The sequence below is a fragment of the Salvelinus fontinalis genome, chromosome 21 (assembly GCF_029448725.1).
Source record: "Salvelinus fontinalis isolate EN_2023a chromosome 21, ASM2944872v1, whole genome shotgun sequence".
Classification (NCBI taxonomy): Eukaryota; Metazoa; Chordata; class Actinopteri; order Salmoniformes; family Salmonidae; genus Salvelinus; species Salvelinus fontinalis.
This window is the reverse complement of record NC_074685.1, coordinates 32,892,193-33,023,198: the sequence shown is the minus strand read 5'-3', so window position 1 is coordinate 33,023,198 and position 131,006 is coordinate 32,892,193. Positions and strand designations below refer to the sequence as shown.

The following is a 131,006-nucleotide window of genomic DNA, read 5'->3' as shown; positions in this document are numbered from 1 at the left end:
AACGGCACAAAAGCCCTGTGATTTGAATGTTTCATTCAAAAAGTTTATGTCTCTCTGGGGCTAAGCTTCTCTTCCTATATATAGGCTATATATATTTGTTTTAAATATTAATGTCATGCAGTGGACACCTAGGCCTATATGCCTATGCATCCAATGCCCTGATGCAATTAGTGCTCAAATCTCTGACAGCTGAACCTTGAGGTGGACAATTATTATTATTTTTTTTGCATATGCTACACATCGATTTGTTACAGGCTGTTTTTAAGTAAATGTTGCTCATTTGGTCAATATCCCTCGTTTATTGATGATGCTGGCTGCGCCAGGTCGGATCTGAAGCCAGGTTGGATCTTAAGGCATATGGATGTCAGTAAATTCCTCAAATATCCAGTAAATTAAAATCTTCAAGCTCAGTTGTCTGGCACCAAATTTTCCCAAAGAAACTCTGAAATGAGCGTATTGTTTTTTTGTAGATTTTTGAATATTTTCATGAAAATCTGTCATCAATTGGATGGAAACCTAGCTATAGACATCCTAAAGACTGGCAAGTGGATGGAAACCTAGCTATAGACATCCTAAAGACTGGCAAGTGGATGGAAACCTAGCTATAGACATCCTAAAGACTGGCAAGTGGATGGAAACCTAGCTATAGACATCCTAAAGACTGGCAAGTGGATGGAAACCTAGCTATAGACATCCTAAAGACTGGCATGTGGATGGAAACCTAGCTATAGACATCCTAAAGACTGGCAAGTGGATGGAAACCTAGCTATAGACATCCTAAAGACTGGCAAGTGGATGGAAACCTAGCTATAGACATCCTAAAGACTGGCAAGTGGATGGAAACCTAGTTATAGACATCCTAAAGACTGGCATGTGGATGGAAACCTAGCTATAGACATCCTAAAGACTGGCATTTGGATGGAAACCTAGCTATAGACATCCTTAAGACTGGCAAGTGGATGGAAACCTAGCTATAGACATCCTAAAGACTGGCAAGTGGATGGAAACCTAGCTATAGACATCCTAAAGACTGGCAAGTGCGATAGTCCAGAGTCACTTTGATTTTGATCATGCTTCACCAGCAGCCCCAAACATCTAAAGAATAAGCTACAGACCAGCCAAACAAGCTTGTAAGATTTGTACTCCCCCCTCACATGTATCTGTCAGGGAGCCCGACTGCAATTGATTTGGGCCGAGCTTGATCGCGCTGTGTTAAAAAAAATTACAGCGAGTGCCTCTGTGACTGGTTCACATTCTCTCTCTCTCTTCTCCATGCTGCAGCGACCAGGGACCATAGCAAAACAACAAATCAAATCAAATTTTACAGGGACTATGGTGGTCTAATTGAAACAAGTTGGTATTACAGACTCGGCCAGGGACATGTTGAAAATGTCAGGAAAGACACTTGCAAGTTGGTCAGAGCATGCTCAGAGTACACGTCCTGGTAATCCATCTGGCCCTGCGGCCTTGTGAGTGTTGACCTGTTTAAAGGTCTTACGTTGGCTATGGCGAGCTTGATCACACAGTCGTCCGGAATAGCTGATGCTGTTATGCATGTTTCAGTGTTACTTGCCTCGAAGCAAGCATAGAAGTAATTTAGCTCATCTGGTAGGCTAGTGTCACTAGGCAGCTCTCGGCTGTGCTTCCCTTTGTAGTCTGTAATAGTTTGCAAGCCCTTGTCACGTTCCTAACCTTATTTCCTTTGTTTTGTCTTTGTTTATTTGGTCAGGACGTGAGCTGGGTGGGCTTTCTTTGTTATGTGTTTCTATGTTGGGTTCATTTTCATTAGCCTGATATGGTTCTCAATCAGGGTCAGGTGTTTTACGTTTCCTCTGATTGAGAACCATATTAAGGTAGGCTGTTCTCACTGTTTGTTTGTGGGTGATTGTTCCTGTGTCAGTGTTTGTGCCACACGGGACTGTTTCGTTCGTTCGTTCATTCGTGTGTTCCTTCCTGTTCGTGCGTTCTTGTTTTATGTTCTCAAGTTCAGGTCTGTTCATGTCGTTTATTGTTTTGTAGTTTATTCAAGTGTTTTTTTTCGTGTTCGTCTTTCTTTAATAAATTAAGTATGTATTCAAACCACACTGCATATTGGTCCGATCCTTGCTCACCCTCAGACGAGGAGGAGGACGAGCGTTGCAGCCCTGTCACATCCAACGAGCGTTGGAGCCGGTGTACGATTCAATCTTAGTCCTGCATTGACACTTTGCCTGTTTGATGGTTCATCTGAGGGCATAGCGCAATTTCTTATAAGCATCCGGGTTAGAGTCCCGCTCCTTGAAAGCGGCAGATGTACCCTTTAGCTCAGTGCGGATGTTCCCTGTAGTCCATGGCTTCTGGTTGGGGTACGTATTTACGGTCACTGTGGGGACAACGTCATCGAGGATGATGAAGCTGGTGACTGATGTGGTATGCTCCTCAATGCCATCTGATGAGTCCCGGAACATATGTGTGTGTGCTAGCAAAACAGGCCTGTAGCTTAGCATCTGTGTCGTCTGACCACTTCCGTATTGAGCGAGTCACTGGCGCTTCTTGCTTTAATTTTTGCTTGGATGCAGCATTTAGGAGGATAGAATTATGGTCAGATTTGCCAAATGGAGGGCGAGGGAGATCTTTGACGCTTCTCTGTGTGTGGAGTAAAGGTGGTCTAGAGCTTTTTTCCCTCTTGTTGCACATATCACATGCTGGTAGAAGTGAGGTAAAACAGATTTACGTTTCCCTGCATTGAAGTCCCCAGGCCACTAAGAGCACCGCCTCTGGATGAGCATTTTCTTGTTTGCTTATGGCTTTATAGAGCTCGTTGAGTGCGATCTTAGTGCCATCGGTTTGTGGTGGTAAATAGACAGCTACATAAAATATAGATGGAAACTCTCTTGGTAAACAGTGTGGTCTACAGCTTATCATGAGATACTCTACATCAAGCAAGCAAAACCTTGAGACTTCGTTATTATTTGATTTCGTGCACCAGCTGTTATTGACAAACAGAAACAGACTGCCACCCATTGTCTTACCGGAGACAGCGTTTCGGTCTTGCCGATGCTTGGAAAAACCAGCCAACTGTATATTGTCCATGTCGTCGTTCTGCCACTACTCGGTGAAACATAAGATATTACAGTTTTGAATGTCCCATTGGTAGGATAGGCTTGAATGGAGCTCATCCAGTTTATTCTCCAATGAATGCACATTGGCCAATAGGAAAGATGGTAGAGCAGGGTTACTCACTTGCCAACGAATTCTCACAAGGCTCCCCGACCTGGTCAGGTATCTGGAGTAAATCCTTTGCGTCGAGGTGAGTAATCACTGTTATGATATCCAGAAGCTCTTTTCAGTCATAAGAGACGATGGCAGAAACATTATGTACAAAATAAATTACAAACAACGCAAAAAAAACATAAAATAGCACAATTGGTTAGAAGTCCGTAAAACGGCAGCCATCTCCTCTGGCGCCATTCTTTACTCATGATAAGTAAAGAATCATGACGATCTGGATGAGACAAATCGAGGCAAAGGTAAGAATCTCTGGATTAACTATTTAATGTTAGCTAAATGCTGTAATGAATAAATTGGCAACATTTCTTTAAATTGACAATTCTGTGAACTGTCTTGGGTAAGTTTTAAATTGACACAATACCTGTTAGTAAAGGTGTCAGCTAGAGATGATGTGCAGGAGGATTTGTCGTCTGCTTTGATGCTAATTAGCATTTTCCAATCTGAGAGCCGAATATATTGATAAAAGTCACCTTGTCCGAAATAAATGTACATGGTTATCAAAACTTTAGCTTTTTCCCACAGGGTTAGCTTACACAAAATAGACATTATTTTAAGTGTTTCTAAAATCCCCTGTCGGAAAAACGATTGGAACCATTTCTTTGTCTGACCGCTAGGTTTTATGGGTGTCATGACACCTTCACTGTGGGGCTCTATTGTCCTCTATTCGAAAGAATGCATCTCATTATGTTGTGGTTGGGATTTATAAAATGATAACTGATCATATTAACCAAGTAAACCTCATGGCCTGGCAGTTAAATCATTATATATTTGCAAATTGTCATAACCAACACAGTCATTACCACCACAAAATGTGTCAGAAATTATGGTTTCAAGGTTATTACTATCAGAAAATAGCAACTTTTCGTATAACTTCTGTATAAAATGGGTATACCCCTGCTCAATACAGCTTATCAAATGATGTTTTACTGTCTTTATAGCAATCAATGATATTGTAGATATCCATTTCCATCCACTTATTTTTTTAACAACTAATGCAATGTACCATTACTCTGTTGTTTATTAATGAGGTAGTACCAAACCCCATAGACTGATAAACCCAATAACTCCAAAACCCGTTGTGTTTGTCGTTCAGTTTTAAACTAAAATTAAATGTTTTATGATGTGATGATAATGTCATCTGCAGTGTCCCTTGTGTTTTGTGAAAAATCCATGTATTGTCGAATAAAATGGTCACAGCCAACACCAGTTTATGGTTCCTTACAAAATATCTCTGTTGATAAAAGTTTATTTCATGAAACATATTTGTTTAAAATAAGAAATGCCAAAAGTGTCCATGGTTGCAAAATCACTCTAAAACTGTTTGAACATCTACTTTGTATTATTTGAAGCTGCAGACCTACGCACATTCTGAGCCGAGTAATGTCAGTGCATGGAGGGAAAGAGGACAATGAAGTTGGCCATCAAAGTAACAGTTATCCAAACAAAAATGAATCTAAGTCTCCAGCATTTGACACGATAATGTGGCTCACAGGGGGAAAGATGTGGTCTCCTAGTGTCTCCTTATTGGAACCACATGGGGACGGTCTAGTCAACCTTTTCTCTCATTCGAGAGAAACTGGCGTTAAAAGCCGGTTTCCCATCTACCGCCCAGCGGTAGAAATTAAATGAAATTTTGTTCATTTGCAAACTGTGACCCACTCATCTGTTCTCCTGCACATCGGCTCGCGCACCATGGCATGTACTTTTCCCGCTCCTATGGCACTCAATGGTTATTGCCTGGTGTGTTTAATTAATCCGTGACACCTATGGAATATGAGAGTCCATAGCAACCCAGGGAGCTGCTCAAACCCGAAAACCGAGCTGCCGACCCCTAAAGGTGAGGAAAACTTTGACATCAAATTTGGAAAACCTCAGCAGCATTGAGGGTTTATGTAGCTATTCAGGCACTGAAAATGAATTGGTTATATCGTAAATAATATGACCTAATTGAAGAGATGGTAGTAGTACAGCCTGAGGATATTCTCATGGGCAATATCCTTGTGCATAACACAATTACGCACGAGACTTTCAGCAAATGTACTCATATACCCGACTATGATTGCAGTAGGCATTATCAGACTTTGGTTGTTAACGTACACAAAAACCCCATACAAACCCTGAATTGTATAGACTGTTTATTCTATTTATTAACTAATTAATGCATGTTATAATCGAGATAATTATCTAGCATTTATTATTATGTGTCCGTGATTAGGCATAGGCTACTTTCAGTTTATTATTTGTGATCGGGTAGCTAATTTGATTGTGAACAGAGCAGTAACATTTTTCACTTGCTCTTTTTGTGCATAGCATTTTCAATTAAAGTGCACTCTTTTTCTTAACCCAGTTTTCATACAAACTGACATTGAACAGTTTAGCCTAGTGTCCATAACTTAACATTGCATTTAATTGCTTGATGGCAATTAAATGGCAAATCCAAGTGTTTTATTTTTTAGGGGGTAGATCAGCTTTAATATTGAAGATAGATTGTGGCTTCTATCAATGTAATTGTCTGCATCATTTCCAATTCCCCATATATATTTTTGAATATATATATATATATATATATATATATATATATATATATATATATATATATATATATATATATGTTTAAATATATTTTAATGTTTTATTTTCCCCTAACCCTACCACCCCTCCCCTAATTGGACTAAACTAATGTACATACTATATACATTTTACAGATACAGTATATTTTACAATAGTTATATTTTGTTTGTTTTTAGTCTCATCCAGCTACCCTCAACCCCTCCCATCTATCTCTAAAGAACTTCCAGTTTTGATTTCTATTTGCCATATATTTTTCAACTGTGCTGTTTCACAAAAGTTCTGAACCTATATACATTTTACGGACACAGTATATTTTACATGAATTATCTTGTTATTTTTAGTACTACCCTTCAGTTCCACTCAACCCCTCCCATCTATCTCTGAAGACCATCCAGTTTTGATTTCTATTTGCCATATATTTTTCAATTGTGCTGTTTCACACAAGTTCTGAACCTTTCAATTCTCATAGTTTCTACAGATTGTACATGAAATATAACATGTTTTGCTAAGAGTATTATTATAATATTGATCGATTGACTATTACTTTTTAAATCACCCAGCAGTGCTATTTGCAGAGTTTGCTCCAGGTGTAAATCCAAGTGTTTGTTGTTTGGTAGGCTATATTAAAATAATAGTAGGCTTAGAACAAAAAGCACTTTTTAGTATACATAATGTGTGGAAATTAATATGCCATGATCATCAGATATTAAAATGAGGCTCAAGGTCTGCAGGCTCATTTCCTCAACACGTTAAATGTAATTATTTCTTCGATCCTTGTTACTTTATCACCCTTTAGTAAACAGTAGCCTATCACTTACTGGGTTGGTATATTTAACACCTTGCTGGGTTTTATAGTGTTACACCTTGTGGATTTCATTAGAGTAGAGATCAGGCTGGCTGGTCCGCAGCTAAACCAACACCCCGAATCTAAATGGAGGTAAAAAGAGACTAGAAAGTACTGAACCGTTAATGGCAAACATTCACATCCATTTCACAGCACAGAGTAAACACACTTTCTCTCTCTCTTCCTTTTGCTTTCTCTCTCTCTTGCTCTCTCTCTCTCTCTCTCTCTCTCTCACACACACACACACACACACACACACACACACACACACACACACACACACACACACACACACACACACACACACACACACACACACACACACACACACACACACACACACACACACACACACACACACACACACACACACACACACACACACACACACACACACACACACACACACAGGTTAGCTGGTACCAGGTCTGCAGTGTTTTGGAGAGCTCCAGTGATGATGTAACGTTAACCCCAAGGAGGCATGCTTATGCTGTGACCAATCCTGTTTCATTTCATGCATATCCAAAGCATCATGTATAGCGTTGCTGAAATACTCTCAAGAGGATGTTTGCATGTATAGGTATTATATAATTAGGAACTTTTCTCTGTCTTTTAAGGCACCAGCAGACATGATTGGGAAGATAGTATCTAGGCTATAGATATAGCGCTGTGCCTTCCAGGTGGCTGCACACAATATTATGAGTCTTTGTCTCTACTAGTGCTCCAGTGTACCATGCCCATAAGATTCTGCTACTACTTTCCCTTAGTTTCTTTCTGTTTTCGGTTGTTTCCACTTCCAAGCTCCACTTCTGTTCCATGTTAAAAGTATCCGCATCCTGATAAGTAGTATACTGTAGGATGTTGTGTCTATTAGAGGCTATTAGCAGACGTGTGATCCAACAACGTATCATACTCTCAATAGCTTCAGTTACAGTGCCTAGCCCAAGCATCTAGTTATCATTGATTCTGACAGTGCTGCCATGTGGTGCCATGAGAGAATGGAGATTTAGTCAGTTTCCACCGAATAGAGGGAAAACCACATCCACAGCTGCCTGATGGTAGCGAATAGCTGTTTTATTCCATGGTGCCTGGTGTGTCTGTATTCATTCTCCGTTAAACCCCATCACAGGCGTCACAACGACTCCTCTGAGTGGCCCTGCATAGTCACTTACTCCTTCACAAATCATTACAGTCATCTAAATAGCTCAATTCATAAAACATGTTTCTTTGCACGGAATGAGAGTTTGGGTTTGTATCCTGTCCCCGTCGTTGGTTCGAATAGCGTGTTAAATTGTCTCCCTAAGAACATGGAAAAGTCTTCTTTATGGTGTTATTTATGGAGAAAATGAGAGGCTTTGAAATGCTTGTCATGTGAATTAGAATAGATGATACGATTGGATTACTGTGGAGAGGCCCAATTTGTCAGCCATTAGAGTAAAAGTCAGAGAACATACATAGAACATACGGTACGTAGAACACACTGTCCAAACTACTGGTACAGATGTAGGATCTTTATTTGATCACCCTGTTGCAGGAGAACCTTCTTGCAATACAGAAAATGTTGTAATTGTAGTGTATTAGAGATTTAAAAAAGCTTCTGAAGTTTGTAATTTCCACTTAAAAATGTCAGAATTGATTTTCCCTTACGAAATATGTATCAACCCCTACAAAAATGTCCATACATTTTGATCAAGTTTGTGGTCATACGCACAACCGTAAAAACATAGGAGCTGGGCTACTGTTAAAGCTCTCAATTCACTGCTTTATTGACAACGTTTCAATCGATTGAAACGTTGTCAATAAAGCAGTGAATTGGGAGCTTTAACATTAATTATAATCAACATAATAATTTACACATCCTATTGCTGCATGATGATTCAAATGAAGATCCTACATATGTACAGTTACTGTCAACCTACTGGTACAGTTACTTACTCTTACTGTAATAAACTACTGTGGCTGAGATTATAGCATGTTTAGATTATATATTCCGTACTCTAAAATGAACTAAACAAAACAAATTGTGGCATGTTGTCAGTGGAGGTGTATAGAATATTAACCTGTTTGCCTGTTCAACAGCCACACAGTAAAGACAGCCAGTGTGGGAAGGTGTCAGATCTGATTATGCGAGCGACAGTTGTCATAACTTTTTTCTTATTCCTCCGCTAATGTTATGTAATGTATTGTAATTCAATTAATCTGTTTTGATCTTTCTCAATAACTCCGGATTGTGATGGTGGCAGGGGTTTAACATATCAGGGATCTCTGATTTGCTTATTTTTATTCTCTCACTTTGTAACAAATGAATGTGGGACAGAAGTTTGACAAGGAGCCCATGTATATTGGTTCTTAAACAAACTTTACAAGTATGCTATTTCTCAAATTCCCTTCAATTTCCCTTCCCGCAAGTCTGTTTGGGTTAAACTCGGCTCCTTGCCTGAATGTGTTGGGACAGAAGTATGCCTGAACACACTGGAAAGTGAAATGCCCAGATTTTACATCCTGGGACTATGGATGAAAATGAATGAAGGCGACAAGTGTTATTTTCCTAGATTTTAGTAGTAAATAATAGGATTTTATTTATTCAGTTCTAGTTGAACTATATGACTATTTTAGGATGCAAAGACATGCAGTTCTAAGATTTTAAATAAAATGTATATCAGTGTATTCTGAAATCCATAGGTTGTAGATATGATAGCAGGACCATCACTCATTGAGGAATGAGAGCACTACAGGGGTATCATATTTGTGGCCAGATTTGACCCTCCTCCTCCTCACATGTAAATCCACAGCATGACAGACCTCTTAAAGCACGATGTGTGAAGTTATGTGTGAAGTTGTTTTGGAGTATTTACTTGTAAATTATTTATATGGAGGCACTGGTAAATGGTTTGGGATTCATTCAAGGCTTTTACAGTACATTTAATTTGCATTCATGGCATGATCATCTCTGCATGATCAATTCAATTTAGACTTTTTAGGACATACTAAAGCTATCTTGAGTCTTGTAATTGATAATGACAATGCTCATCTTCCTTTGTCTTGGGAATTTGAAACACTTGGTAGAAATTTGTTTGCTTTTTCTTTTCAATTGGATTAGTAATTTATATTAGAATGGCCAGGGGACAGTTTACAGATTCAGGGGAGAGAAAAAGAGCACCACTTATTCTGTCCCCAGATTCTTGTCACTTTGGCTCATTCTATGGAGTCTAGAGGTCGAACGATTATGATTTTTCAACGCCGATACCGGTACCGATTATTGGAAAACCCAAAAAAGCCGATACCGATTAATCGGCCGATATATGTATATATATATACAGTATATCACAAAAGTGAGTACACCCCTCACGTTTTTGTCAATATTTGAGTATATCTTTTCATGTGACAACACTGAAGAAATGACACTTTGCTACAATGTAAAGTAGTGAGTGTACAGCTTGTATAACAGTGCAGATTTGCTGTCCCCTCAAAATAACTCAACACACAGCCATTAATGTCTAAACCGCTGGCAACAAAAGTGAGTACACCCCTAAGTGAAAATGTCCAAATTGGGCCCAATTAGCCATTTTCCCTCCCCGGTGTCATGTGACTCGTTAGTGTTACAAGGTCTCAGGTATGAATGGGGAGCAGGTGTGTTAAATTTGTTGTCATCGCTCTCACACTCCCTCATACTGACTGGTCACTGGAAGTTCAACATGGCACCTCATGGCAAAGAACTCTCTGAGGATCTGAAAAAAAGAATTGTTGCTCTACATAAAGATGGCCTGGGCTATAAGAAGATTGCCAAGACCCTGAAACTGAGCTGCAGCACGGTGGCCAAGACCATACAGCGGTTTAACTGGACAGGTTCCACTCAGAACAGGCCTCGCCATGGTAGACCAAAGAAGTTGAGTGCACGTGCTCAGCGTCATATCCAGAGGTTGTCTTTGGGAAATAGACGTATGAGTGCAAGGGGTGGGGGGTCAGTGGCAACCTGTGGTTGAAGGGGTGGGGGGTCAGCCTGTCAGTGCTCAGACCATACACCGTACACTGCATCAAATTGGTCTGCATGGCTGTCGTCCCAGAAGGAAGCCTTTTCTAAAGATGATGCACAAGAAAGCCCGCAAACAGTTTGCTGAAGACAAGCAGACTAAGGACACGGATTACTGGAACCATGTCCTGTGGTCTGATGAGACCAAGATAAACTTATTTGGTTCAGATGGTGTCAAGCGTGTGTGGCGGCAACCAGGTGAGGAGTACAAAGACAAGTGTGCCTTGCCTACAGTTAAGCATGGTGGTGGGAATGTCATGGTATGGGGCTGCATGAGTGCTGCCGGCACTGGGGAGCTACAGTTCATTGAGGGAACCATGAATGCCAACATGTACTGTGACATACTGAAGCAGAGCAAAGGTCTCTAACATCCACCAGCTCCGTGATGTCGTCATGGAGGAGTGGAAGAGGACTCCAGTGGCAACCTGTGAAGCTCTGGTGAACTGTGGTGGCCACACAAAATATTGACACTTTGGGCCCAATTTGGACATTTTTACTTAGGGGTGTACTCACTTTTGTTGCCAGCGGTTTAGACATTAATGGCTGTGCATTGAGTTATTTTGAGGGGACAGCAAATTTACACTGTTATACAAGCTGTACACTCACTACTTTACATTGTAGCAAAGTGCCATTTCTTCAGTGTTGTCACATGAAAAGATATACTCAAATATTTACAAAAATGTGAGGGGTGTACTCACTTTTGTGATATACTGTGTATATATATATATATATATATATATATATATATATATATATTTGTAATAATGACAATTACAACAATACTGAATGAACAATGAACACTTATTTTAACTTAATATAATACATAAATAAAATCTATTTAGTCTTAAATAAATAATGAAACATGCTCAATTTGGTTTAAATAATGCAAAAACACAGAGTTGGAGAAGAAAGTAAAAGTGCAATATGTGCCGTGTAAAAAATCTAACGTTTAATTCTTTGCTCAGAACATATGTAACGGGTGTCCTCCTCCTCTTCAGATGAAGAGGAGGAGTAGGGATTGGACCAAAGTGCAGCGTGATATTTGGACATAACGAAGTTTATTAAAGTACAGACAAAAACCGAACACACTTCAACAAACTACAAAATAAGAAAACGAACGATGTAGACAGACCTGAACATGGAACTTACATAAAGACACGAAGAACTCACGAACAGGAGCAGACTACATCAAACGAATGAACAAACCGAAACAGTCCCGTGTGGTGCAACATACACAGACACAGAAGACAACCACCCACAAACAAACAGTGTGAACAGCCTACCTTTATATGGTTCTCAATCAGAGGAAAACGTCAAACACCTGTCCCTGATTGAGAACCATATAAGGCTAATTACAAACAACCTAAACATAGAAACACAAAACATAGAATGCCCACCCCAACTCACGTCCTGACCAACTAAACACATACAAAAATAACAGAAAACAGGTCAGGAACGTGACAACATATGAAAACTGGTGGTTCAATATTCCCAGTAATAAATAATAAACACAGAAATATGAGCCTTTGGTCATTAATATGGTCAAATCTGGAAACTATAATTTCAAAAACAAAACGTTTATTCTTTCAGGAAAATACAGAACCGTTCCGTATTTTATCAAACGGGTGGCAACCCTAAGTCTAAATATTGCTGTTACATTGCACAACCTTCAATGTTATGTCATAATTATGTAAAAATCTGGCAAATTACTTCGCAACGAGCCAGGCGGCCCAAACTGTTGCATATACCCTGACTCTGCCTGCAATAAACGCAAGAGAAGTGACAAAATGTCCCTAGTTAATATTGCCTGTTAACATGAATTTCTTTAAACTAAATATGCAGGTTTAAAAAAATATACTTCTGTGTATTGATTTTAAGAAGGGCATTGATGTTTATGGTTATGTACATTCGTGCAACGATTGTGCTTTTTTCGCGAATGCGCTTTTGTTAAAACATCACCTGTTTGGCGAAGTAGGCTGTGATTCGATGATAAATTAAAAGGCACCGCATTGATTATATGCAACGCAGGACAAGCTAGTTAACCTAGTAATATCATCAACCATGTGTAGTTAACTAGTGATTATGTGAAGATTGATTGTTTTTATAAGGTAAGTTTAATGCTAGCTAGCAACTTACCTTGGCTCCTTGCTGCATTCGCGTAACAGGTGGTCAGCCTGCCACTCAGTTTCCTTGTGGATTGCAATGTAATCGGCCATAATCGGCATCCAAAAATGCAGATTACCGATTGTTATGAAAACTTGAAATCGGTCAACCTCTAATGGAGTCGGTTACACAAACTTTCCAGGGAACTGTAATCACATGGTCATTATCAATTTACTAGTAATCCTTTTGGTTTGTGGTCATGAAAAGATAGTGCACTGGGTTTACAGTTATTTCACAGGATTGCAGTGCATTCTACTTGACATTCCTATGTCTAAACTATTGCAGTGCATTGCTGAGGACTTTTGACTCTCCAACAAGCTATTCATGGGAAATTAACTATTCTTTCTCTGAGGTATTTGAACACAAAATAGAAGCCATACATGAAAGATATTCCCAGAGAGTGTTTTGAGGACCCCGAGTAAGCATTGTGAAAAAGTTGTGATGGCATCGCCATGAATGTTTGTGTTCCTGGACACCTCTTTGTAAGAGGTGTCCTTTATGTTCTAGTGTAGGGCCAAGGATAAATGAATCTCAAACTGTGATTTGTGAGAACAGTGTCAAACGATTACACATTTCTTTACCATTTGCCTTGCAAACCAGTTGTATTTCATGGAATACAATAGAATGACAGTCATTCCACTTTGATTACATGCTTATAAATGTAACTTGTGAGCATATAATTGCTCTGGAATAGTCCGCCATTCCATCAGAAGCTGTTCATGGAGTACTGAAGCCTACCAGATTATGGAGAAATGTTGTACAATATGGGAGGTGTGCTTTTCTTTTGAAGAGCAGTGCTTAGGATGTGATCTATATTAGAATGAGGAGTCTTCTAGAATGGCGAACACCGTAGTCCTCTCATGTATTTTCCCACTTGGATCCCGGCATACTCCCACATCACTCTCACTGTCCCCATGTATTTACCCAGCAGGGGCTACAGGCAATGCAGTCATGTGTGAGTTGGACCCACTGCCCCCCCCTCCTCGGAGGCTGAGATGTAATTTGGCCACAGAGGACTCCCTGTTAATAATAATGTGCCAAAACTCGTCTCCCTTCCTCGTGTTGTGTAGGGGAACCTTCCTGTTTAACTAAACTCCCTGTCTGAAAGATGACACATTTATGTTCGGAAATTTAGACACCTCTAGAGAAATAGTGTGTCAAAGAAAATGGTGGCGTTGTCTAAAAGCTTTCTCTGCTCTCTTTTATGTGATTAAATACAGATCGAGCAGATATTTTGTTATTCCATTGGCTGTGTGGGTTGTGTTTGTTCTGTAAGGTGTGTGTGGGTTGTGTTTGTTCTGTAAGGTGTGTGTGGGTGCACAGTGTGCACGTGTGCCCGTGTGTCTACTGTAGCTGTCTTATATCAAGGCCAAATGTGGACCATAGAGGGATATTCTCAAATATGTTGACATAGAACCATCATACTGTAACATGAGGGAAACCTCACACACACTAGATATAGGGGTTATGACATAAACTTTATACAGTATTACAGCTGTAACATCATACAATATTACAGCTGTAACATCATACAGTATTACAGCTGTAACAGCATACAGTATTACAGCTGTAACCAGTGACGGACTAGGAATGAAAAATGGCCCTGGACTTTTTGACTCAGACCGGCCCACCAACTCCCCCCCAGCGATACACCATCACCCATACAACCCACGCCACACTTTATGTAAACAGGATTAATGAACAATATTTAAAACAATAACTTTAGTAAAATAGATGTAAAACAGAACAAGGGGAACGTGTTGCTCTTAGGAGGAGGCTGGCTAAAAGGAGCAGATACTGGCACAATGGCACTGGCAGCAATCTGACCAGTGAAATAAATAATACAGGAATAAATGTGTTGGTGAAAAGACTGGTGTCATAGAATAAAATTAAAATAAACATATTAACAATTCCTGCAGCAGCTCTCTTCTCTCAGCAATGTCATCTATAACCAGGTCACTGTCCAGGGCCATTAAAATGTCTCGCTCAGTAACCATGAGCATAAAATCCTCCAGGTGCTGTTGAGCTAGAGTGCTCCTGAGTCTACTGTTGATGAATTTCAGAGTAGAGAAGCTCCGCTCGCAAGCTACCTGGTTTACTGACAGGGTAAGTCGGAACTTGTAAGCAAGGCCCATGATGTGGTATGCGTCGGTCAATAGGTTTGTACTGACTAAGAATACGGTAGCAACACGCTGGACAGTCCTTGCAAGATGAACAGCTCTTGTTCACCATCTCCACCTCGTCTTCATTTCCTTCAGGTCCATGATCCTCCATAGTCCTGGTTGTGTATTCTTCAAATCCCGATTGTTTTAACCTAGTCCACTGTTCTGCCAGACTCATGAGCTCACTCTGTAAATTGGCCACCGTTGCTCTGCTGTCAAATTTGATCAAACATTTGCTTAGTTCTTGAAGGGCTGTCTGTGGAAGGCCACTGGCACTGGATGTTATCTGACTAAAGTGTTTAGGGTCCAGAAGAGCCATGTTGGCATACAAAGTGCCATTACTCAGAAATCGCCGATGGATGCTATCTATAACTGTATCCAGAATTTGATTATGGACACCAATCCTGTATGCACTCTCTGCCCCAGTAAAAGTATCATCTTGTGCAATCCCTCCAGGCATGGTTTTCTTCTTTCAAGCCCTTTTCGTTGGCAGAGTGGTCTCTAACTCCAGCTTTGTTTCCTCATCCCGTTCCTGCAACTTCCTGTTGGCCCACTGAACAAATGTGTCTGCAGCTGACAAATCTCTTGCCATCCCTTTCAGCTGCTCCTCTGTAGACACAACCATACGATGCCCAGACAGAATGTCCATTCCACTTGTTTGAAGATATTTTGAGACTGGTGAGGTGACTTGAAATATTCGGAGGAATATCTGAGCTTTAAGTATTGTTTCATACTTCAGCAACCCCTCAATGTATCCTCGTGCCTTGACCCGTGCAGTAGTGGTGATGTTTTTCTGATTTTGTATGGTTGAAAGAGTGAGAAGGACATCAACATACAGCCCCTCATCGGGATTTCCAAAAGCTCCAAAGACCTTCTTTAAGGCACTGTCTTTATCCCACCAGCGTGTCTCTCCAATTGGAGCAAGACGTCTGTGTCTTGGGTCCTTGCTCTCCTTCTCCCAAATGTTCATCCCCTGGTTGTATTCATCCCCTACTTGATTGGTGGACTTTGCAGAGAGCAGTGCAGGGATGCCTGTATACTGGAGGCTCCATCAGTGGAATTGCCAATGCACTTGCTGATGTCAAGCTTCATGTTTTCCAGTACCTCACTCAGTACCTGGACAAAGTATTGTCCAGTGGATGCCTCGCATTTGGATGATTGGATGATGTTCGTCACATATCTGACTATGACAGAGCATTGATCTTGTGTTGTAATGTCCTGCGTAGCGTCAATCTGGACTGAAAACATACCAGCTTCCTGGGTTTCACTTGCTATGGTGGCCTGCATTGTGTGTTGGATGGTGGTAATGACGTTATCGATGGTAGTCTTTGATAATAGAGGGATTAGAGCCCCCTCTTGACCCAGACACTATGCAGGACTCTATGACTCTATGCTTTCATACACAGGTCGTACTTTCCCAGCAGAATGATCATCTCTAAAAAGTTGCCATGGTCAATGCTGCTGTCATCTAACTTATAAGCTGCTTCAGACTGCATTCCTCTGTAGCTCAGATCCCTCTTGCCTATGCCTTTAACAACGTCTATAATGCGCTCTAGCACTTGCCTTGTTCTGCACGCTTGCTCTCCATGAGCAGACATCTGACTGCCGATGAGCAGGCTCTCAATGTTACCTTTGGAGGACCTTAGTAAGTAGGCCTCAGCATGACATCTATGCATAACGCTCTTCTCATGCTCTTCCACTCTTTGATGGACATGCTTCCAGTCTGCCATTCCATTCATGAAAGGGCTGTTCTCGGTGGGCTTTGCAAATGCAATACAAATGAAGCAGAAGAAAGCATGGTTCTCTTCACTGTATGACAGCCACTTCCTGTTGGTCCCATCTTTATAAAAGAAAAACCTTCTGCACCACAGACTTTTCACACTTTTGTTGGGGGTGGAAGCGAAAAAAACATCTAGGTCCCCTGACTTCGGCCTTTTAAAATAATCACAAATTTGGGTGGCAGTGGCATCCTGGCTTTGGCTCAATCTACATCTTTCCACTGCAGATGCATTATCCTCGACCTGGATGAGTAATTAGTATAAATTTGTATATTAGTATAATATTATAACATAATCGTATAATGTTAGTATAATATTCATATATTAATTATATAATGTTCATATATATTCATATAATTTCATATAATAGTATACCACAATATTAATTCCAATTGGACAATACAGCAGTTTAACAAATACACATCCAATATTTATAATTTTTGTAGGTTTTGTTCCGTCATTAAATCCTTGTGCAAGAAAAATGGTCGACATTGGTGTTTAGTCTCTAATTTGATGCCAAGTACTAACTTGAGTTCAACATTTCAAAAGTTTCCTGTAGCACGTCAACCTTTTTTTAATGTCCCGCCCCATCCAGGCTGTGATTGGCCGGTTCACGAAAAGTGACATTGACGAGCGCTTATTTCAACAAAAGGCACCCGATATAGCTAAATAGCCAGCTAGCCAAACCCAAACATTGCTTATCTTATTGCTATTCGCTTATCGCTTCACCTGCAAAACATTGACTAACAGTTGAACTGGTATCGCTGGGCTCAATGGGCTGCTCTCTCTGCTCACTCTCCTCTCTGCTGCCAGTGCCTTCAGGCCCACTAGTATGAGATGATTGACTGGTAATGGCGCCAAATTAATAATTTGTTCTTTTAAAACATTTGGCTGCATCAGCCTCAAGGGACTTCAACCTCTTCTCTCTCTGCTTTTCAGCACCACCTTTACGTTTTTCTAATTTTGTTTGTTCATCTTGCTATTTATCCAAATGTCACCACTTAACAGAGATGGGAAAGGGGCAGGGCCCAGGTAAAGTTAGAATGGACTGGACCAAAAGTAATTGGCTGGGAGAGAGAGGCTGACAGATGTAATGCCCAACCGCAGTGGCAGTGGGCCGGCAGCCCACTCGCCTAGGCCAGTCAGACACACAGCACTTAGTTATTTTTGGCCAGTCTGTCATTGGCTGTAACATCGTACAGTATTACAGCTGTAACATAAAGTATTACATCTGTACCATCAAACAGTATTACAGCTGTAACATTGTACAATATTACAGCTGTAACATCATACAGCCTTGAAGCTGTAGATGTGAACAATTCACAGTGTTAGTATTAGAGCTGTGATGATCTGCCTGGTTGTGTTTGTCCTCAGGGCCACAGCGACTGGTGTGGAGGACTCTCCTTTAGCAACCTCTATGCAGATGAACAGCGATGGCCACAGAATCCCACCTACCTGAACAGTACGAACACACAGTGGAACATGAGTAATTCATTTAAATTCAAATCACTTTTATTTCCTGAGAGGGAACACAATTCATTGTTGAGATATGATGGTCTATATGAAACATCTAAACTAAATACCATTTAGAGGCGACACAGCCCACACATCAAATGCTCTCTGTTATTGAAAATATATATTTTTAAATGTTATGAAAGGTCTTCATTCATACATGTCGTATGATTATCAGTCATATTCCAATGATGTTATAATGATGACCTTAATAACAGTAATTGTTTGATTGTGTAGTTCAGTCGATGACGTGGTAAACATGGAGCATGTGCTGAACTCACTGGAGAGGGTCATTCTCACCATCTTCCTCTCCATCATCATCATCATGACTGTTCTGGGAAACCTGCTGGTGATGGTGGCGCTCTGCAAGGACAGACATCTTCGGTAAGCCCACTTCCTGTTACATGTAGGTCACGTCCTGTCAAATCAAAGGCTTTTTCTAATTTGGGCAAATGTCCATGCTCCACCCTCTTTCCTCTCTCCTCCGTGGAAACCAATAAGTGGTCGAGTGGCGAACGGAAAAGTGTCCTCCCCTCCTCGATAGCCACCTTTCGATGAGGAAAGTCATGTGTCCTTCGCGGAAGAGTTTTGAAATCTGCCACACCACCTTTGAATCAGCTTTTGTTTTGTCGAAGGAGAAAACCATGCACACGTTCTAAAACAACGTTCTACTTATTGTTTTATCTATAAAATGTCTTGCACAGGGCCTCCCGGGTGGCGCTGTGGTCTAGAGCACTGCATCGCAGTGCTAGCTGCGCCACCAGAGTCTCTGGGTTTGCACCCAGGCTCTGTCGCAGCCGCTCCAGCGACTCCTGTGGCGGGCCGGGCGCAGTGCGCGCTAAGCGAGGGGGGCGGGTGCACGGTGTTTCCTCCGACACATTGGTGCGGCTGGCTTCCGGGTTGGAGGCGCGCTGTGTTAAGAAGCAGTGCGGCTTGGTTGGGTTGTGCTTCGGAGGACGCATGGCTTTCGACCTTCGTCTCTCCCGAGCCCGTACGGGAGTTGTAGCGATGAGACAAGATAGTAATTACTAGCGATTGGATACCACGAAAATTGGGGAGAAAAGGGGCAATTATTTATTTTTTTATTACAAAAAAATATATATGTCTTGCACAACTAACTGAATTTGTTTTTATCACTTCACACATTTATTTTGGGATCCATCCCTGTAAACGTAATTTTCCTGATGATGTGCGAGTAGAGAAGGAGAGTCTCATTTCATACAAGCACTCGTCGCCGCCTCTCCTCGATTACCTTTGACCCTTTTCAAAAGGAGGTGAGAGTACGGAGGAGAGAGGACGCAGGAGCAAATCCAATTGAGAAAACGCCTAAGTGCTCAAACGAGGAAATGGGAACCCTTTAAAGCACAACAAAAAATGTGTGCTGTTGGAAGTACTCAAGGGCTAGAGTTGAGAACCACTGCTTTAGAGTGTGCTTTTTAGCACAGAGATAGATAGTATAGTTGTGTTTACATCCTGCGTCCCACCATCTCTAGAGAACATTATCTTATTGCTGTGTGTCAACAAGTCTGTATATTTGCTTCTAGGGGATTCTCATATGGGCCTTTTGTTAAGCACACTGTTTTCTATAAAATGACATATGAAGTCATGTACAGAAAAATATTGGACAGAATTGAATTGAAGTAGGACATGTGTGATTGACAGACTGATGAAGATGCCACCTTCTGGCTATTGGGTGACAAACAAAGCAGCTGTTCTCACATTAGACACTGGGATTGTTTCTGTCATGTTCTATGTTTTTGCGGTATGGTTTTAAAGAGTTATGAGAAAAAAAAGGTTGTTCTGTCTAGTGCAGATCAGTCGATCATTTTAAAAGCTAGATAAAAAATATCATTATCTTTGCATTCAACTCATGCACCTTTCTGGAAATGAATGAAAATGCTTTTGTTCCCCTTCTCCCTCAAGGAAAAAGAAGACCAACTACTTCATAGTGTCGTTGGCGTTTGCAGACCTCCTGGTTGCTGTGGTTGTCATGCCATTTGCAGCCATTGAGCTGACCACAGGTCAGTGGAGGTATGGGGAGATCTTCTGTCTGGTCAGGACCTCGTTGGATGTGTTTCTGACCACTGCATCTATCCTACACCTGTGCTGCATAGCACTGGACAGGTGAGCAATGAACATAGTGAAAAACATCCCTTCACTTTGGTAATTATTGCAAAACTATTGCAAACTGTTGCCACGCCCCCCAGCCCAGTCACCTTGATGCATCCATTCAGCCTAACACCCAGCTGTGTGTTAGCATTAGCACATGTCTTGGAAGGCCCTTTTCTAGCACCTCTCTGTCCTTCTCTGTCCTTAAGCACATGGCAGCCTGTCATGGCTGATACATGAGCAGATATGTTGTCCTGTCCTGCACCTGCCCCATACAGTCAAAAGTCACTGGAGTAAGTCACCTGCTAGCTCACCCCCTCACTCCAAACACAAATCTAATATATGCTTCTCCACAGGACCAGGGCCGGATTACCGAACAGGTATGCAGGGCACGTGCCCCGGGCCCCGGGCCCCCAACCTCCAGTGGGCCCTCAACAAATTATTATTATTTTTAAATTTGGGGGAGCTTGTGGGCCCCCTGTAGGTCACCCCCCCCCCCCCCCCCCCCCCCCCCCCCAGATGGCATATGATAGCACAATGTGTATAATTGCAGAAAATTCGTTTTAAAAACTCAAATCCGAAACGGAAATCTGTTTTACTGAGCTAAAGGCTAGAGCTGCCTCTCTTTCAAGGAGCGGGACACTAATCTGGACGCTTATACAAAATTACGCAATGACCTCCGACGAACCATCAAACAGGTTAAGCGTCAATACAGGACTAAGATTGAATCCTACTACACCAGCTCTGATGGATGTGGCAGGGCCTGCTAACTATCACGGATTACAAAAGGAAACCCAGACGCGAGCTGCCCGTAGACGCAAGCCTAACAGAAAAGCTAAATACCTTTTATACTCACTTTGAGGCAAGCAACCCTGAACCATGCATGAGAGCACCAGCATGATCACAACTGTGTGATCTTTCACTCCATAGCTAATGTGAGTAAGACCTTTAAACAGGTTAACATTCACACGGCCGCTGGGCCACATGGAATACCAGGATGTGTACTCAGAGCATGCGCTGACCAGCTCGCAAGTGTTTTCACTGACATTTTCAACCTATCCCTGACCCGGTTTGTAATACCAACTTGTTTCAAGCAGGCCACCATAGTCCCCATGCCAATGCCAAGGTAACCTGCCTAAATGACTAAATCTGAGTAGCACTCATATCTATATCTATGAAAGGTTGGTCATGGCTTACATCAACACCATCATCGCAGACACCCTGGACACACTCCAATTAATATACCGGCCCAACAGATCCACTGATGACACAATCTCTATTGCATTCCACACTTTTAATTGACTACAGCTCAGCATTCAACACCATAGTGCCCTACAAGCTCATCACCAAGCTCAGGACCCTAGGACTGAACACCTCCATCTGCAACTGGATCCTGGACTTCCCGACCGGCCAACCCCAGGCGGTGAGGGTAGGCAACAACACATCCACCATGTTGATCGTCAACACGGGGCCCCTCAGGGGTGTGTGCTTCATCCCCTCCTGTATTCCCTGTTCACCTACGATTGTGTGGCCCCGTACGACTCCAACACCATCATAAGTTTGCTGACAAAACTACGGTGGTAGGCCTGATCACCGACAACGATGAAGCAGCCTATAGGGAGGTGGTCAGAGACCTGGCAGTGTGGTGCCAGGACAACAACCTCTCTCTCAATGTCAGCAAGACAAAGGAGCTGATCGTGGACTACAGGAAACGGAGGGATGAGCACACCCCCATCCACATCAATAGGGCTGCTGTGGAGATGGTCAAGAATTTCAAGTTCCTCGGTGTCCACATCACAAAGGAATTAACATGGTCCACACACACCCACACAGTTGTGAAGGGGCAGAGGAAAGCCCAAATAAATGTCTAAGACATCCAGCCATCTAAAGGCCTTTGCAGACTGTACGATTTTAGCCGTCTTATGCCACGATTTTGTCGTCCCAGACAAAGTTTTCACGCCATGGGAAAATTCTTACATTGTAAACGATTGTCGGACATCTTGGCTTGTTCAGTGTGACAGGGTCTAGGTCTACTGGTGACTGACCAATAAGAACTTGATTGGCACACAATAATATGATTATTGTGACTAGTCAGAATAATATAATAGTTTGATTTAAACGTTTACATGTTATGTGGAAGAAGAACCATTTCCTAATAATCTTGTTTACATGACACATCTGAAGTCAGTCTACCTGATGAAATCTTGATAAATGCACAAGATCGGCAATCAAAATAAATGTTTTACCACAGCGACCATGTTATTTTGGGGAAACCTATTTGATTCAGAGTTTGGACATACACTCAGTGTATTAGGTACACCACCCCGTTCAAAAAATACTTTGCTCGTGCAGACAGTAAGTCACGTGGCCATGGCTTGCTATATAAAGCAGGCAGACAGGCATCGAGGCATTCAGTTACTGTTCAATTGAACGTTAGAATGGGCAAAACGAGTGACCTAGGTGACTTTGAGCGTGGCATGATCGTCGGTGCCAGACGCGCCCGTCTCAGTACCTCAGTATCTCGGAACGCATAACTCATCAGTCCTTCTCACGGATGGGCTATTGCAGCAGACGACCACGACCCCAACGGGTTCCACGCTTATCAGTTAAAAACAAGAAGAAGCGGCTCCAGCGTGCACGCGATCACTGAAACTAACACAATTTGTAGAATCCATGCTCCCAAGAATTCAGGCCATAAGACTGCTGAACAAGACTGCTAAATAGCTAATCAATTGACTACACACAGTCACACAGACACTTTCACACTCCTGTTGTGAAAGTAAAAAAATCATGTTGCCGAGTCACTTTACCCCTACTATATGTACATAGTTACCTTAATTATCTCGTACCCCTGCACATCACCTCGGTACTGGTACTCTTGACATATGATGACCCAGTGAGTGAGTTAATTTTCCCGCCAAATCCAGAAGAATAAACTTATCCGGCAAGCTCGTGAATGAGGACTGTTGCAGCTGTAGCAAGTCTACCAGTGCAGCCAGGCACTGAGTGGAATTACTTTTTGACGGACCAATGGGCAAGGCGTTGTGGCTGACTGAAAGCTGTGAGTAAAAAGTTAACGTTACTGATCATCCATTCAGGTTACAGTTTTTCTCGATTGCTAAGACACTTTTAATGAAACTGGAGTCCACTTGATCTCTAAGTCATTTCTCATTGCTTTCGCACACAATGCAAATGTTAAGCACATTATTGAAAAACAGGTAACACAACTCTCTATAAAAGGTGCCATTTGAGTAAATCGTGAAAAACAAAATAGAGGGACCCATAGAAGAAGATAGTCCAGCTCTCAGTTAAAATGGAAAAAGTTCAAATAAAGCCTTTTGTTTCTGGATATTCATTATCTTGAATTACATTTAAGGAAAAATTAATACAGCCCATGCTGTGATAATATAATTTACTTGCCTTTTATGGTGCATACTATAACTATAGTATCAACAAATGGCACAGACATATGAAAGAGGGTTAACCAGGTTAGGGTATATTGATAGTTGTAGTTAGTACAGTGCCTTCAGAAAGTATTCACACCCCTTGGCTTTTCTCACGTTTTGTTGTGTTAAAGCCTGAATTTAAAATGGATTAATACAAAATTCACTGGCCTACATACAATACCCCATAATGTCAAAGTGGAATTATGTTTTTAATGTAAAACAAATTAAAAGCTGAAATGTCCTGAGTCAATAAGTATTCAACCCTTTTGGCAAGCCTAAATAAGTTCAGAAGTATAATAGAGTTTAACATGATTTTTGAATGACTACCTTATCTCTGTACCACACACATACAATTATCTGTAAGGTAATTTTTCTTACGTGTACGCGAAGCAATGCTGGTAAAGTGAGCGGAAATTTGCCAGAAAATAGACTGTTTGTGAATTGTTATGTCTGGACTTTTAAAAAGTGTATATTTTGTGTTGATAAGTTTAGCTGCCAGTGCCAGTAATACATATTTAAAAACAATAATGTCATGCTTACCTTTGTTGATTTTGAGCACAGGATACGGCCTATGCAGAATACGACTGGGAAACTCGCAGAACTCTGTTCAAGAGAGAATACTGCTATGTAGAAAGAATGAGACTAGCTAAATTCTATATCAACTCCTAGAGTGTATTAGCTGCAACTCTCCTCATGTTTGTGAGCCGACGTAACAGGAGGCAGGTACAGGGCTCCCGTAGGACATACAGTATAAGGTGAGTCAAAAGGAACACACAACAATAATTCACAAAGCGAACATAACATATTACAACTGTTTATTATGGATTCTCATGACCATTAAGTTGGCATACACTCGGCAGTGTAATGTGAATTGACTCTACTCTCGCATGCAAATTTTGACGCCGTTGACGACGTCTGTCTGTGTGGTTTCGGCTTAACATGTTTTCATTCAGGGGGTTGAAAAGTTATATAATCAAGATATATTAGTGTTTTATTTTTCATGAATTTCAAAAAATGTTTTAGAATATTTCTTCCACTTTTACATTTCAGAGTATTTTGTGTAGATCGTTGACAAAAAATGACAATTAAATTCATTTTAATCCCACTTTGTAGCGCCACAAAATGTGGAAAAAGGTCAAGGGGTGTGAATACTTTCTGAAGGCACTGTATTTAATGGGCCATTGTGTAACATATTTGTATGTTTTGATAGAAGTAGTTGATTTTGTGTCATGGATTTAATGTTTTGATGGAAAATTCCACCCCAAAATTATCTTTTGGTATTTGTTTCATTAGTCGATTGTCGACATAGTCCCAAAATGTTTTGCTTGTCAGCACTCAAGTTTTCAAGATATGTAACTTTCAAAATACAGAAATCATCCCCTGTATAATGCCATTTTGCATCATATGATGCTGCGTTTTGCATCACATGATGCAAGCTATTTTCATGTGCTGTGTGTGAAAGCAGAAATGTAAGGTTTTTGTTGAAGATAGCTATATCAGTGCCTGTACAAAACCTGTCTTCTGTAGGCCTACTGTGTGTGACATTGTTTCCCCTCAGCTAACTTATCTTAGCTAGCTATCTAGCTAACCAAACGTTAGATTTTACTTAGCTAGGAGTATTCCCTGTCTCTGAGTTAATGTAGCCCTTTCCTGTAGTCAAATGACCAAATCACCCTCTAGTGGCCTCATGGGTTGAATATTATTCATATTTTTCATAATTTCATAATTAATAAACATTGGGTTTTCTTAACTGGTGTTTCTATGTCAAATGGTTCTGTTCAATTTCAGTCTTATATGATGTATATCAAGTATAGTATTGGGATGCAAACTTAAAATTAAATACATTTCAATTCTATATCTGACATGTTGCAGGTATCTTTTTTTTTAAGCCCATACCCATGTGTGTAAGGTGTATACTTTTGTTCAAAGTAGATTTGTACCAAGAAACATTCTGTGTGTGCCAATTGCAGTAAAATGAACATGGTTGGGAGCTACAGTAGTTGGCAAGCTTATAAATCATGCTTTTATGTTGGGTCAGTTACTTTATGGTTTTTAGCCTAATTATTTCCATGAGTTAGCTAGCTAGTCTCAGTCTGGATGCAGGCACATTTACTTTAACGTTAGGTGGCTATAGCTAGCTAGCTACAAATGGAAATGAAAGGAGTGTCTCAATTGTTCAGCCAAATTTAAACTATCCAATTAGACTCTCCACTTAAACGTTGTCATGTCTTTGTCCCCCAGATACTAAAGGCGGCACGGCCCTGAGAGTACTTATCCCACCACCAGTGTACAGAGTGCAGGCAGCTACATATGGAAATGAAAGTAGTATCTCAAATGTTTATCCACGTTTGTCCATTTTGACTGCCTCCTAAAATCTTGTTACGTCTGTATTCCCCAGATACAGATACTAAAGACGTGTGTGACAAGTTGGAAAGAAGACTGCCCTTGATGATGCCCGAAAGTCATACTGTAAGTATACATGTGGAATATTGAATTCTATTTAATATGTAATACTGTAAACCATGCACAAAGGGTCTGGACTCAACTCAATGCAGATTAACGTCCTGCACACAGCAATGGACTGTATAGGAGTAGAGCATGTTCTGAGCAATAGGAAAGGCCACAATTTGTGTTTGCTTGTATGTATGTGTGTGTATTTGTGCAAAAGTGTCGTGATCATTTTTCAACATTTATAATATTCTATAATCCACAGGTTGTTACAAATATGTCTGAATAACTCTGCCAGGCGACCGAAAGAACAAGAGACCCGAACCCTTCGTTGTGACTCTCGGGGACAATCACCTCTACTCCCTGGCGTTCACCATCATGAATGGGCAGGCTCTGGAGCAGAAGACATTATGTTTCGTTGTTCTTGTTGTTTGACATAAAATCATGTTTAACATGTATACTTGGTAGGGGCCGTGGGGTGGTTACTTTTCTTCAGCCCCATTCCTCAGCTTTAATTGGTAGGACTGCTGTGATATTGAAATGGTGGATTGTGCTTCTAAAATGTTGGTTGATTTGTGTCTTCCTTATTTGTTTTTTATCTTTTGCATGACTTCATTTTGTAGTTGAAATTAAGAGCTGAAAAATAAACATTTTTGTAGTAACGTTGTAACTTTGATTGTTAGAAGTATTTGTACTTTAAGAACATTTGCAGGTTCTGTAATAGAGAGAAGGTAGAAAAAGATAACCCAGCAAGAAACTAAGAAATGAACACTGCTGGGAAAATAAAAATAAAAATAAAATACAAATAATGATAACCCAGCCATAAAGTAATAAATAACCCTCTGCTGGGTTAAAAATACATGAATAACAATAACCCAGCAAGAGTAAAAACCAAGCCACTGCTGCGTCAAAATAACCTAGTGCCAGGTATCAATCAATCAATCACATGTATTTATAAAGCCCTTAATGAATAAGGAATGAGTCATCATTGGCAATATTTTGGTATGTACATAGCAGGTAGATACTTGTGGCCTGTAGAAATAAATATTATTCAGAAAACCACTATCAATAGATGACAGGTTTTGTCCTCAGTTGAATCTATGATGTTGTTGATGTTGTTATATTATTTTGATACTGTAGGTACTATGCGATCTGCTGCCAGCCGCTGGTGTACAGGACTAAGATGACTCCCGTCAGAGTGGCCCTAATGCTGGGGGGATGCTGGGTTATCGCCTCCTTCATCTCCTTCCTTCCCATCATGCAAAGCTGGCATGCCATCGGCATAGAGGACATTGTGAGTCTGTAAGCAGCTATGGCCTGCCTGTCTATCTGATGGTTCTACTACAGACAGAGTCTTGCTCTGTAGTCTAAATCGTTTGATCTAAATCATTTATATGCTAGATGTTTTGAACTACCATCAATTGTTTTGTTGATCCTTGAAAATGTGGACCGATGTTAGGTGAAGGACACATAGTTAAAACAACAAGCATTACATTTTTTATTTGAATAACATTTCAAGTTCGTAGAATGGTGTTGTAGTAGTCATAAAACAATTCCACTATTCACAGCCCTTTTCAGCAACAATGTTTGAATAGTTTTTAATGTTTTGACATAGTGCTGATTTTGAGCTGCTCAGATCATGAACTTGTTCATCCATCAAGCTCTTTGGGGAGAGCAGACACAGAACTCTTTTAGTTCTAAAAATAGTGCTATGACTCATTGTTTCACCTTTGACATCTGAAAAAACGTATCTCTGTCAAATGATGACACTGATTATTGTTTACAAAATTCAAATGATCCATATACACTGACTGTACAAAACATTAGGAACACCTTCCTAATATTGAGTTGCACCCCCTTTTCCCCTCAGAACAGCCTCAATTTGTCGGGGCATGGACTATAAGGTGTCAAAAGCGTCCCACAGTGAAGCTGGCCCATGTTGACTCCAATGCTTCACACAGTTATGTCAAGTTGTCTGGGTGTCCTTTGGGTTGTGGACCATTCTTGATACACACGGAAACTGTTGAGCGTGAAAATACCCAGCATTGTTGCAGTTCTTGTCACACTCAAACCGGTGTGCCTGGCACCTACTACCATACTCTGTTCAAAGGCACTTAAATATTTTGTCTTGACCATTCACCCTCTGAATGGCACGCATAAACAATACATGTCTCAGTTGTCGCAAGGTTTAAACACCCTTCTTTAACCTGTCTCCTCCCCTTCATCTACACTGATTGAAGTGGATTTAACAGGTCATAGCATTCACCTGGATTCACCTGGTCAGTCTATGTCATGGAAAGAGCAGATATGTCTAATGTTTTGTTCTCTCAGTGCAAGTGCCGTCCAAGTGCACTCAACCATCCTAGGCTAAAGCTACCACTACCATTTACATAGACATAAACACCCAAGAAAATTCCAAGCGCACTGAGATCTAAACACTGGAGTCAGTGCTGAGCACAATTCACAGCTACCAGTTTATAAACACAAATAATACTATATGTCAACGTCTACCCGTTCATAGTTTGTTTTAAGAGAGTCAGTAAATGGACATTAAGCAATCGTTACACTCTCGCTTGAAGGGGATACAAGCGTGTCACTATTCCAAATGTGGATGTGGATACAACAGAACGCACATGCCTCTTACTGTATGTGGATCTGCTTGTTCATTGATTGTTCTCTCTCTGCATGCTGTCTGTCTCCAGATTGAGGAGAGGAAGTTTAGCAGCAGCAGCAGCAGCAACAAGACCAACTGTGTATTCGTGGTGAACCGTCCGCATGCTCTCATCTGCTCTGCCGTGGCCTTCTACGTTCCCCTGGGCCTCATGGTGCTGGCCTACCAGCGCATCTACATCACCGCCATGGGCCACGCGCGGCAGATCGGCACGCTGCAGCGGGCAGGCTCCGCCCACTACTCGGCGCCCCCCCAGCACTACCTCAGCTCCGAGCAGCAGGGCTCCAGTCGCATGCGCATAGAGACCAAGGCTGCCAAGACCCTGGCTGTCATCATGGGCTGCTTCTGTCTCTGCTGGGCCCCCTTCTTCATCACCAACGTGGTGGACCCCTTCATCCACTACAGTGTGCCCTGGCAGATGTGGACCGCCTGGCTGTGGCTTGGCTATATTAACTCTGGCCTTAACCCCTTTCTCTACGCCTTCCTGAACAGGGCCTTTAGACGGGCCTTCCTCATGGTACTGTGTTGTGGTGGTGAGAGATACGTACGCCAGGGGAGCTACGGCCCCACCAGACGCTACTCTGGATCTGTCAACGGGACCTCCATCGCACTCAGGTAAGGAACTGATACTGGACCCCCCACACGTGTCCTACCTTTTATCATTTAGCCTTGAATTAAGATCATTCTCTCTCAGGCACAGACACATAATGTTCCCTCAGGTAGGTGGGTTAAGCTGAGTCTCTGGTGCCCTATCTTACTTCTAATACATTTTGATTCATCTGAGATGAGATATTGCCCAAGACGTTTGTGTCACATCCTGGTCTGTTTCACCTGTCTTTGTGCTTGTACGGTCGAGTCCTACCAGCGTGTTCCTGTGTTTCCTGTGCTCTCGTTTTTGTTACTGCAATGCCTTATGAAGGCAGGCCAAAGATAAGTCAAGGCAGGCAAAGGGTCGTAATCCAACTCAGAGTCATGCAGGTACAGCTCGACGGGCAGGATAAGGGTCAGGACAGGCAGAGGTCAGAAATGGGAAGACTAAGAAAAACAAAAACTAGAGCACAGGAAACACGGAAAACACACCGGTAGGATTTGACATCTAAGGCACTGCATCTTAGTGCCAGAAGCGTCAATACAGACCCTGGTTCGATTCCAGGCTGTATCACAATCAGCCGTGATTGGGATTCCCATAGGGCGGCGCACAATTGGCCCAGGGTTTGGCTGGGGTAGGCCGTAAATAAGGATGTGTTTTTAAATGACTTGCTTAGTTAAATGTTAAATAAAAACAAAAAATGAATGGGACAAACACAAAGACAGGTGAAACAGATCAGGGTGTGACAGTTTGAGGTCTGAAGAGAAAAAAACCTGGTTATTCTCCAATCAGGGTCATCAAAGAATGAATATTTACATCATATTTCAACATGTTGAATCAGAAGCTTGAGTTTGTTTAACTGTTGAATGTGTGTTATTTAAAAATGTCTCATGTTTAAGTAGACGACCAGGAAGCCAGAATAGGTTATCATCAAGTGAAGACAAGTAAAGGATGGGGCATCATTAGGGAGATTTAGATTTGCTCTTATACCCTGTTGTTTTCCATACCCAATTTGGTTGGGCACGTTGAGCAGTGCTGTACTCTTCTGCCAGACTCAGAGGCCCATGTGTGAGGAAGGCACTTAGGCCACTCAGCCCGCGCCTATATGACCTCATCAACACTACTGGATACACAGGGGGGAAAGGGGGGGGGGGGCAAAATTGATGTGACTATATCCTGGATTGTCAATTGTCAATTTATGATTATGTTTTCCTTTTGAAATCGGATGAGGTGTCATCATTTATCTTTGAGAGAGAGAGAGAGAGAGAGAGAGAGAGGGAGAGAGAGCTAGAGAGAGAGAGAGAGAGAGAGAGAGAGAGAGAGAGAGAGAGAGAGAGAGAGAGAGAGAGAGAGAGAGAGAGAGAGAGAGAGAGAGAGAGATACTTCTCTCCAGGGTGACTTAGCCTTTTGTTATTGTTTGAGGTTTTCACATAATGATTATGACTTTGTTTCCATACAAAATGTTACAAGTCTACCGTCCATATGTTTCTATTTTATTACGTTTTGGAAAATAACATTTCATTCTTAAGTGGTAACTCTGCGGCCGTATTCACAGTAGTAGTGGTTACTCCTTGGATTAATTTTTGTGTAATGTAGTAGGCAGAAAAACAAACGGTATTAGAGTCACCCTAACGTCTCTCTATTAAAAAATGTCTGAGACACAAAGCAGATGTCTATTTTTTCCTCTCAGAATCAAATTACTGCAACTAGAATAGAAGCTGTTGGAAAGTCATTACGGATTTTGCGTAAGATACTTTTTCTTCTAGCATTAAAGTGGTCAGTAGTCAGTCACATAGTGAAAATGTCAACCAATCGATTGGTCGAAAAAACAGACTACTTTCAGTCTACCAAGATTTTATTTAGTTGGGGACAGCCCTACTTCCCCTAACCCTTTAAACTAACTCCTAAATGTAACCCTAACCCCTAGCCTAGGCAACGTTAGCCACCTAGCAACCTAGCTACCTAGCTAGAATTCGTAACATATCATACGTTTTGCAAATTTGTAACATATTGTATGTTTTGCAAATTCGTAACATATTGTAAGTTTAGCAAATTTGTAACATATAATATGAATTGTAATTTGTAACATGTCATACGAAATGAATACATACCATACAAAACATAACATATCAAACTAAATGGAGTGTCTCGGATTTAGGTACAGAATAATACGAAATGCTCTGAGACCAGGTTGAAGGAACAGCTTGTTGTGTTGTGGCCATAGAAATAATCCATTTAAGGGTTTTGGAACCTCTAACCCTGTCAATTTGACTGTTAAACTCCAGGGTACACTATGAATGGCTGACAGTTTTGTCTTAAATAGAAACTTACATCTATGGATAAATATGTCTATGGTTGGTTGTGGCTGTCAGTTTGCCTTTTGCAAATGTCCAAAACAGTCTTGTGAAAAACGTATAGTTTGGGAAGCAAATGCTGTCATTATTACACGTGTAATATGGTAGTTATTTTAACGTTACTATTTTTTACAAACAACAAAAATATTTGATTCATAAAATATTTAATCAGTCATCTTCCTCAAATGAAGGGGATGATGACATAATATTTGAAAGAGGTAGGGTTTTTTGGAGACCAAAAAAATCGGAAAGATTGCAGATTGTCGTTTTTATAAGGATTCCAAAAAACAGAGGCAGCTGGAGAACTTATTCATGGAAGTAAATATATTTTGAAAAAAATATATATATAATATACATGTATATATTATTATTAGCTAGCATACAGGTAGACCACTGTGTATGATGAGATGCTAGCTAGCTAACTTTACTGTATAGCTAAGTAAATCAACTATCATCAGCTAGCTAACGTCTTATTAGCTATGTATCTGGATGTTTATCATTGTAAATTAAAACACAAGCTCCAAATGCATTTGTAGATAACAGTCATGGAAGAGGGTGAAAGGACTTTTGCTCCAGCTGTCAGAAAAGGGAGGAAATAGACTGGATAGGGCAGGTAATTTTTTGGGAGGACATTAGGAAAAGATTCTCTAGTTCTAGTTCCTAGTAAGGAAAAATGTTAGGACAGAGAGATATTAGCAACATGCTAAAACATGAGGTGGATAAATGGCACGACAATGGGCCTCAGGATCTCGCCACGGTATCTCTGTGCATTCAAATTGCCATCGATTGTCACGCCCTGATCTGTTTCACCTGTCCTTGTGCTTGTCTCCACCCCCCTACAGGTGTCGCCCATCTTCCCCATTATCCCCTGTGTATTTATACCTGTGTTTTCTGTCTGTTGCCAGTTCGTCTTGTTTGTTCAAGCCTACCAGCGTTTTGTTTCAGCTCCTGTTTTTCCCTAGTCTCTTTTTCTCGTCCTCCTGGTTTTTGACCTTTGCCTGTCCTGACCCTGTACCCACCTGCCTGACCACTGTCTTTCTCTGACCCTGAGCCTGCCTGCCATACTGTACCTTTGCTCCACCTCTGGATTACCGACCTCAGCCTGACCTGAGCCTGCCTGACGTCCTGTACCTTGGCCTCGTTTGCCTGCCCTTGTGGTTAAAATAATGTTACTTCACATAGTCGGCACTTGGTTCTTACCTTGATTCCTGATATCGTTAAAATGCTTCTTTTTTTTTGTCCGTAGCTTATGCCTGCCCATACCATTACCCCACCGCCACCATGTGGCACTCTGTTCACAATGTTGACATTAGCAAACCGCTCACCCACACGGCGTCATGCGCGTGAGGCCGGTTGGACGTAATGCCAAATTCTCTAAAACGACACTGGAGGCAGCTTATGCTAGAGAAATTAACATTACATTCTCTGGCAACAGCTCTGGTGGACACTCCGTAGTCATAGAGACACCTATGGCATTGTGCTGTGTGACAAAAACAGTGACCTTTTATTGTCCCCAGCACAAGGTGCACCTGTGCAATGATAAGGCTGTTTAATCAGCTTCTTGAATTTCCACACCTGTCAGGTGGATGGATTATCTTGGCAAAGGAGAAATTCTAACTAACAGGGATGTTAACAAATGTATGCAAAAACATTTAGAGAAATAAGCTTTTTGTGCATATGGAAAATTTTGGGGATCTTTTATTTCAGCTTATGAAACATGGGACCAACACTTTACATGTTGTGTTTATATTTTGTTCAGTGATTGCCTAGTCACTTTTACCCCTATAATCACATGTACATACTGTATTACCATAATTATCTCAACTACCTCATACCCCTGCACATTGACTCAGTACTGGTACTCCTTGTATACAGCTTTGTTATTGTGTTACTATTTCCTATTTTATTTAGCAAATGTTTGTCTTACTTTTTAACTCTGCATTGTTGGAAATGGGCTCGTAAGTAAGCATTTCACTGTAAAGTTTACACCTGTTGTATTTGGCGCATGTGAGCAATACAATTTTATTTGATTGAGCTAGGGGAGGCGGAGGCCTGGGGAGGAGAAATTAAGAAATTCCTAATTTGTATTCCGTAGACCTCGCTAACTCCTCAAACCTGATTCATAGTATAGAGCACTGGTCCTCTTTCCATGAAGTTTCAGGGTGTTGAATAACACTTTATTAGTTATGTTATAATGCCTACATAGGATGGTCAAAATCCATTCTGTGTTGAATTGTGCATCCATTGTTTTCAGTATTTGTTATGGATTTCCTTTTGCTTAGTAGCTTTAGCTGCTCTAGTTTGTATTGGTTTATTCTGAAGCTGCTTTCAGCAGCAGAACAAAGTGTCGATAGAGAGTGTGTGTTTAGTAATCTGCAGGAAAAAGGCATAAGGACATTACACGTCAAAAACCAAGCCTTGTGTAACAAGGTCATAATATACACAGAGAATTAAGTTCTTGTGGCTGAAAAGCAGGTTTAGCCTTGGTTCACGCACAGACTACCATCCACTCTGCTGCGCTCGGATCTCACCTTGGTTCACACATTAATAAGCCTTGGTTCATTGATGCACTTCGCTGAGCACTCTGGTTTTATTCACATAGCAAATAGGAAAGGATTCAAAATTAATTTTTATATATATATATACAGTGGGGAGAACAAGTATTTGATACACTGCCGATTTTGCAGGTTTTCCTACTTACAAAGCATGTAGAGGTCTGTAATTTTTATCATAGGTACACTTCAACTGTGAGAGACGGAATCTAAAACAAAAATCCAGAAAATAACATTGTATGATTTTTAAGTAATTAATTTGCATCAATTAATTTGCAGAAAACACAGGTATAAATACACAGGGGATAATGGGGAAGATGGGCGACACCTGTAGGGGGGTGGAGACAAGCACAAGGACAGGTGAAACAGATCAGGGCGTGACAATCAATGGCAATTTGAATGCACAGAGATACCGTGGCGAGATCCTGTATACACACACATATACTTTTTTGTATTTACATTTTAAGAGGCATCAAAAGCACAATCAAATGCACCGAATGCTAGAGATTGATTATTTTTGTCATAGTATGATTAAAATAACCTGCGGCCCTCTTCTCCACCACTTCCTCTTACCATGTCTCTACTCAATTGAAGACTGTCAAATCAAATCAAATGTATTTATATAGCCCTTCGTACATCAGCTGATGTCTCAAAGTGCTGTACAGAAACCCAGCCTAAAACCCCAAACAGCAAGCAATACAGGTGTAGAAACTGTCCACGGTTTTTGCTCAAGCTCTGAGGTAAAATAACTTAGTGTTCATTAGATTAACAGATTCTGCAGTAACTTTCACCTACACCCTAAAATTGTAAGCTGTTGACAGGGATGCAGTGCACTTTTTTTCAGGGATATTTTTGTGGATTGTGTCAGGCTCCAGCAGCCACACACACCCTCAGCCTCTTTGTTTGCAAACGGCTGAAGCTGAGCAGTGCTAAGGTTGGTTAGGGTTTAGATCACAAATCTGCATTTGAAGGTGGAGTTGCTACAGGAAGTAGTGTTGGTGGCCATATTGAGAGCAGTCCCAGCTAGCACATTTGGTTTCTTGGAAGTAATGGTAGCGTACATTTTTGGTTTCCCATTGGTTCTGGGAACGAAGATATATGTTTCTGAGAATTTAGTGTAGCACATAGGGATGTGTGAAACTTGCTCCTCAGCCTTAAGTATCCCGCTTGCTTTGCCTCATTAGCTAGCTTTTGAGGTGGTGCGATCGGCTACGCTTGAGGAGTGCGGTCACGTGTGTTTTTAAGGCAGAGGTCCCGAGTTCGCGCCAGGTATGGGCCAAATCGGGAGGAGGTAGTACTCCCTAAGCAAACAGCGTGACGTCCTTTACAGTGGTTCCTAGTGACTCGGATCTACAGTTGCACTCAGTTCAGTGCTGGGGTCACTGTTAAGTACGTTTGAGGGGTGAATGTAGCACATGGGGATGTGTGAAACTCACTCCTCACCCTGTAATAGGCCTACGTAGTGCTCCTCTGCATGTTGTTTTGTTGCAGGCTTAGTTTTTAGTAGCCTAACTAGGACTGTGGCATTTGTCTGTACACTTCCGCTGAGCAGCGCAATTGAAGTTGATTTCACCGATGCCAGGACATCAGGCTATAATTTGATAAAATAGATGACTCATTTGTTGACTCGTTTTTGTGTCTTGTTCGGCCCACGGGCCTTATGTTTGACATGTATGCTAGCCTACTAGCCACGCTATGACTACGTTATGACTGACTTGTGATCATTGCCCTGAAACAGTGCATCCCGCCCGAATGGGTGGAGGCAGCAAACAATGTACGGGGCCAGCTGTGATTTACAGCTATACATTTTTGGGGAAAAAAGTGAAGAAATGTATTAGTGAAATATATTAATCATGCATTGAACTGCATCCATCCATTCTGCCAACAATGCCTTAGTGTACATCATGGAATTTTGAGTAAAGTAGAACCTATTTCAAACCTCTTATAAAGTTGGTTTTGTAGCACAAGGTAGGAATTTGATATTTTTCACTGATATTATGATTGTCTGTTTGTTTCATATCTGCAAAGTGGTTAATGCTGTCAGTTCCACTTTAACATTCTCTGAACGTTCTGAGAACATCATTTAAAATAGAACCATAAGGAAACCTGTAGGAAATGTTACTCTGAAGTACCAAAATTCCAACAGAAGAACATTGTTTCTTAACATTCTCTGAACAGTTTGCGAACATGACTTTAAATAGAACCCAGAGGAAACCTGTAGGAAACGTTATGCTGAAGTACCAATATTCCCACAGAACAACGTTGTTTCTTAACGTTCTTTGAACTTGGAGAACATTCCCAATTCCAAACCAGTTGGAGAACATTCCTAGAACAATACCAAAAAAATGAATTACATGTAACCATGTTTGAACTTTTAGGAAACATTCTGTTAAAGTAATAACATGTTTTGTCATGTTCCTTAAATGTATTGAGGATGTTCCAAAGCCAAGCAACTATCCTACACCATTCCAATAACATTTTGGGACGGTTGCAGGCAATATAACCAGAGGACAACCATACTCTCACGAAGCTATAAGAAACATATGGTTCTCAGAACGTTATGTGCTAGCTGGGGTAGGAGGCACTTATGTCTCTGTGGTGAACCAACACACTGAGAGTGAATGTATTTACTTTACAAATGAGCAACAGCAAACAAAGAAAAGTAGGGGTGCTTGACAACAATGACAAAAATCCATCAAAGGGGCTTACCAAGTAGCATTTCCAAAAGGACTAATTGCAGGCAGAAAGGAGCACTCAGCAAAAAAGGCAGAGATCAATTTCTTATTTGCTCACTTTAATCCATTGTTCAGGGTAAGTACAGGTGATTTACTCATCCTGAACAATGGATTAAAGTGCTCAAACTCCTTTCTGCCTTGAATTAGTCATTTTCTTGTAAGCCCCTTTGATTACTTTACAAATGTATTTCTCTCATGCCACAGGAGGTTGGTGGCACCTTAATTGGGGAGGACGGGCTCGTGGTAATGGCTGGAGTGGAATCGGTGGAACGGTATCAAATACATCAAACACATGGTTTGGTGCCATTCCATTTGTTTTGTTCTAGCCTTTATTATGAGCCATCCTCCCCTCAGCAGCCTCCACTGCTCTCAACCCTTGTGGGGCAATAAAGATTCAATGGCACCTATCGAGTACACATTTTTATCCTAACCTTGTGGAATTCCCAGTCTAGCCAGGTTCCATTTGGTTGTATTGACTCGTCACCTTGCCACCAAGAGAGCGTATACACAGGAAAGCGTACGTCCTGGTGCAAAATGGATGCTATAGCGACATCACTTAGATATAGACATTTTAGATAAAACATAATCCATCCATGCTTTTATCTTGGATGCAACAGTGATGACAAGAGGAGGCTACTTCTGGCAAGATGGTGGAATGCTTTCAAGATGCTAGAACATTGTGTTAGAGGTTAACTTGAGGCAGACTTGAAGATGGTGATATTGCTTTATTATGCGATGATGTGAAGTGTAGTTATTTCAGGTTGTAAAAGCCCAGGTAGCTACAGTATAGGGCTTGTAAATGGTTGAACAACATAGTGAGAGTTTTAACAGTGATTCCCCTATATTTCTTTAGCAGTGCGAGCTGCCGCTGCTAAATTTTTGCCTCCACGCCAATAAATATACTGTGCCTTCGGAAAGTATTCATACCCCTTGACTTATTCCACAGCCTAAATTCAAAATTGATTAAATATAATTTTGTCTCACCCATCTACACACAATAACCCATAATGACAAAGTGAAAATGTGGTTTTAGAAATGTTTTAAAATGTATTGATAATGAAATACAGAAATATTAAAATTATATAAGTATTCACACTTCTGAGTCAATACATGTTAGAATCACCTTTGGCAGCGATAACAGCTGTAAGTTTTTTAGCTGTGAGTCTCTAAGCGCTTTTCACACCTGGATTGTACAATATTTGCTATATTTTTCTTTAAAAAATTATTCAAAATCTGTCAAGTTGGTTGTTGATCATTGTTAGACAGCCATTTTCAAGTCTTGCCATAGATTTTCAAGCCGATTTAATTCAAAACAACTGTAACTAGGCCACTCAGGAACATTCAATGTCATCTTGGTAAGCAACTCCAATGTATATTTGGCCTTGTGTTTTAGGTTATTGTCCTGCTGAAAGGTGAATTTGTCTCCCAGCATTTGTTGGAAAGCAGACTGAACCAGGTTTACTTCTAGGATTTTGCCTGTGCTTAGCTCTATTCCATTTATTTTTATCCAAAAGAATTCCCTAGTCCTTGCCAATGACAAGTATAACCATAACATGATACAGCCACCACCATGCTTGAAAATATGAAGAGTGGTACTCAGTGATGTGTTGTGTTGGATTTGCCCCAAACATAACGCTTTGTATTCAGGACAAAAAGTTTAATTTCTTTGCCACATTTTTTTGTAGTTTTACTTTAGTGCCTTATTGCAAACAGGAGGCATGTTTTGGAATATTTGTATTCTACACAGGCTTCCTTCTTTTAACTCTGTAATTTAGGTTAGTATTGTGGAGTAACTACAATGTTGTTGATCCATCCTCAGTTTTCTCCTGTCACAGCCAAACTGTAACTGTGTTATACTCACCATTGGCTTCATGGTGAAATCCCTGAGTGGTTTCCTTCCTCTCTGACAATTTAGGAAGGATGCCTGTATCTTTGTAGTGACTGGGTGTATTGATACACCATCCAAAGTGTAATTAATAACTTCACCATGCTCAAATGCTCAAAATGCTTCACAATGCTTTGTTTTTGTTTTTAACCATCTACAAATAGGTGCCCTTCTTTGCGAGGCATTGGAAAACCTCCCTGGTCTTTGTGGTTGAATCTGTGTTTGAAATTCACTGCTCGACTGAGGGACCTTACAGATAAATGTATATGTGGGGTACAGATTGTCTGTAGGTAAGCATTCAAAAATCATGTTAAACACTATTATTTCACACAGAGTGAGTCCATGCAACTTATTATGTGATTTGTTTAGCACATTTTTACTCCTGAACTTATTTAGGCTTGTAATAAACAAAGGGTTAAATACTCATTGACTCAGGACATTTCAGCTTTTTGTTTTTAATTAATTTGTAAACATTTAAAAATACATCATTCCACCTTGAAATTATGGGGCATTGTGTTTAGTGACCAAAATGTAAATGTAATCCATTTTAAATTCAGGCTGTAACAATAACAAAATGTGGAAAAAGTCTTGGTTTGAATACTATTTGAAGGCACTGTAAATTCAGGGTTGGGTAAATTACTTTCTAAATGTAATCCGTTACAGTTACTAGTTACCTGTCCAAAATTGTAATCGGTAACGTAACTTCTGGATTACCCCAAACTCAGTAATGTAATCTGATTACATTCAGTTACTTTTAGATTTAGAAAACAGAGAAGTGTCAATGATTTTTTTCCCGCACATCCTTTCTGAATTGAAATTTAATCCTCAACATAATTATCGAGTTTTTTGAAAGTATCTATAATCTGATTACAATATTTTAGCTGGTAACGTAACGGTTTACAGATACCGTTTTTTTGTAATCCGTTACTCCCCAACCATGTGTATATTTGGTATTTTTGGTACTTTATTAGGATCCCCATTAGCTGTTGCAAAAGCAGCAGCTACTCTTCCTGGGGTTCACACAAAACATGGAACATGACATAATACAGAACATCAATAGACAAGAACAGCTGAAGGACAGAACTACATAAAAAAAATTAAAGGGCACACGTAGCCTACATATCAATGCATACACACAAAATATCCAGGTCAAATAGGGGAGAGGCGTTGTGCCGTGAGGGATTGCTTTACCTGTTTTTGAAACCAGGTTTGCTGTTTATTTGAGCAATATGAGATGGAACGGAGTTCCATGCTCTATATTATATTGTACGCTTTCTTGAATTTGTTCCGGATTTGGGGACTATGAAAAGACCCCTGGTGGCATGTCTTGTGGGGTAAGTGTGTGTGTCAGAGTTGTGTGTAAGTTGACTATGCAAACAATGAGATTTTCAACACATTCATGTTTCTTATGAAAAGAAGTGATGCAGTCAGTCTCTCCTCAACTCTTAGCCAAGAGAGACTGGCATGCATAGTATTTATATCAGCCCTCTGATTACAATTAAAAGCAAAACGTGCCGCTCTGTTCTGGGCCAGCTGCAGCTTAACCAGGTATTTCCTTGCCGCACTGGACCACACTACTGGACAATAATCAAGATTAGATACAACTAGAGCCTGCAGAACTTACTTTTTGTAGTGTGGTGTCAAAAAAGCAGAGCATCTCTTTATTACGGACAGACCTCTCCCCGTCTTTACAACCATTGAATCTGTATGTTTTGACCATGACAGTTTACAATCTAAGGTAACGCAAAGTAATTTAGTCTCCTCAACTTGTTCAACAGCCACACCTTTCATTACCCGATTCAGCTGTTGTCAAGAATTTAGGGAATGATTTGTACCAAACACAATGCTCTTAGTTTTATAGATGTTCAGGACCAATTTATTAATGGCCACCCATTCCAAAACAAACTGCAACTCTTTGTTAAGGGTTTCAGTGACTTCATTAGCTGTGTTGCTGATGAGTATATGTTTGAATCATCAGCATACATGGACACACATGGTTTGTTAAACGCCAGTGGCAGGTCATTGGTAATAATAGAAAAGAGTGGAGGGCCTAGAAAGCTGCCCTGCGGAACACCACACTTTACATGTTTGACATTAGAGAAGCTTCCATTAAAGAAACCCCTTTGAGTTCTATTAGATAGATAGCTCTGAATCCACACTAAAAAAAGCCATAACACATAATGTATGTTTTCAACAACAGGTCATGGTCAATAGTATCAAAGGTCACTTTACCACTCTTGGTAGCGGAATTACTTTGGCTTCCCTCCAGGCCTGAGTCCAAAGACTTTCCTCTAGGCTCAGATTAAAGATATGACAGATAGGAGTGGCTTTAGAGTCAGTTACCATCCTCAGTAGCTTTCCATCTAAGTTGTCAATGCCATGAGGTTTGTCATTATTTGATTTGATTTGGATCTCTTTTAGTCCCCATTTGGACTAATCTTCCAGAGTCCTTAAACATTAAAATACAATTTATAATACGAACACATTTATTGATCGATAACAATTATTTATCCACCTCTCCCACACTAACTTTACAGAATTCAAACCTGCAAGGCTTTTCTTTCATTATTTGTTTTTTTATGCATGAATATGATGGCTCACTGTTAGTTGTTGGCATTTCCTGCCTAAGTTTGCCCACTTTGCCAATGAAGTAATCATTAAAATAATTGGCAACATCAAATGGTTTTGTGATGAATAAGCCATCTGATTCGATGAAAGATGGAGTTGAATTTGTCTTCCTGCCCATTAATTAATGTAAAGTACTCCAAAGTTTTTTCCATCATTCTTTATATCATTGATTTTGGCTTCATAATAAAGTTTCTTGTTGTTGTTGTTGAGATTAGTCACATAATTTCTCAATTTGCAGTAATTCAGCCAGTCAGATGTGTAGTCAGTCTTATTAGCCACTCCTTTTGCCCCATCTTTTTCAAACAGTTTTTCAATTCCTCATCAATCCATGGAGCCTTAACAGTTCTAACAGTCCGTTTCTTTTTAGGTGCATGTTTATCAATAATAAGTGCAGCATCTGAATGCTCCTCATTAATCACAACAGACCAACAAATATTTTGAACATCATCCTGTCACGTTCCTGACCGGTTTTCTGTTATTTTGTATGTGTTTGACGGTCAGGGCGTGAGTTTGGGTGGGTAGTCTATGTTATGTGTTTCTATGTTGGTTAAAGGGTGACCTGATATGGCTCTCAATTAGAGGCAGGTGGTTTTCATTTCCTCTGATTGAAAGCCATATTAAGGTAGGTGTTTTCACATTGATTGTTGTGGGTGGTTGTCTCCTGTGTCTGTGTTTGTCGCGCCACACGGGACTGTCTCGGTTTGTTTGTACGGTCGTTCTTTTTTGTAGTCATTTTCCTGTTCGTGAGTTCTTCGTTGTATGTAAGTTCGCTTGTCCAGGTCTGTCTACGTTGTTTGTTATTTTGTAGTTTATCAAGTGTATTTCGTTTCGTCTTCGTCTTGTTTAATAAATTCATTATGTCATCATACCTCGCTGCACATTGGTCTTCCGATCCCTCTCTCCTCTCCGACGAAGTAGACAATCGTTACACATCCACATAAGAGTCACAGCAAAATCTTTTGTATGATCACTTATATACTATTTTAGGCCCGACTGTTGGAACTTTGGCTTTCCTGGATATAGCCACTATATTGTGATCACTGCATCCAATGGGTACGGATATAGCTTTAGAACAAAGTTCTACAGTATTAGTAAAAATGTGATCGATACATGTGGATGATCTTGTTCCTGTAGTGTTTGTTAACACCCTGGTAGGTTGATTAATAACCTGAACCAGATTACAGGCACTGGTTACAGTAAGAAGCTTCCTCTTGAGCGGACAGCTTGATGAAAACCAGTCAATATTCAGGTCCTCAAGAAAGTAGACCTCTCTGTTTACATCACATACACTATCAAGCATTTCACACATATTATTTAGAAACTGACTGTTAGCACTTGGTGGCCTATAGCAACACCCCTAAAGAAAGGGCTTTAGATGTGTCAGGTGAACCTGCAACCACAACACTTCAATAACACTTGACATAAGATCTTCTCTAAGCATTACAGGGATATGGCTCTGAATATATACAGCAACACCTCCCCCATAAGTATTTCTGTCTCTTCTATAGATGTTATATCCTTGTATTGCTACTGCTGTATCATCAAAATGAGTCTCAGAAATGGCTGAAATATGAATGTTATCTGATGGTAGCAAGTTGTTGATTTCATTAACCTTATTTCTAAGGCCACATATATTAATATGGGCTATGTTCAGCCCTTTCCTGGGTAGCTTATCAGAGATAGACATAATAATGAAAAGAGTAAACAAAGCAAGATACAAAAATAAACATTCAGCAGTCCATTAATCAATTGGTGTGTGTGTGTGTGTGTGTGTGTGTGTGTGTGTGTGTGTGTGTGTGTGTGTGTGTGTGTGTGTGTGTGTGTGTGTGTGTGTGTGTGTGTGTTGCGGGGTTGAAACTACGAACCCATAGGCTTGGCTCTCTCATCCCCTCCAGGCTTCTGGGAGGGAGGGTGGACAATGAGCCTGTCATAGCGGATGTAAGCAATGTCCCCACACGCTCTGGCAGCTTTCATGGCTGGGATCAGTTCTTTCCTCTTCTGGCGCACAGCCTCAGGATAGTTGAGGAAGATATACATTCCTCTCAAGTTCTTGGCTCTTTCCAGAACCGCTACCTTGTCCTTGAACCTCAGGAATTTTACCACTTTACCACAATCTTCCTGTGGTCCATCTTCAGTTTCTCAGAGATTGTTTCCCTTGTCCTCAGACTCCGTCCAGGTCTCATGTGGAGATTCTGCAATTCCGTCCACAACCATGTTGTTTTACCTTGATTGTCCCTCGAGATAGTTTGATTTATCCATCACTTTTATCATGGATTCACATACAGAACTGATGTCCTCTCTCAATGACTTACAGATTGCTGTCATTTTGCCGTTCTCCTGTTTCAACTCATCGAGCTGACCCTGGGAGAACTGCAAACTGTTCTTCAAGTCCTGGATCTCTCTGGTCAGGTCGTCCATTCTTTTATTAGTTGAATCTACCCGTATTTGGACAAAACACTTTAAGCTATTACCTTGTTGTTGTAATAACTGCTTGTAGAACTCTTTTAGTTTGTTAAAAGATCCTTCACGTGTGATAGAGAGACACCACTGTCCTCAACGGTACTCCCGCCGGCTTTGGTCTTTGTCATGGTAGCTAGCAACGTAGGTTACTCTGTTACTCCTCGCAGTTTGAGACAGAGCAAGTCACAGGGAAGATTGGAAACCACAAACATCAGGGATCTAGACAGCCACAAACCCGGGACAATCCGCAGTCCCAGACACAATGGCTAACCGCGTCGCTGGCTGTGTTGAAGCCCTCAAGAAAACCCTGCTAGCTTGATATGCAGCTAGGTTAGCTGCAAGCCCAAATAGCTCCTCAGACCCGTCCTTGGTTGGCAGGATCACTGGACAGAAGCTAGCAGTCCCAGCAACTGATGTCAACTGCATCGCGGGATCCAAATAAAAAAGTTAGCTAGCTACTAAGAACTTTTTTCATTTATTTTGTTGTAAGGTTTGAGTCACTGATAGCATAAGAATGGCATAAGCCATGGGAAATTAGCTTTAAAATGTGTAGAATTGTAGGAAATTAGCTCTAAAACTGTTTTATTTTCTCTCAGCCCATGATAAAATGTGTAGCATTGCAGAAAACCAACTTTAAAACTGTACATTTTTCTCTCCGGCCCATGAAAAAATTGAAGGAAATTAGCTTTGAAACAGCAACATTTTGTCTCTGCAGCCAAGAGTAGGGTCTTTAAAATCTTTGGTGGGAGACTGTGCAATTGGCCACACCCACTATCACTACAGTACCACTACCAATCCTTGGGGAAACACTGGGCTTAATGTTCTTCAGCTCAAACAGACCTGGACTCTTTGTGATTCTCTCACTGACACAGCCGTACTGTAGCCTACATCGGGTCATGATGCTTCTTTTGTCACAATTAGCTTTGCCCATGAACATTGCAGTCATGAACTGATACAAAAATGATGATCACCATCCTTTGTGTTGTGTGTCTTCATTGTGGTAAAGGATAGGCCTAACAGAATAGAAGATATGTTCAATGTAATCACTACATCATTTGGCACACTACTATTAACCTTCCTTCCAGGTAGACAGACAGAAGGGTTGAGGCATTTCAAGAAGCTCACGAAAGAAGCAGGCTAAGTGCTATATAGATTTTTACCTTTGGTACATTACAGGTGTTTAGCTGTGTGCACTGTGTGTGTTTGTGCATGTGTGTATGTATATCTGCAGATGTTAGCAGTATGGATCTGGAACCCAGTCGTCGTAGCATCCTAAAATGTCAACTAACAGCCTCCGTGGTTTAGAGAGACTGATATTTTAAAAAGACACGTGCCTATACTATAATATATATACGTGGGGAAATCCTGCAAATATCTACAATGTTTAATGAAATGTACATGTTGATAGCGCTGTGAAGGTCTGGTTCGGTGGTCACCCTTTGGGCTTCTGTTGTCTAGTGTAGAAGGTGTTCTGTAGAGACTGGTGTGTTGCAGTCTATTGTATATTGTACCCTCGTGCTGCCAATGTTAATCACCAACAGCTGTACTTTGCCGACCTGAACGCCTAAATACATTTTCTTTGTATGGAAGTGAAATTAGGTTGCATGAAGAGGGTAAGTTACCTTCTGGAATCACATTGCCCAGTTCTATTATTTCTACTCTGACTTGACTACATTACTGTACATGGGAAACTCTGTCTCCACTTGTTTCTATGTATGAGGAGAATCAGGAGATGAAAGGTATTATTTATGTTCTGGCTTGATCAGGGATATTGGGTGTTAGAACCTGTGAGTGTGAGATCAAAAGTAAATATACAATCCCACCCATAGTATTACGGCCCTTGCAGTCAACTGCACTGTTGGTAGTGAGATCATTTTTTTGGATATACCACTAGAATGAATCAAATCCATTTTTTTTCTGAAATCACAGAGCATTTCTTTAATGCTGATTACAATAGTGGATTGAGTGAGGCTGTCCTGAACAATTTGTCTCCCAATTATCAGCCTTCCCATCAGTGTTTATCACCATGGTGACTTACCAAGAAAATACCCATTTGTGTGCCGATATCACCTGCTACAGTGATCCATTTCCTAGAAGGATATCTCCATTTTTGGTCAAACTGGGTAAAGTTTTGTCTATGAAACACCAAATCAACTCATCTCAGGTTGATGGCCAGCCCTGTCAGTCTGTTGGCTACGGCTGTCAGGCAGTCAAATTGATTAGTCCTAGAAAACATCCGTTGTTTTTCAGGTTTGCCTCTCGTGTCTGTCCAATACAGCATACTGAAATATCGAGTTAATTCTGGAAATGTAGTCGGTTTCATCTCCAGAAGAGCAGCTTTGAGGTAGACTTGTATTTTGACAATCTCAGTAATCAAATCAAATCATATTTTATTTGTCACATACACATGGTTAGCAGATGTTAATGCGAGTGTAGCGAAATGCTTGTGCTTCTAGTTCCGACAATGCAGTAATAACCAATAAGTAATCTAACCTAACAATTCCACAACTACTACCTTATACACACAAGTGTAAAGGGATAAAGAATATGTACATAAAGATATATGAATGAGGGATGGTACAGAACGGCATAGGCAAGATGCAGTAGATGGTATAGTGTACAGTCTATACATATGAGATGAGTAATGTAGGGTATGTAAACATAAAGTGGCATAGTTTAAAGTGGCTAGTGATACATGTATTACATAAAGATGGCAAGATGCAGTGGATGATATACAGTACAGTATATACATATACATATGAGATGAGTAATGTAGGGTATGTAAACATTATATTAAGTGGCATTGTTTAAAGTGGCTAGTGATACATTTTTACATAATTTCCATCAATTCCCATTATTAAAGTGGCTGGAGTTGAGTCAGTATGTTGGCAGCGGCCACTAAATGTTAGTGGTGGCTGTTTAACAGTCTGATGGCCTTGAGATAGAAGCTGTTTTTCAGTCTCTCGGTCCCTGCTATGACGCACCTGTACTGACCGCGCCTTCTGGATGATAGCGGGGTGAACAGGCAGTGGCTCGGGTGGTTGTTGTCCTTGATGATCTTTATGGCCTTCCTGTGACATCGGGTGGTGTAGGTGTCCTGGAGGGCAGGTAGTTTGCCCCCGGTGATGCGTTGTGCAGACCTCACTACCCTCTGGAGAGCCTTACAGTTGTGGGCGGAGCAGTTGCCGTACCAGGCGGTGATACAGCCCGACAGGATGCTCTCGATTGTGCATCTGTAGAAGTTTGTGAGTGCTTTTGGTGACAAGCCGAATTTCTTCAGCCTCCTGAGGTTGAAGAGGTGCTGCTGCGCCTTCTTCACAACGCTGTCTGTGTGGGTGGACCAATTCAGTTTGTCCGTGATGTGTACACAGAGGAACTTAAAACTTTGCACCTTCTACACTACTGTCCCGTCGATGTGGATAGGGGGGTGCTCCCTCTGCTGTTTCCTGAAGTCCACAATCATCTCCTTTGTTTTGTTGACGTTGAGTGTGAGGTTATTTTCCTGACACCACACTCCGAAGGCCCTAGGCCGTCTCGTTGTTGTTGGTAATCAAGCCTACCACTGTAGTGTCGTCCGCAAACTTGATGATTGAGTTGGAGGCGTGCATGGCCACGCAGTCGTGGGTGAACAGGGAGTACAGGAGAGGGCTCAGAACGCACCCTTGTGGGGCCCCAGTGTTGAGGATCAGCGTGGTGGAGATGTTGTTACCTACCCTCACCACCTGGGTGCGGCCCGTCAGGAAGTCCAGGACCCAGTTGCACAGGGCGGGGTCGAGACCCAGGGTCTCGAGCTTGATGACGAGTTTGGAAGGTACAATGGTGTTAAATGCTGAGCTGTAGTCGATAAACAGTATTCTCACATAGGTATTCCTCTTGTCCAGATGGGTTAGGGCAGTGTGCAGTGTGGTTGCGATTGCGTCGTCTGTTGACCTATTGGGTTGGTAAGCAAATTGGAGTGGGTCTAGGGTGTCAGGTAGGGTGGAGGTGATATGGTCCTTGACTAGTCTCTCAAAGCACTTCATGATGACGGAAGTGAGTGCTACGGGGCGGTAGTCGTTTAGCTCAGTTACCTTAGCTTTCTTGGGAACAGGAACAATGGTGGCCCTCTTTAAGCATGTGGGAACAGCAGACTGGGATAAGGATTGATTGAATATGTCCGTAAACACACCAGCCAGCTGGTCTGCGCATGCTCTTAGGACGCTGCTGGGAATGCCTTCTGGGCCTGCAGCCTTCCGAGGGTTAACACGTTTAAATGTTTTACTCACCTCGCTGCAGTGAAGGAGAGCCCGCCGGTTTTGGTAGTGGGCTGTGTCAGTGGCACTGTATTGTCCTCAAAGCGAGCAAAAAAAGTTATTTAGTCCGTCTGGGAGCAAGACATCCTGGTCCGCGACGAGGCTGGTTTTCTTTTTGTAATCCGTGATTGACTGTAGACCCTGCCACATACCTCTTGTGTCTGAGCTGTTGAATTGCGACTCTACTTTGTCTCTATACTGGCACTTAGCTTGTTTGATTGCCTTGCGGAGGGAATAGCTACACTGTTTGTATTCGGTCATGTTTCCGGTCATGATCATCATTGTAACATGTGTAACCTGGAAAAGGTTCCAGTCTCTTCTCCAGCTTGCAGGACTAATTTGATTACAATAAATGTCTGCTCAGTGACATGGTCCCATGTATTTTCAGAATGATACTCACAACCAAAGAAGTTGTTTTCCATTATGTTTGTTTGTATAGTAACAGCAAAACAACTGGTACATCATCTCATGTGTATCGTCTGATGTCAGTGTTCAAATCTATCCAAGGTGGTGATACTGCCAGATCTGTCCAAAATGATCATGTTGATTAGTCTTTCCCGTCCCAGTTCAAGACAGGCGTTTGGCAGGATCTGCGTTTGGAGGATTTTGCTTTCAAGCAAATTGCCAGTATAAATATGCACTGTTCCATTAACACTGAGTAATACTGTCGAACAGTACGGAATAGCAATGTGAGTGGATTATTGAAGTATGTGAACACTTGATTTGGTCAGTCCGCGGTAAAGTCTGGAGAATCAGTGATCTTCAGTACAAGACCTTTTGATTGTTCAGATACTGTATCACCTCTTGGTTTTGATTAAGTTGGAATTCAGTTTATTGAAGGTTTATTTACGTTTAATTAGCCTTGATATGAGCATTCCATATCAGCGTGTTTGCTTTGACAGTTGTTGATAGAGCGTTGATAATTGATTTAAGTCAAGCTCTCCTCCGCATTGTGCAGCAACACAATTAACTCTGGACAAACATTCCATAGAACAAAGATCAAATGCATTCTATAAATGATACACCTTCACATCAACGCTCAAAATTCATTCTTAATGAAATTGTAAACAAATTTGCAAAGTGTCATACTTTGTACTCAGATAATAACAGCTGCACTAGGAACTTGTTTTACAAGCAACATTTATTCATGATGTAACATGGCCCCTGTACCATTTGACAAATCAAATCAAAATGTATTGGTTGTGTACAACTTTTAGCAGATGTTCTAGCCGGTGCAGCTAAATGCTTATGTTACTAGCTCCTAACAATTCAGTTAAATGTCAAACAAGTACACAAATAATACAAAACATTATCTAGAAATGTCAGAACGAATCCAATTAACAATCCAAACAGCAGTGTAACAGTAATCCAAATGCGATCTATATGTATATACAACGGATGAATTTACACCAGTTATACTAAGAATGATATGTACAGCAGAGGATATATTAGAGTAAGCTATGTCAAGAATCCAGTATATAAATAAATATGCATTGTGTATAAACAGTGTACCTAAAATGCATTGTACAGTAGTAGAAATATTAGAATGAGCTACAGTACCAGTCAAAAGTTTGGACACACCTACTCATTAAAGGGTTTTTCTAGATTTTTACTATTTTCTACATTGTAGAATAATAGTGAAGAGATCAAAACTATGAAATAGCACATATGGAATCATGTAGTAACCAAAAAAGTGTTAAACAAATCAAAATATATTTTATATTTGAGATTCTTCAAAGTAGCCACCCTTTGCCTTGATGACAGCTTTTCACACTCTTGGCATTCTCTCAACCAGCTTCACCTGGAATGCTTTTCCAACAGTCTTGAAGGAGTTCCCACATATGGAGGTGTGTTTTGGGTCATTGTCCTGTTGAAAAACAAATGATAGTCCCAACCAGATGGGATGGCATATCGCTGCAGAATGATGCATGATGTTGAGAATACAGTATTTAAATACACAGTACAAAACCCCCATGGCAAAATGGATAACATTGCAGGACATGACCTTCCAGAACAGAGTACAAAATAAACATATACAGTGCCTTCAGAAAGTATTCACATCCCTTTACTTTTCCCACATATTGTTGTGTAACAGCTTGAATTTAAAATGTATTACATTTAGATGTTGTGTCACTAATCTACACACAATGCCCTATAATGTCAAAGTGGAATTTTGTTTGTAGAAAATGTTTGAGTCAATAAGTATTAAACCTCTTTGATTTGGCAAGCCTAAATAAATTCAGGAGTAAAAATGTGCTTAACAAATCACATACGTTGAATGGACTCATTCTGTGTTCAGTAATAGTGGTTAATATGATTTATGAATGACCACCTCATTATCTGTAAGGTCCCTTAATTGAGTAGTGAGATTCAACCACAAAGACCAGGGGTGGTGGTTCAATGCCTCACAAAGAAGGGCACCTATTTATAGATGCTGAATATCCCTTTGAGCATGATGAAGTTATTAATTAGGCTTTGGATGGTGTATCAATACTCCCAGTCACTACAAAGATACAGACATCCTTCCTAACTCAGTTGCCAGAGGGGAAGTAAACCACTCAGGGATTTCACCATGAGGCCAATGGTGACTTGGCTGTGATAGAGTGTAAGAGTGTAATGGCTGTGATAGGAGAACACTGAGGATGGATCAACAACATTGTAGTTACTCCACAATACTAAATAAATTGACAGAATGAAGATCCTGAATTCAAAGTGTTATGTTTGGGGCAAATCCAATACAACACATTACTTAGTACCACTCTCCATATTTTCCAGCATAGTGGTGGCTGGGTAAAAAATAAATAAAATGGAGCTACTGTAAGCACAGGCAAAATCATAGAGGAAAACCCAGTTCAGTCTGCTTTCCACCAGACACTGGGTGATGAATGTACCTTTCCACAGGACAATAAGGTAAAACACAAGGCCAAATCTACACTGGAGTTACTTACCAAAAAGACAGTGAATGTTCCTGAGTGGCTGAGTTACAGTTTTGACTTAAATCTTCTTGAAAATTTATGTCAAGACATCAAAATGGTTGTCTCACAATGATCAACAACCAATTTGACAGAGCTTGAAGCAAATATTGTACAATCCAGATGTGCAAAGCTCTTAGAGACTTACCCTGAAAGACTCACAACTCACAGGTGATACTAACATGTATCAATTCAGTGGTGTGAATACACATGTAAATTGGATATTTTACATTTTAGTCATTTAGCAGATGCACTCATGCAGAGTGACTTACAAGAGCAATTAGGGTTAAGTGCCTTGCTCAAAGGCACATCGACAGATTTATGTAACAGATTCAATAATAGATCCAGTTAAAGTTTAAGTGAGTGATTTGTCCCAAAAATGGTGCTTTTAATTTTTCAAATATTTAGCACCAGCCAATTGCTAGTTACCCATTCTAAAACTGCTAGGAGCGCTATGTCGAGGGCATCAGCTATTTATTTTACTGTTGCCACCGACGTGTATACTGTTGAGTTGTCAGCGTACATGGACACACAGGCTTTATTCAAGGTCAGTGGAAGGTCATTAGTAAACACAGACAACAATAATGGTCCAAGCTGGCTGCTCTGCGGTACACCACACTCAACCAAATTTGCATTAGAGAGGCTTCCATTAAAGAAAACCCTCTGTGTTCTATTGGATAGATAACTGTTCATCCATGATAAGGCAGAGAATGTTAATCCATACCACCTAATTATTTTCAGAAATATGTTATGATCAATGATATGAAAGGTTGCACTGAAGTCTAACAAAACAGCTCTCAAAATCTTATTATTACCAATTTCTTTCAGCCAATCATCTGTCATTTGTGTCAGTGCTGCACATGTTGAGTGCCCTTCCTTATAATCATGCTGAAATTCTGTTGTTAATTTATTTTCTGTATAGAATTGTCAAGACATTTTCAAAAATGTCTAAAAATATGTTTTCACTTTGTCATTATGGGGTATTGTGCGTAGATGGTGAGAAAAATATATACATTTAATACATTTTGAATTCAGAATGTAACACAACAAAATGTGGAATAAGTCAAGGGGTATGAATACTTTCTGAAGGCACTATCTAGTCAAGATATATTAGTTTTATTTTTCATTCATTTTTTATAAATATTAGAATGTATTTTCTATTTTGACATTACAGAGTATTTTTGGTAGATTGTTGACCAAAAATTACAATTAAATCCATTTTAATCCCACTTTGTAACACAACAAAATGTGGAAAAAGTCAAGCGGTGTGGCACTGTATATGTATGTGAATTGTGTGCATAGACAGTGCGGACAGTATGTGAATAGAAAACTGCTGTACAGCAGTAATTTTATATAGGATGAGCCTAGAATACAGTATATATATGCGCAAAATATAAACACAACATGCAACCATTTTCAAAGATTTTGCTGATATAAGGAAATCAGTCAATTGAAATAAATTCATTAGACCTGCTCTGGGAATGTACATTTTTAGGTTGCAGGGAGGTTCTGAGAAAGTTTTCCTGGGAGGCTGACTATGACCCCGAGCTTCTCCATAAAGGCTCTCAATACCAGTGATGTGAATTGGGGACCACGGTCGGAGACGATGTCCTCCGGAAGGCCATAATGCCGGAAGACCTGCTGGAATAGTGCCTCAGCGACCTGGAGAGCAGTAGGGAGACCAGAGAGAGGGATAAAAAGGACATGATTTGGAAAATCTATCCACAACCACCAAAATGGTGGTGAAACTGTCAGAGGAGGGGAGATCAATAACAAAGGCCATGGCAGTCCTGCCAGTGTCTCCACTCCTCTAATGCCAACTTCACCGCCAGGAGCTCCCGGTCACCGATGTCATAGTTCTTTTCTACAGGAGACAGTTTATGGATAACATTTTTGTGGATTACCTAGATGTTGTGACAGGATGGCCCCCACACCCACTTCTGAGGCATCCACCTCCACCACGAAGGGCAGTGTAGGATATGGGTGTTGCAGCAATGGAGCGAGGGGAAACGCCTTTTCACTAGGCGGAAGGCCCCATCGGCTGCAGGACTCCACAACAACTTATGGAGGCCACTTTTTTGAGGAGAGAGTTGAGCGGAGAGGCGATGGAGCTGAAGTTTTTGATGAACCGGTAGTAGAAGTTGGCAAACACCAAAAACCGTTGTAGTCCATTTATGGTAGTTGGGACTGGCCATGACCTAACTGCATCAACCTTCCTCTCCCCCATAACCACTACCTGCGGGCCGATCCGATATCCCAAGAAGTAGAGGACGGCCTGATGGAACTGGCACTTCTCCGCTTTTCCGTAAAGATGGTTCTCCAGAAGGCATCTCAGTAGCCGATGTAAGACCTTTAAACAGGTCAACATTCACAAGGACGCAGGGTCAGATGGATTACAAGGATGTGTACTCCGAGCATGCGCTGACCAACTGTCTTCACTGACATTTTTCAACCTCTCCCTGCCCGAGTCTGTAATACCAACATGTTTCAAGCAGACCACCATAGTCCCTGTGCCCAAGGACACTAAGGTAAACTGCCTAAATGACTACCGACACGTTGCACTCACGTCTGTAGCCATGAAGTACTTTAAAAGGCTGGTCATGGCCCAAATCATCACCATCATCCCAGAAACCCTAGACCCACTCCAATTTGCATACCGCCCCAACAGATCCACAGATGATGCAATCTCTATTGCACTCCACACTGCCATTTCCCACCTGGACAAAAGGAACACCCATATGAGAATGCTATTCATTGACTACAGCTCAGCATTCAACACCATAGTGCCCTCAAAGCTCATCACAAAGCTAAGGACCCTGGGACTAAAAACCTCCCTCTGCAACTGGATCCTGGAATTCTTGACGTGCCGCACCCAGGTGGTAAGGGTAGGTAACAACACATCCACCACGCTGATTCTCAACACAGGGGCTCCTCAGGGGTGCGTGCTCAGTCCCCTCCTGTACTCCCTGTTCACTCATAACTGCATGGCCAGGCACGACTCCAAACACTATCATTAAGTTTGCTGATGACGCAACAGTGGTAGGCCTATTCACCGACAACGATGAGAGCCTATAGGGTGGAGGTCAGAGACCTGGCCGTGTGGTGCCAGGACAACAACCTCTCCCTCAACGTGATCAAGACAAAGGAGATGATTGTGGACTACAGGAAAAGGAGGACCGAACACGCCACCATTCTCATCGACGAGCTGTAGTGGAGCAGGTTGAGAGCTTCAAGTTGCTTGGTGTCCACATCACCAACAAACTAGCATGGTCCAAGCACACCAAGACAGTCGTGAAGAGAGCACACCAAAACCTATTCCCCCTCAGGAGACTGAAAAGATTTTACATGGGTCCTCAGATCCTCAAAAGGTTCTACAGCTGCACCATCGAGAGCATCCTGACTGGTTGCATCACTGCCTGGTATGGCAACTGCTTGCCCTCTGACCGCAAGGCACTAGAGAGGGTAGTGCGAACAGCCTAGTACATTACTGGGGCCAAGCTTCCTGCCACCCAGGACCTCTATACCAGGCGGTGTCAGAGGAAGGGCCTAAAAATGGTCAAAGACTCCAGCCACCCTAGTCATAGACTGTTCTCTCTGCTACCACACAGCAAGCGGTACCGGAGCGCCAAGTCTAGGACCGAAAGGCTTTTCAAAAGCTTCCTCCCCCAAGTAATAAGACTCCTGAACAGCTAATCAAATGGCTACCCAGACTATTTGCATTTCTCCCCCCTTTTACGGTGCTGCTATTCTCTGTTTATTATCTATGCATAGTCACTTTAACTCTACCCACATGTACATATTACCTTAATTACCTCGACTAACAGGTGCCCCCGCACATTGACTCTGTACCAGTACCCCCTGTATATAGCCTCACTATTGTTATTTTTCTGCTACTCTTTAATTATTTGTTACTTTTATTTCTTATTTTTTATTTAACACATATTTTTCTTAAAACTGTATTGTTGGTTAAGGGTTTGTAAGTAAGCATTTCATGGTAAGGTCTACACCTGTTGTATTCAGTACATGTGACAAATACAATTTGATTTGATGGCGTCACCAAGTACTCGTAGTGCCCAGACATCGTGCTGAAGGCCGTCTTCCATTCATCCTCCTCCCGGATGCGGATCAAATTGTTGGCACTACGCAGGTCGAGCTTAGTAAAAAACCGGGCCCCACAGATGTAGACCCCCCTCCTTCTTGGCCACGAAGAAGAAACCTGCCGACACAGGGGAGGTGGATGGGCAGATGAATCCCTGTTGGTGAGCCTTCTGGATGCACTCCTCCATAACCTTGGTTTCTGCCACCGACAGGGGGTAGACGCAGCTGCGCGGACGCGCAGAGTCTATTAGCAGGTCGATAGCATAGTGCCAGGGGCAATGAAGAGGGAAACAGGTGGCGTGGGTTAGGGAGAACAACTCTCTGAGCTCCTGGTAAACCTCCGAGATGTTGGCCTGGAGGGCAACCACAGGACTCTCAACTGACGTGGAACCACAGGGTAAGGGAAAGCAGGTCTTCCGACATCCGGGTACCCAGGCAGTGATCTTCGTCCTCGACCAGGAGATGGTGGGGTCGTGGCGTTGGAGCCACGGGGGGCAGAGTAGGACTTTGTATACGGATGCCTGGATGATGAAGGGAAGGCTTTCTTGGTGCAGGGGTCCCATGGTAATGGTGAGTGGTGCTGTGATGTGTGTGATTGTCCCAGATCCCAGTAGTTGGTTATCCAGTGCTTGAACCGGAAAGGAGAGCAGGTATGATGTTATGTTCAGGGAGGAGGCAAGGGCCGGGTCAATAGAGCTGTAGAAACAACACACGAGGGACAGCCAGAGAGTGAAATCGGGACTAAAAAGGGTTTGGTGGAGAGTGATGATGAAATACTCACACCTACTCCAGGAGACGGATGATTACGGGGCCGTCCCTCTGCTCTAGTGGCTCCCAGGTTGGGACGTAGTGGACACCATTGAAGCTGGTGCCCCTCCTGACCACAATAGGGACAGAGCCCAAGCTGTCTCTGATGGCGTCGCTCAGCAGCGGGAAGGCATGTGGCCCCTACCTCCATGGGTTCAGGCTCTGACTCAGAACGGTCAACGAAGGAGGGAGAGAGGTGATGGGGTTGCTGACGCTCCCGAAGAAGGTTATCCAAACGGATGGCCATCGCGATGAGTGCGTCCAATGAGAGTGTGTCGTCTTAGCATGCCAACTCCATCTGGACCTCTTTGCGCAATCCTCTTCTGAATAAGGTGCAGAGTGCTGGCTCATTCCATCCGCTGGATGCTGCCACTGTACGGAAGGTGAGGGCATACTCCCCAGTGGTCTGGCCCTCCTGCTGTAGTAGGCGCTCACCCCCTCTCTGCCCTCCGATGGATGATCGAAGACTCCTCTGAACAGAGCCATGACCCTCTCATAGGAACCCAGCTCCTCCTCGCCTCTCTCCCAGACGGCTGTAACCCACTCCAATGCTCGCCCGGTCAGCAGGGAAATAACCGTGGCAATCTTGAACCTCTCGGTGGTGGGGGCTCCCATTTGATGAGCGAAATAGAGGGAGCACTGGAGGAGGAAGGCACGGCATTTGGATGGAGTCCCATCATATTTGTCCTAGAGGGACAGACGGGCATCACTGACCAGGGCAGACTGTTGAATGGGCTGGGGTGCTGGCTCGACTCATGGTATAGGATCCTCCGCTTGTTGGAGGTGACGCCCCTTGAGGAAGATCTAGATGTTGAAGATCGCGGAGGACCTTATCCATATCCGTCTCCAGTTGGGCCAGATGGTTGTGGTGTTGGCGAAGTAGGTCTCCCTGTTCGCCGACCATCTGGGATATGCCTTGGTTGGCTGCTGCTTCCATTTTGTGAGGCAGTATTCTGTAACGAAGATGCAGGGAGTCAGGAAGCATGTGCAGTCTGTCAGTTTAATAAGAACGAACATAGAGTGAATACACGAACAAGAGTAGCATCTGAACATGAAGTCAGAAACAATACTGTCTGATGGGTGATGACAACATAGTGCTAGATAAAGGGGGAGTAATCAGTCTAAGTGTGCCTAATGATGAGGCGCAGGTGTGCGTAATGAAGGTTGCTAGGTGTGCGTAATGTTGGGTTGCCAGGACCGGTGGTTAGTAGACCGGCGACGTTGAGCACCGCAGAGGGGGAGCGGGAGTAGACGTGACACAGTCAGACTATTTTATTGGTAAGCTGCACGGTAATGTAACATTTGTATTTTTTTTTGTGATCCAATTTGTAATACGGTACATTTATAATAATTTGGTTGTAATCCAGAGAGATTAGATACATAATCTAGATCTTCTATGAAGCTGTGCAGGGATCCAAATTGTGGACTTAAAATTAAACATGATTCGTCAGCGTAAAATGACACCTTTGTTTTTAAGCCTCGGATTTCTAGCTCCTTGATATTATTGTTGGATCTAATTTTAATAGCTAACATTTCAATGGCCATAATAAATAAATATACCGATAGTGAACAACCTTGTTTCACTCTTCTTGATTGTTTAATACTTTCTAAGAAGTATCCATTATTTACTACAAGTCTTTGACACATGACATGGAGTACAGGGAGTGGATTACCAAAAGAGACTGGTTCTCAGGCGAACTGCCTTCCATTTTTGAAGAAATATATTTTCATTGTTAGACTGGCCACTTGACTATCTGGTCAATATAATGGATAACCTGTGGTCACACACGATAACATAATTCGTGGGGGATGACATGTTAACTGTTGCCTTGTTTATTTTAACCTCAGAACTCACCCCCTCTAGGTTCTGCAAACTTTAGTCAAGCCAGGTGTTTGTTTACTGCACAGAATAGAATTGAGATGGACTCAATGGAAGCTTTTATGAACAAAGTGTAGTGTTCATGTGTAATTTATCTGCATGTTTTGAAACCTGAAAAGTCATTTTTATTAACATTTTTCACATAGAACATATATTTTGTGTTACTTCATTTTACCAGACCTGGTTGATGCTTGATGCTTCCTAGATCCCTTCAGTGAGCTAACCGGTGGTGATTTGTCTACCTGCTGAGATAGTGCCTTCAGAAAGTATTCATACCTCTTGACTTATTCCACATTTTGTTGTGTTACAGCTTGAATTCAAAATGGATTCAATATTTTTTTTTCTCAACCATCTATACACAATACCACATGAGGAAAAAGTAAAAACATGTTTTTAGACATTTTTGCAAATGTATTGAAAATGAAGTACATAAATATCTAATTTACATAAGTATTCACACCCCTGAGTGAATACTTTGTAGTAGCACCTGTGGCAGCGAGTACAGCTGTGAGCATTCCACACCTAGATTGTGCAACATTTGTCCATTATTCTTTTCAAAATTCTTCAAGCTCTATAAAATTGATAGTTGATCATTGCTAGACAACCATTTTCAGGTCTTGCCATAGATTTTCAAGCAGATTTAACTCGGCCACGCAGGAACATTCACTGTCTTCCTGGTAAGTAACTCCAGTGTAGATTTCGTCTTGTGTTTTAGGTTATTGTCCTGTTGAAAGGTGAATTCTTCTCCCAGTGTCTGGTGGAAAACAGACTGAATCAGGTTTTCCTCTAGCATTTTGCCTGTGCTTAGCTCCATTCTGTTTCTTTTTTATCCTGAAAAACTCCCCAGTCCTTAATGATTACAAGCATTCCCATAACATGTTGCAGCCACTACTATGCTTGAAAATATGGAGAGTGGTACTCAGTAATGTGTTGTATTGGATTTGCCCCAAAAAGTGAATTGCATTGCCACATTTTCTGCACTATTACTTTAGTGCCTTGTTGCAAACAGGATGCATGTTTTGGAATATTTTTATTCTGTACAGGCTTCCTTCTTTTCCCTCTGTCAATTAGGTTAGTATTGTGGAGTAACTACAATGTTGTTGATTCATCCTCAGTTTTCTCCTATCACAGCCATTAAACTCTGTAACTGTTTTAAAGTCACCATTGGCCTCATGGTGAAATCCGTGAGCAGCTTCCTTCCTCTCCGGTAACTGAGTTAGGAAGGACACCTGTATCTTTATAGTGACTGGGTGTATTGATTCACCATCCAAAGCGTAAGTTAATAACATCACCATGCTTAAAGGGATATTCAATGTCTGCTTTTTTTCTACCAATAACTCCCTGGTCTTTGTGGTTGAATCTGTGTTTGAAATTCACTGCTCAACTGAGGGACCTTACAGATAATTTTATGTGGGGTACAGAGATGAGGTAGTCATTCAAAAATCATGTTAAACACTATTATTTCACTCAGAGGGAGTTCATGCAACTTATTATGTGACTTGTTCAGCAAATGTTTTCTCCTGAACTTGTTTAGTCTTGCCGTAACAAAGGGGTTGAATACTTATTGACTCAAGATGTTTCATTTTCATATTTTATTAATTTGTACATATTTTGAAAAACATGATTCCACCTTGACATTATGAGGTATTTTGTGTAGGCCAGTGACAAAACATCTCAATTTAATCCATTTTAAATTCAGGCTGTAAATGTGGAAAAAGTCAAGCAGTGTGAATACTCTCTGAAGGGACTGTAGCAAGGCTCCTTCAATAGCAGGGTCCATTTCCTCAGACAGACCACCCTCTCTCTCACACAGTCCCTCTCACTCCTGTCCTGCTCTGACCATACTGGTGGGCATCTGGTTATGATCAAGGTTTTGAGTTGAGGACCACATTTTTGGAAAATGTAACAGTGTGTCTCAGCCTCAATCCAATAAACACATATCAGGGATCAGAGGAGGCTGATCCGGATGGTCATTTCAGTTGTCAGTGTTTTCATCTATCAGCATCGTATATTGTAGAACCTAATCAAATCAGATCAAGTCTTATTAGTCACATGCGCCGACTACAACAGATGTAGTAGACCTTACAGTGAAATGCTTACTTACGAGCCCCTAACCAACAGTGCAGTTTCAAACAATTACGGATAAGAATAAGAGAAAAAAGTAACAAGTAATTAAAGAGCAGCAGTAAAAAAATAACAACATTCACAGGGGGGTGCCGGTACAGAGTCAATGTGCGGGGGCACCAGTTAGTTGAGGTAGTATGTACATGTAGGTAGAGTTATTACAAGTGACTATGCATAGATGACCACAGAGAGTGGCAGTGGTGTGGAGAGGGGAGGGGGGGCAATGCAAATAGTCTGGGTAGCCATTTGAGTAGATGTTCAGGAGTCTTATGGCTTGGGGGTAGAAGCTGTTTAGAAGCCTCTTGGACCTAGACTTGGTGTTCTGGTACCGCTTTCCGTGCGGTAGCAGAGAGAACAGTCTATGACTAGGGTGGCTGGAGTCTTTGACCATTTTTAGGGCCTTCCTCTGACACCGCCTGGTATAGAGGTCCTGGATGGCAGGAAGCTTGGCCCCAGGGATCTTACTGGGCTGTTCGCACTACCCCCTGTAGTGCATTTTCTTGAAACATGCTGGTATTACAGACTCGGACAGGCAGAGGTTGAAATGTCAGTGAAGACACTTGCTAGTTGGTCAGCGCATGCTCACAGTACACGTCCTGGTAATCCGTCTGGCCCTGCGGCTTTGTGAATGTTGACCTGTCTAAAGGTCTTACTCACATCTGCTGCGGAGAGCATGATCACACAGTCTTCCGGTACAGCTGGTGCTCTCATGCATGTTTCAATGTTATTTGCCTCGAAGCGAGCATAGAAGTAGTTTAGCTCATCTGGTAGGCTCGTGTCACTGGGCAGCTCTCGGCTGTGCTTCCCTATGTAGTCTGTAATGGTTTGCAAGCCCTGCCACATCCGACGAGCGTCAGAGCCGGTGTAGTACGACTCGATCTTAGTCCTGTATTGATGCTTTGCCTGATTGATGGTTCGTCGGAGGGCATAGCGAGATTTCTTATAAGCATCCGGGTTAGAGTCCCGCTCCATGAAAGTGGCAGCTCTAGCCTTTAGCTCAGTGTGGATGCTGCCTGTAATCCATGGCTTCTGGTTGGGGTATATACGTATGGTCACTGTGGGGACGACGTCATCGATGCACTTATTGATAAAGCCGATGACAGATGTGGTCTACTCCTCAATGCCATTGGAGGAATCCCGGAACATATTCCAGTCTGTGCTAGCAAAACAGTCCTGTAGCTTCATCTGACAACTTTTTTTATTGATCTCGTCACTGGTGCTTCCTGCTTTAATTTTGCTTGTAAGCACAAATCAGGAGGATAGAATTATGGTCAGATTTGCCAAAAGGAGGGTGAGGGAGAACTTTGTATGTGTCTCTGTGTGTGGAGTATAGGTGGTCCAGAGTTCTTTTCCCTCTGGTTGCACATTCAACATGCTGATAGAAATTTGGTAAAACTGATTTAAGTTTCCCTGCATTAAAGTCGCCGGCTACTAGGAGCACCGCCTCTGGGTGAGCATTTTCTTGTTTGCTTATGGTGGAATACAGCTCATTCAATGCTATCTTAGTGCCAACCTCTGACTGATGTGGTATGTAAACAGCTACGAAGAATACAGATGAGAACTATCTCAGTAGGTAGTGTGGTCTACAGCTTATCATGAGATACTCAACCTCAGGCGAGCAATAGCTCGAGACTTCCTTAGATATAGTGCACCAGCTGTTATTTACAAAAATACATAATCCGCCGCCCCTTGTCTTACCAGACACCGCTGTTCTATCCTGCCGGTACAGCGTATAACCAGTCAGCTGTATGTTGATATTGTCGTCATTCAGCCACGACTCCGTGAAGCATAAGATGTAACAGTTTTTAATGTCCTGTTGGTAGTTTAATCTTCCCCGTAACTAATCTATTTTATTGTCCAAAGATTGCACGTTTGCTAGCAGAATTGAGCGAAGTGGGGGTTTATTCGATTGCCTTTGAGTTCTCAGAAGGCGGCCCGCTCTCTGGCCTCTCTTTCTCCGCCTCATCTTCACGCAGATCACAGTTGTCGGGGCCTGTTCCCGAGGAAGCGTATATCCTCCGCCTCGGGCTCGTCAGAGTCGTGAAAGAAGAATAAGGATTCTGTTAGTCTGTGGTGAGTAATCGCAGTCCTAATGTCTAGAAGTTATTTTCGGTCATAAGAGACGGTAGCGGCAACATTATGTACAAAATGAGTAAAATAAATATTTTAAAACAACACAGATAAACAAACAAAAAAATACAATCGGTTGGGGGGCACGTAAACATACCTACTGTACCGGTGGCATAAAGCCCAGAAAAATGGTCTGGTGATTGGAAAGTTGGTATTTTAATTTCCTTTGGGGTACCTGGGCTCCCGAGTGGTGCAGCGGTCTAAAGGGACTGCATCTAAGTGCTAGATGTGTCACTACAGACACCCTGGTTCAAATCCAGGCTGTATCACAACTGGCTGTGATTGGGAGTCCCATAGGGTGGCACACAATTGGTCCAGGTTTGGCTGGTGTAGGCTAAATAAGAATTTGTTCTTAACTGACTTGCCTAGTTGAATAAAGGTAAAAAAGAAAAACATATTTTGTTCTGTTCTTTTTTGGTCTGGGAATAAACAGTTGTTAAATGTACCAAGACTCTACATTCGTACAAATATTGCCTGCTGCTATTCCCTGACAAGTTGCACCAGAGATGGGCTTTGGTTGTACTACATTTGTACAAATATTCCCTGACAAGTTGCACCAGAGATGGGCTTTGGTTGTACTACATTTGTAACTATCTGGGACTTTGGCATTTGATAGAGTTTAAAAAATGCAATTTATTTGTTTTTAGAGGCAGAACCAATCCTTCGTAGCATGTTTTGGCAGTAAGACATTCAGCATACTCAAGTACCCAAGGGACTCGTGCCAGGTTCTGTTTTCTGACCCCTGTGAAATAAGGTAGAAGTGGTTTGTATCATATACTGTAGCGCAATTTCAACATTCTTTGATGTCATGTCAGAAGAAAAACATTATTATTATTAAGCCAATCAACATGTGATCTCCATGGCTCCTCATGTCTGCCTAGTACATGTCTCAGGTCCAGTGTTTGGGTTTGATTTCCACCCAGAGTCCTCCAGGTTTCAGAGTTTATACTTTAAGACTGATCACATTATATGTTGGCAAGAACAACCATGTGGACCAGCGCCCGAGGAATCAAGATGAAATTAAACAGCAAACTAGTCAATAAAACCTTCCCATGAACATGTTCAAATGGTCGCGTTGATGTAGACCTCATGTGTATCAGATTTAAGCTTCAGGTTTAATCCACGTCAGAGATATGTTGAAGTTGCCACGGAGGATAGTGGATAATAAACATCTGGGCCCAGATTCACAAAACACTTGTTACTCAAAAACGTAAGAAGCTTCTTAAGAAGAAAAAATAAGTTCATAACAAATTTTGTATGTGCAATTCCTCAAAAATATCTTAAGATTTAATCATTTTCTTATGAACTTCTCAAATATGTTCTTACGAATCTTCTTAGGAAGTTTGTTGCTAGTCAACCGATTTATCTGGCTATCTAGCTAGCAATGGCAATCATGTTAGCATATTTCCTACAGAGATTACTGTTCTAAAACATGTTCTTGGGTTTAAAAAATCAACACTGAAACTTTCAGATTAACTTTGTTCAATTGCTTTCCTGAGCTTATTCTCACTGCCCTGCATTTAAGAAAAGGGTTCAACTATCTTGGAATTAAGAACAAATCCCCAAACTTTATTTTCAAGAATCACATTTCTTCTTAAATGTTTGCTTAAGGAGAAACATAAGACATAGCGCAAGTACATTTCCAAGAACGTTTTGGAAGAATACCAACTTTGCTTAACTTTCTTCATAAGTCTATAGTTAGGGGAAAAATTGCAGTTAAGAAGACATTTCTACTTAAGAAGGTTTTATGAATCTGGGCCCTGGACTGTACCGGAAATACTGTTCCCACAATCTTCTCTAATGTTGCTGTAATCACAACTGAGTTCTACAGTATGTGGAGGACATGTGTGAAGTGTGATCATGCTATGATGGATATTATGGATATTTCTCCATCTCCATGATATGGCTGATAGTGAAGGTTGAATCATAGTCAGAGCAACATTCTGTTGCTTGGAATGGGTGTGGTAGTGTCATTGACAGTTGGCACCCTTAACTGATCAAATCAATATGTCTTACAATAAATAAATGCACATTATTTTGAAAGAATATATGTGAAATAATTTGCATATAGGAAGGGTCCAGGAAATGTGGTCACAATGCAGACACAGTGGATGGATAACAGACACATGTTAATAGCATGTGTAGACACATTTCTGGAAATGTGGACACAATCAGAATGTAGACAAGATCAGGACAAAGGACCCATGTTAGCACCAGGTCTAAACAGGGCTTAAGTTACATTCAAAGACAAGGAAGTCAGTGAATTTAGCCACACACAATGTACACTGAGTATACCAAACATTAGGAACACCTTCCTAACATTGAGTTGCACACCCCCTTTTGCCAACAGAACAGCCTCAATTCGTCGGTGCATGGACTCTACAAGGTGTCGAAAGCTTTCCACAGGGATGCTAGCCCATGTTGACTCCAATGCTTCCCACAGTTGTGTCAAGTTGGCTGGATGTCCTTTGGGTTGTGGACCATTTCTTTATACACATGGGAAACGGTTGAGTGTTAAAAACCCAGCACCGTTGCAGTTCTTGACACTGGGTTTTTATCACTCAACAGTTTCCCATGTGTATAAAGAAATGGTCCACAACCCAAAGGACATCCAGCCAACTTAGACTTCAACTTGAATAGATTTTGGAAGATTTAGGTCAAATTGGACATGTACTGCATGGTATTTAGTTATGGTGCTTCTTTTGACATGTTTATGTTGAGTCCATGACCAAGTGTGGGTTTATTTTGGCACATGTTCTTTCAAAACTGTACATGCTGGAGGTTTCCCAGTTATCAAAAATGTGGACACCCCCCTTTCTTCTCGTTCTCAAGAGTTTGCACTACAATCAAAGATATCAGTCTGATCTACTGCTTAGTGTGGTAGGGTGACACCACCAATGTGTTTCAATCATATGAAATACAATTCAGGGGTTACGAGGGGGACCATAGAACCCATTTTGGTCAAACGTGAGAATGTCCATTATGGAGAGCGATTTTCGTTTTTTAAGCATAAACATCTCAAGATAAATCATAACTGTCTGTTGGTGAATGGAACCATACAAGTGTGCTGCTCTAGAAATGTATAATTGGCATTCAAATTGTTTCAATATAAGCCTTTAAGCAGACACTTTTATCCAAAGCGACCTACATGTGCAGGATCTTAATTTGATCACTCTGTTGCAGGATAACTTTCCTGCAATGGGAATTGTAAAACGTGTAGAGTATATGGGGTTTAAAAAGGCTTCTGAAGTTTGTAATTTCCACTTTGAAATTTCAGACTTGATTTCCCCTTACCGTTTTTTTATATCAACCCCGACAAAAAATGTCATTAATTATATTCCAAATGTTCTATTGCTGCAGGATTATTTTCCTGCTGTAGCAAACAGGCTGAAATTAAGATCCTACATATATATATATAATCAAGCATGCACACATTTTGTGTGTATAGGTGGCCCCATGAATCAAACCCACTATCCTGGCATGGCAAGAGCCATGCCCTACCAACTAAGCTACAGAGGACCACTCAGTTTTTAGTCAGTCTCACATAACTGTCTGATACCATGCATGCGGCTCTCAGGTTTGAGCTGGCTCCAGAGGGCATAACATAAATAATCTAGAAATAACATTGAACATGTCTTGTGTGTTCCTGTGTGGCTCAGTTGGTAGAGCATGGCGCTTGCAGTGCCAGGGTTTTGTTCGATTACCGCGGGGGACCAGTACAAAAAGGAACATCATGAAAACGTATGCACTCACTACTGTAAGTCTCTCTGAAACATAATTGCAGTGGACAAGTCCAATGACATAGGTACAGAATCATTCTGCTACTGTGTCTTATTGTGATTGCCTTCATTCCATTTAAGTGTATAGAGTATGCATTTTTATACTGACAAAATATACCACCACAGAGAAGGTACAGAATTATACAGGTATGTTGCTGTGTAAATTAAAAACATACTCTGGAACTTTGGCAACTAATAAGTACTGTTTTACCTCAATTAGCCACAAAATCCCTAGTTTGAAAGCCATTGTTTTTTTTTTGGAAGCTGTGTGGCGGCATTTTCCCCCCCACATGGGCTAGCCCCCTAGAAATTCAAGTTTCAGCCAATGAGCTTCAGCCCGTCGCCAGAGAGAGCGAGAGCAATGACGTAGTGCACAAATCTGCACATTCATGGCATAGCAATTTTCTGGGACCCATTTTGGTTCTTGAGTGCGACTTTCAGAACTACAACAAATGAGTAATTACAGTGGCATTATTACAGCTTTAATGGCAGATCAGCAGTGTAAATATGACCTAAAACAATCACAATATTGTTTATGGACAATTCATAAGCCATTTGTCATTCTTACAGCTTTAATGGCAGATCAGCAGTGTAAATATGACCTAAAACAATTACAATATTGTCTATGGAAATTCATAAGCAATTTGTCATTCTTGCTTGTAACATACATCGGTGTAGGAGTGATAACACGTTCCCAAGTTTGATGGATATCCATGTGACTGATGGATGTTCATGTGACAAACTTTGATTGGTGACATTTTCATGTTGTCAAGTTGATCCTGACAATGCCTGACATGACAATTACCTCCAATACTGTACAGGCTAAGCCAGGTGGCATCTGACATGGTTTGTCTGAGTATGATAAGTACTTACAGAGCTCTACTTGGACAGTAAAGGGTCTCCTGAGAGAACACCGCTGTTTGTTTTGTTCCCCCTCAGGTTTCTCATCGTGGGCTTTGGTGGTCTGATAATGAGGACAACTGAAATCTGGCCTCCTGAGACTGGCTTCAGTAGACTCCCTGGAACTCAGGCAGGGCAGCAGTAGAACCTAGCAGCACTAGACCTACTTATTTGTCACTTCTTATGAGCCTTATTGCTGCCTGAGGGGCTCAGTCATAACTCAGCTAACCCTACATGTGATTAATTAAACCACCTAAGACATGATCTATCCAATATTCCAAATGTGACGTGTTTTCTCACTGGCGAAGAGGGGTATTTTTGTTTAGTAATTAAGAATCCATGTCTTGAGGCATGAAATATGTGTCAATTATTCTATTGTTAGTGTACCTGGTTGCGTAACACTATCTAGTATCTGCCCTGCCTGCTAGAAGCCAACTACAGGGCACTTTTCTATACAAACAGAACAGTATTATAACTCACGAGAAACAGCACGTGCATACAAATTCCCTACACCTACATTAGTCGTGTTTTTTCAGATTCACCTTTCCATTGGATATCATAAGTATTTCACTTTGACCCTCCTCAGCTTATAAACGGTAACTAACAGCTTTCATTTCCTCCTCCTAGATTATCCTTCCTTCCCAACCGAAGCCACATTGAACAGCAGAAAGATTTTATCCAATGAGGTAGGATCTCAGGACTCCATGGGTGGACTATAGCCCAGAGAGATAATGGTGCTTGTTTCACACAAGTTGAACAAGTGAAATACAGTAGGTTTTAATGGGGACGTATGGTCACGACATTGAGATTCTGAGCTGAAGGACTTGAGAGGACTGCAGTCTGATTATTGAATTAGCAGATCAAGGTTTATGGAATTTGATGCAAGAAAAAGGACTGTCCAGTCAAGCACAACTCCCCCCCTCCCAAGTGAAGACTCAGACAATGAAGATACAGGAAGAGATCAAAAGCTAGTGTGCCTGTGGAATGACATTCCAAGAGTCCTTATGAAGTTAAAAGCTATTGTCCATGTAATCAGTTGGCCAAGCAGTTGTGGACTGGGGTCTCTCCCATTCCTGCTAGTGACCTGTGTGTTAAGGACAATTATGTTTAAATATGTCAATCAACTTCATTACATTATCTTTTGACAAATATTTCATGTATATATGTATAGGTATATATGTTTTGCATTGTTGGGGTGTACCAAATGTAACTATCATGTAATGTGCCAAGAATTTGGCAACTAAAAATGTGCTTCTGAATGTCTAAACAAATTCTTTCCCACTGGATCAGGGTATTATTCAAACTCATTGCGGTCTGTTTAATCTAGCCCTACATTTGTAATCATGCAGCCTAGACAACGTGATGGGCTTCAATGGAGACAGTTGAATAGCAAACAGCTTTAATTGTGTAATACTGTGTTGCCTTGAAAGCATTTAAACGTTCTTGACCATCATGCCATTGTTTGAGTGAGGCAAGTATACAGCCAAAATCCTCTTCTCCCTGTTCATAAATGACTAACTTGATTATCCATGACAATTACATGGTTTCTACAATCCCACTCGTCGGTCAACGGTAAAGGAGTATTTTGACTCAAGGTCAATGAAACAATCCAGGATTGATGGAGCAGAAGAGGAATATCATTCATTCTCTATAATCATTCACATTTACAGGGTCTGGATCAATCTCAGGACTTTGGCTCTAAATCAACATTCCCTATCATGAATAAAGCCAAACTCTCCCGTGCCATCATTTCATGTGTATTAAGCTATACTGTAGATAAAAGTTCAAAACACCGCCATGTAGCTCAGTTCATAGAGCATGGTGCTTGCAACACCAAGGTTGTGGAGTTCAAATCCCACGTGGGACCAGTATGAAAATGCATGCACTAGTGTAAGTAAAAGACAGGTGACATATTTATTAATAGGTATACAAGAAACAGTAAAACTCACATGTTGACATAAGGACAAAGACAAAACACATTGCCAAGACAGTGTGCGTGCAGAAGAAACAAATAAGAAGTAGCTTTACAAGAAAGCAATATATATATATATAAAAAAAAAGAGTAGCATGTAGATCTGCTGGAAGGTCTGTATCAAAACAGGATGCTTCCTCTGGTGTTACCTGGTCATTCATTAAAAAGTAAAGTAAAACATTTAAAATTAATATTAAAGTACTGCATGTCTAACATCTAAGGGGCTCTACCTTTAAAAAAAAGTATCAAACTCGTGCAATACCTTCCCCGGACAGCAGAATATTAATCACTGGTAAACATGGCTTTATGACAGTTTCATCCACACCTTTACTATTACAATACGTTGCAAGTTCTGCTAAGAGTCCCTTTTGACTAATCCACTTCCATGCAGGTTGTATAAAATAAGTATTACTATACATAAAGGCAGAATTTGTTAGATTTCGAACAGCAACACCAATTAGCTCAAATTAGTTGCGACAAGACATCAAAGACTTGTCCGTTGAAGCTTGCGTTACCTGAAATGCTCACTGACCATTACAAAACACTGGCCGTATAGCCAGGTGAAGAGTGCCAAGTGGACAGAACACAACCTCTGAGGAGTGAACTGTGCACGCACCTCTTAAAACGTGGGGTCCTTTGCTGTGGAATTGAAAACTGCGTCACTTGTCTTTTTGGACAGCGCACTCTGGAGGGAATGAAAGACATATTTCAGTAACTGATATCATAACCTCCCCCCCAAAAAAGCACTGTTGGAGAAGAAAGTGAGGAAAAACTTAGGTCAACATTTAACTTACAGTGGATTCGGAAAGTATTCAGACCCCTTGACTTTTTCCACATTTCGTTACGTTACAGCCTTATTCTAAAATCTATTTTAAAAAAGTTCCAACGCATCAATCTACACACAATACCCCATAATGACAAAGAAAACAGGTTTCAATATTTTTGCAATTCTACAACAAAAATACAGAAATATCACATTTATAGAAGTATTCAGACTCATTAGTCAGTACTTTGTTGAAGCACCTTTGGCAGCAATTACAGCCTTGAGTCTTCTTGGGTATGACGCTACAAGCTTGGCACACCTGTATTTGGGCAGTTTCTCCCATTCTTCTCTGTCAGGTTGGATGGGGAGTGTCGCTGCACAGCTATTTTCAGGTCTCTCCAGAGATGGTTGATTGGGTTCAAGTCCGGGCTCTGGCTGGACCACTCAAGGACATTCAGAGACTCTACATTTAGCAGACGCTCTGATCCATAGCGACTTACAAGAGCAATTAGGATTGAGTGCCTTGCTCAAGGGCACGTCGACAAATTTCACCTAGTCAGCTCAGGGATTTGAACCAGCAACTTCTCGATTTCTGGCCCAGCCTAGACTTTGAGACTTGCCCCGAAGCCACTCCTGCGTAGTCTTGGCTGTGTGCTTACGGCCGTTGTCCTGTTGGAAGGTGAACCTTCTCCCCAGTCTGAGGTCCTGAGCGCTCTGGAGCAGGTTTTTAACAAGGATCTCTGTACTTTGCTCCGTAAATTTTTCCCTTGAGCCTGACTTGTCTCCCAGTCACTGCCGCTGAAAAACATGCCCACAGCATGATGCTCCCACCACCATGCTTCACCGTAGGGATGGTGCCAGGTTTCCTCCAGAATTGAAGCTTGGCATTCAGGCCAAAGAGTTCAATCTTGGTTTCATCAGACCAGAGAATTTTGTTTCTCATGGACAGAGTCTTTAGGTTGCTTTTGGCAAACTTCAAGTGGGCAGTGATGTGCCTTTTACTGAGGAGCGTCATCCATCTGGCCACTCTACCATAAATGCATGATTGGTGGAGTGCTGCAGAAATGGTTGTTCTTCTGGAAGGTTCTCCCATCTCCATAAAGGACCTATGGAGCTCTGTCAGAGTGACCAACGGGTTCTTGGTCACCTCCCTAATCAAGGCCCTCCTCCCCTGATTTCTCAGTTTGGACAGGCTGCCAGCTATGGGAGGAGTCTTGGTGGTTCCAAACTTCTTCCATTTAAGAATGATGGTGGCCACTGTGTTCTTGGGGACCGTCAATGTTGCAGAAATGTTTTGGTACCCTTCCCCAGATCTGCACTTCAACACAATCCGGTCTCGGAGCTTTACAGACAATTCCTTTAATCTCATGGCTTGGTTTTTGCTCTGACATGCACTGCCAACTGTGGGACCTTATACAGACCGGTGTGTTTTTCCAAATCAATTGCATTTACCACAGGTGGACAATTTTAGAATAAGGCTGTAACGTATCAAAATGTGGGAAAAAAGTAAAGGGATCTGAATACTTCCTGAATGCACTGTAAATTCATTATTGAAGTACACAGTGACTTAAGGATGGTCTTACAGTGAAGTCCGAGTATAGTTTAAAAGGCTGGTCTAACAATTTATAAATTGCAGGAAATTTGCTTTAAAACTAATATTTTCTCTCCACCCCATGACAAAATGTGTAGAATTGCAGGAAATGTGATTTATAAAAGAGCAAAATGTATCTGCAGACAAGAGGGTTGTAGAGTTTAGTTTAAAAGGTTAGTCTTACAGTGAAGTCAGAGTATAGTTTAAAAGGCGCAACTAACAATATTTGATGATCTATGAGAATGTATGAATTGCTTTTGTTTTATAAAGTGCCATGTTTATTGAATATATTTAATTGGTTCACTATAGAGCTGAGAGAAAAATCCTATCCAAATATTTGTAAAAAAATAAATAATTAACAGCTGGTCTTGGAATCAGAGTATAGTTTAAAAGTCTGGTCTCACAGTGAAGTCAGAGTAGCTGATGTCAACAGATTGTTTCCTCTCTGTACTGTTGCACTCAAGCAGGGGCGTTCTCTGACTGCTGCTGCTCTCCAGGGGCCTCATTTTCTGCACAGCCAATGAGTGGACACAAACAAACACGGCACATCAGAGTCAACAAACTGAACATGCAGCACACACCTATCGAATCCACCTGAAGTATTATACACTGCTCAAAAAAAGAAAGGGAACACTAAAATAACACATCCTAGATCTGAATGAATGAAATATTCTTATTAAATACTTTTTTCTTTACATAGTTGAATGTGCTGACAACAAAATCACACAAGAATGATCAATGGAAATCAAATTAATCAACCCATGGAGGTCTGGATTTGGCGCCACACTCAAAATTAAAGTGTAAAACCACACTACAGGCTGATCCAACTTGGATGTAATGTCCTTAAAACAAGTCAAAATGAGGCTCAGTAGTGTGTGTGGCCTCCACGTGCCTGTATGAGCTCCCTACAACGCCTGGGCATGCTTCTGATGAGGTGGCGGATGGTCTCCTGACCAACTCCTGGACAGTCTGTGGTGCAATGTGGCGTTGGTGGATGGAGCGAGACATGATGTCCCAGATGTGCTCAATTGGATTCAGGTCTGGGGAACGGGCGGGCCAGTCCTATCCTGGATGAGCTGCACTACCCGAGCCACTTGTGTGGGTTGTAGACTCCATCTCATGCTACCACTAGAGTGAAAGCACCGCCAGCATTCAAAAGTGACCAAAACATCAGCCAGGAAGCATAGGAACTGGTCTGTGGTCACCACCCGCAGAACCACTCCTTTATTGGGGGTGTCTTGCTAATTGCCTATAATTTCCACCTGTTGTCTATTCCATTTGCACAACAGCATGTGAAATTTATTGTCAATCAGTGTTGCTTTTTAAGTGGACAGTTTGATTTCACAGAAGTGTGATTGACTTGGAGTTACATTGTGTTGTTTAAGTGTTCACTTTATTTATTTGGGCAGTGTATTTCTACATCTCTTGAATAGAATTAATAACTTGGAAAGAGATTAGATTCTAAAGACAATTTTTGATTTCGCTGTCAATACTGTGTCTTTCACAAGCTAGGTAGACTGGAAAGTGGCTTACTGCTCGAATAGGCAAAACTCTATAACAGCAATCACCTAGTGGTTGTCTTAATAGTCATCGCGCTATATAAATGGAAGATGTTCACTATCCAAGTTGGATATAAGTGTGCATGCATAAGAACCAACGATGGTCCACAGTTTGGAGTGAATGCTGGGTGTGTACCTGCATCTGAACCTGGAAGAGAGGAGGCTTGCTGCTGGGCACACGTATGAAGGTGCTGGATGACCGCACCCTGGTAAGCTGGCTAGGAATCTTCTGAAAGGGCTATGTGGGTCAAGGTCATGTAAGACTAGTGACACATTTCTTAAATGTTCCACCTATGTAAGGTACTTAAATGAGAGATTCTTACATTACGCAATTATATCAAAATAAGTGTTACCACAATAATAAAGTGTCGAGTTGGTTTCGGAGGCCAGTGAACTAGTCTCATAAGGACCACTGTAAGTGCTAGTTACTGTACCTTCTACAGCTACATATCTGGATATTATTTTTTGACAAAATCGCAATATTATGTTTGCGCTAGTCAGCTGTCCCTGTACCAAAACTACAGTATTTTTCCTTCGTAGCTTGTCCGGACCCTGGCAATTCCCAGCCCTAGTACCTTTCTGATCTTGTTGGGGGTGGGGCCGTTTATCCCTCCATGGGCCCTCTTAGTGGGAGTTTTGAATGGAGTCGTCATTTCCCCCTTCTTTGATGTCTGTAACTTCAACACAGAGACAAACAAAGCCTCAGTCACAGACCAGTCAGTAAACAATCAGTTCCCCAGAATGGTCATATCCCCATTTCTCAGCATTGCCATTCGGCAGTTACACATGTTGACCACAAAACTCTGTAGAAGTCTATTTTAATCTAAGTTCAACACAGCAAGTTTTAGAATTGTCCTTTTGCACATGGGAACAGAGATATGGCTTTACGATAGTTTGTGATGAAAAACAGTCACCTTGTAAGAGAGATTTACACAGGTATCAAAACATTATGCCAGAGTAAGTCTAGACGAAACACAGCCCTTCATTTAAGTGTTTTTAAAATCCCCTATGGGAAAAATGCATGGTGGAAAAACAATTGGAACCAATTCCCTGTTTGACTGCTAGGGTTTATGGGGATTATGACTCATACTGTGGTAATCTATGGGTGAGAATTAGGAGGGGCTGGACTTACGGCGGCACGTTCACTTTTCTCCTTGTCCCTCTGCTGCTTGTACTCCTCCCATTGGCTGGAGATGTAGGTCATGACTCTCCGGCCCTGAACCAGGAAGGCAGAACCCTGGTCCTTCTCCCAGGCTTCAACCCCCTTCTTCAGCTCTTCCTCCAACTGGTCACATCACATAACAGGGAGAAACAACGTCACGTTTTCTTTGTAAAAAGCCTTTACACATACCTCTGACTGGCATTTACAGTGCATTTGGAAAGTATTCAGACCCCTTGACCGTTTCCTTATTTTATTTACGCTACAGCTGTATTCTAAAATGGATTAAATAGTTTTTCCCACTCATAAAATCTACACACAATACCCCATAATTAGGGATGCACGATATATCGGTGAACATATCGGAATCGGACAATATTAGCTAAAAATGCCACCATCGGTATCGGCTGATGAGCAAAACCAATGTCCAAGCTGACGTGCATACCTATATAACGTAGGTAAATGCCGTAATCACGCCACGTAAAATCTGGCGCTACACGTGCAACACAGCATTCAACCTAGCCCACAATGTCTGAGGTGTGGCTCGAGCAGTCATTTGAAAGAGTAAGAAAATTTTAGCGAGACAACTCAAAAGGCAAAATCCAAGATTATGGAATTCATTGCCCTTGATAATCAACCGTTTTCTGTCGTGAGTGATATTGGCTTTCGCCAACTGGTCGAGCACCGGTACACACTACCAAGTGCTCTATTTTTCAGATGTTGCCCTATCGGAGTTACACAGTAATAGTGTCACTGCAATTAGCGTCAAGACATACATACTATGGAACGCCGTTTGGGTCTTTGCGTGTCAAAAAAGATACAGTAGCACTGTCAAAGCTGTACAAAAGTCTGCAAACCAGCAAACACCGGCCACCAACGATGTGTTTACAACGCCAATGTGGAGAGGTTGGAGTCTGTTTGATTGAGTGTGTGGATAGGTGTCTTTATACAGGTAACGAGTTCAAACAGGTGCAGTTAATACAGGTAATGAGTGGAGAACAGGAGGGCTTCTTAAAGGAAAACTAACAGGTCTGTGAGAGCCAGAATTCTTACTGGTTGGTAGGTGATCAAATACGTATGTCATGCAATAAAATGCAAATTAATTACTTAAAAATCATACAATGTGATTTTCTGGACTTTTGTTTTAGATTCTGTCTCTCACAGTTGAAGTGTACCTATGATAAAAGTTACAGACCTCTACATGCTTTGTAAGTAGGATCACCTGCAAAATCGGCAGTGTATCAAATACTTGTTCTCCCCACTGTATGTACAATTGTGCGCAGCCCTATGGGACTCCCAATCACGGCCGGATGTGATACAGCCTGGATTCAAAACAGGGACTGTAGTGACGCCTCCTGCAATGAGATGCCGTGCCTTAGACCGCTGCGTCCATGCGTGTGTCTTAACTACTTAACTGTGCTAGAATGCTTAAAAGGCCGCAAAAATTTTAAAATATCGATATCGTGTTTTTTAGCAAGGAAAAAAATCAGATATCGCTATCGGCCAAAAATGTCATATCGTTGCATCACCACCCATAATGACAAAACATTATTTGCAAATGTCTTAAATACAAAACTGAAATTGCACATTTACATAAGTATACAGACCCTTTAATCAGTACTTTGTTGAAGCACCTTTGGCAGCGATTACAGCCTAGAGTCTTCTTGGATATGACACTACAAGCTTGGCACACCTGTATTTGGGGAGTTTCTCCCATTCTTCTCTGCAGATCCTCTCAGGCTCTGTCACGTTGGATGGGTAGCGTGGCTGCATAGTTTTTTTCCCCAGGTCTCTCCAGAGATGTTTGATCAGGTTCAAGTCTGGGCTCTGGCTGGGCCACTCAAGGACATTCAGAGACTTGTTCCGAAGCCACTCGCTCATTGCCTTGGCTGTGTGCTTAGGGTCATTGTCCTGTTGGAAGGTAAACCTTCACCCCAGACTGAGGTCCTGAGTGCTCTGGAGCAGGTTTTCATCAAGGATCTCTCCGTACTTTGCTCCGTTCATCTTTTCCTTGATCCTGACTAGTCTCCCAGTCCCTGCCGCTGAAAAACATCCCCACAGCATGATGCTGCCACCACCATGCTTCACCATAGGGATGGTGCCAGGCTTCCTCCAGACGGGACGCTTGGCATACTGGCCAAAAAGTTCAATCTTGGTTTCATCAGACCAGAGAATCTGGTTTCTCATGGTCTGAGAGTCCTTTAGGTGCCTTTTGGCAAACTCCAAGCGGGCTGTCATATGCTTTTTACTGAGGAGTGGCATCCGTCTGGCCACTGTACCATAAAGGCCTGATTAGTGGGGTGCTGCAGAGATAGTTGTCCTTCTGGAAGATTTTCCCACCACCACAGAGGAACTCAGGAGATGTGTCAGCGTGAGAATCGGGTTCTTGGTCTCCCAGACCAAGGCCCTTCTCCACCGATTGCTCAGTTTGGCCGGGCGGCCAGCTCTAGGAAGAGTCTTGGTGGTTCCAAACTTCTTCCATTTAAGAATGATGGAATTTCTAAATGCACTGTATACGTCATTGGCCAGACTACAACTTCAAGGACACCACCATATAAGCAGCATATGAGAATGACCTTGAACCGATCTTTGCATGCTCCAGTGAGCGGTTGTGAATAGAAGCTGTGGTGATTTAACGCTGGACTGCAAAGTGCCTTAATTTAGCAGGAGTTTGTTTGATTACCATCAACCATGTCTGTCACTTTTCATAAACATATTTTATATGTAAAAATGTAAAGACTATAATTTCTACAACTTACAGATTTTAAGCAGGTAATTGTCAGAGATTAATGAAAGGTATATAACTTTCCTTCAGACTGTGAAGCCAACCGCCATACAGATTTATAGATGAACATGACTTAAATCAAAAGAAGTCTTACCTTTGGCAGCATCTTTTGAACTTTGACCTTCTCTTTGGCCTCTTTAAGAAGGGCTCCTCCTCTGTTGGAGAAACGGTTTGGATCATTGGCCTTTTTCTGCAAAGAGAAGTTTCAGTAATAGATTATACATTTTCTTGTCAAATTATATAGAATAACAAAATTAGCAACACACTGAACATGTATCAGAAAATGAGCAGATTGTTGTCTAGTATCTACGGTGGAGTTTTTGTTGTTGATGCAGCAAATCTAAAACAGATCAGGTTTAGTCAATTAGTTGATAGGCTATTGGTTGACCATCAACCAGTCAACTACATGGGGTCAGCCCTAATATAATCTGTCTAGGATTTGCTGGAAACAAAAATAAAATATCCAGTGTAGTCGGGAAAGCATTCAGACCCCCCTTTCTACAGCTTCTTACGTTATAGCCTTAATCTAAAATGTATTAAATAATTTCTCTTCTAATCCATTGCGGTAGTATCACCAGTAGTACATTTACCATTCTAATCTACAATATTTGTTTAATTTCTGTTAATGCAATCAATATATTATTACTGTCTTTTACCTTTCTCATTGTCGGAGTGGACACGTTGTTTAAGGACCATACAATCTGGGCTACGCTTATGAGGAACAAGTTTTGGTTTAGTTCATACCACTAACGAATTGTCAATTTATTAATTGTCTTTTGTTTGTAGCTCTCCTATCAACATTAACTGAGCACGGACACCGGATTATGCAGAGAAATAGGCCTAGGCTACCTGGCCTGCGTGCAAATGTAGGCCTATAAAACGTGCCCATTTGGGGATCTGATAGTATTTCTGATTGTCTTAACTCACCACCACTGTGGAACTTGTTATTGGTTGTTGGTTTGGCAATGCCACTGTCAGCCAGAGAAATATGCCGAGAAGGATTCTCACCACAGCAAGCAAGGTACTTGGAGTCAAAAAGACAGGCCTGGATGAGATCTTTAAGGTCAGGGCCCTCCGCAAGGCTCACAAAATCATTTTAGACCCAAGCCACCCCCTGCACCCGGACTTTGAACTACTCCTCTGGGCGCAGGTATAGGGAACCCCTCAGCAGGAAAAACAGAACCAGACAATCATTTGTGCCAGGTGATATCCCTCCTAAATAGCTCGGGCTAATGTTCCTATAGACTCTGTAAGGCCAGCAGGCTAGTCTTTAAAAAACATTTTTTTTATTGGTATGTACCGGTAACTGTTATGAAAGTTGTATTGTCAATTTTGTTTAGTATTTAAACGCCACTTTAAAACATGTAAATGACACTGCAAAAACATTTCCCCATGGGGACAATAAAGTCAGTAAGAACTTCTAAGTCATTTTTTCTTCAACTCAAACAGCAAGTAAACAAAGTTTGTTTTTACATCCATTGAGAAAGACAATAGCTCCTTAACTTAGCCTATTTGAACATTTTCCCAGCTCTTTCAATAACCACTTGTGCTGTGATCCGGTGGAAACGTTGTAAAATAGGCCTACCTGATTACTTCTCATCCCTTGCGCAAATTGTCTACAACTGTGCGTCCACAGCCGTGTCTGTCTGGAGCTAATTGGTGTGGGAAACTGAGGGTCCAGAATATTTTATTCAATATTGCAAGTTTGCTAGCGCGAGCTTCAGGCCGGACCAAGTGGATACAAAGTTCCTTGCAGACAAACCATGCATAGCCAATGTTATTTATAGGATATTTATTTTTAGTCAAGATATTTTCTATCTGCACGCTTCTACATTTTATTTGTTAGCTTTATGTAGGCTATTTTATGTCTACAGGCCATTACCAGCAACCTCAGGAGCTTAACTGCAGAAAGCCAGCAGCAAGGGGAGGAGGGTAGGCTATCGCTATCTCTGGCTCCCTCGAGTCATTTGTGTCTTAATTATTTAATCACTGTGCTTAAAACATAAGACAAGCTCATTAGCCTACATATAGGCTAGTTGATTTCTATATAGGGAAAAATACACATTTTTAAATTTAAACCCATCGATTGGTCAAAAGAAGCCAAGATCTTTTGTTGTTGCGGACAGTCCTAGATGACATGCACCAAGTAGTGCACAATTTTACAAAACGTTGCAATTTCATTCACAAACATAGCTTGACCGCAAATACCAGCAATACCTCAAAGTCCTGGAAGAGGGCCCAGTACTTCTCCCATCTCTGCAGGGCCTCCAGTAAGGGCTTTACCTGGCCGTAATAATTCTTCACCTTCAATAGCGCAGCATCATGCAGCGCCAACAACTCCTCTGTGAAGTTATCTAGGGGAAAACGGATTGGTTCGATCAGTATGTATGTGTATTTTGTCTGTGAGAGTGAGATTTCATAGTGTTGTTCTACTCACTGTCACAGAAGTGGGCATTGAAGGTTTCCCTCTGCTCAGGACCCAGGTTGCACTTGTCCCAGAAGGTCACTAGTTCCTGTCTGACCTTTTCAATCACATCCTCCAGCCTGGTCTTCTGCAGGTCTGTCAGACGGTCCACCTCCCCCTGCCACTGGACCGGACAACATGTTCAGGTTCAGTATGAAGAAAAAGGAAAACAACGCTCAGAAACAGTGATTCGAGGAGGTACTATAAGAAACACATGTTTTCCCTCAGTGGTCCCCAATGAACATTACCCGGGTAAGGACTGTCTCAAACACTGTGGGGTACTAGCACCATCTCTGTTCTGTTCCCTTGTTAGCTAAGTCCGGGGCAACATTGTAGTCATAGTGTAAGGTTTACTGTTTTTAACAGTGGTGTGTAGTATGCATGTGAAGCGTTGTCCAACACAGTGGTGAAGGAGAGGTATGAAGGAGGAGAGAGTTCCAACCTGTGCGATTTGGTCAGAGAGGGTACCCTGCACACTCTCTTGGAACACATTGCAGTCTTGCTCCAGCGCATCCAGACGATTCCACAGGCACATGGATTGTTCTTTCAGCTCAGCTAGAGTATTTGTCAGGGATTCCTTCTTGACCTCCATCTACACAAAAGGATACAAATACTATTGGCCCAGACCTAGAGGTCACACCAGATACAATAAAATACTACAATATAATATTTAAGTAATCATTAGTAGCGCGGCTAGATTATTTTCAGCACCTGGGAGAGCAGCAGTTTGAGGGCTTTGATATTTTCATGAGTGAGCAGGAATATATCCTCGTCGTGGCCCACAGACTCTTTCTCCAGGCTAGTCTCTGGTTCATGACCCATCTCCTCCATCAGCTTCCTGATGTCCTCACGCAGACCTGAGAACACCTTTGCACGACTCTTCTACAGGATGGAGTGACAAGAGTTTAGATTCCCCCCCAAAAATACCAGTAATGAGCAGTTATGACAAATGTACAGTTTGAATAATAATGTTGCTTTTTAAAGACAATAGGAAGTTCAACATGACATTCATACTAAACCCAAATCTTCAACATGGCCTGCAGCCATTACAGTACCTTTTCCTCGCTGAGGGTCTGGATGTGCTCCCGGAGCTCCTGTAGCTGCGTGCGAGATGGCATGCTGCCAGTGGGGATGTAATAGGGGGTGACGCACAGCTCCACACACAGTTCCTTATCCTCCTGCTGCAGTCCGTGTAGCTCCTTCAAACGCTCCCCCTTCTCCTTGGTCAGAACCTCCAAACGCAGACGCAGGTTCTTCTCAATCTGGAGGACTGTCAGGCCCTCCTCCATCTGACAGGTGGACAAGTTGGAGACCAGGAGGTTAGTACAAAGGAAGGGAAGGAGTCAAGGAAAGGAAGCAGCGAACAATGTTGTTGAGGTTGATTATAAAAAGCCTTACAGTACCACTTACTTTGTTTGGATCCATTGACATTTCCAGGCACAAGGTATCCAGCTGTTTTTGAAAAGTGATGATATTGGCCCGGATGCGGTGCTTCAAGGCTTCCTCCTCCGTGATCATGTCATTCAAAAGGCCCTTAGGAAAATAGTGTCATAGAGTTGGTTAATTAACTACTTGACGAGGATTCAGTAACATGCAGTTCATCTGAATATACTGTTTTCTAAAGCCTCACCTCAATGTGTTTCTTCACTGTCTCCATTCGCTCCACCCTCTGCTCCTCCATAATGCCTATGCTGTCCCAGATGCCCACCAGCCTGGCCATGGCATGGTTTATACCCGTCACTAGCGAGAAAGCCAGGGCTTCACTGCAGAGATGAGTGACAAGACAATCACATTTGGTAACTTATGCTGGCTAGGTAGCCAGCAAACATTTAACTAGTTATTTTGAACACTTTGTTCACTGCCAGACTAGTTATGGTCCAAGCGCATGCGTTGGATCTGCACTACAACGGATGGACCACACATAACTAGTTTGGCGGTTCAGGCAGAGAAAGGTTCGTCAGCAAACATTACTCTAGCAATATCTTTACTTTGGCGAGTAGCAGAAGTATGTAAAAGCCTGTCAATATTAAGGTGGAAATCCATCTAGGGGCGAATGTAAAAATAACACCCTGGACCAGCGCTAACACACAGTTGGCTATGATACCCTTAGTATCAAAGATTAGCGTTAGTCCTCTGTTAGCTAACTACCAACGGTTTGAACATTTCCCCTATCTCGGCAATGCTGCAATGTCATTAGCTATTTCTATTGCGGAAGCAACTTCTAATTGTAATCAATTAAACATTGATGCAGCTAACTTTAACTAGCTAAATTAACTGGTACGACCAAAGATTTTGTATAACTGTGGTGCTAACTGTCTGTACTAACGTTAGCATACTTTAGCAAGCCAAGTCAACTTGAACTTACCTCCTCCGACTTGACATAGTTTCCCCCGACAACAATAAAGGAAAAATAGGTAGCTGTTGAAGAATATCAATTATTTATACAAAAAGACGTAGATGGCTGGCTAGTTTCATTTGTCACTACAGCGGTGCGAAAGCAGTAGCCTTTCAGATGCTTGTGCAAAAAAATTCAAAAATTATGTCCTTGTTCAAGAAGCGCTGTAATAGGCTATTCACTCACCAATGGCACTCCCATTTTCTCACTTTGGTCAGGAGGCTCTCTGCCGCCATCAAGTGGACAGTAGGCTACATTGCATTTTCACTTCAGTACTATAGAAAGTAAGTCAAAATACTTTTATAAAATTACGCCACACGCCATATCAATGTTATTTGTTGGTAGAGGTTGCTGATTAGATGGATACACATTAGTCTATGCATTTAATCATGTTGAATAAAGAGTCAGGAAAGCTCACATTGTAATCAATGTCTGTAGTGCTCTGGAGTGATTTTTGAACCTGCAATATGAAAAGTCAGCATAATTCATGCCAATGATCAAAGTAAACGATTATTTCTGTCAAACTGACACAGCAAATTGTGAAATGACTAAACGGTAGTAAGCCTGTAATGGCTGAGCACTGAGGAATTGTTCCAATGCTGCATTCTGTTATGTTGCCAGTTAATCATTGACACCCGCTGTCAAGTGAATTGGCAACTGAAAAGGACTAACATTCAATATAACTTCATAGTCTCAAAATCATTAGTCATTTAAATTACACATAGCTAGTATTGTAGTAGTTTATTAAACAATGAATTTACTTATACTTTATACAATACCGTTGTTTCTATTGATAACTAAGATGCACAGTATATAAAAACATTCAACCACCAACAACTGTACAAAGTAATATAAAATACGATTTTAAGAATAATTTGATAAGATACCAAACTTTAAAAGTTCATCTGAAACATCAACTTCTATTGTAAATCTTTAGATACCAGCGCCTTGTTGGGATAGAAACTGGAGTTTGTGTGTTACAAAATAACTGGTGAAGTCACCATCAACATTATGGTGAATCTGTCCTGGTCAAACTCAAAAGGAAACATAAAATAGATTGATTCTCCCTTGATTAGTAATTGGATGGTCAATCATAAATCCCCTATAAAACATACAGTGGATAACATTATCACTGACACATTCATCACTGTACAAAAGCTTGCTAGTTTTATTATTCAAATAACACTAACCCCCACCCTCCCCCCACCATTACCATAATAAACAAAATCCTTCTGTTTAAGCTAGAGATATTGTTTTTTTTACATGGGCTGCGTCTCAATCCACCTGTGTTGGTCTTCCGCATCTGTGGTGGGAGGTGGCAGAGTTACAGCGGTGTTTGTCCGACCAGGAGACATCCCCCCCAAAATTAATCTGAAGTCGGTGCCACTGATGTGCCAACTTCTGTCTGTAGCGTCCGAATGGTTGACCCCCCCATCGAAAGCTGAGTCTCTCATGAACGCGTACATGTTGGTTGTTTAAAATCAAATTATACCTACAGAAACCTGAGACCTTCCTCCCTTCGACAGGAAGAAGGGGGCGAAGGACACAAAGCTTCCAAAGCATTTAAAAAAATAAAAAATAATCGAGCGCATGGGGGAGAAGAGAGTGCTCATCACGGAGGCAGACACCAGCGAGGGCACAGTCACATGGCAGACACTTTCATTACAGGAATCATGAGGATAATGCACTTTACTGTTTGACCAAATCGTAGGTTTAGCCGCCCAAAAAATAGGACGTTTTGAGTGAGGTGACAATGTACAACTTGCTCTTGCTACGTTTATAAACACCTTTCCGTGTTTTACAATCCATGATCTTGGCTGTATAACTTATGACAGAGTCGGAGAAGGTCTCTTAGCTGATGCCACGTTTGACCTTGAATGTGAGGTTGCGTGACCTCAGCCCAGCCGATCAGAAAACCGGGCCGGCCCTTGCCCACAGAATAACCAAAGGCAAATTTTATAGAAATGTGAGTTATAGATTTGTCATTCTTATTGAAAGCAAGTCTAAGAAGCAGTAGATCTGTTCTATGAGCGCCATTTCTATGCTTCCCGTTCTTACATTTTGTTTTTGTGTCTTTTACTTTTGGTTTTATACACCAGCTTCAAACAGCTGAAAATACTTTTATATTTTTGGTTATGGAAAATATATTTCATAGATTGTACAATGATTCTCTACACTATACTTGCTTATTTTGTCATATACTGAAATTAGGTGAACTATTAGAATTTTAGCAACCAGGAAATGTTGGTGAGATTTCTGCTTAGTACATCTTTAACCCTTTACACCTATATGGATAGTTTCTAACAGAAGAAATATAAAAAGTATATGCATGACCATGGTATCAATTGAAAGAAATGATCAGACCAAAGGTGAGAACACAACAGTTCACCTGACACAAGACCAAACAAATCCAAACATTACGCTGTTGAGTTCATGTGCGTTTTACATTTACTGTAGTTTTCGCTGCATTTGTTGATAACGAATACACTCAGTAACATGATACGAATATTCATGGCAATTTTGGGGTAGGTGCAAACATTATTACAAGGGTTTGAGTGAGAGGTCTAACTGGTGTCTTCAAGTGGACACTCACCTCTCCAAACTGTGCACAGTACCTAAGTAATTTCAATGCACTTTTATGACACAAGGAAAGAGCCTTTCGACTTAAAGGTGCTTTTTTTGAGGGCTCCTAGCTTTTCCATTGAGGAACTGAAGCAAGCACACTTACAGTGTTTTGTTTGGAACACAGCCCTGCGTCCCCACCATCACACAATTACTGTTGTTCCAGTATAAATCACAATCTGGGTCAGGTGGGCATCATTTGAAAGCTTGTTCTATTGCCAACATGACTAGTTATAAAATATGATCTTACAGTGTTCGGCTTTCACAAGGCACTTCAGACAAACAGATTGTAATTTTGGTGCGCATAGAATGGAGTCATTCAAGTGTGTGTTCCGCAGCAAATTTTCTTCACAATATGACAAACATTCTGTTCAGGACAACCCAGGGTATGACGCTTGTCATCCTTGTAACTGTACATCAAATATAGCTATCATAATTGTTGATACTGTAAATTACATCAGTTTTCAAATATGGAAATGTGAAGTGAACATTTGGACTTATGGGTGTGTGGTTTGCTTGTATGACATCAAAGCAGTATTTATTATAATCCTCCATGTGTCATCTGTCAGAACACATCGACTCCTCTCAATTTACAGCATCCCCTCACTCAGACCACAAAATGTTGCTTAACTACTAGCCCAATTATCAGGAGAGATTGGGGGCATCTTTTTGTTGTGCGTGGTACACATGTTTAGAACGACTGTCTGTTGAACCCCACACAGGGCTGTAAAGTGAGCTGTAAAGTAAAGAGCTTGAGTTCTGACATTATATATAGTACATTACTGTACATCCACTGCATTCAGATTTAGGTGCTTATGAGTGACCAAATCTGCCCTTTTCAACCGGTATAGGGGATGACAGTGGCTGTGAGTGTGAAGGGCTACCAGCCCCATGGACCGCTGGCGATGTCACCTTTTTGATTGTTTTATTTGATATAAAAAAAAATGTTGTGTGTGTGTCAATTTTGACCAAGCCACCCAACAAAAAAATTGTCCAGCCTATCTCGCATTTTCCAGAATTGCCAGATGGCCAATCCATCCCTGACCAGAGCCATTTATTTACATATCCATTTATTTGGATATATACGGCTCTGGTCTACACCAATGAGTCACCAATAAATGTAGATGTTGCCCTGTCATTGGCAAATTGAACTGCAGCGTGTACAGTATAGAATGACAAGCGTTCCATGTCTTTGTCAGCCTTCCCAAAGAAAGAGCCTTGTCTGAGAGAATCTACGACCGTTGTATTACAGCTTGCTAGCAGCACTGTGACACCCACCTCCTTATAGTCTTTAATGATCCCTTTGAAGGTTTGCATCCCTGTGGAGTCTACGAAGGGCATGGCAGAGCAGTCTAAGATGATAGTGTGGAAGTCAAGTTCTCTGGACACCAGCCCTACATTCACCTCTCCATTAGTCTTGTCGTCTCTCCCGGCTTCCTTCGCTGCCATTTTTTCAGATTTTTTCTCTGCTTCCATCCTCCTGGTCATCTCCAGGAAGGGTTTCACGCCCACGGCTTTGTACAGAGACTTCAGGAAGAAGTCCTTGTTTGCATAGTAGAGCGGGGCCTGGAAGCGGAAGATCTTCACTTTAGGGAGGGACATAAGGTTTTCATAATCCTCCAAATCCTCGTAGTAGAGAGTGCCATGGACCTGTCCCAGCAGAGAAACCTTGGGCTTCTGGGTCTGGACGATGATACAGAGCATAGAGAAAACTACCCCAACCACCAGCCCCATCTCCACACTGATCAGAGCTGAGGCACTCATAGTCACCATCCAGACAACAGCGTCCATCTTACTGACGCGCCACTTACTGGGCACGTCTCTGAACTTTCGGAGAGCTCCCCTCAGGCTGACGATGATGATACAGGCCAGGACGCACTTCTGGAGGGAATAAAAGAAGGGGGCGAAGAAGAGCAGGACCAGGAGAACGACAAAGGCACTTACAATGCTGGAGACCTGAGTCTGGCAGCCCGTGGAGTCTTTCACCATAGTCTTAGCCAAGGCAGCACTGGTGGTGAAACAGTGGAAGAAGGATGGGATAATGTTACAGAAACCAATGGCCAACATCTCCTGGTTGGGCCGGACGGTGTAGCCGTTCTTCTTGGCAAACATCTCAGAGAGGGAAACCGTGAAGGCAAAGCTGATCACAGCCAGTGGGATGGCATCGAAGGCCACCCGGGGCATCAGACCAAAACTGGGCATCTTAGGGGGGATGAAGCCTGTGGGGATAGCACCAGAAACACTGGAGTCGTACCGTCCGTGGAAGTCTACAAAGTGGGACACCAGTGTAGCGCCTGCCACCACTACCAGCTCTGTGGGCAGAGGGATCTTCAGACGATCCTTGTAGCGATCTTGGAGCTCCTTCCCCAACACCAGGACGGAGATACAGATGACGCTGGTGATGAGGTCACAGTAGTTGGTGTTCTGGATGTTACTGAAGATATTGATCCAGGTGACCACCACAGTGCCGTAGCCCTGGTGGCGAGGGATCTTAAGCCCCAGTAGGTACTTGGCTTGGACGGTGAGGATGGTGAACGATGCGCCTGTGGCGAAGCCATCCAGCATGGGAGCAGAGAGGTAGACGGAGACGAAGCCCAGTCTGAACACAGCCATCAATACCTGGAAGGAGGCAACCATGTTTATCAGATAGTTAATTTAACATGAGACATTTGACATTTTTTTACATTTGACATTGAGTCATCAAGTCTAACTGATTTACATATGTTCCACTACATGTTGAACGCTTCTTATGGCTGCAGGGGCAGTATTGAGTAGCTTGGATGAAAGGTGCACAGAGGTGCCCAGAGTAAACGGCCTGCTCCTCAGTCATAGTTGCTAATATTTGCATATTATTATTAGTATTGGATAGAAAACACTCTGAAGTTTCTCAAACTGTTTGAATTATGTCTGTGAGTATAACAGAACTCATATGGCAGGCAAAAACCTGAGAAGTTCCACTTCCTGTTTGGATTTTTTCTGAGGTGGCAGATTTTCAACCAAGCTCTCATTGAAATTACAGCGCGATATTGATGAGTTTTCACTTCCTACGGCTTCCACTAGATGTCAACAGTCAATAGAACTTTGTCTGATGACTCTAATGTGAAGGGGGGGGGGGGCAAAGGAGACAGGAATTAATCACCACTGCCACGGGCTGACCATGCTTTGACCACGCACGTTCACGTGATAGGCAGCTCCGTTCCATCGCTCAACTGAAGTCAATCTAATTCTCCGGTTGGAACGTTATTCAAGATGTATGTTAACAACATTCTAACGATTGATTCAGTACATTGTTTAAAATGTTTCTACTGACTGTTATGGAACTTTTGAACATTTCGTCACGTTATAGTGGACGCACTTTGTGACTTTGGAATTGTTTACCAAACGCGCTAACCAAAGTAGCTAATTGGACATAAATAACGGACATTATCAAACAAATCAAGCATTTATTGTGGACCTGGGATTCCTAGGACTGCATTCTGATGAAGTTCATCAAAGGTAAGGAAACATTTATCATGTATTTTCTGTTTTTTGTTGACTCCAACATGGCGGCTAATTTGGCTATTATTCTGAGCGCCGTCTCAGATTATAGCATGATTTGCTTTTTCCGTAATTTAAAAAAACAATCTGACACAGCGGTTGCATTAAGGAGAGGTATATCTATAATTACATGTGTATAACTTGTATTATCATCTACATTTATGAAGAGTATTTCTGTTGAAACAATGTGGCTATGCAAAATCACTTGATGTTTTTGGAACTAGTGAATGTAACGCGCCAATGTAAACTTCAATTTTTTTTATATAAATATGAACTTTATCAAACAAAACATGAATGTATTGTGTAACATGAAGTCCTATGCGTGTCATCTGATGAAGATCATCAAAGGTTAGTGATTAATTTTATCTCTATTTCTGCTTTTTGTGACTGCTATATTTCGCTGGAAAAATGGCTGTGCTTATTGTGGTTTGGTGGTGACCTAACATAATCGTTTGTAGTGCTTTCGCTGAAAAGCATATTTGAAATCGGATACTTTGGTGGGATTAACAACAAGATTACCTTTAAAATGATATAAAACACATGTATGTTTGAGGAATTTTAATTATGAGATTCCTGTTGTTTGAATTTGGCGCCCTGCACTTTCACTGGCTGTTGTCATATCGATCCCGTTAGCGGGATGCAGCCATAAGAAGTTATGAGAGTACTGAATCAATCAGAGTAGTTGAAACTGTACCTGGTAAATCCCAGCCAAAAACGTCAAGGCTGCTGCGATGCTGATGGCATAACATTCTTTCCCACACTCCATGCCGAAGGCCCCTATTGTCAGGTTGGCGGCTGAGCTGTCTGAGTCTCCTGTTACATTTAAGAATCCATCTACGGTGGCTGCTTTGGTGTCATCCAGCTCGAACCCTGCCATATACACCTCTCTATCCACAACCTGGCCCACCATGAGGCTCATAAGACTGAAGATGCCCACAGACACGTGCCTGGAGGTCCCCATGAAGAAGTAGATGATGTTGGCGAAGAAGGAGGTGTAAAGGCCATAGATAGGGTCCACTCCGGCCAGAAGGCAGTAGGCGATGGCCTGAGGGACCAGGATGATGCCTATGATGAGGCCTGACATGAGATCACCCCAGATATACTCTTTCAGCTGGTACTTGGGAAGCCAGAGCACCACAGGGAAGAACCCAGTCAAGGTGTTCTTGACCCTGGGCACAGAGCAGGACAGGCTACGGCTCAGCTTGGTCTTCAGAAGGGTCATGGGCTCTTTCCGCTGCCGGACCCTCCGCTCCAGGTGGGGAACTTCTGTGACCTTGGCTTCCTCCATGGCCTCTGAAAGGAGTGGGTTGTGGGGGTGGTGGTGGGGTGCTTAGCTGTGCTCCTGGAATGAATCAGACAGAGAATCTTCACTCATCATGACACTCTTTGATCATTAGATAGTGTGTCCTCCCTGAAGGAAACAATGATTAAACACCTTCCCGATTAGCATTTGAATTCAAGGGGTGTTGCATTACACATAGTTCTCTCGTTAAACTTTGATGCATTTATTATATCATTGAAACTGTAACAGAGGTTCAGTCAAGTAGTGATTTAGTGAAAATGAAAACATTGAAAAGAAATAAACATGTCGGGATCTGTGAGAGATTAGTTAGGCTATCGTCAAAGAAACTTCCTGCTTGCTGTTAATGTGCTCCCACATCAAGTTCCATGTTACACAGCGACATTCAGCATCGTTGTCACACCCTGATCTGTTTCACCTGTCTTTGTGATTGTGTCCACCCCCCTCCAGGTGTCGCCCATTTTCCCCATTATCCCCTGTGTATTTATACCTGTGTTCTCTGTTTGTCTGTTGCCAGCTCGTTTTGTTACGTCAAGCCTACCGGTGGTTTTCCCTCTGCTCCTGTCTCGCTATTGTGCCTGTTTCCTAGTTTCCCGGTGTTGACCATTCTGCCTGCCCTGAGCCTGCCTGCTGTCCTGTACCGTTGCCCCACCAATCTAGATTACCAACCTCTGCCTGCCCTTCGCCTGCTTTTTGCCTGCCCCTGTTCGATTAATAAACTGTTGTTACTTTGACGTTGTCTGCATCTGGGTCTTACCTGAATGGTGATAACCGTGGCAACACTTACTCAACGACCACAGTGAAAATATACAGGTGTCTTAGGCAACCCATCTATCAACCCATCTCAGATTGCCCCTTAATTCAAAGACAAACGCAGACAATGTATTGACAAACCTTCTAAAACTTCAATATATTTTAAATGCGACCTAACCGGAAATATCAAGCATCAAAGCATGCCTCTAATGATATCAGTAGAAAGAAAGACATTTCTACATTTCCCACTGTGGACAGTCTGAACATCTCTAGATTGAGATGAATGAGTGATCCAGACATTCACCATAGAGCTCATCATGTCTTATCATGTCTTCAGAAGCCTAAACTATGCAGTAGATAACTGTCCCACTGGGCACACACTGGGTGAATCAACGTTGTTTCCACATCATTTCAATGAACTTAGGTTGAACCAACGTGCAAAAGACGTTGTGCCCGGTGGGATGATCACCCTTTACGGTTGCAGTAAACAGAAGATTAAGTCTTATCGTTGTGTCCCATCATAACCTCATTACAGCTGTCTTTTGGGCTTTGATTCCTGCTTCTTCTTCTTGTACCAAAGTCAACACCCACCCCTCATGTATTAACTGCACTAACGGGACTCAAATAGTAATAGCAATTGTAGGTCGAAATCATTTTTAGACCCTCCTCTAGATGCTCTATGTTTACCTGTCTTAAAACGCATTAAATGCATGAAATGGCACACATAGGTTACAAACGTAGGCTACTTGTTATTCTACCAATGTTCAGGCTGAGGCAAAACATTAACTCACCCACACTTCGTTCTGCCAACCCAAAAAGGAATGCAAATTTTGTGTCAAAGTTCTGTAGTCAGGAACATGTAACCTACAGGTACACCTAAAAATAGTCACCGCTATCAGTGTTCTCCCTCCCTACTTTTCTCTTCTCCTGTCTCTCCTGTCTCTCTGGCAGTGTCATACACATGCCTCTCTTGCTACCCCGGAGTAGAATGACAAAAATGGTGTTGTCGCAAGTCTATGTTGGATGAGTATAGCGATAAGGGCAACCCTTGTCCTGACACTGATCATTGCCATAGGCTGGACAGCGTGGGGGGGTGGGGCCACTGTCTCCTTTTGGGTTGTCCATAAAGTGGAAGCAAGGCCTCCCTTGGCAATCTAGTTAGGTTCCGGGCAATAGGGTAACAAAAGTCAATCGTTTACTGGCTGGTGTGGCTTATCTATCTGTTAATATTCAGACCTAACCTGGGATCTGGTTAATTTTCAAACGGAAACAGAAGAAGAAGGGTCACAAACGGAAACAGAAGAAGAAGGGTCACAAACGGAAACAGAAGAAGAAGGGTCAGAAACGGAAACAGAAGAAGAAGGGTCACAAACGGAAACAGAAGAAGAAGGGTCACAAACGGAAACAGAAGAAGAAGGGTCAGAAACGGAAACAGAAGAAGAAGGGTCACAAACGGAAACAGAAGAAGAAGGGTCAGAAACGGAAACAGAAGAAGAAGGGTCACAAACGGAAACAGAAGAAGAAGGGTCAGAAACGGAAACAGAAGAAGAAGGGTCACAAACGGAAACAGAAGAAGAAGGGTCAGAAACGGAAACAGAAGAAGAAGGGTCACAAACGGAAACAGAAGAAGAAGGGTCACAAACGGAAACAGAAGAAGAAGGGTCACAAACGGAAACAGAAGAAGAAGGGTCACAAACGGAAACAGAAGAAGAAGGGTCACAAACGGAAACAGAAGAAGAAGGGTCACAAACGGAAACAGAAGAAGAAGGGTCACAAACGGAAACAGAAGAAGAAGGGTCACAAACGGAAACAGAAGAAGAAGGGTCAGAAACGGAAACAGAAGAAGAAGGGTCACAAACGGAAACAGAAGAAGAAGGGTCACAAACGGAAACAGAAGAAGAAGGGTCACAAACGGAAACAGAAGAAGAAGGGTCAGAAACGGAAACAGAAGAAGAAGGGTCACAAACGGAAACAGAAGAAGAAGGGTCACAAACGGAAACAGAAGAAGAAGGGTCACAAACGGAAACAGAAGAAGAAGGGTCACAAACGGAAACAGAAGAAGAAGGGTCACAAACGGAAACAGAAGAAGAAGGGTCACAAACGGAAACAGAAGAAGAAGGGTCACAAACGGAAACAGAAGAAGAAGGGTCACAAACGGAAACAGAAGAAGAAGGGTCAGAAACGGAAACAGAAGAAGAAGGGTCACAAACGGAAACAGAAGAAGAAGGGTCACAAACGGAAACAGAAGAAGAAGGGTCACAAACGGAAACAGAAGAAGAAGGGTCACAAACGGAAACAGAAGAAGAAGGGTCACAAACGGAAACAGAAGAAGAAGGGTCAGAAACGGAAACAGAAGAAGAAGGGTCACAAACGGAAACTGAAGAAGAAGGGTCACAAACGGAAACTGAAGAAGAAGGGTCACAAACTGTTAACATGCAGTAGTTCCAGTTGACACAGTGACCTGGTTTGGTGATTGTCTTACAACACAGCAATAAGATAGGGGTTTGTTCACTATTGACTTGACACCAGATTACTGGTCCCTGTTCTCAGTGTATTATGTATTACATACATTAATACATCTGTCATCATGTGTCAAATATGGAAATGTACATGTTTTTTTAGAACTAGATTTTATTTGCATTTGACTGAATGTCCTGTTTCCAGAGGCCTAGGGTTTAGTAAGGTTTGCCTTTAAAGGTAAATACGTGTTCACACATTCTTTTTTACTTCTACATTGCATATTAGTCATCATTAATGAACTACTAGATTATGAGTTGTGTTCCTGGTTTCTAGCTATGTCATTGGCTAAGACTTAGCCAATTAAGCCATGGAGCACATCACTCCAAATTTGCTATATGAAGTCCCATTGTGCTCAGTGTTATGGTACAGAAATCGATCTGTGACTAGCTAATAGATCCTGTCTCGTGACCTGCAGTGATGTCATATCTGTGGACCCAATATTAAAGAATTCCCTAGCTTGAAATCACATGTGAAATCCCATTGTGATATGGCATGACTCCAGGGTGGGATCACAAGACTATGTGTTGTCTGGTCTTTCCACTATTGTGCCATGAGGGAGAAGTTGCACAATGGCCCTTGACATAATATGCAAATGAATTAAGTCAAACGTTGACCAGTGAGGTCTTGTGAGATGTGTGTGAATTGATTTGTGCCAGGTCTTGGCATACACCATAACTTATCACTCTGTTTGACCAGTTTAGTTAAAACATACCCTCCAAAAGGTCTGGATCATCAATTGGAAATAGAAGCTGTGTAAACATAATAAACTACATGTATGGAGTAATCTTTGTGTGTAGAATGATATTATATAGCCTTTTATAATGGAATAGCTTACATGCAAACTAAAGAGGGCCTTTTCACTAATCAGTTATTCACTTCATCTAGGTTTTTGCTTTGTTTGGCTGTGTGTGAATGGTACCATTGTTGGTGGGCTGAAGACGTTGCATTCAACAGACCCCTGACCAACCGTGTAACAGGCTTCAGTAGAGTAACAGTACTAAATTACTGAAATGTGTATATTGTTATTGTTTCATGTGCAACACAATACTGCTCATCATCAGTTTGTATACCATTCATTCCAGACAAAACAATACCTATTGAAAAACCTATACAGTGTATTTGGAAAGTATTCAGACCCCTTCACTTTTTCCACATTTTGTTACGTTTACAGCCTTATTCTAAAATGGATGAAATAATTTTTTTCCACCCTCGTCAATCAGCAATGACAAAGCAAAAGGAGGTTTTTAGAAGTGTTTGAAAATGTATAATAAAAAAAATAATGAAATATCACATTTACATAAGTATTCAGACCCTTTTACTCAGTACTTTGTTTAAGCACCTTTGGCAACGATTACAGCCTTGAGTCTTCTTGTGTATGACGCTACAAGCTTGGCACACCTGTATTTGGGGAGTTTCTTCCATTCTTCTTTTCAGATCCTCTCAATCTCTGTCATGTTGGATGTAGAGCGTTGCTGCAAAGCTATTTTCAGATCTCTCCAGAGATGATTTATCGGGTTCAAGATCAAGGCCACTCAAGGACATTCAGAGACTTGTCCTGAAGCCACTCCTGCATTGTCTTGGCTGTTTGCGTAGGGTCGTTGTCCTGTTGGAAGGTGAACCTTCACCCCAGTATGAGGCCCTGAGAGCTCTGGAGAAGGTTTCATCAAGGATCTCGCTGTACTTTGCTCCATTCATCTTTCCCTTGATCCTGACTAGTCTCCCAGTCCCTGCCAGCATGATGGCAGGGACTGGGAGCATGATGCTGCCACCCCCATGCTTCCCCATAGGGATGGAGCCATGTTTGCTCCATACGTGATCCTTGGCATTCAGGCCAAAGAGTTCCATCTCCGTTTTATCAGATCAGAGAATCTTGTTTCTCATGGTCTGAGAGTTCTTTTGGCAAACTCCAACCGGGCTGTCATGTACCTTTTACTGAGGTGTGGCTTCCATCTGGCCACTACTGTAAAGGCCTGATTGGTGGAGTGCTGCAGAGATGGTTGTCCTTCTGGAAGGTCTCAGCAATGACATCCTCTGTGGAGATGGTTGTCCCATCTCCACAGAGGAACTCTGGAGCTCTGTCAGAGTGACCATCAGGTTCTTGGTCACCTCCCTGACCAAGGCCCTTCTCCTACGATTGCTCAGTTTGGCCGGGCTGCAGCTCTAGGAAGAGTATTGGTGGTTCCAAACTTCTTCCATTTAAGAATAATGGAGTCCACTGTGTTCTTAGGGACCTTCAATGCGGCAGAAATGTTTTGGTACCCTTCCCCAGATCTGTGCCTCGACACAATCCTGTCTCAGAGCTTTACGGACAATTCCTTTGACCTCATGGCATGATTTTTGCTCTGACATGCGCTGTCAACTGTGAGACCTTATATAGACAGGTGTGTGCCTTTCTAAATCAAGTCCAACCCCCACTTCCATCAATTCTGCTAGCAAATGTACAATCCCTGGAGAATAAAATTGACGAGTTACGCGGAAGATTAAACTACCAACGGGACATTAAAAATGGTAACATCTTATGCTTAACGGAGTCGTGACTGAATGACGACAATATCAAAATACAGTGGGCAGGTTATACGATGTACCGGCAGGATAGAACAGGGGCGTTTGGTAAGACAAAGGGCGGCGGACTATGTATTTTTGTAAATAACAGCTGGTGCACGATATCTAAGGAAGTCTCGAGCTATTAGACCACACTACCTACCGAGAGAGTTTTCATCTGTATTCTTTGTAGCCGTTTACATACCACCACAGTCAGAGGCTGGCACTAAGACTGCATTGAATGAGCTGTATTCCGCCATAAACAAACAAGAAAACGCTCACACAGAGGCGGCGCTCCTAGTAGCTGGGGACTTTAATGCAGGGAAACTTAAATCCGTTTTACCAAATTTCTATCAGCATGTTAAATGTGCAACCAGAGGGAAAAGAACTCTGGACCACCTATACTCCACACACAGAGACACATACAAAGTTCTCCCTCGCCCTCAATTTGGCAAATCTGACCATAATTCCATCCTCCTGATTCCTGCTTACAAGCAAAAATTTAAGCAGGAAGCACCAGTGACTAAATCAATAAAAAAGTGGTCAGATGAAGTAGATGCTAAGCTACAGGACTGTTTTGCTAGCACAGACTGGAATATGTTCCGGGATTCCTCCGATGGCATTGAGGAGTACACCACGTCAGTCATTGGCTTCATCAATAAGTGCATCGATGACGTCGTCCCCACAGTGACAGTACATACCCCAACCAGAAGCCATGGATTACAGGCGAAATCCGCCCTGAGCTAAAGGCTAGAGCTGCCGCTTTCAAGGAGTGGAACTCTAACCCGGAAGCTTATTAGAAATCTTGCTATACCCTCTGACGATCCATCAAACAGGCAAAGAACCAATACAGGACGAAGATCGAATCGTACTGCACCGGCTCTGACGCTCATCGGATGTGGCATGGTTTGCAAACCATTACAGACTACAAAGGGAAGCACAACCGAGAGCTAAACTACTTCTATGCTTGCTTCGAGGGAAATAACACTGAAACATGCATGAGAGCACCAGCTGTTCCGGAAGACTGTGTGATCACGCTCTCTGCAGCCGATGTGAGTAAGACTTTTAAACAGGTCAACATTCACAAGGCCGCAGGGTCAGACGGATTACCAGGATGTGTACTGCGAGCATGCACTGACCAACTAGCAAGTATCTTCACTGACATTTTCAACCTCTCCCTCTCCAAGTCTGTAATACCAACATGTTTTAAGCAGACCACCATAGTGCCTGTGCTGAAGTCCACTAAGGTAAACTGCCTAAATGACTACCGACCCGTAGCACTCACATCTGTAGCCATGAAGTGCTTTGAAAGGCTGGTCATTGCTCACATCAACACCATCATCCCAGAAACCCTAGACCCACTCCAATTTGCATACCGCCCCAACAAATCCACAGATGATGCAATCTCTATTGCACTCCACACTGCCTTTTCCCACCTGGACAAAAGGAATACCTATGTGAGTATGCTATTAATTGACTACAGCTCAGCGTTGAACCCCATAGTGCGCTCAAAGCTCATCACAAAGCTAAGGACCCTGGAATTAAACACCTCCCTCTGCAACTGGATCCTGGACTTCCTGACGGGCCGCCCCCAGGTGGTATGGGTAGGTAACAACACATCCGCCACGCTGATCCTCAACACGGGGGCCCCTCAGGGGTGCGTGCTCAGTCCCCTCCTGTACTCCCTGTTCACTCATGACTGCACGGCCAGGCACGACTCCAACACCATCATTACATTTGCCGATGACACAACAGTTGCCTGATCACCGACAACGACGAGACAGCCTATAGGGAGGAGGTCAGAGACCTGGCCATGTGGTGCCAGGACAACAACCTCTCCCTCAACATGATCAAGACAAAGGAGATGATTGTAGACTACAGGAAAAAGAGGACCGAGCACGCCCCCATTCTCATCGATGGGGCTGCAGTGGAGCAGGTTCCTTGGTACTCACATCAACAACAAACTAACATGGTCCAAGCACACCAAGACAGAACCTATTCCCCCTCAGGAGACTGAAAATATTTGGCATGGGTCCTCAGATCCTCAAAAGGTTCTACAGCTGCACCATCGAGAACATCCTGACTGGTTGCATCACTGCCTGGTATGGCAACTGCTCGGCCTCCGACCGCAAGGCACTACAGAGAGTAGTGCGAACAGCCCAGTACATCACTGGGGCCAAGCTTGCTGCCATCCAGGACCTCTATGCCAGGCGGTGTCAGAGGAAGGCTCTAAAAATGGTCAAAGACTCCAGCCACCCTAGTCCTAGACTGTTCTCTCTGATACCACACGGCAAGGTGTACAGGAGCGCCAATTCTAGTTCCAAGAGGCTTCTAAACAGCTTCTACCCCCAAGCTATAAGACTCCTGAACATCTAGTCAAATGGCTACCCAGGCTATTTACATTGCCCCCCCCCCTCCCCTCTTTACACCACTGCTACTCTCTGTTGTCATCTATGCATAGTCACTTTAATACCTACATGTACGTACATACTACCCCAACTAACCGGTGTCCCTGCACATTGACTCTGTATCGGTACCCCCCTGTATATGGTCTCGCTATTGTAATTTTACTGCTGCTCTTTAATTACTTTTTACTTTTATCTCTCATCCTCATCTATATTTTTTTGAAACTGCATTGTTGATTAGGGGCTTGTAAGTAAGCATTTCACTGTAAGGTAAAATACCTGTTGTATTCGGCACATGTGACTAATAAAATTTGATTTGATTTTATCAATTTAATTTACCACAGGGGATCTCCAATCAAGGTGAAGAAACATCTCAAGGATGATTCATGGAAACATTAATCATGTTTGAGTACAGATTTGAGTCTCATAGCAAAGGGTCTGAATACTTTTGTAAATAATGTATTTCAGATTTTTTTTGTATATATTTGCCCAATTTTCTTTTTGATGTTGTGTTGTGTGTAGATTGATAAAGATTTTTTATTTAATTTAATCAATTTTAGAATAAGGCTGTAACTTAACCAAATGTGTAAAAAGTCAAGGAGTCTGAATACTTTCCGAATGCACTGTATGTGTCAAAGACATGAAGAGAGGAATACAACATGCTGATGAAAAAAATATATTTTTCAATTGAACATTGAAATATATTATACAATTAATTAATAAGGCAATACTTTGTTTTATAAATGTGTAAATATATAGGACGCATACTATAAATTATAGATATGAGAGGATGACTACTCCGTCTCTTTAAATACACCAGAGTCGGGGTGTTGTCTGATGTACTATTCATTCTCAGTCTAGAAATGTATCCGTTTTATCTGTAAAAGCCCCTCTCCAGGGGTCCATCTGTGGCTGCATAGAACCAGTCAACACAGTGTAGAAGGAGAGGGGACTCACTCTGATATAAGGAGTGTGGAGGCTGGTGAGAGGATACAGTAGCCATGCCTCCTCTTCTGAGATCTTCACTGTGCTCACACACAGGCCTGATTCAGTACAGCCGGATGGAGCAAGGGATGATGGGAAGAGGAGCCTCATTCTCATCCAGGGCCCGCTCATCTAATCCTCCAATCAGAGAAAGAGAGAAGAGGGGATGGGGGATGGGTTTGTGGACTGGTTCATAACCATGGAAACTGAGGCATCCATTCACTGATGGGACTGAGAGTCAGTGTGATGGGGTTGAGTGATTGAATGCTTTCTCCAAGGCACAGAATGCTCATAAACTTTGTTGGATGTGCTATGTAGGTTGTTAAAGATATATCGCTTTTTCTAGGACATATCGCTAGCACTGTAACTTTGTCAAACGTGTCACTGCCAAGTGCCCTATTATCTCCCCAGGAAGGCTGCCTCAGCAATGACATCCAGGTGTTCTATTCTACTCTATTGTTGGGTCCTGTTTGCAGTGCTGGCTGGACAGAGGACTTTTTTTATGCCAGTTCACTCTTGCGTTCATAGTACATGTGGTGTGAGAGTAATTAAAAGTCCTTTACACATTAACCTCCTTTGAAGAGAGTTTCTTTTTTTCATCAGCATGTAAATGTTTGAATAGGATTAGTCAGAGAGAGTGAGAAAGTAACCTATTGGCAACCCTCTCATCCATCTGAACATGTGCATCCAGGTTCACAGCAGGTAAACTCTTGGCCTTGAAATTCACACTAACTGAGTGAACCAGAGCTTGGCTTGAGCAGCAACGTTGAACGTTCTCCCCTTTGATCCAAACAAGATTGATGGCATCAAATTAATGAGACATTTATGATCCTCTAAAACTGATAGATTTCTGCTGTGCACATGGCATAGGTGTCAACTCCCATTAACTATAATGGAATTATATGGCTAAAAAGTGGTTAAACCTTATCAAGAGGACAGGAAACATGTTATAAATTATTCACACACTGTTACCAGTATTTTGACATCTGCCCACTGACGATAGGAACTTCTTATCCAGATCCTTTTGCTTACTTAGGGGTTTTGTCTTAGCAACATGTTCTGATCTTTACATACTTTTGTCCCATTAATTAGAATCATACATTGACGTACTTAAGAAGAGAGATACTTAGGTGCAAAAAATACTTTGGCTTGCATACAATTACATTTTCTAACAGCCAAGATCATTTCAACTTGTTTAATGGGAAAGTAGGCTTTTTTCCCAGCTCAAATGTCCAGGGTCATTGTCGTTGTAAAGTCCCGTTGTCTGCGTTATATTGTAACCATATAATAATTTGTTGCTACATCGAATACCTTAGGTCTATGTAGAATGCTGATTCACACTAAGTTCAATCGGTCACTAATTTCGTTATGGTTATGGAGTTGTGTATTTAAGAGTGTGAGCAGTTGTTTGGGGAAAAATAATGCATACCATACAGGTTTGATGCTATTCATAAAACAAATATTTTCCATATTGGTACATTTAAGTCATTTAGCAGACGCTCTTATCCAGAGCGACTTACAAATTGGATATTGCACATCATTAATTCTTCGCCACGAGTGTGGTAGTTCCAATGAGTGGTGAAATGAGAATACCATATGCCATTAGAGGGAGCAGTATCCTATCTTGAGTGCTCATCACCACCACTACTGTTGAATAGTACAGGATGTTGGAAAAGGCAATGGAAACCATATGGCAATGCAATAGGTTTTTGTGAATGTTTACTTTATCTATATATTCTTAGGATATAACTATTTATCAGTGGGTGATCACTGATCATGGTTTTAATATAACCTTTTGACTGAGTCCAAATGGACATAAGAACACAGTGTATTTGTAAAGACACTCTCAGGCCAGATAGGTCCCCAGATAGGCCTCTAGGCCTTTATAGTGGAACTGGAACTGACAGTATTTTAGCAACATGAAATCTTATTAAAATCTGTTCATATACACCCCCAGGAAGAATATGACTATTTTTTATTACATTTTCTGACAAGCGAGCACTTTGATATGGTCATGTTCACGTTTTCATAAATTCTTAGAATGTTTGGGAATAACATACACTAAGGTATTTGTGAAAATTCTACAGCAATATAGAGTGGGAAAGCGGCCGATCTCAGATATAAAAAGCATCTTGACATTATCTACTTTTTTTTAGACTAGAATTTAGTTTTCAGCAGCGGAGATTTGTTTAAACCTTGCCGTCTGTCTCGTCGACATTTGAAACATCGTTTCAATATTCAACTCCAGCTGTCCCATAGTAATGAACAGTCTGGATCAGACAGACAGACAGGCAGCTTTTCTCAGCTAGTCAAAATCCTGAATAATTTTTATGGAAAGAAATGTCAATAGAAAACAGGTACAAGTACAGCTTGTTTGCAGTCTTTCTAGCTCCAGTTTAAAGTGATTGTGTTAGCTGTGTTGTTGGCTAGCTCGTCTGAACAACAATGTCCTGACGAGAGAGCACATTTTCTATGCGAGTCATTAGCTCATTCTTATGGATGTATCCAAATAAATGTCACTAGAAAACAGCTTAAACAAAGGCAGCTACTTGGTTGTTATTCTGGCTGCACTGTTTGAGGTGACTGTAAATTAGCCGTAGTTGGCTAGCTAGTAAGCAAGGGAGAAGAATGTTACCAGCCAGTATAGCAACAGAACATTTAGATCGAACGACTGTGTCGTTACATAGATACAGAACAAAAAGACTTAGCATCTGGGTGAATAGATTTATGCAAATACCATTGGAGTCCTCTTAAATTTCAGTCGTACTGATCAAACAAAAAGGTAGGCTATCTTTCCCTATATCCACATCAACAAGATCAACAACTAAGGCTAGCCAGAGCCAGATGAGCTCAAATCTAACGAAGGAACATTAGATAAACCCTCTCAAACTTTTTCAGATAGTTGACCATCAAAATTTCACTGATAAACGATGGGGAATAGTAAGTAGCTTGCTCGTCCTGCAGCTTACCTGCCAATGCATGCTTGTCCCAATCAAGCACCAAGCTAACTGGCTAAAGTTGGCTAGCTTGCTAGCTAGCTACTTCCTGACACAAATGAGAGAACACCTCACTCTGACCATTTTACTAGACCTAGCAGAGATGGTTAGGCTGTTTACATGTAATCTAGAGTTTTCTTGACTAACTATAATTTTTCTCTCCCATGTTTACTGACCCCGGTCATATTCAGCAGGTGTTGCGCTTTCATAGATTAATCAGTTATTCTGCGCGCGAGAGTGCTCTGAAATCGGAGTAGATAGCCAGTGTTACATCTGCACCTGCCACGTGCTCTACTGCTCATCCTGTCTCCCTAACCTGCCGCCACTCCCCCAGTGCTCTCTCCCTCTTTCTCTCTCTCTCTCTGTATGTGTGTGTGTGAAACTTCTTTGCTTGGTTTTCCTCCTCTGACTGCCTCCCTTCCCAAGTCTCTCTCCAGCTTTTTGTTAAAGCTGAAAAATGTGAGTTCCATGCTTCCTCTTTGTCTTTCCTGGGCTATATTATTACACAGGGCTGGTTACGTATGGATCCCTCCAATGTCAAGGCAGTCAGAGTGGCCTGCGCCTTCAAACCTGAAGCAGCTACAGCGTTTCCTGGGGTTTGCACATTTTTACAGACGTTTCATCCGCAACTACAGCCATCTGGCAGCACCTCTCACCGCTCTCACCTCCACCTCCACTCTGGATCCCTGAGGCAGAGGCAGCTTTCCTGGAACTCAAGCACTGCTTCACTTCCGCTCCAATCCTCACCCAGCCAGACCCAGAACTCCAGTTCATCGTGGAGGTGGATGCCTCCGACACTGTGATAGTTGTCTCAACATTTTCCCTCTGATCAGAAGCTCCACTAATGTGCATTCTTTTCACATAAGCTCTCACCTGCAGAGAGAGATGTTGACATCGGTAACCGTGAACTCCTGTCAGTGAAGCTAGAGGGTTCTATTCTCCCCTTCATCGTGTGGATGGACCACAAAAATCTGTCCTACATCCAGACCGCCAAGCATCTGAATTCCCGGCAAGCCAGGTGGGCATTGTTCTTCGGGAGATTCAACTTCACACGCACTTATCGCCCCGGTTCTAGGAATACCAAGCCTGACGCCCTCTCCCGCCAGTTCACCGCCGACAACATTGGTTCTGAGCCAGATACCATTGTGCCATCCACCTGCATCGTTGCCGCCGTCTCCTGGGAGATCGAGTCCCGTTTCCTCCAGGCTCAGCAGAACCAGCCTGACCCAGGTAACGGTCCTAGAAATGCTCTGTTTGTTCCAGATTCAGTTCGCTCTGATGTTCTTCAGTGGGCCCATTCTACTCACCTGACCTGTCACCCGGGTTTGAACCAGACCCACGCCTTCCTGCGTCAGCTCTTTTGGTGGTCTACCATGGAGCGAGATATCCGGGAGTTTGTCTCAGCCTGCTCGGTTTGTGCCCGGAATAAGACCTCCACTAAACCCACTTCCGGCCTGCTTCGCCCTCTTCCCATACCCAGTCACCCCTGGTCACACATAGCTCTGGACCTCGTCACTGGCCTTCCCCCATCTAATGGTAACTCAGTCATCCTCACCATAATTGACAGATTTTCCAAAGCGGCTCACGTCATTCCCTTCTCGAAGCTTCTGTCCTCCAGGGAGACTGATGTTTCATCAGCATGGCATTCCTACTGACATTGTTTCTGACAGGGGACCTCAGTTTACATCCCAGGTATGGAGATCCTTCTGTTCAGCACTGGATATCTCAATGTCAGTCTTTCATCTGGATATCACCCCCAGACCAACGGCCAGCCCTAACGGGCCAACCAGGAGATGGAGACTGCCCTATGCTGTGTGACTTCGGCTAACCCTTCCTCCTGGAGTGCTCAGCTACCCTGGGTGGAATATGCGCACAACACCTCACCAAAACCTCGCCGAGTATGTCCCCCTTCGCGTGTGTTCTGGGTTATCAACCCCCCTTGTTCCCCGCCCAAGATGTCGAGGTGGCGGTTCCCTCAGTCCATGACCATATGCGCTGTTGTCATCGCACCTGGAGGAAGGCCCGGGCTGACCTTCTTTCTGCCTCCACCAGGACCCATTCCTAAGCCAACAATTGTGTTGTACCACTGAATGAAACTGTAAGAAGATGCACTCAGACCAGCTTTTGTGATTTACCTTATGTTAAGTACATTACTTTAGTTGGCTGCTTTGAGCAAACCTTGTATGTAATATAACCTATTCTGGGAGACGTGTGTGTGTGTTACAAGATATTTACAGAGGTTCACTGTTGCAGTGCCAACTTTGGGAGCATGTGGTCCTTGAAAAACTCCTCTAGTCCAGCAATATGAGTCTGCCAGAGGTCATTACGCTGGATGAGGATGGAGGCTTTGGTGGTCCACATAACGAAAAAGTAAAAGTCCCTTCCAAGCTGCCCTTGGACCTGGTGCCAGTAAGGATGGTCTTCCCGGAGGCGGTAAAATACTCCCTCCTCCTGGTTATAGAAATAGTTTGACTTCACTGCCTCGTCAATGGTAAGTTCCCTTGCACCATAGGGACACTTGACCTCCACCACTACTGTGTTGCCCAACAGACCATCCGGTGAGGCACCCAGGATCCTGGACCCCATAACCCAAAGCCGTGACTCCAGCACATCCATCAATGTAGCCATTTTGAATGCCTTGATGCCCTCCTCTTCATGATCGGTGCCCCACTTTACAGACAACACCCCCATTCAACGACTGTGATCTGAGGACCCTTTTTAGCAGCGACGGAGTAATGAACTTGGCCCTAACCACTGCTCCAAAATTGCTGGCTGTCAACTTCGCTCTCCTCACGGTGTGCCAGTTGGGGTTGATGCACTGTCCAACTGTTCGACTGATAGCACCATGCCAGCCAGGATCCCTGCATGTCCCAGGTGCCCTTGTTTTTTAACAATGTCCGGTGATGACAGGGAAGGTAGTGGTTGTTCTGGCTCAGGTTCAAGGAGCCATGTCATTCCACTGAACCTCTCCGGAGACGGTTCCTCAGCCGCTGAAGATCCTCTTCTGTGGGCTCTCAGGACAGAGGGTTGTAGTCTTCGACCGGGTACAGGTCCTCCACTGACTGCACCTGGTTGGGCACAGCTGGCTTCCTCCACTCGCATTCCACATCCGTACAACCAATATCGTGAATCGCAAAAATAGCCAATGCTACACTGCACTCTACAGGGGGATTCACATGTGGTAAAGAGAATCACCTATTACCTACAGAGACCTAGCAAGAGGAAGGATGTTAAGTGCCACACGCCTTTCTATGCATGACTTTGAACATGTTGAAATATGTTTATTGTAAGAAATTAGCTATATAAATAAAGTTTGATTTGATTGATGTCGTCACAGCTGTAGAATATATCATGAGAACAAGTGCAGTTTTTTCATAAACTTTTAATTGATATTTGGGGATTTTATCACTTGACATGTCAATCATATAGCGGAAAGAATCCCACAAAATCAAGACTGTGTGAAGGCATGTTCCACCCCGAGTAAATAAACACTGTGCCTTTAAAGATTTGTCTCTGGTCATGAAACTACAATAAAGGCTGGATGTTTAAACAAAGTCAATTCTGAATGTCAATAGATGTTTAGATATATTCTCCTCAAGGACAACATTCTAGAACTGAGTTATCACTCGTCTAAGTCTGGTATCTGGGGTAATCTGGTTAATGACTTTATAATTGATTAAGTGGCTCTTTCTTTGTAGAATGTTGATAGTAGTAAAGAACACATTATATTGCTAAGATACTCAAACTTAACTTAATAGATACACACCGACACAAAATAAATTTCATCCCTCATGCTGGCCCTGCCCAACCTGTAAGTTGCCCCTAGGTTTAGATGCACTTCTCCACATGGCCAGACTTACAGAGGTCTCGCCTTTAAATACTCGTATGTTCATCCTTGAAAAATGACATAAGGTCTGAAATAGACACCAAAGTCGACATACTGTACAAACAATTATCTAAGCATTTTTTTATCTACTGCTCTGCTAACTATATAACTAAAGTGTAGTCAGTGGCTGGCTAAGACAGAGAAAGGGAACGGAAGAAGTTCATGGATAGGACACGGGTCTCTGTTCGTGCTGGTGAACGGAAGTTGACATTGTCGGCTAGAGATGACGTGCAGGAGCTCCCTGCAGGAATTTGTAGTCTTGCTGAGGTCTTCTGTTGCTAATTAGAAGTTCATTTTTGTTTTTAGAGTAAATTGTGGCGAATATATTGATTAAACTGACCTTGTCCGAGAGAGAATTACAGAGGCTATCAAATGTCATGCCAGGGTAGGCCTACACCAAACACAGACCGTATGAAGTAGTTCTAAAATCACAAACGCAAAAATGAAAGGGGAAAAACTATTGAAACCATTACCGGGTTTTACCGCTAGGTTTTATGGGTATTATGACGCATCCACTGTGCCGGACTATGGAGACGAATATATTGATAAATGTCACCTTGTCCGAGAGAGATTTACGAGAGAGATTTACATTGTTATTACAACGTCTCACCAGGGTAAGCCTACACGAAACACGAAACTTTTATTTTAAGTGTTTCTAAAATTCCCTATGGGAAAACTGAATGGTAGAAAAACGATTGGAACCATTTCCCTGTTTGACCGCTAGGTTTAATGGGTATTATGAAACCTCCACTGTGGGGCTCTATATTTTTGGGACTACCAAGAAATGTGTTGGTGAATTATATAAATCATGCATTGAACTGCATCCATCTATTCTGTCAACAATGCCTTATGTTGAGTCAAATAGAACATATTTTTAAAACCATCAATCAATCAAATGTATCTATAAAGCCCTTCTTACATCAGCTGATATCTCATAGTGCTGTACAGAAACCCAGCCTAAAACCCCAAACAGCAAGCAATGCAGGAGTAGAAGCACGGTGGCTAGGAAAAACTCCCTAGAAAGGCCAGAACCTCGGAAGAAACCTAGAGAGGAACCAGGCTATGAATGGTGGCCAGTCCTCTTCTGGCTGTGCCGAGGGTAGATTATATCAGAACATGGCCAAGATGCTCAAATGTTCATAGATGACCAGCAGGGTCAAATAATAATAATCACAGTGGTTGTAGAGGGTGCAACAGGTCAGCATCTCAGGAGTAAATGTTAGTAAATGTCAGATCATTCAGAGTATCTCTACCGATCCAGCTCTCTCTAGAGAGTTGAAAACAGCAGGTCTGGGACAGTTAGCACGTCCGGTGAACAGGTCAGGGTTCCATAGCCGCAGGCAGAACAGTTGAAACTGGCAGCACGACCAGGTGGACTGGGGACAGCAAGGAGACATCACGCCAGGTAGTCCTGAGGCATGGTCCTAGGGCTCAGGTCCTCTGAGAGAAAGAAAGAAAGAAAGAAAGAAAGAAAGAAAGAAAGAAAGAAAGAAAAAAAAGAGAGAGAATTAGAGAGAGCATTATTAAGTTGGTTTTGTAGCATGAATTGGGAATGTGATATTTTTGGTTGATATGATTTACGGTTTATTTCATATTTGTGAAGTCATTAAAACGCTGTCAGTTACACTTTAAATGAGCTAGCCAAGTTAATGATGATATATACATTTTTTTTTTGTGGGGTTAGAGTTCACGAGAGAGGGGACTGTACTGGTAAATTAAATATTTTACATTCTCAGGATTACATTCGCTGTAGAGAAAATATAGCTACCAAACAATTCCTGAATAACTAGCTTGATTAGCCTATTGCAAAACTACAACTCGGCTATTCTGTTAATACTCAAGGTGACATTGTCTGTTGACCATATTCTCATTAAACCTGGGGACTTTCCGGATAAAGGCTTTGGGATCTCACATAGAATTACATACTGTATTAGAACACTAACATGATCATTTAATAGGATCTCTGTGGTTAGATGGTTCAGGAGTTGAGGCTTGAGGAGTTGAGCTGGTGGGAGTGAGAGACTTCCCAAACTGACCTAGACTGGACCTAGACTGGACCTAGCTGGACCTGGACCAGTGGACTCTCTGCCATTATTCACAGTTTACAGCCAAGACTAGGGGATAACAACTGAGCAGCTAAATCCACTTATGTTATTAACCATGGCTCTTTACAAAGAGGTTCTGTGAGGAGAAGCCTTTATCAGCAATCTGGCGTCTGTGGGACTGGTGAGTGGGACCATTTGAATACAAAACAACAACACAATAGCTTCAAAATAAACTAGCTACACTGTAACAACAAAGCTACACTCATTCAAATAAAAAGCTGAAATATCACATTTACACAAGTATTCAGACACTTTACTCAGTACTTTGTTGAAGCACCTTTGGCAGCGATTACAGCTTGGAGTCTTTTTGGTATGACGCTACTAGCTTGGCACATCTGTATTTGGGGAGTTTCTCCCATTCTTCTATGCAGATCCTCTCAAGCTCTGTCAGGTTGGATGGGGAGCGTCACTGCACAGCTATGTTCAGGTCTCTCCAGAGATGATCGATCAGGTTCAAGTCCGGGCTCTGGCTGGGCCACTCAAGGACATTCAGAGACTTGTCCTGAAGCCAAGCCTGCATTGTCTTGGCTGTGTGCTTAGGGTCATTGTCCTGCTGGAAGGTGAACATTCACCCCAGTCTAAGGTCCTGAGCGCTCTGTAGCAGGTTTTTGTGCAAGGATCCCTCTGTACTTTGCTCTATTCATTGTTCCCTCGATCCTGACTAGTCTCCCAGTCCCTGCAGGTGCTGCAACCACCATGCTTCAACGTAGGAATGGTGCCAGGTTTCCTCCAGACGTGAGGCTTAGCATTCAGGCCAAATAGTTTAATCTCTTGTTTCTCATGGTCTGAGAGTCCTTTAGGGGTCTTTTGGTCACTCTAACATAAAGATCTGATAGGTGGAATGCTGCAGAGATGGTTGTCCTTCTGGAAGATTCTCCCATCTCCACAGAGGAACTCTGGAGCTCTGACAGAGTGAGCATCGGGTTCTTTGTCACCTCTCTGACCAAGGCCCTTCTACCCCGATTGCTTAGTTTGGCCGGGCGGCCAGCTCTTGGTGGTTCCAAACTTCTTCCATTTAAGAATGATGGAGGCCAATGTGTTCTTGGGGACCTTCAATGCTGCAGAAATGTTTTGTACCCTTCCCCAGATCTGTGCCATGACACAATCCTGTCTCGGAGCTCTACGGACAATTACTTTGACCTCATGGCTTGGTTTTTGCTGTGACATGCACTGCCAACTGTGGGACCTTATAGACAGGTGTGTGCCTTTCCAAATCATGTCCAATCAATTGAATTTTACAACAGGTGGACTCCAGTCAAGTTGTAGAAAAATCTCAAGGATGATCAATGGAAACAGGATGCACATGAGCTCAATTTTTTGTCACATAGCAAAGGGTCTGAATAATTATGTAAATAGGGTATCTGTTTTTTGTTTTTATAAATTTGCAAAATAATCTAAAAACCTGTTTTCGCTTTGTCATTATGGGCTATTGTGTGTAGATTGCTAAGGATTTTTTTATTTAATCAATTTTAGAATAAGGCTGCAACGTAACAAGATGTGAAAAACGTTAAGGGGTCTGACTAATTTCTGAAGGCACTGTATATATGAAACTATTTATTTAATCAATTTTAGCTCTTGATCAAACATGGATGCAACTCAGAGAATTGTTTAACAAAAATATTTATTTTCACACATACACACACTTTACCCTATTGAGCAACCCTTTCCTTGAGACAATGGGTGGCAGACTTTTCTCTCCTGCCTTGCAACATGGTCTATTCATTTCTACAGCGCTGCTTTGGACCTATCCATCAGCCCTGGACGCCTCATCTCATGCCAGAATGCTTAAGGAATTTGGTTCAGGCTGAGCTGACAATTCAGCAAGCTCCTGTAGAGGAAAGAGAAAAATAACTTATTCATGCCCCCTGACCAGATATATCTGCCTAAGAACATTTTTCTGCACTGGGGCATAATGCAGATTGTTGTGAATATTTTCAATCCTTATTGAACTACAACTCTTAGCTCCCTCTTAGCTTTCATTTATTAATTATGATGCTCTCCTTCATGCTCATTGATATTATCTAGACGTGATCTCAGTTAGCCTTTGTTTTCATGCTGTGTCCCTATAGACAAGTGTCCAGCTCACCGGACTGCAGGACAGGCTCGAACAGGCCAGCCATGCATATCTCCTCCTGTTTCCCATGGACAATGTGCTGGATTGCTGGGGACAGGCCACGGGGGTTACGGGAGAAGATCAAGGAGTAACCATCCTCGTAGCGTCCATCGTTCTTCAGGGTACGGCAGGCGTAGGTATCATAGTCGGTGTCAATCACCCAGTAGTTGTCACCTCCACTGGCCAGGTAGCTGGCCAGTCCCTGGTAGTTCATGAACACCTTGCTGGGGTTGGTGGGGTTAGGCACAGTGTACTGGGCAGCCATGTCAGCGCACACAACACAGAACCTGTCAACACAACAACACACACTCATTTGCACAGAACATATCAACACACTCAAACTCATATTAGCTCTCACAACTTAAAACCAGAGGTCAAGCATATATAGTGATCCATCACTTACAGTGTAAAATGTTGTCTATATTTCCTGTCCACCAATTAACATTTGATTGGTCTGTGCCATAATTTTGTGGTCTATTAGACAAATCGTTTCAGCACCAATTAAATGGATATTAATCCACATTCTTCCTTACAACTAGACAATTATTTTAGCATCTGTGTATGCTTTATATGCGAGTTCTTCCACGCTGATGCAGATCTACTCACCCGAAGAGAGTGACACTTCCCTTGGAGGAGGCGGTCATGGTGCCGTCATCATCGACTCAGCAGAGATGTTGTCCTGGAGGAACAGGCCCACAGGGTCCTTCTTCTGCAGAGCGTATCACTTCCCAGAATACTGCAACAGAGAAAACCAGAGATAGAGAAGATTGGGAAAAACTCACAAACAGTAGACAATGAGGATTGAAATCCAGAGGAGACTCAAAACTCTATTCAGTGGATCATTGTAGTCATCGCTTATGCGTTTGCATTACACATGATCATAGCCATGTTTATCCAATCAAAACGGACATTTGTTCACTTGTTTTTATCTGTCTAGGGATGTGACCCCTAATGTGTGCACTGTAGCAAAGCTCACCCTCTTGGGGTCGAAGTCCGCTTTGACTGTGAAGCTGTCTACCACGCAGGAGGCAGACCAGGCGTGTTCCACGCAGGCCATCAGGACAATGAGGAGAGCCAGCTTTGAGGATCTCAAGCTGCACAGAAGACAGAGGGAGAAAGACAATGAGGATGAACTGACCACACCAGAAAAGATGCTCACCAGATCAGGCGAGAGAACCTCAAATTATCTGCTTCTAAGTTAGTAAACATTCAGTGCGTTCCCAGAGACACTGTAGTAGTGTATCCTCGTTGGAGTAAAATGAGGACACACTACTACAGTTCCTAAAGTACAATGGTCTTTCCGTTACATATTCATAGGGTTGTGAGGTAGAAATGAATGCCATATTTCACATGAAGGTAAGACCCAGATGGAGACACGTAATTAACAATGGTTTAATAATCCAACAGGGGCAGGCAATAGACAGGTCAAGGCAGGCAGTTGTCAGTAAACCAGAGGTGGGGAAACAGTACCGGACGGCAGGCAGGCTCAGGGTCAGGGTAGGCAGAGGTCAATAATACAGAGGTGGGGCAAAGGTACAGGTCGGCAGGCAGGCTCAGGGTCAGGCAGAGTGGTCAGGCAGGCGGGGGCCAAAATCAGGAGGGCGAGAAAATTAGAGACTGGGAAAAGCAGGAGCTGAGAAAAAAACGCTGGTTGACTTGACAAACAAGACGAACTGGCAACAGACAAACAGAGAACACAGGTATAAATACACAGGGGATAATGGGGAAGATGGGCGACACCTGGAGGGGGGTGGAGACAATCACAAAGACAGGTGAAACAGATCAGGGTGTGACACATGCACGTCTATACAAAAGCAAAACTCATTCTTAGCTTGCTAGTATCTGCCAAAAACAATTCATACTGTATTTAAGAACAATATTTACATTTTCAGTGAGATAATCAAGTCCTATAATAGCATGAAATATATTCATGGGTCCTCTCCATCAAGACGCTGGACCTTACCTGTTTTAGTGAGTAGAATTCAATGTTTTGTGGTTGTCCGTTAGGTTTTGGAATCTCTTGTGTTTGGGGCCCTTTATGTACAGTGAACACAGACAAGGGTACTGATTATTTTCACTTCTTGTAAGTAAATAAGGTGCTTAAATCACGGGTTAATCCGGTTGGTGATGTTCTGAATATAATCTGGCTTCGCTTCTGAATCCGCCCATGCCTCCCGTAAAAACAATAGGGCTTTATGTAACTGTGAAGACACACACACTTACGATGGGAAAATATATTGTCCAAACACTAAGGATCATTAGGATTAGAGAAATCATACCCCAGCACATGCTGGAACACAACAACTCATGAGCATTAGTTGTCGTGTTCCGTGAGCATTAGTTGTTGTGTTCCGTGAGCATTAGTTGTTGTGTTCCATGAGCATTAGTTGTTGTGTTCCGTGAGCATTAGTTGTTGTGTTCCATGAGCATTAGTTGTTGTGTTCCATGAGCATTAGTTGTTGTGTTCCATAAGCATTAGTTGTTGTGTTCCGTGAGCATTAGTCGTTGTGTTCCGTGAGCATTAGTTGTTGTGTTCCGTGAGCATTAGTTCTTGTGTTCCATGAGCATTAGCTGTTGTGTTCCAGCACGCAAATCCTTACTGCTGATGATAGAATACTACCAGCAGCACTGCTTTGTAGACCTTTTAGCCAGCAGGCTAAAATAGTATTGAAATTAAATGTAGGGTTATGTGAAGCGTCACTTGAGAGGCATCCCTAACCATCAATATTGTAGTGTCATCTACCAGCCGGATCGCTCTCTGTCAAAACTATTGCATTCAAATGTTTTGACTGTTGGTGCTCTATGTGTTGTTCTAATCAGTCCTGATAATTGACTTGCTAAGGGCCCGAAGCTGTATTGTGTGAGCTAGTGTTACGTTAGGCTTTGTTTGGCTCTGATGTACATGACTGGCGTGGTGAAACAGCTTTATGGTTATTTACTGTATGTGTTGTGCTCTATGGAGTCTGTGTACAAACTCAGCGGGAACAAACATGATGCAGTTAACACTAGTGCTTCTGTTGTGTCACACACACACACACACACACACACACACACACACACACACACACACACACACACACACACACACACACACACACACACACACACGTCGCAGTGCCATGTGAGTGACCATGATCTTAGTTATTTAAGAACCTGTTTTTACATAACATGTCTATTTTTACCACCAGCATTTACTGTCTGAATGGAGTTTCTGCTGAGGCTATTCTTATCCCCCTGTTACCAGTAAAAGACAATGTGCACTCTAAGGTGAAATCCCTATACTTGGTGCTTCTTGCCAGGAGCTGTCTGGAACTTTCTGTAGTTCTCTAGAGACACCTGGCTCTGAGGAGTGGCTACGTGTGGCTGTAGACACAGGGGATGATGGCAAGAGGCTGAACATGAGGCTTGGGCCTGAATGATTGGCTAGCGGGCCCAGCAGAGAAGTACCACCACTACTCAGCCCTTCTTCATTCATTTAATTAAAGGCACTTCCGGGTAGTTAGAGGGTTGTGTACTGTACTCTTGGCACTACTCTGAGGCATTACACACAATGTTATGGCCTATTTCCTGAATAGCTCTTTAGGCATTAGTAGTTGTTGAGAGCTTTTTAGTTGTTCTGTACTTCTTTAGTTGTTCTGTACTTCTTTAGTTGTTCTGTAGTTCTTTAGTTCTTCTGTAGTTATTTTGTTGTTCTGTAGTTCTTTCATTGTTCTGTAGTTCTTTAGTTCTTCTGTAGTTCTTTTGTTGTTCTGTAGTTCTTTTAAAAGCCACATACTGTGCTGGCAAACTCCAAGCTGATGGCTGTACTATATTTATGCTTGGAAACACATACTCGATCTTAGGCTTCATGGAAGATTTCTGGCACGTCTGTTGATAGCATACGATATTGTACTGCGTCAGACCGTCCACAGCCTTTTCTGCACAGGTGTTCAATGTTGGCATTTTGGTTACCATTTTACAGTGTGTATAGCTGTGTTGTTGCTCTTTTTTCATTTGTACCTGAGGTGAAGAGGCTGAGAGGGAGCATACATTTGCTGACTATTTCTGACATATCTAATTAATTGAGCTGACATTTAAAAAAGTCCAGTGGCAGTAAAAAATAACAGAAGGTAAATGACCAACAAGTAATGGTTGTAATATTTACCGGTTAAACTAAATCTTTTGAATACAATTTTGACGGCATGAATATCAATGGCATGGTCAGCTTCAGCAGCAGTGATTAACAGTAGAAGTTCAATTAGCTTGGCCCTTAGTATAAGCCGGCTGCCATCTTGTGTTGTGTTGTTGCACTGTATTTCTAGGGTGAAACATGGGCCATGCACTATGGACGTAATGCACCACAAGGGGTCAACAGTTCATTGGCGACAAACAGATCATGTAAAGGCTTGCAATGGCTGGATTAATATGTTACTATCATTAAATGTGTACGTTGGTTAAATCCCTCATCTCCACTTGAGGTTTGCGATGAAAGAACAATTTAATTCATTCAATATTGATAATAAAGTAATAGTAGTTATATCCAACGTAATATTGAATAACAAACATTAGAGACTATACTGTTTTATACACACTCATACGTAAACGCTTGTAAGCACGCACCCTCGTAAAGGAAGACAGGCGCAGGTTCATAGGAATGAAATGTATGCCTGTGCATGTGCACATACGTTGCACAGTACATATCACATGCACACAGGCAGACACACCTCCCTCGCCAGCCTCGTCTCACTCACAGGTAGCAGATCTGATAGTATGAATCTATTCATGTGGAGATTATCCAGCTGACCTTTTGTATAAGATGGTTAAGGAACCTTAATATAGCCGGGGTGGAAAGATTATTGGCATTTTATCATCGGGCTTGTCTTATTGTCTCATAGAACCCCATACATGTCTGTCTCTCACTTAACAATTTCTATTTATAAATGTAATATTGTAATTGGATGATAATAACAGATACTGCAGTAAGTAAGGCTATTGTGTTCATTTTGTTTCTCAAATCTAAAAGCTTAAATGTAATGTGCTTCAGATGTGTATGAAATATAACTAACACATATTTTTCTGCTTCTGAAGGCTACAACCAGTAGAGACCTGTGAAGGATCCCATAGCAATAGTATTGACTGAGGACAACAGCATTGGGGTGCTGAGATAATCAACTAGTGGCCTGGCTAAATAGGGCTTAGCAATGAGGAGTGCTTTTTTTAATAAGAAAGTTAAGAGCTTGTGTGTGTGGTGCCTGCCTGGGGCAAGAGCAGGCTACAGTTGGAGACAAACCAAACGGGGGGACATCTTACGGCTAACTGCTTTCAGACATGTGACTCCTTTGAGGGAGTCCGGATCTCTTTTCCTTCAGGCTTGTTTTCTAAACCTGGCGAGGGGCGAAAGAAGAGGAGGTAATCGGCCAATGAAAGGACTGGGTTGGCCTCCTTCATAGAGATCACCTGATCAGTTTTGCATGAGCAGATCCTGGCTCACCTTCAACACTATTAAGAGAAAAGCTTGCTGATGACAGTGGGATTGGACTCAGCCCTCCCTCTCCTGCCATTGCAAGTATCTCCTCTGTTCACACCAGGACCTAACTAACGTGCCTGCCCTCTTTTCTAGGGAGTTTGGGGATTACATAGTTTGAACTTGCCCTCTTTTTTATTTGCTAGTAATCAATAGATAATTGGTTTTGTCGTCTTTTTAGAGACCGTGGTTTGAAGACTGGGACTGGGGGAGAACCAGTACATCCCTAACCCAAGATGAGTGCGACGAAGGAAGATGTTGAGAAGTTCCTGGATGGGAACCCGGCTTTCGCCCAGGGCTACTTTAACAAGAAGCTCACACCGGGGACCCTCTCTGTGATGGCAGGCATCTCCGAGTCCAAGGTGGATTTTGGGATGTTACAGGAGCTGGGCCAGATAGAGGAAGGCCAGATCCTGTTCGACCTGATCAAAGAAATGCAGGAGAACGTGAACATGGAGAAAGTGGTGTTTAAGATTCTGAAGAGGATCGTCGCCCTGATCCAAGCTGACCGCTGCAGCCTGTTCATGTACCGGGAGAGGAACGGCATCGCGGAGCTGGCCACTCGTCTCTTCAACATCACTACAGAGTCAGAGCTGGACGACTGTGTGGTGCACCCTGACCATGAGATCGTCTTCCCCCTGGACCTTGGGGTGGTGGGACATGTGGCCCAGACCAAGAAACATATCAATTTGAAAGATGTCAATGAGGTAAGAGTCAGATGGGGAAATGAAGCATAAACGTTGTGGTAGTGATGAGGACAGACAGTGTCCCAGAGGCTAGGAGCCAGTGAGATTGTGTTAATAGTCTTTTACAAGGGCCTTGTTTTACGTTCCTACATGATATCATCTTCTAGCTGTACCAACGGCCAAAAATAACAAACAATTGCAAAATAAATAGATGTATCACGTTTATGTTCAGCCAGAGAGAAAAGTGAATAGTTATTTAATCTGTGCCTATCCGAACGTACGCATATTGTTAAAATTGTGTTTTTTGCTAAAACGCAGTGACACACAAAGTGGTATCGCAACTATACAGTACTGTGGGGATCTTCTAAATGTATATCTGGAGACAATATAAATCCTCTTGACAGATGTAATCCAGTTATTGTATATCCCTTGACCCCCTGTTGTAACTGGGATTAGGGCACCTGTTCTGGGGCGTTTACACTAGGGTCAGCAGGAAGCTAACACGGTTCAAATTCATTTATACTTCACATTGCCCAGATTTACATTCACTCTTGATAATGGAGTGTACTTCTTACCTGAGCAGTTATATCTCTTTAATAAATGGTGTATTATCTTTGAATATGCCAGAGGTTAACATGTATTAATCTGTGGTCTATAATGATATGCCAACTGAAAAAAGGCTCAAAACCAAGGCCATGTACCGACTTATAGACCCATCTTAATACATCCACGCGGGATCTCTGATGTCGGTGATTTGTCTTGTTTCCTGCTATACAGAGCAGTCACTTCAGCTCATTCGTTGATGACCTGACAGAGTACAAGACCAGGAACATTTTAGCCTCGCCCATCATGAACGGAGAGGATGTGGTGGCTGTGATCATGGCCCTGAACAAGACCACTGGACCGCACTTCACCGCTGAGGATGAGGATGTGAGTACTGAGGATGAAGGCTCTCTGAGAATAGGATCTACACATGTCCATGTGTCAGTATCACAATGGGGATACTAAGAGGAGGTTATTCAATGAATTAGTTGGGGATGAGTAATCAACACGTTTCCCCCTTCCCAAAGTTTATTGACACAAAGCGTATGCAGCATATAAACACTGACTGATGTTGTAGAACACAAACATGTCCATCAAACAAGCACAGGGAACACATACAAACGGTGCCATTGCTGCCTCAATGAAGAGGAAGGTGACATTCACACCTGATGTTTTCAAATACTCCCTCTCGTCTTTCCTCTGCCACCTTGATTACACCTCGATGCATGTATTTCTCTTTAACAATAATTCATATTTTTGATCCCCCAGCTTTTTTTGAAGTATCTCAGAATAGCCACTTTGAACCTGAAGATTTACCAGCTGAACTACCTGTACAACTGTGAGACTCGAAAAGGACAGGTGAGTCTGCTGTCTGTACTGATATTCAGAGGAATTACTACTTGTAGATGACAATATGGTGAACACACAAAAAAAGGCTATTGTTTTTGTTGCGTTCACACCTCTATTGATATATTAACCAACTGGTTATTAGCTGATCCTTCGTGGTTGTTTTTCTGTCGGGTATAGGTCCTGTTGTGGTCCGCCAACAAGGTGTTTGAGGAGCTGACAGACATTGAGAGACAGTTCCACAAAGCCCTGTATACAGTGCGGGCGTACCTGAACTGTGACAGGTACTCTGTGGGCCTATTGGACATGACCAAGGAGAAGGTGGGTGACACTGTCTGCATGTAGCCTGGCCATTCTTGAATTGTGGTATTGTCTTAAGCCTTCTAAGGTTTTTATTGATCTATAATATATATTAAATACTTTTGTTGAATTTCTTGCATTCAAAATAATAGGTATCTCCAAATCCCCAAAACATGTCACTACAACTCCACTCATCACTTCTGGAACGAGACAATTTGCTTGCCCTAAGTACTTTAAACCATGCACAAACATAACGTTTTGCAATATAAAGGAAAGGAGTTGCATTATGTTTTATCATTGATGAACAGTTTAAGTGTGATATGTAACTCTGTGTGATTTTAAAGTGTTTTTCATGGTTGCAAAGGTGAGGGACGTACAGTAAATGTCACCGCAATTCAAGAATGATCCAGCCATTTAGTCATCATAAAGAATAGTTGTTATGGGTCTCCTCTAGTAATACTGTAGCTCTAGCAGTATTTGTTAATATTTTGCACCTATGGCACTGCAGTGCCTTCAGAAAATACTGAGACCCCTTGACATTTTGCATATTTTGTTGTGTTACAGCCTGAATTTAAAATGGATAAAACTGAGATTTTTGTTCACTGGCCTACACACAATACCCAATTATGTCAAAGTGGAATTATGTTTTTAGAATGTTTACAAATGAATTAAAAATGAAAAGCGGAAATGTCTTGAGTTAATAAGTATTCATCCCCTTTGTTTTGGCAAACCTAAATACGTCAGGAGTAAAAGTTTGCTTAACAAGTGACATAATAAGCTGCATGGACTCACTCTGTGTGTAATACTAGTGTTTAAAATGTTTTTTGAACGACTACCTCATCTCTGTAACCCACACAGACGATTGATCATCCTGTTCCACTGGATGTCATAAGGTGAATGCACCAATTTGTAAGTCGCTCTGGATAAGAGCGTCTGCTAAATGACTTAAATGTAAATGTAAATGTAATTATCTCTAAGGTCCTTCAGTCGAGCAATGAATTTCAAACACAGATTCAACCAGGGAAGTTTTCCAATGCCTCGCAACTAAGGTCACCTATTGGTAGATGGGTAAAAATAAAAAAAAGCAGACATTGAATATCCCTTAGAGAATAATGAAGTTCAGTGGCGGTCGGTGGAATTTAATGTGAGCGAGGTCGATATTTTTTTTATGAGCATGGCCTTATTTCTATTACAGCATATTGGATGACTGTCATTCATATTCCATTCACCCAGCTCAATGTAAAATTGATAGGTTTAGGCTACTACATGATCCTACAATTGTTCCTATACCCATCATGAGGTTGCTACAACCTAGCCTATGAATGAAAGTTTGCAACGTAGGTGCACAGGTCGAGAAAAAATTAAGTAATCAAGGTGACAGACAGTGACACATTCAACACTGCCATGCACACTCTTGCCTGCATCTTGCTGATCTAGGGTGTTATGATTAGTCCAACAGTTGCAAACAAGAGTTTCTATTAGACAAATTCAGGTACGTTTATCCCTGTTTCATTCCGTTTGCTTCCGTTTAAGAAACGATTTTCAACAGAATCAGTGGAATTAATAAATTCCTGATCACACGCGAACACAGTTCACTTCATAGCAGCCACATACAAACAGCATGATCATTTTGCTTGTAGAATTCCTTCTTGCATCTATGTGCTCTCCTCTCACCTTTTCCTTTTGCTTGTGGACTTCAGTGAACAACACATCAGCTGTCTGTGACCAGGAGGAAAAAAACGTAATATCATAACCGCTAAACGATACACACAGCCTACATTGTTATCTCCATATTAGCTAACGTCATAGCTAGCTAACATAGCTACTAGAACTAATGTGTTTGTTAACCTGCTACAATCATGCAGTACAGTGTACAGTCAGCAAGAAGTTTAGCAGTTACACCGGCAGGCCCTGGTGGATATAAATGAATAAAACCAAACGCTTACCTTGACTTGGAAGAGTTCCAGTGTTGGATAGATGTAGCCAACTAGCTAACATAGCATCCCGCTCTGTTTGAGCCGGGTTTTTGAGTAGGATAAACTAGCTATCAGCATTTGCTAGCCAAGTGAAAGTGAAAGAAAAATACAACGAAATATAGCTCTCTCTCTGTCTCTCGCTTGCTTCTCCTTCATTTTTAAAGAAATGTATTTGATCAAAACTGTTAAAATATTATCTTTCTCTTTCTTTGTTTCAATTACTCACCTCACCACATGCACTACAGTGCTAGCTAACTGTAGCTTACGCTTTCAGTTAGGGGTGTGCCGAGTAGTCGGAGAAAACGAGTATCATAATGGATATGGGCAATTTTCTGTATACGATTATGATCAGAGTATTTTTTGTATTCATCCATGATCGGGAAAAAGTAATTTTCAGATGCCAGCACGCATCTTTCTCATGTCAGTCAGTCATGTGCGAGGTTCTACGTGGTCTAAATAACTCAACTGGCTGTCTGTAAAGAGAAGGGCAGGCTGTACGTTGATCCTGCGGTTCTGATTGGATAAAGGGAAACTATATTTCTCCATCCACTCGCTTCATAATTTCACCCGATCAGTTTTCCTCTTTTTGAGCTGATCATTTAGATTTCTGCTGCCTGGCTGCTACTATGATAAATCACATGGCGAGGACGTTTGCTATCAAGCTATCAATGTGCATAATATCTCACAAGTGGGGCAAGGGTAGGGAAAAAATATTAAATGCTGATGCGGATTCTGACTGAGTGACAAACTTGAGGCCAGAGACCCCCCCCCCACACACACACACACACCCCCGTTTACGAATACAAGTATGGCCATGTCGGCACACCTACTTTCAGTACTATAATCAATCTCTGATCCTTTGATTGGGTGGACAACATGTCAGTTCATGTTGCAAGAGCTCTGATAGGTTGAAGGATGTCTTCCGGGAAGTTGTCATAAATACTATGTAAGTCTATGGAAGGTAGTGAGGACCATGAGCCTCCTAGGTTTTGTATTGAAGTCAAATGTACCCAGAGGAGGACAGAAACTAGCTGTCCTCCAGCTACACCATGGTGCTACCCTACAGAATGCTGTTGAGGTTACTGTAGACCTTCATTGCAAAACAGTGTGTTTTAATCAATTATTTGGTGACGTGAATATATTTAGTATAGTTTTATCTAAAAAGGATAACTTGTTAATGTTTCACTATTTACATTTTTATGAAATTCAGTAAGGAGGATGGAGAAAACTATGGACGGATCAGCAACATTGTTGTTACTCCACAATACTAGCCTAATCCACAGAGTGAAAATAACAACATCTGTATAGAATAAAAATATTCCAAAACATGCATCCTGTTGGCAACAAGGCTTCATATTATGGGCATGCTTGTAATCGTTAAGGACCGGGGAGTTTTTCAGGATAAAAAATAAACTGAATAGAGCTAAGCACAGGCAAATTCCTAGAGGAAAGCCAGTTCAGTCTGATTTCCACGAGACATTGGGAGATGAATTCATCTTTCAGCAGGATAATAATCTAAAAAACAAGGCCAAATCTACACTGGAGTTGCTTACCAAGAAGACAGTGAATGTTCCTGAGTGGCTGAGTTACAGTTTTGACATAAATTGGCTTGAAAATCTATTGCAAGACTTGAAAATGGTTGTCTAGGAAATATTTCACAACCCTGATGTGGAAAGCTCTTAGAGACTTACCCAGAAAGACTCACAGCTGTAATCACCGCCAAAGGTATTCTAACATGTATTGACTCAGGGGTGTGAATGATTATGTAAATGAGATATTTCTGTATTTCATTTTCAGTACATTTGCAAAAATGTCTAAAAACAAGTTTTCACTTTGTCATTATGGGGTATTGTGTGTAATAATCTATTTAATCCATTTTGATTTCAGGCTGTAAAACAACACAATGTGGAATAAATCAAGGGGTATGATTATTTTCTGAAGGCTCTGCAGGTATAGGCGACATGGGCAGCCGCCCGGGACGGCATCTTGCCGGGGGCGGCACAGAGCACCCGCACAAAATGTTTTGGAATGGTGACATTTACGCAGTCGGTTTTCTATCGCTCATTTGAACACCACATCAATGATATCATGTCACCGTGTGGGACTGTGGTAGTGGGCGCCATGATTCGAGTTTGTGAGCTTGGCAGGCTACTGCCTGGGAAGGTCTCCCACTCAGAAGTACGAGATGGGGAGGGAGGCTGGGGTAGGTTGACCTCAGGTCTCCCCACTGGAAGCCTGAGGTAGGGGGACCGGGGGAATGGGCGCACCTCTAACTTTGTACAGTACTAATGGGGGGGGTTTGCCCAGGGAGCCATACAAGCTAGAACCGCCACTGAGGCTCTGCAATATTATTAATATGCTGTGTCTGACAATCCATCTGTGTTACTGCTTTGTTCCTATAGGAGTTCTTTGACATCTGGCCAGTGTTGATGGGAGACCAGCCCCCTTACTCTGGACCTCTTACCCCTGATGGCAGAGTAAGTGTTCACAACTATTTACTTATTATCCAATGAACTGGTCTTTACCTTTTTGCCTTTGTTTCTACAATGTTGCATTTGTGGTGTGTGATTATAATTATTTTGTTATCTGTGATTCTAGGAAGTCATATTCTACAAAGTCATTGATTATATTTTGCATGGAAAAGAGGACATCAAAGTTATCGCGTAAGTTTATCTCACTTTTGTATAGTTGAAGTAGTTTCAACCCTGTATTATCAGACCTGGGTTCAAATACATGTGCATTTGAGTAGTTGGTATTATAAATATTTTTTCTGTGTATTTGAGTATTTTTAAATACACAGCCCAAAACAAGTACTTTTCTTTGAGTATTTGAATGGTTATTTGTAAAGACCAAAAAGTCTACCAAATTGTATTTTAGAGGATTTTCAAATACCTGGGTTAAACGCAAGGGAGTGTATTTTAGTCTGTGTATGTACATCTTTCTAATTCTTTCCAAATGTATTTCCAAACACATTAAAATGTTAAACTACTTGTCTTTTCAAATATAATATTTCTGAATACTTACTTTGAATGTACGTTAAAGTGATTGCGATATCTCAAATAGTATTTGAGCCCAGGTCTGTGTTTGATACTGTATAGCGGAATAATCAGTGTGTGTTGTCTGACTGTGTTGTCAACAGGAGTCCCACTCTAGAACACTGGGTTTTGTGTACTGGACTTCCCACATATGTGGCCGAAACTGGTCTTGTAAGTTTTTTAACTGGCATTCCAATAGCAAGTGTTCGAAATGCTCTCAGAATTTGGAATTTACTTGAAAATAACGCAATGTTCAAATTGCCATGATTTGCATGTGTGTTGATGCTGTACTCTTTATTTTGAATATCTAGATATGTAACATCATAAATCCCGCAACAGAGGAGATGTTCAAGTTTCAGGTACATTTGCTTCCTTATAAAATCAAGTATCCTTGTATGTGGTTTTAGCAAAACGTTTAGCAACTTGCATAATTCCCGTTGATCATTTACCTTGTGTCTTCCCATAATACAGTCAGAACCCTTGGATGATAGTGGTTGGACCATAAAGAATGTGCTGTCCATGCCAATCGTCAACATGACAGAAGATATTGTGGGCGTGGCTACATTCTACAACAGGAAAGATGGGAAACCATTCGATCAGCAGGATGAGGAGCTAATGGAGGTACTTTACAGCACACAACTGTCTTCTCAACAACTCCTCTCTTCGCAGAGAAGTCATCAAGTCAAATGGCTCTATAAAGCCTTGTTCTCTGTATTTTTCGTGTAGACCATTCATTTATACAATGCACTGTGGCAGTCAAATGCCTCCCACTCTCTTCACCACATTGACCTGAGTGAACCTACTCTGAATGATAGTGTGATTGTCTGTCTACCCATGTTGGCTTCTGAGTGAACCTACTCTGAATGACATTGTTTCTGTCGGTCTCCCCAGGCTATGACTAACTTCCTGGGCTGGTCCCACCTCAACACAGACACCTATGACAGGATGAAAATGATAGAGAACCGGAAAGACATAGCTCAGGACATGGTGCTCTACCACGTCAAGTGCCGTGATGACGAAATACAGAATATCCTGGTGAAGCCTTGCTCACAGATATACACAGATCTAACCTCCTTTGCAAGAGAAGCGTTGTTTTAATATTTCACACTCATTGTTGTTTTATGTATCTTAGAAAACCAGACAGTATTTCAACAGAGAGCCCTGTGACTGTGAAGAGGATGAGTTCCTGCAGATTCTGGTATTGCTACCTTATATTTTGGTCATAATCTGGAGGTTGTAGAATTATCTCTGATTTAGTCACTAGAGTATAAATTTAAGTACTGGAACAGTAGGCCTGCATTTGAAAGCTCTAGCTAGATGTATATGGTTGTATAGATATAGGATCTTCATTTGATCACCCTGTAGCAGGAAATGTTAAACGTGTAGTGTTTTTGAGGTTTAAAAAGGCTTGATTTTCCCGACAAAAATGCCCATTAATTATTATCAACATAATAATTAAAATGTCCTGTTGCTGCAGGATTATTTCCCTGCTGTAGCAAACTAGCTAAAATTAAGATCCTACATCTGTATGTTTAGTTTTTGTTAATAATGCCATAATAATCATGCATTATCAAACAGAAAAAAGAACTGCCCGGCCCCAAGAAGTTTGAGATCTACGAGTTCGGGTTCTCTGACTTTGACTGCACAGAGCTGGAGCTGGTGATGTGTGGGATCCAGATGTACTATGAGGTCGGAGTGGTCAAGAAGTTCCAGGTTCCACAGGAGGTGACGTTGCAATCATGATCTGTACTGCAACATCTTTCAGTGCCGGGAAAGTGTTCATTCTGAATCATTTCTGTGCAGTTTGTCATTAGTTACTTTATTACTCTCTCATACTATCTGTATATGCTCTAAAGTTCTACAGCTCCACTTCCAAATCCTATGAAAACCAACAGGCATCTTTATTTATTTCAACAGGTTCTGGTACGCTTCATGTACTCTGTCAGCAAAGGCTACAGGAAAATGCCCTATCACAACTGGCGCCACGGTTTCAATGTCGGACAGACCATGTTCACACTGTTGACGGTAGGAATGCTTACACCTCAGTAATGTACCTTAAGTTTTTTTTGTCAAGTAAGAAAACGCGTTAACTGAAGACATGATTGAAGGATCTCTAATTCTGAAAGTCAAACTGCTGTATTTTGTTGTGTCAGACAGGGAACATGAAGAGATACTACACAGATCTGGAGGTGATGGCAATGATCACATCTGCTTTCCTCCATGATATCGACCACAGGGGCACCAACAACCTCTACCAGGTGAAGTGAGTATTCCTGGGAATCGCTGCTCTCTTTTTACGCTGCTTTCTGAAAGTTGGTACTGATGTTGGATCTTCATTTGACCAGTATTGTCACAGCAACATAATGATTATGATTTAGTCCACTATGTTGCTTGATCGGTGGTTAGGCTATTAGCTGTTACATGAAAAGTGCAATACTGTTAGTGTGCGTTAGTGTGGGTGTGTTAGTGTGGGTTTTCAGTGAATTTATGTAAATCACAGGAAAATTGCAGGAAAGTGCAGGAAAATTCTCAGCAACAAGAGTGATCAAATTAGGATCCTACATCCGTGTAACCAGTCCTTAAATTATCTATGGGTCTCTTCTTTTACTCACTCTCTTGTCATAACTGAGGCCATGCATGTAGAGAAGCACCTTGATTAGCTTTGTGTGATGAATGGCTTATGATGAGCTCTTTACAGTGTCTGGTCTGGTCTCCCCTCACAAACAGATCTGGTAACCCACTTGCCAAGCTTCACGGCTCATCTGTCCTGGAGAGGCATCATCTAGAATTTAGCAAGTTCCTTCTGGCAGACGAGGTACGTAAGGGTTTTGTATCTCAGCCATAAACATTCACTACTACAGTGGAACATTTTTTGTCAATTATTGATTTATTTGTACTTTCTGCTTCCATGTTGATCACATGCTCTAGTCTAACTCCTCCATCCTCCCCCCAGTCCTTGAATATCTACCAGAATCTCAACAGAAGACAGAATGAGCATGCCATCCACCTTATGGACATTGCCATCATTGCAACAGACTTGCAACTCTATTTCAAGTAAGACTTGCAACTCCAATTCAATTAAGCTTGCTACAGCAGGAAAATAATCCTGCAGCAACAGAAAATATAAATTATTATGTGTATTATAATTTATGCATATTTTTTGTAGGGGTATATACATTATTTGTCAGGGAAATTCTAGTCTGACATTTTAAAGTGGAAATTACAAACTTTAGAAGACTTTATAAAGCTTGAATTCACTACAAGTTTGCATTTCGTGCTGTGCAGGAAAATTCTCCGCAACAAAAGAGTGATCAAATTAAAATCCTACATCTGTATTTACTTAACTGCAATACATATTGTATTCCCCATACAGATCTTAGGAAGAATGTATTGTTGTCAATGTGGACTCTTTTTCTGCATATTAAAGCACGGATTTAGATACGACGATCAAGCCTACTTCGTCCTGTAAAGTTGAGGGAACAAGATTTCACAATGCACTGCTTATAACTTTAACTGCATGTATAAATCTCTGTTTGGACATTTTCCAATGTCAACAGGAAGCGAACAATGTTCCAGAAGATTGTTGACCTATCAAAGACCTACGAAGATGAGAAGAAGTGGGTGGACTGGATGTCCCTGGAGACTACCAGGAAAGAGATTGTCCTGTGAGTGCAGTTCATGGTAGGGGGAGGATAGTAGTGATAGGGGAATATGTAGGATTGTAACATGCACATTGGATCTTATTTTAGCATTTCTATTTTATGCTGAACCTTCAATAATTCCACTCAAAGGGCCATGATGATGACAGCATGTGACTTGTCAGCCCTCACTAAGCCATGGGAGGTACAAAGCAAGGTGAGAACCTCCCTTGATTATATATACGACATTTTAGCAGATGCTTGTGTGTTTCTGTAAGTGAATGAAGCTGTCCGATATAGTGAAATACATTGGACTACCTGGCTTCGTTCCAGGTGGCGCTGTCTGAAGCAGCTGAGTTCTGGGTGCAGGGTGACTTGGAAAGAGAAGTTCTTGAAAAACAACCCATTGTGAGTATATCAACGTGTGTGTGTGTGTGTGTGTCAGTTCTTCGGATATCCACCTACATTTTTACATTATCCAAAATGCCTGATGAAGAACTAAGTTTTTTTTTGTGCGTGTGTGTGTGTGTGAAATCATGTTTCTCCCTCCTTTTCATCCAGACAATGATGGACAGAAACTGCGCTGGTGAACTGCCCAAGCTGCAGTGTGGTTTCATTGACTTTGTCTGCACATTTGTCTACAAGGTAACGTTACCGCATGTACTACCACTCCTTCAGACTAGCTACATCACTCAGCTTCACAGTTATTCCTAAGCACAAAGTAAACCATGAATCAATAGATCTTAGTGTTTGGTGAAATAGTCGGCATACCTTCTATTGGATGTGTGGAATGACCAAATGCACAAATCGTTGCCATTCAGACAAGCATTATTTGGTTAGATGGCTTGACTGACAGAAATAGAGCTCTCAAGTTTTTGTTTTGTTGTTTATCCGTCAGGAATTGTCCCGCTTCCATCCGGCCATCCAGCCGATGTATGATGGTATGCTGAACAACAGGAAGGAGTGGAAGGCCAAGCAGGAAGAGTATGAGGCACAACAGGCCATCCTGAAAGCCCAGTCAGGTCAGAGTGGAGGATATACTATTGCTCTCTAGTTTAGAGGGCATTTTGTCTGTGCATTAAAAGTAATACAGATTATCCTTAAACATGTATTGTTTTTTTGTATTCTTGCTATGTAAAGGGTCCAAGACGTGCTCAGTGTGCTAAAGCTCAGGACCTGTTTTGGAGGTAGGTCACTCCAGGATACATCACAGCCACACAGTCTTACTGCCGGCCGGGGCAGGACCAGCCTCACCTCAGAACAGCTGTGGAAGGACAGCCTCCCCTCACAGCATCAGAACTTTAGAGAAGAGCCAGAGGGACTCCTTATCAGCAAGGCCGTTGGACCTTCTGGTTCCAGACCCATGTTGGCACATTATGGCCACAACAGTCAATTTCCTGCCTTCAACTGAAGAGCAGTTATCATTAGTTGCATTGGCATATCCACATTTTGGAAGTTACCCCTTTCACTATGCTTCACGACATTCTGAGGAATCCTTCATGGTCTTTGTGGAGTTCATTTTTGTTTGTACTAACTTTTTTAACGTATGTACAGTAGGCTCCTGAAGGTTTTTATTGACCAATTAAAGGAACAAGAAGTCAACAACTTCTAAAATGTTTCCATATGTATGTATAATGTCATTAATATGACACTAAAGCCCTGTTTAAACCAGGTGCCAACATACGTTCTTTGTCCTGATCTAGTCCACATTCTGATTGTGGCCACATTTTCAGACATATGGTATTAAAGAGTGTCTCTTATCCATCCACTGTGTCTGCATTGTGACCACATTTCCTGGTTCCTACCTGTATGCAATTAGTTCCCAGATATTCTTTCCAAATAATATTTATTTATTTGAAGACACATGGCAGAGGTCAATGGTGCCACCTGTCAATGATTTTAGAGGCCAAAATAATGATTATTTGAATGGCTTCACTGTGCAGATCAGTCGACACTTCGTAGATATCCAGACACAATGTGTGTCTGACTACCTCTGGAGGTGGTCAGGAAGAGCTGACCTATGACTGCATTTGTCTAAAATTGTGGGAAAAATCAGAATGTGGACAAGATCAGAACAAAGTACACATGTTAGCACCCCGGGTATAAACGTGGCTTTTTATGATTGCTTTTCGTTTTAAACAGGTTACTGTTTCTTAACTACCATTTTCGTACAGAATACTGTATGAAATGCACAGGGATACTTTTTTGTTTTACATTAATATTTTACGCTGTTATTTGTTGTAAGGACATAGATTCTTAAAACAAGTAGGCTTGTTTTTAGAGTTATCACATTAAAGGTAGACTCAACGAAATGACGTTGCCACGAGCAGCACCGCAGATAGAGATGAGCACCGCAGATAGAGATGAGCGAGATGCAAGATCCCATCCTTGTATCTGTACCTGGGTTTGCTTCATGCTGTTAAATTGAGCCTCGCGCCTAAATACTCTTAGTTGTTGCGGAAATTGACCCGAACGCTGAGTCTACCTTTAAATAACACTTTACAAAATGTTGGTGGATTCATCAAGGATCCAACTTGACTTTTATGTATGTTATAATAACAGTGTAATAACCGTGACTTACATTGTTCTTTACTCCTTCCAGTCAGTCGTCATTTACATAACTGTCCAGCTTTTCCAGATTTCTATGAAATATGACCTATAATTAAATACAAAATGAGTGAAATAGTTTTCCTTCCAAGAAATGGTAGTTAAAAATAAGCTTTTCTGCATTTGAAGGGTGTGGGCGTACCCCAACAACAGAATGGTGTGGCATATACCGGTCATAAAAATATGAATGACAAGTAAACAGCTGATTGGCCAGCTCAGCCAATGACCCAACGTGACATGTTAAATGAGGAAATAGCAAGCATTTTTGAGCTGGGGTTTAAGTATTTTTTTCTTTTATTCATGCTTTGGCCACGAGTACGAGAAAATGACGAGTCAACAACATTATTAGTATGAGTTAACAGAATGAGCTTTTAAATTAGATTTTCTCTGGACAGTTACTTTAAATGGTAATCAAAAGTAGATTCTGCAATACTAGGGTATAGGGCTAGCATCCACATATGCCATAAGAATTATGTTTTATGGTTCCACTTCATTACAAGGTAATGTGACCCCTTGCTGTGGGATGCTAAGTGATGGTTTTGCGGTATATTACTATTGTCCCATGCTGTGTTGGGTGAAATAATGGGGTGTAGTACTTTTAGTACAGCAATGTAAGAGGTGCTGTTATAGAATGACTGCAGTCAGGCAGTTGAAAACAAGTATATTTTCTGTGTGTGTACATGATCATTTATTGTTCTGAGATAGGAGAGAAAGGAGTTGACATTTTCCGGAAGGTCTGTCCCTGGCTATCAACGGTTAACTAGAAATGCTTCATTTTGACAAACCCATCGTTCTCTCCATGCAACTGTTCATTGTTTATTTTTGAATATTTGAAAGAGACATAGTTTTAGGGTAAAAACAAGATACAGTATGTCTCAATATATGTATATCTAACAATATTGGATGGATTTTTATATGGTCCAGTCCACTGCGAATAGCGGTCAAAGTCCAATCCCTCGGTAGAGTGATTGAAGCCAGTGGCCTTGATTCTGTTACTCTTGAGCCTACTCACTGGATCCATAGACTCTCCTAGTGTTCATTATGAACAGAGGATAATCATGCTCTTACAGCAGCCCCACTGTCAATGGGGTACCTATGCTTTTATAGATGGAATCAATTGTAAATAGTCTTCTCCTGTAAATATATTTCAATAATAGTATATTTTTTTCAGATGATTAACCCTTCATTTCCTCTATGAGTGTCAGTGCAACATTACTGTTCTGTTCTATCTGTGCCGACATTATAGCATGAAGGGAAATATTAAGGACCCTTTTATTAGAAGCATTAATTATGTGCTTTATCTTTTCAATTCCACATCATTAAACATTGCAACAAACATTTTAATTCCACAATTTGCTGTTAAAAATACTTTCGCGTAGATATGACAAATTCTGAAGCTCAATGTATGTGTTTTGTCTACAATGACCAAAATAAAGTACATTTCTTTTTAAGGATGCATTTCGTCTAATGATATCTTGTTAGTTTTATATAATAGGAAACATAATTTAAATATCCATTGTATCCTATTGTTTTCATAGATATGGACAGAGGTTGGGCCAAAGTATCTAAAGCCTTGTTCATGCTGCAGGCCTTAATTCTCAAATCAGTTTTGTTTTGGAATACTGACTTTCCAAACAGGAAGTTACAAGTGACCAAATCAGATGTGTGTGTTTAGACAGCAGTCATTTGCTGACATGGCTAAGCTAGTTATCATAGTAACGACGGGTGTGCACGGTGGTGTAGGCTGATTGGTGGTGGTGCTCGTGCTTCCTATCACACAGAAGTTGTAGTAAGTTATGTGACAACAAAGCCCGCCATGGACATTTCCCAGTTGCTTTGAATGTTCCCTAATCACAGTGTGAGAACTCTTTTCAAGGCTCAAAGGATAAGTTTATCCCCCCAACAAAATGTTGATAGCCACAGTAGACGTTTATCTTTCCAGCTCATTCACTAATGTGTTCAAATCAAATCACATTTTATTGGTCACATACACATGGTTAGCAGATTTGGCAAGTCGGTTAGTTTTGGCAAGTCGGTTAGGACATCTACTTTGTGTATGACAAGTAATTTCTTCAACAATTGTTTACAGACAGATAATTTCACTTAATCACAATTCCAGTGGGTCAGAAGTTTACATACACTAAGTTGACTGTGCCTTTAAACAGCTTGGAAAATTCCAGAAAATTATGTAATGGCTTTAGAAGCTTCTGATAGGCTAATTGATATAATTTGAG

The 131,006-nt window shown here is 41.8% G+C and overlaps 4 protein-coding genes and 1 pseudogene across 8 annotated transcripts; 2 read left to right on the top strand and 3 right to left on the bottom strand.

The window, feature by feature from the left end:
- The first annotated feature begins 18,573 nt into the window (after positions 1-18,573).
- LOC129818702 (5-hydroxytryptamine receptor 4-like) lies at positions 18,574-68,996 on the top strand. Its single transcript, XM_055874855.1, has 5 exons — positions 18,574-18,714; positions 20,254-20,454; positions 27,474-27,627; positions 29,036-29,619; positions 67,816-68,996. Exons 1-5 carry the CDS (start codon positions 18,590-18,592, stop codon positions 67,871-67,873), a joined length of 1,122 nt encoding a protein of 373 aa, XP_055730830.1. The 5' UTR covers positions 18,574-18,589; the 3' UTR covers positions 67,874-68,996.
- An 87-nt stretch (positions 68,997-69,083) lies between these two features.
- LOC129818701 (protein regulator of cytokinesis 1-like) lies at positions 69,084-82,031 on the bottom strand. Of its 4 annotated transcripts, none has more exons than XM_055874851.1 (14): positions 81,847-82,031; positions 81,112-81,244; positions 80,892-81,014; positions 80,537-80,770; positions 80,193-80,363; positions 79,924-80,073; positions 79,455-79,605; positions 79,235-79,371; positions 77,112-77,207; positions 74,206-74,358; positions 73,649-73,750; positions 73,210-73,311; positions 71,919-72,023; positions 69,084-69,845 (listed from the first exon to the last, which is right to left on the bottom strand). In XM_055874851.1, the coding sequence occupies exons 1-14, from the start codon at positions 81,861-81,863 to the stop codon at positions 69,780-69,782; spliced, it is 1,740 nt and encodes a 579-aa protein (XP_055730826.1). In that variant the 5' UTR covers positions 81,864-82,031; the 3' UTR covers positions 69,084-69,779. The 4 variants fall into 4 exon arrangements, with proteins under 4 accessions (XP_055730826.1, XP_055730827.1, XP_055730828.1 ...); XM_055874852.1 differs by having other exon boundaries at positions 73,210-73,302; XM_055874853.1 differs by having other exon boundaries at positions 73,210-73,299.
- Positions 82,032-82,602: 571 nt separating this feature from the next.
- On the bottom strand, positions 82,603-98,608 carry LOC129818700 (sulfate transporter-like). Of its 2 annotated transcripts, none has more exons than XM_055874849.1 (3): positions 98,512-98,608; positions 88,730-89,377; positions 82,603-87,117 (listed from the first exon to the last, which is right to left on the bottom strand). In XM_055874849.1, exons 2-3 carry the CDS (start codon positions 89,321-89,323, stop codon positions 85,594-85,596), a joined length of 2,118 nt encoding a protein of 705 aa, XP_055730824.1. In that variant the 5' UTR covers positions 89,324-89,377; positions 98,512-98,608; the 3' UTR covers positions 82,603-85,593. The 2 variants fall into 2 exon arrangements, with proteins under 2 accessions (XP_055730824.1, XP_055730823.1); XM_055874848.1 differs by lacking the exon at positions 98,512-98,608 and adding an exon at positions 90,880-91,095.
- Positions 98,609-104,548: 5,940 nt separating this feature from the next.
- LOC129818270 (purpurin-like) lies at positions 104,549-113,580 on the bottom strand (annotated as a pseudogene).
- A 1,544-nt stretch (positions 113,581-115,124) lies between these two features.
- On the top strand, positions 115,125-130,223 carry LOC129818698 (rod cGMP-specific 3',5'-cyclic phosphodiesterase subunit beta-like). Its single transcript, XM_055874847.1, has 22 exons — positions 115,125-115,848; positions 116,605-116,757; positions 117,139-117,228; positions 117,397-117,537; positions 121,895-121,969; positions 122,091-122,155; positions 122,632-122,698; positions 122,839-122,886; positions 122,999-123,148; positions 123,419-123,562; positions 123,660-123,725; positions 124,106-124,252; positions 124,445-124,552; positions 124,681-124,790; positions 125,255-125,342; positions 125,481-125,581; positions 126,085-126,192; positions 126,319-126,382; positions 126,499-126,573; positions 126,727-126,810; positions 127,064-127,187; positions 127,306-130,223. Exons 1-22 carry the CDS (start codon positions 115,378-115,380, stop codon positions 127,329-127,331), a joined length of 2,505 nt encoding a protein of 834 aa, XP_055730822.1. The 5' UTR covers positions 115,125-115,377; the 3' UTR covers positions 127,332-130,223.
- The last annotated feature ends 783 nt before the right edge of the window (positions 130,224-131,006 follow it).

Excerpts from the sequence above, each read along its gene's own strand:
- LOC129818701 (XM_055874851.1), bottom strand. Across the intron at positions 81,015-81,111 it reads CAGTGAAGAAACACATTGAG|GGCCTTTTGAATGACATGAT; the intron begins GTGAGGCTTTAG and ends TATTTTCCTAAG. Across the intron at positions 73,312-73,648 it reads CCCCCAACAAGATCAGAAAG|CCCTTTCAGAAGATTCCTAG; the intron begins GTACTAGGGCTG and ends TGACCCACATAG.
- LOC129818700 (XM_055874849.1), bottom strand. The coding sequence starts at position 89,323 with ATGGAGGAAGCCAAGGTCACAGAAGTTCCCCACCTGGAGCGGAGGGTC. Across the intron at positions 87,118-88,729 it reads TTTTGGCTGGGATTTACCAG|GTATTGATGGCTGTGTTCAG; the intron begins GTACAGTTTCAA and ends GCCTCCTTCCAG.
- LOC129818698 (XM_055874847.1), top strand. The coding sequence starts at position 115,378 with ATGAGTGCGACGAAGGAAGATGTTGAGAAGTTCCTGGATGGGAACCCG. Across the intron at positions 126,193-126,318 it reads ACCAGGAAAGAGATTGTCCT|GGCCATGATGATGACAGCAT; the intron begins GTGAGTGCAGTT and ends TTCCACTCAAAG. Across the intron at positions 126,811-127,063 it reads TCTGCACATTTGTCTACAAG|GAATTGTCCCGCTTCCATCC; the intron begins GTAACGTTACCG and ends TTTATCCGTCAG.
- LOC129818702 (XM_055874855.1), top strand. The coding sequence starts at position 18,590 with ATGGAGCATGTGCTGAACTCACTGGAGAGGGTCATTCTCACCATCTTC. Across the intron at positions 18,715-20,253 it reads TGCAAGGACAGACATCTTCG|GAAAAAGAAGACCAACTACT; the intron begins GTAAGCCCACTT and ends TTCTCCCTCAAG. Across the intron at positions 27,628-29,035 it reads CCATCGGCATAGAGGACATT|ATTGAGGAGAGGAAGTTTAG; the intron begins GTGAGTCTGTAA and ends GTCTGTCTCCAG.